Consider the following 144,179-nt stretch of genomic DNA (forward strand, 5'->3'; position numbering starts at 1 on the left):
AGTCTCAAAAAACCTTTCTTTGCAAATATGGTGTTCAGAATTATCTGGTTGTGCTTGTCAGAATATAGATTGCATGGCCCACTGTAGACCCACTAAATCAAAATCTGGGATGTATGTTTAAGACCTAGGAAATTATAACACATTCCTAAGTCTGAAAAGCTTCAGTTTAAGTATTGGGTTAACTAGGCTTTGATTTCAGACAGACTTGTATTTGAATTTTGGCTCCACTCCCTGTTCACTCTGGGATTCTGGGCAAGTTGCCTTTGTAGTTTCCCCATCAATACAAATGTGGATGATAATAATACTTCAGTCAAGATGTTAAACAAATCCCACTCTTCCAAAAGTTTTCTCCTGCCCCCCCCCCTTTTAATTGTTATGTTATAGCTGTTTCAAATAATAAAAATAGAGGTGCCTGGGTGGCTCAGTCGGTTAAGTATCCAACTTCAGCTCAGGTCATGCATGATCTCACGGTTCATGGGTTCAAGCCCCGTGTTGGGCTCTGTACTGACAGCTAGCTCAGAGCCTGGAACCTGCTTCGGATTCTGTATCTCCCTCTCTCTCTGACCACCCCCTGCTCATGCTGCCTCTCTCTCAGAAATAAATAAAACATTAAAAAATAAAATAACAAAAATAATACTTCAAAATGTGATTTTTGATCATTGGAAGAGATGCTGTGTATAGAGCAGTTAGCACTGTGCACAGCACAGTAACTGTTCCATAGCCAGTATCTATTAATAGTGTTGATAGTATAGAAATCATTGGTGAGTAAGTTGGCCAACCCCAACCTGTACATAGGAAAAGGATACCAGATAGCCCTGTTTAACTCCTTCTCCATCAAGGCAGAGGTATCCCTAGGATTGGAGGAAACTTAAAAGAAGCCATAAAGAAATTTCAAAGGCAGAAATGAAGTTCAAGGCAGGCCAACAGGAGATCTGCAACATGTTCTCTATAAGGCTTTTGGTTTTCATTATTAATTCATACTGGGGAACTGAAAGAGTTCCTTTCTGGCAGATCTCAAAGGGAGCCAATTTACTGGACAATTAGTCATGACTATTCCAGGTCACTGTACACTGCTCTTCACCCAGCTCTTCCCACTGGCACATCTCAGAACAAGAGCTCATCGGGCTTGGTGCTCCATCCCAACATCACTGGGATTCATCTAGGGTTTTGGAAGGCAAAGTCTTAGAAAGAGAAACTTCTAGAACTTTAGGTTTGACTATACCTGGGCAGAAATCTTGACTCCATAATCTGCCAGGTAATTAGAACTGAACAAGTCTTTAACTTCTCAAATCCTTAGTTTCTGCACTTTATTTATTTTTATTTTTTTTCTGCACTTTAAAAATAAGGGTAATATTCTCCTTCAAGTAAACTTAAAAGAGAAGACATATGAGAAAATAAAACTGAAACCAAACCAAACAACAATAAAGAGAAGATATATATTTAAAATATTGTCATAATAGTTATACTTTCTTCTTACTGTTATTTTTAATTCTACTCTTCTGGTCTATACTTCAAAGATTTTTATCTTCCCCTCAAAATTTGCCAAAATAATTGTGAAGACTCATCTTTTACTTTCCATATTATTTCCTGCTTCACTGTCTCTTGAGTCCTTAACTTATTTGCCTCTCTGGGTAGAGAGAGAGCTCTGAAGAGCTGGGAGAACACAAAGCTCCCATGGAGTCAGACTCCCTTGGGGTCAGAGCTGTCCTGAACAAAACTTCATAATCACTTATATGTCTGCTTTCTTCAAAAGTTGCAATTATCACCAACCCTCTCCCCTTCCAAATTAGTAGCTATTTAGAAGGTTGAATTGTTATTAAGTGCAGGTGGAGTGCTAGTGTGCTGTGGCTGCAAAATCAAATTGTTCCAACCCTGGTGGTATTGATAGAAGTGGAATGCTTGGAGCAAGGGAAAGAATGGTTCTGTCCTAATTCGTGCTGGTCAGCCCCTAGTTGGAATGGAGTGTCCAGTTCTAAGTATTGGACTTTGATGCCAATACAGACCAACAGTAGCATATTAAAGAGAGAACCATATTGAGAGTAAGGATACAATTAGGTAAGAGCAGGTGAAAGAAAAACTCGGACCATGAAACTAGGGATAAGATGATGACAGACTAAGATGTAATTACTGTCTTCAAAAATTTGAAGGAAAAAGTGGGATTTAGTATAGTCTGTGATACTGTAAATGGGTGAAATTAGAGTCAATGAATAAATTTTACAGGGTTACGTGGGTTGAATATTTAAGAAACAATTTTCTTTCTTTCTTTCTTTTTTTTTTTTTTACAAATAGTTTGTTGTCAAATTAGTTTCCACATAACACTCAGTGCTCATTCCCAAAGTGCCCTCCTCCATGCCCACCTCCCCTCCCCCCCACATCCATCAGTCCTCAGTTTTTGTCAGCATTCAAGAGTCTCTCATGGTTTGCCTCTCTCCCTTTCCCCCACCATTTCCCCCCTTCTTCTCCCCCTTGGTCCTCCGTCAAGTTCCTCCTAATCCTCCTATATGTGCAAACATATGATATTTGTCCTTCTCTGCCTGACTTAGTTCGCTCAGCATAACACCCTCAAGGTCCATCCATGTTGCTACACATGGCCAGATTTCATTCTTTCTCATTGCCATGTAGTATTCCATGGTATAGATAAACCACATCTTCTTGATCCATTCATCTGTTGATGGACACTTAGGCTCTTTCCATGTTTTAGCTATTGTGGAGAGTGCTGCTATGAACATTGGGGTACATGTGCTCCTATGCATCAGCATTTCTGTATCCCTTGGGTAAATTCCTAGCAGTGCTATTGCTGGGTCATAGGGGAGTTCTATTGTTAGTTTCCTGAGGAACCTCCACACTGTTTTCCAGAGGGGCTGTACCAGTTTACATTCCCACCAACAGTGTAGGAGGGTGCCCATTTCTTCACATCCTCGCCAGCATCTAGAGTTCTCTGATTTGCTCATTTTAGCCACTCTGACTGGCGTGAGGTGGTATCTCAGTGTGGTTTTGATTTGTATTTCCCTGATGAGGAGGGATGCTGAGCATCGTTTCATGTGTCTGTTGGTCATCTGGATGTCCTCTTTGGAGAAGTGTCTGTTCATATCTTCTGCCCATTTCTTCACTGGGTTGTTTAAGAAACAATTTTCTAACAGACTATCGTAAAATGGAATTGGCTGGCCCACTAGGTAGTAAGCTCCCACTTTTGTGGATCTTCTAGCAAAAGATGGAAAGAGGGATGTTATCTATATTAATCTTTCAGTGTAGGTGATACCAAAACCTCTTTAAAAATGCTTGAGGCTCTACGAATGAGTCATAGAAATGCTGTACAATAAAGACATCATTTCTCAAAATGTGTTCCTTAGAATAGACATGTTTTAATTTAAGAGTTCTGCAATCAAAGAAGTTTGAGAAATGTTTTTTAGCTTGGTTAAATATCTTCCCAGAGGGCTTATTTAATGAATATTGTGAATCTTCAAAACTGTATAGACTATAAAATGTTTCCCAAAGTCATTTGGTCATAGAACCCTGGCATTTACTGTGCAGTTTTTCCTAGTGGAATACTTCATAATACTAGTGTATGGCAACCCCTGCATATGGTGAAGTAGTAGAGTGGGCTTTGGAATATGAAAGGAAAAGGTTCAAATCCTGGCTCTGCAATGTGTCTTTGGACAAGATACTTTCATTTCTTTTCTTTTCTTTTCTTTTTCCTTTAAGAGAGAATACCTATGAGCAGGGGAGGGGAGGGGAGTGGGAGAGGAGAGAGAGAAAGGGGGGGGAGAGAGACAGAGAGACAGAGAGACAGAGAGACAGAGAGAGAGAGAGAGAGAATCCCAAACAGGCTCCATGCTCACTGCAGAGTCCCCCAACACTGGGCTCTTGATCTTATGACCATGACATGATGGTCTGAGCCAAAATCAAGAGTTGGATGCTCAACTGACTGAGCCACCCAAGCACCCCTACTTTTATTTCTGAGTCCCTTTTACCTTATCTGCAACATCCACAAAGTTTGAAAGATACAGAGCCTAATATTTGACACATTTAAGAATATAAAACATGTTAACAATCATCATCATCATCATCATCATCATCATCAGTAAAGCTGCCGGGAGTCGGGGGAAGGGTGGGGGTGCCACCTTGATCTAACTCTTGATCTTACCTCAGGTCTTGATCTCATGGGTTCATAAGTTCGAGCCCCGCATCAGGCTGTGTACAGATAGCACAGAGCCTGCTTGGGACTCTGTCTCTCTCCTTCTCTCTGTCCTTCCCCCACTTGTGCTTTCTCTCTGTCTCTTTCTCAAAATAAATAAATAATCTTAAAAAAATAATAAAGTTGATAGGATCTGATGGGGTTCTGCTTCTACAATAGTCTTTAGTTATTTGAAATTTAATTAAGTTTTCATACATTAGCTTTTCGGAGGTGAATTTGGCAGTAGATTTAATTTGAAAATAGGTGTGTGCCTCAACTCTTCCAATCCTCTTCAAGAAAGCTACCTTCAAAAATATTTGCGTATATGCACAAATATACCAGTACTCTAGAGCATTGCATATAACAGTTAAAAGGCTAAAAATAAAATAACCTGCATGTCTATCACTAGAGGACTTGTTGTCAAAATGAAATAGAATGAAATAAAACAAAACTTTCCACTACAAAATTCGGTTTAGTGATTAAAAAGAATGATACAGATAAGTTTACATGGAAAGATTCTATATAGCTATATTCTAGTGCCTGTAGCATAGTGATGGGCTCATTGCAAGCAATCACTAAATACTGTTTCAGTGAATCAATGTCATGATGTACTTCTGAGTAAAAAAAGCAAGTTGCAAAACAATAACATATATAATTTTGTGGAAGTGTATAAATATTATATGCACATATGCATGTATAGACATGTTTATGTATGCATATATACAATAATAAAGCATACATATGCATGTATATACATATACATGTATATGAGTAGCTGACGATCCTTGACATTAGAAACCTAGTTACACTTAGCCTAAACCTACCTAGTCTTAATATTGAAAAGCCTTCCTGTGAAATCTGCAAGTTTCAAGACTTTTCACCTATGGTTTTTTCCATATACATGTTTCTACATGTAATCATGCTGCTTCCATTATACCTCGTTTGAAGTTGGATGCCAAACTTAATGCTTTTACCCACACCTCCAAGAATTAACTCACATCCAAGTCTTTTCTAATTTTTGTTGATATTGCTGAAGATGTGTCAAGTTATTCTTGGACATATAGGGTGGCATAGAAACAAATATGGCCTTCTGCCATCTTGCTGGCTTCCCCATCACTTCTTTCCCTTCCTCCTGCCCTTTCCTATCCCTTTATCTACCTTCAGAGTAACAACCTAACTTTTGTGTTTGTTTATTCTTAAACCCTTCTTACCATAACTACAGCTCCTGGGTTTTGTTGTTGTTGTTGTTGTTGTTATTGTTGTTTGTTTGTTTTTTACTTAGGAACTCATTTGGTAGCTCAAACATATTCCCAAACATATGTTCTTTATTTTTAAGTCTATTTATTTTGAGAGAAAGAGAGAGGGAAGGGGCAGAGAGAGAAAGGGGGAAAGAGAGAATCCCAAGCAGGCTCTGTACTATCAGCAAGGAGCCCAATGTGGGGCTCAAACTCATGAACTGTGAGATCATGACCTGAGCCAAAATCAAGAGTCGGACGCTTAACTGACTGAGCCACCCAAGTCCCCCAACAAATGCCCTTTATGCAATGAATTCCACTGAGTGCATTTTTCCTTCTAGTTATAATTATAAATTTATAGACAAAAGTGTCTCTACCAATAATAGTCACAATCTTCAGAGTATGAGTGTGTAGATATTGCGGTGAAGAGTTCGGTAAGGAATTTTACATTTTCATGTGTATATCTCTCTATTGAATTTTCTTATAGAGTATGTTTTATATTCGTAATCAGATGCATAAAGGACTACCCCATCTAGGTTCACTATTTCTACTCTCTGAATAGAAGGACATGAGACAAGTGAGAAACTGAACCTGTGTGGTGATAAAGTGCTGCAGATTAAGAGAGACCAACCAAAAGGGGACCTGACTCTGGTCAAACTTTGTCTCCAACCCCATGTGTTGGAGAAGGTGAGCCTGAACCTTCTTGGCTATTCTAGCACAGACATATGAGCACCCCAAAGCCAGTGTTTCTACATTAAGCAGATGTTGTGCCCTGAAAGTAAAAGCCCTTCAACTTAGTCATGAGAAGAGTATGTTGTTCAAATAGAGTCCCAGCTAATACTGTGGTTATACACCTGCAAGTGGTAGCTCTGCTGAGAAGCTTGTCAGCAACTATCCATTATGCTAAATAGCTGTGGAAGCACTGGATACCTGGCTGCTGAGGTAATAACACGGATGGCGTTGGAACATTTTAGGGCTGTGACTAATCTTTGTTTCCTTCTCTTTTCTCATGCTTGAAACTAAATACTTCTCTTTCTTTGGGGGAGTTGATTTCCATGGCAAATGTTACTAATTGATAGCCCCGAGGATGTGAAGTGCTCATTTTTCTTGGAGGCCCAATACGTGCATAGGGATGCAATTTCACTTTACATCTTGCTCTGGCCTCAGAGGCTCATGAGCTGGTAAAAAAGAGATAAAAATCAGAACAAAGACAATACTAAGGATAATGATGGCAGCTAAAATTTGAGTGCTAGGTACTAAGCTCAGCAACAAAGAATTTTACACCCAAGAACTGCTTCAACATTTTCAACAGTGTATAAGATATGTCATCTTTTGTGCTCATTTTACAGATGAAGAAACTGAGGCTCGAGTAGATTAATCTGCCCAAGGTATGTGATACAACCAGACTATCTCACCCAAATGAGTTCTGATGAGACCTCTTCACTTTATTAAGTGATTGACATCATGAAATTTTATACCTCAAAGGATGTTCAAGATAAGAGTCTGACTTTCTTGTTTTATAGATGGTAAGCTGACATCCAGAAAGGTAACTGGGATCACAGTATCTCAGATGTGAGCTAGCTGTGATGAGGCCAGGAACCTCTACTGAGTACATCTCTCCTGCTCTAGTGTATAACAATTGGTCCAAAAAGAGGGAATCCTCAAGAATCTTACTACCTCACCAATATCTTACTAGCCCCACCAATATCCATGCAAACCGATCCCCAGCATTTACAATGAGCTTCTCAAAAGACGACCTTTCTCCTAAGAGGAGTGGCCTCCACTTTCTAGGAAGAACCATCATTTGTCCCCCAATTAGACTGCTCAAATGGATGAGACAGACAGGAAGAGTGCTGGCTCGGTGGCATCTGATTTGAGAATGGGAACAGATTGCTGGCATGTTCTAAAAAGCCCATTAAATTACACTGAATTATTCAGTCCCTTCCTTGCTTCTTCACAGAGTGATCTGTCTTATATGGTTCCATTCAGTTCTTTCCAATTCTTCAGTCCTCAAGAAGAAAGTCACACTTTACAAGTGCTCCAGTGTAGCTGAGTGTGAAAGGAAATGCCTTTATTACACCAGCTTTGGTCCCCTTGTTTCATACTCTAGCACAGCCATTAGGGTAGACAGGTGGCTGGGTTGGGGAGGTAGAGCACATGGCATTAGACATCCCTGTTGTTGTTGTTTCATTTTTAAACCACTTTATTGAGGTATGATTGACAGTTTTCCCATCATTAACTTCACACAATTGGGCATGCTACTTTACCCTCTGAGTCCAATTTCTTCACCTCTAGTTTTACAAATGAGCTATAACTTTAACTCACATGGGTGCTGAGATAGCTAGGGAGAAAGAAAGAAATGCAAACCTGCTTGTAAACAAAGAAGCACAAAACCAACCTAACAAAGATGTGAATTCACTTATTATTACAACATTGCAGAGGATGAAACACTGGAGGGAAAGTCTTATGATTTGTCTAGATTTGTCTTTAACTTTTAAGGATTTTAATATCTCTCAGAATATAAGAAAGCTGTAATACATGTAAAATTGACTTCAAAGAATTTTAGATCATAAGGGTTTTAAACCAACTGTTCTTCTTAACATCACAATCCAGGCTGCTATGTTTACTATTCAGAAATCAGGTCCTATGGGAGTGCAGAGATGAAGAATTCACTGTTTCATCTCCCTAGATTTTTTTTTGATTATCACCATTTTCTGAGGCTACCATTCCTTCCAGTTCATATTTACTTTTGCATAAAGAAAAACAAAGACACTTGAGGGACACAGATATGTCAAATGTTTCAACTTACCATGAGTTAGAAGGGTCATCCTGGAATCAGTTACATAAAACAAAAAAGGTTTATGTCTCTGGTTGAAAAACATGGAATGGATAATACAGACATAAATGTGATGAAGATGTAACAAGGAAGGGTTGAGCAACTGTGACTAACATGACTCATTCTTACCTTATTCATATTTATTAACAACAACAACAACAGCCCTAGGGAGTGGCTCCTATACGTCAGAGCTTTATTTCCATCATCTCATTTAATTGTCCTTATCAACCTTTCATGTGAAGGTGAATACCCACTTCTAAGGGATGAAGAAACTGAAAATAAAGTATATATGAAATTTACCCAAGATCTCAAAACAAGCAAGGGAGAGCAACTTAACTGGAAACCAGGGCTGCATAAATACAAAGCACTTTCATACACAACACAGCAGTGCTTTCCCTTAGGCGGACAGAGTTTGCATGTCTTCTGTTTTGTAATTGTGCCTGGCATACAGTCGACATCCATTAAATGATGTTCCTTTATCATGTTGAGTTAGCAGTGCTGGACAAAAGTCCAAAGAGATAGAGAAATGTAAGAAACTTCAGAATAGATAAGGTTGAATAAGAGGATGGAGCTATTGCTGGCCTATAAATCATAAATCCTGAGTTTTCCTCCCATCTTGAACATCATTGTATTGTGTGACCTTGAGCAAGCTGCTCTACCTCTCCATGCCTCAGTGGTGATGCCTGTAAATGGCGACTATTTACCTGTATCACATATCTATCAAGGTGGTTTCAGAAATTAAATGGGATGTCAGGACAGGTACTTGGCACTGCAAAGACATTGCTATTATCATTGCCCTTAATGACTAAGCATAAAGGTTTACGGTATCTCTGTCTCAAAAATAACTGTGATAAACTCACATAAGCAAAGGGCTGGGAGGATTGTGGGCAAAGAGATGAACAGAGGGGAGTAGGAGTTATGTGGGTGAGCAAGATGAGTAATACAGGCATTGCGGGACATGAGAAGTATTACAAGAGTTCATGGGAGGCTGAATTCAACCCAGGATAACAAGTCTGTGGGGTGAACTGGAGGTGAGACAGGTGAGCCACAGAAGCGGGTATTGGGAGAAGTCAGAGATGGGAATGATTGACTCACTGTCTCACTTCTGGATCCATCTCCTGGAACCACAAGGCAGGTGTTAACCCTACAGAAAACCTGGAGAAGAAAAAAAAGTAAGTTCATGTAATGGAATTCATAATGGAATTTTTTGGGCACCTACTAAGTGCATGAGAATGGGAAGACCATCAAGAATTACAATTATAAAAATAGTTTTAAGGACAGTGTGATGTATCGAAAAATGATTAAAACAGGGCCTAGAATAAATGCTGCATCTCATGAATGGTGGTAATAACAGCAGTGTTCATTTGATGCTCAGGAAATGTGGAACGTATACATGTATAACACATAGGCCCTGCCTTTAAAAAAGTTTACCACTGGTGGGATCAGAACTAAAGCAAGATGGGAAAGACTTGAGAGCTGAACAAAGAGAAACTGGCAGACGGCTTGCAAAAAATGGCTCTGAGGCCCCACTAGTTCCTATACCAACAGTTTTTGTAATGCTACTTGACAGCTTTCCCCATCAAGAGAAGGAGTCTATCTCACCAATCCTAAAATTTGGGCAAGCCTGGGGACTATGCCAACAGAATGTGGCAGAAGTGACCTTGCACCAGTTTTGAACTTCAGCCCAAGAGACCTTGAACACTTGTAGTTTATTCCTTGGAGCCTTGTTAGCTTCCACTAAGGCAAGTGCAGCCTAGCTAGGTATTGAAGGATACATGGTCAAGTCACCTCTGTTGCCCAAGCCCAGGGGTAGCTAACTGCCAAACAACCAGTGGGGCTGTCCTAGACTTGCTAGCCCCACTTGACCCACCAGTAGACTATAAATACATTTGTGAGCACACCTGAGATTATCTAAACATGCCCGGATCAGAACTTTGCAGTGGATCTAAAGACTTGTGAGCAACAAGTTGTTTATGTTTTAAATCATTAAGTTTTTGGTAGTTAAGATATGAAACGGATACAGGAAACAATATTCATGTATTACCTACCATCTTCTCCTATAATTGTCACAGCTGGTCCTTGAGGTTTTGTGTCACTGACTCCATTTTATAGATGCAAAACTAAAGATTGAGTGAGGTAAGACGTAACTCACTAAAGGCCACATGGCTAGAATTGGTAGAGCCGGGATTTTACCCAGTCTGTCTGACTCGACATCCTGTGTATGTTATACTTTGTGATATTACATTAAGTAAAGTGGAAAAAAATGGTTTATGGATTGATCAGGGTGGCTGGCTTTGAGAGAAGAGTTGAGGCTAGTGGAGACAGGAAGAAAGGCCATTCATCACCAAGGGGTGGGGCTCCTTGAAGGCAGGCACCAAAGTCTGAGCAACAGAACACCAGGAGTGAAACCACAAAGGTCAAATGGGATGATTCTTGTCTAACCTCCTTAAGCCATGAAAGAAAGGAAAAGTTGATCACCAACCAGAAACATGTCAGGAAACAGGAAGGATTTCAGGAAGAAAAAGTGATACAGGTGAGGGTCCAGACATGGTGAATCAACAATCCATCCAAACAAAATGTAACCTTGGGTCAGAAAATGGGGAAATTGTGAAAAATTAGAATATCATATCTAAACCTAGGCCAGCACAGAATTTCCAGTACCCTCATCCCATCTTCCAAAGAGAAAGAAATTTAAAAGAGAAGTCTGTAAAGACTATTTCAATGATTAGAGGACAGGAAAATCTGTGTCTTAAACTTTACTCTGAAATCCTTCATTCACCTCTTTCATGATTTCTTTGTTCAAGACTTTTTCTCTTATTCTATAAGCAGAGAAATTCCTTAAGGTTGTCTCCTTGGAATGAATATTACTTATGCTCACCAAATGATTCTGATCACATGGAAGGATCAGCCTTATGTGCACACAGTAAAATCGCACTTCTAATCTCTCTTGTGGTCTAGTAGAACATGAACGGTCTTGACCAGTGAGTTATAAATACAAGTAATATGTATCTCTACCATGCCAGGAAATTTAGTGGATGGACTTGCAACCCACCAGAGGTCTCTTTTCTGGCTCTTTCCCTCCCTCTGGTGCAAAGATGAACAACATTAAAGATGGTGGTTGCACCACCAATATGGCTCCCTGAGCAACAACAATTAGTCCCTGCCAACTGATGATGGATAAGCAATATATAAACCCTTGTTATTTTACACCACTGAGAGTTGCAGGCTGGTTGTTACAGGAGCAAAATCTAGTTTGTTTTGATTAATGGAGCCCTCTTCTCTGTGCTGGAATAATTTCTCAGAGTGTGTTCTCTTGAACACTTAGCTCTGAGAGTTTAACTGTTCAAAGGATTCTATGCTGGACAAACTCTGGGAAACATTACCTAATCTATTCTTTGAAAATTCCAGAAAACACTTTGGAGCAAATTGAAATATACTGCTCTAGACCCTACCCTTGCCAAACCCATCTATTTTTAAGGTCTCAAATACCATAGACATGCATTTTATTTCTAAATGTATAACTCCTGAATCCTAGATGTCCCCACGTAGAATAGTATTTCAAATTCAATATGGTAGATCCCCAATCCATGATCTTCCTATAACTCAATCTGCTCCTTTTGTTTATCATAATTCTTCTTATATATTAAGTCACCATTTATTTTCTATATGTGTACACCATTAAAAGCTCTCTGAAGTCATGGAATTTACCTAGTTTATCATTGTCTCCACACCAAGCACAAAGACTGGCACATAGCATATGCTAATAATGTTTGTTAAATGACTGGCACCTTAGAAACTTGAAGGTGTTTATTATGTCTTTTGAAACATGATACTAATTTAAAAATATAGGTTTTAGAGGCCAAGAGAGTTAAGTATGAATTTCAGCTTCCCCATTCATATCTTACAAATTTGTATGTTAATTCAAACTTATCTGTCAAATGGGGAATATTTTACCACATACTGTTGCAGTAAATATTATATAGTGTGCACTTTATAGCCTCAACAGGCATGAAAAAGGTGCCAAAATGTTGAGTTTTCTTATCTTTCCTCTTGAACAACTAATTGTTATTGCCAAAATTTAAATCATATTGATAAAATCTGAGTTGTTAATTCTCTGGGAAGACATTGCAAGCTCTACAGAGGTGGTTCTCAAACTATCTTGATTATGATTCTATTTTCTAAATGCTTTCTGGCTCTGTCCACAACTTTCCCTTTCCCTAGTGTATTTACCTTGTTTCTCACCACCATCATTCATCACTCATCTAGATTACTATGGTCATTCCCTGTTCTCTAGCCTTCAGTCTTTTTAGTAACTCCACATTGCTCCCAGAACCATCTTCCAAAATGAAAGCTATCATTCTCCTCCTCAAAATCTTTGACTGACACTCCTTGGATCTTAGAATAAAGACCAAGCTCTCTCACTGGACTTACTAGAAAGGCTCCTCAGACTTGTGCCCATTCTTGCCACTTTACCTCACCTCCTACCAGTGTCTCCTCTAAATCCAATGCTTTAACTACACTGAACTACTTTGGGTTATGCAAATTGCCTCTGCTCCCTCATCTAACCTAAACCATTCCCAATGTGAATCTTTGCCAAGGACAGTTTATCTTAGCCTTTCACCTGGCTAGGTCCAATACATCATTTGAGGTTTAGTTGATGTATTACCCTATCCAGAAAACCTTCCCTGGCTTCAGTCTCATGACCATAGCCATTTACTCTTCCCAATGACATGAAGGTAGGTATCATTTTAATCAAATTTTACAGATAAAAGAGCAAAGGCTCAGAGAGGTTTGGTCACTGTCTGAAGGTTCCACAGTAAAGAAGTGGGGAAGCCAGAACAAAAAGATCAGGAATATGACTCCAGAGCTGTACTCTAGACTGTTTACTTCATTACAGTGTCTCCTCAAAAAACGAACTTGTGCAAAATCTCTATTTCATGTCTATCACTGACCTAGATCCTTTATAGCATTTTTACATTTAACCCTCTCCCCTCAATAAAAACCTTCCTAGGAGGTAGGTGTGCTTATTCCTGGTAAGATTCATTTTCAAAGAAAAGAATCAACTTGTTAAGGTTCCCAGCTAGTAGACACTTCTCTGGTTTCTTTCTCTGGGTTACTTTTTCCAAAAGCCTTGTAATCTCCCTCTTCCTCCTATTGATCTGGAAGGAAGTTTTCCTAACCCCTCGCTTATGGCCACTCCAAATGATTTTAAAACCTCACAGAATTATACCTCTTTGGAAGTTCATCTTATTATTCACTCACTCAACAAGTGCTTATGGAAATTCTCCAACACACTAAGACCTGTTTAAATGAGGTACGGCAGTGTACAAAACAAAATCTCTGTCCTCATGCAGCTCATATTCTGTGGAGAGAGAGACAATAAGTAAATGCACTAAGATGTAAAATAATAAAAGTAAAGTAAGATAAGGTGAGGGCTAGAGAGAAAAATAAAGTAGAATGAAGTAATGGAGAATAATGATAGACGACCTTTGAATAAAGTGGTTCAGGGAGTCTCCTGGAGGACCTGACAGTAAAGTGAACCTGTGAATCACTCCTCATAAGAAATCCTTGAGACAAAGGATTCTCTTTTCTCTTCTCTATCCAGTGTTTTCTAGCACCACACTCACTATACACACTCATGCATGCACCACCCTTATACTTATACACACATATAAACACACACACACACACACACACACACACACACACACACACACACACACGTATATCCTACCCTTCTTCTCTAGCCCCATCAGTTTTGGTTACTTTTGCATACACAACATAAGACTACCAGTTCTCCATTCACTGTTCCATTCACAAAGTACTTTTACAAAATCAGGGTTAATAAGCATTATCCAAAAAGCTCATTAAAATGCAAATCTCTGGGACACAACCCAGGATACTCCAAATGAGTCTATCTGTGGTGGGGCCCAAGAATTGCAGTGTTAATGTAAACCTCAGATGACTTCAATGCAGTGTCAGGAAGCCAGTTTCTCATAATTCACAACTGTTCTACCTTTGACACCCCCAGAAAGAAAGTATCCTCTTCCAGAGTAGTGGGGTGGGTCGACTCACTTTGGAGTCAGTAAGACTTGGATTTAATATCCTTTTACTCAGTTTCCATAAGCCTTGTTTATCTAATCTATAAAATGGGGGAAATGACACCTTCTTCATTGGGCAAATGGAAAGATTAAATGAGATATATGTGAAGCATGTGATATTAAGCTTTGGAAGGACCTTACCAAGTGCTACTTTAGTCCCTCCTCATCTCTCTGATTCCATTCTCACCCATCCAGGGACCCTAAAGCTCAGGAGCCCCTAGTATTCATTTTGCAGCTTGAAAATTACTGATAAGATTGAGAGTTAAGACAGAATGGCTTGCCCCAGTTATGCAGAAATCTAGTTTCTGAACCAGAATAAGAGCTGAGGTCACTAACTCTCAGGTATTCTTTTCGTTACTTAGTCATCTCTATTCTCTGTTTTGGAGTTATGCTTCCTTGATTTCACAAGGAAAATGGGGTCCAGAGGGTGTTCTATTTAGAGCATCACAGTGGAGTGAATATAGGTTAGGTCTCTTCAATCAGACTGCCTGGGTCAAAACTCTGTCTCCATCATCTAGTTATCTAGTTGCTGGGTGGCCTTGGGCCAATATATATTGTGTTATATTTTAATGTAGTTTTATTTTATATGTAATTTGTATTATACATATGTACCTATGGAGATGTTAAACATACAAATCAAAAACTATATAGCAGTATAACTTAGAAAAGTATTATATATTTCTGGAGATGTTAAGTTAAACAATATAGCCTAGAAATATTCTCCACAAACACCCAATTCAACCTCCTGGTTCATGAGTTTTATGACTTTGGACAAGTAGTCCAAACTTCTTGAGCCTCAGTTTCCTCCATACAGAAAATGAGGACCATGATATCTGCTTCTTAGGGTGTGTGTGTGTGTGTGTGTGTGTGTGTGTTAGAATAGTTAATGCATGTTTAACATATAGCACAATACCTGGCATATAGGCTTTAAATGAGAGTTGAGAGTTGACATCTGCATGTCATACATCTCTATCAGAGTTTGAAAGACTGTTAGACCATCCAAGCTAACTCTTTACCAGTGCAAGAGTTACCTTAACAACAGCCCTAGTAAGAAATTGATTGTTTATTTAATAATTTCCAGGAGCAGCAAACTCCATACCTTGCTAGGTAGTATCTGGTAGCATTTTTTTTCCCAGATAGAAATTATACCATATGTTTGCACATACAGGTGGATTAGGAGCAACTTAATGGAGGACCATGAGGGAGAAGAAAGGGAAACATAGTTGGGGAGAGGGAGGGAGGCAAACCATGAGAGACTCTTGAATGCCGAGAACAAACTGAGGGCTGATGGGGTGGGGGAGAGGGGAAGGAGGGTGATGGGCATGGGGGAGGGCACTTGTTGGGATGAGCACTGAGTGTTATATGGAAACCAACTTGACAATAAACTATTTAAGAAAAAAAAAGAAACATATTTACTTAAAAAAAAGAAATGCAAACCCCTGCTTCCAAAGAAAAAAAATAGTTTTATTCTCTAGAGTCTGTGTCATTTATACTGGGCAATGTTTTCTCATATAATGTCTGTTTTCTATTTGATAGTAACTACTTCAGGGTCCTGTCAGGTATAGGAAAATTAGTAATAGTGTACAATTTTTCTTCATCTCACCTTTCTCTTTTTCTCCCCTTCCTCCTTTTTCTTCTTCTTGAGTTTGAAGGGTTGAGAATTTACCTAAGGTTTAATCTAACACAGATTCAAAATAACAGATGAAAGGGGTCAGTTCTCCTATGGGGCACTGAATTAACCAACTTTTCCAGGTTTTTTTCGTGCACATTGGGAGAGACGATGAAGAAGCTGATGGTATGCTTGATTTGTCAAGTAGACACTGATATGCCATGCAGGTGCTATTTAGAATCAGGATAGACAATGTGGCTTTTACCAAAATTTAGAGAGTTAAATATGTATCTTTCTCCTTTTCTTAACAGTCCTATCAGTATTTATGTTCAGTATTTACTCAGTGAAGGAAGCTAAACATAATCGTGGCCTGGAAGGTAGAAGGCATTTAGAGGCAAAGAGAACTCATTCAATTCCCACACTCTATTATTTATTTCATGGCTGGGTAATTTTGGGGAAATTCCTTAAGCTCTTTGAGCTTTATGTTTCTTAATTGTTAAATAGGAACATGCCAGTCTATTTCATAGGGTCATCATGAGCAGTCAATACGGTAAGATCTGTAAAGTGCATGGCATAGTGCAGGCACAGAGTAAGTGCTCCAAAAATGTTGGTTCCCTGCTTTCTTGCCTACTGACTTTCAGCAAATCTCAGAAATCCCTTTATTTTTTTCTCATGTCAAAAACAAATGGAATTGGAAGAATTAAGGTAAGTGAGCCTCTACAGCAATAATACAGGTAAAAGGCTAGTAGGAAAACAAACATACAGATAAATAAAAGCTTTTACAGAAAGGGGATTGGATGTGGAAACATGGAAGGATTTTCTTAGGGGGATATGAAGGCGAAGCAACCAGATGGGGGGACACAAAGACACAAAGATGAGTTGGTATAAGCCATCTACAGAGACTAGTTGGCAACTAGATGAGCTGGATTTGAAGTGGATATAAGATAATTGAGGCTAAAAAGCTAGACTTGGGGATGGGTGGAGGCACTAATGTGACCCCAGAAGAGGATGACTAAGCTCTCAGTGGGTAATGACATGTCTGTATCTAAACATAAAACATTAAAAAAAATCAAAATAGGTGTTTAATGACTCAAACCTAGGGAGAGATTCCTCAAACACTGGTGAGAACAAAAACACCAAGGAAGGAAGAATATTTTGGGGAAGATTAATTATGTTTGAATAACTGAAAAAAATTTATTGCTATAAAACAGCCTCACAATTCAGCGCTCTTCTGGCAAATAGCATCTCTACTAGGAAACACCCATGGATTTCTGTGCCTCACACTGAGTTCCATCTGTTGCCATGTTACTCAATGGCAAATGGCACCCATGTTTTCCCTTGTGAAAAATACATTTATTTTGGGAGATGTAAAAAGCATGTTTTTTTTCAGTTCATTTGATTTCATAAAGGGACAGTCACAGTTACTCTAAATATTTGAAATCCGATTGATTCACTCAACCACTTCTAGAGTGTTTTCATTGAGAAGAGATGCAGTTGGAAAAGATGCCTATCTTTTGACTAGATGGGAAACCACTTATAGCAGAGCAAGTCATGTATCTGCAGAGGAAGGCGATGTGGGCTGGGTGTCAACACTTTTCTGGTCTTCTGTGTGCTCAGTGGAAATCTGGTTTGTGACCTTTGAGAAGCTAGACTGTCCATGTGTTCAGAAGGGCATAGATTATGCAGACATGCTGGCACAAGTTAAATTTCCCTTTATCACTTACCAGCTATGAAAATCATTGTTCTCATCTGAAATGTTTTAATGGTATGGACTCCCTTGTATTACCAGGTATGAGGCACTTTGAATGAAGCACTTACTTGGCTATCAAGCCTGCAGACAATGCTCATAAAAGACTAGTTTTCCTTTCCTCCTAATTTTTCTGAATTTCTTTAACTGAAAAAAGAAGGTAGTAATTCCCTGCCAGTTCTATAGAGTTGTAAATCACAAATAAATATATATTTTTGCACACAGAGGAGAAGCCTTATAAATAATAATGATATTGATGTTTGAAAATGTCCTTGTTTTGGCATATTGTGGTGTTAAATGAGAAGGAAAATAAGGACATAACCAATTATGGGGTGCTTATCATGTGACAGGTGCATTTATTAGTTGTATACATCAGGGTGAGTGATACTAGTTGCTGTAATAAGCAATCCCCAAATAATCACTGTGTATACTGTGTATATCGTGGGGTCCTTGTGGCTGGAGTAGCCCACTTCTCACGGAGTGGTACTTTTCATTTCGAGCCTCCTCTAGGACTTCAGAGTCTACCACTGGGTTATTTTACATCCAGCTGGTAACTATGGAAAAACTAGTAGAATTTTCTGAGGTCCAAAGCTAGATATGGCCATTATCACAAATGTCTTATTCTTTTGGCTAAATTTAAGCATCCATGCTTTACATTATAAGGGGGCTGAAAGACTACTTACGTTTGCAGAACAAAAAATAAAACATCTTGCTAAACACATCACTTTTCCTGTGCTATATTATTCTCATTTAATCTTCACAAAATAGTTATAGGAAAGGGCTTATAATGCATACTTTGCAAATGAGATAACTGAGGCTGAGTGCTTTCAAGTCAAGTTAGCAATAGACAAGCTTGTGTCCCTTAAATTAACCTGAATTACCCACGCTTTGAATTAGAAGCACAGACAGATGAACTTGGAGTGAGGTCCATTTCAATACTCAGATTGGATTTATGGCCTGAGGATCACCCAAAGAAATAAAATATTTATGGAGGTAAACCCTATGCTTTCAATGTCTAGGTTCCAACAACTATACAAAATCATTTTCTCCAGAAATATATTCCCAGCAAAACAACAATGTGTGAGAAATACTGAGAACTTTTATGGACCTAGAACTGATCTAGGGACAGAGTATGAAAAGCATACAAATACAGTTCCTGGTCCCTAAAGTCCTGGCTAAGTGGAGAATATAAGACAAATGTCTGCTTAGCATTTAACAAAAACGGTATCATTAGAATAGGGGAATATACTTACAGAAGGCAATTTCAGCTAATTTTCAAAGAGATTGGACTTTGAGGTGAGAATATCTAGATTTAAATTTATGTTTACCCAATTATTTGTTGTGAGACTTTGGGTGAGTTGTTTCTACTTTCTGAGTCCCAGTTTCCTCATTTTTAAAAGGGGAATTTTAAGAACTAATCACATAATAGGATCATGATAGGATAAGAAATTTACATACATGTGGACATATACACAGAAATATCTATCATCTATCTTTTATATAGTTTGGGTTAAGGCAGATTCTTAGGAAATATTATATCCTTCCCTTCATATGATAATACTATAGAAATAATGAAAAGAGTATTTCCATTTATTCCATAGAGGTTTACTATGTCCCACTTGATGTGCTAGGTACTATAAGGATTATTCTATTAATTCTTACAAGCCTCTTCTTGAAGAGGTAAAGTCATGAGCCTGACATCACATCAAAATGTTAGAGATGCAATTAGAACTCCAGCTCTCTGGTTCCAAATCCACAAATACCACCCAGCATTGTACTTTGGCGATATAGGTCATCTGGTCCATTATTAGTTGTGCTTTGATTCTTTTTTCCACATCCATATTTAGACATGGAGAGTCTTTCCTTGAATACTTCTGGTGTTAGAGAACTCGCAACTTTTCCCAAACCTTATAGCATTTATCAGGCAGCTCCCTGGTTAGAAATTTCTGTTGGGCAGAAATTTCCTTTCATATAACTTTTATCCACCAAACATAGTTTATCCTCTAGGGTTCACAGAGAACAAGTCCACTTCTTTTACCTCAAAGTTGCAACTTGAACATTTTAAATACATTTATGATGAGCCTTAATTTTTTTTTCTTTGTCTAACCCAGTTTCTTCAACTTCTCTATGACATCCAGACCCTTAACCCACCATACAGTAACCTCTAGGTAGTTTCCAATTTGTTAATATCTTTCTAAAAGTGCTGTAGTCAGAAACAGAGGTGGTTTCCAGTTAGAGGCCAGAATATTGTACAATGGACTCTGTCCTGGACTTGGCATTCTCATTCATAAGAGCCTGAGATCCCATTAATTTTCCTGGAAGCCTTATTATGCCATTGGACCATGCTTTACTTATAGTCATCTTAAATTCCTAAGCTGGTGAATTATAGGATGTTGGGGCTAAAACGAGCCCCCAAGATAATTTTTGATAAAGAGGGAATTGAGATCAAGTCATCTAGTCCCGTGGATAGAAGAACAATCTACCCATTCTTCCCATCCATCCATCCAACAAATATTTCTTGAGTGCCTATTCTGTGTATGTCTCTGTGCTAAATGCTGGTTGTACAGTGGTAAACAGAACAGAAATACTCTCTACCCTCATGGAGCTAACAGTGTAGAATAGGAACCAGGCTTTAAGCAAGCAATTTCAAGTAAAGCATATTGTAGTCTGTGACGAGGACAGGTTAAGAAAAGATATGGATTTTGTGAGAGAGGATAATAAGTGACCTGATCTAGCTCAAAGATAAGCACCACTGATTCAAAGCTTCTTTTTTTTTTTTTAACTTCCTAATACCACTTTCGACATTTAATTTATTCTATGTAGAGAAATAAAGATGACCACATATTCTTTGGCATTCTTGCCAATGAGACACAGTGTATTCCCCTCCCCTGGAACTTGGACTGGTCTGCAACTGCCCTGACTGATGGAATAAGATGGAAGTAAAGCTCTACCAGTTCCAACCCAGCCTTGAAGATGACTGTCAGGTTCTACCATGGTCTCTTGGATTTCTGAGCCTCCATGTAAGAAGTTCAACTACTCTGCATGAGAAATCATATAGGAAAGACTTGCCACTTCACAAAGAGAGGGAGAGGAACCTAGTAGAGCCCAATCTTCCAGAGTTCTACCAATTTGTCCTGCAGACCAGCCTTCACCTGAATACCATTAAGTGATGCCAGGTGATGCCACATGTGGAAGGACTTCCCAGCAGAGCCCTGCAAAATTTCTGACCAATGAAATCATGAGACATAATAGAAGAGTTGTTTTTTAAGGTTTGGGGGTAGTTTCACAGACAGCAATATATAACCAAAACATTGTATTTCCCCTGTGTTCTTTCCTCTTTGGAAAGTTTTGTTATTTCAGCACCCAGGAATTCACATGGATTTACTCACTAAATGTGCATTTCATACCTACTCTAGAAGTACTGGGAATATAGATGTGGAATAAAGAATATAGGATATTATTAAGAATACAAGCCTGAAGGACAGATCTTGATTTGGATCTTATCTCTGCTACTTATCATCTGACTCATATTAAGAAAAATGTCTTGACCTTTCTGAGCCTTTTAATCACCTTTGGTGTGGAGATAAAAATGCCTAACTTCATACATTTGTTGTGAATAATAAAAGATAAAACATATGAGAAAATCTTGCTTTAGATTTCTGGTATATAGTGAGCACTCAATACTGTGGCTCTGTTTAAATCATCATTTAAAAATATAATCCTTAGGCCTTAAGAATTTTATCTAATAGTGAAATTACTAAATATTAGGAGAGTTATAAAGGATCAGTGAGTGTAATGAACACTATGATGGAGGAGAGTATGGGATCCCACTGAACTATGGTGTAATGAAAGACATTCATTCCCGGCTTGGGGAGAGTGATAAGGGAAGATAGCCCACTGAAAATGGCACTGAAACTTAGACCTGAAGGGTCAGCAGGAGATAACCAGTGGAAGGTGAAGAGCTGACCAGGGAAATGTGTTCTAAACTCCACGAGAAGAAAACAATTGATGAGTTAGTAATAGTAAACTGCAAGCAGATTTTCACAGCTAGAGTGAAGTATTCTTGTTGACTCTTTATCTTGTTGAACTTGACCCAGTAGATCTTCTGAGACCAAACTCCAGCCCAGTGTATTAACTAAGCTTCCTATCTAGTCTCCACCTTGGAAACCTAATAAACATTATGAATTGCTCTCCTTTAAGTTGTTGAAGATTTAGAGCAAAACTAGGTTTGATCCCAGTGCCTTGAAGACAACCATTAAAACTGTCCCCTTGGACACAAAAACAAATATCCATAGAGGATGAGGTATTGAAAATAATGTGCTGAGAACACTCAATATAAGGGGCAGCAAATAGAGAAGGTACAACCCCAAGTACATGAGATAATAAAACAGTCTAAATATAAGTATATACAGGCATAATCATGTATCCTATAGAATGCATCAGAGTATGTATGTATGTATGTTTATATACACACATAGGTATATATGTATAGGCATATATACATAATTATACACCCTACCATTTGATCACAGAATTTTATATTTGACATTATAAAGGCAAAATAATTTTTCAAAACAGAGCTTAAAAGTCTGAGAATTAAACATAACCTAAATGTATAAAGCCAGTAGAGAGTTTTAAATAGAAGTTTAGATACAATTAAGGAAAGAAATGGTAAAACAGAAAATGAATTTTAGAAAGTCACTGAGAATGTAGCACAACAATGCAAAGACTGAGAATATATATGCAAGTGAAGCCATGAGGCAGGGTGTCTATACGGTTTGATCATATGGAGGGCATGTCTCCATGATGCTTTCATGACAGTCTTAACTCTACAGGAGAGTTGTTTGGTTGGCCCCACCAGCTTCATTATACTGCAGTGTTCTTTACTCACCTAATATCCCCCACTCTTTGCCATTATTATTATCTCATATTGCCTTTACTGCTCTGCCAATCCATCCTTCCTGCCAAAAATGCAGCAGGTCCATTGAAATGGTCCAAAGAAATGGTCCAACACAGCTCAAGGAATAATACACATTCTAAGAAACATACCAGCACATTTCTGGAATATTCTAAACTGCATAGAGCTATAATTCTTTAACTTCAAAGTGTTCCCTGTTCTGTCCTTATCCTTAAAAAATTATTATATTTTTTAGCATTGTTAGCATTGTCCAAATTAAAGATGATCCAGGTAAATAGTTCTGTCTACTTCGACCTGCCAGGATCCACAGACAACCTTCACCAGTGAATTAAACGTTTGGTCATCCCACAGTTAAAAGTTATTTCTGGAGTTGTTACAATTTAAATCATTTTTACAAGAATTTATGAGCACTTAAACCTAGGTACTGTCTGTAACCATACTTTACGGGCAACATAAATGATTGTGGGCCTTTCTCTTCCTTCCCTGTCTGTTCATATCGCGCGCACACACACACACACACACACACACACACACACATACCATTTAACATATCCAAAGATGTTTAGTATATAATAAACTTTCCTTGCCTGATGCTACAGGTAGGGGATGGATATAAGAGAGGGTGTTGTTGTAGTACAGGGATGGGTGGTAGCAAGAGAGGATTTTGCTCCCTTGCAGGGGTAAGTACCATTAAGGTGCATGAAAGTTCACATAGCTATTTCTTTTTTTCATGGACACTGTGAGTGGTTTTATTATAATTGCCAATTTCCCAAAAACATCTCAAGGAAATCAAACCAGTTGTTAGCTGTGGTGCTTGATGAGCTATGGGCTGAAATGTGCTCCCTGCCCAATTCACAAGTTGAAGTCCTCACCCCCAGTATCTCAGAATGTGACAGTATTTGGCGACAGGGTGATATAGGTAGGCCCAGATCCAATACGACTGGAGTTCTTGTTAGAAAAAGTTAGAACACAGATAACGCACAGACCGACGTGCAACCACGTGAAGACATAGCAAGCAGGCAACCATCTCCAAGGCCTCAGGAGAAACTAAGCCTGCAGACATCATGATCTTGGACTTCCAGCTTCCAGAACTATGAGAAAATACATTTTCTATTGCTCAATCTATGCAGTCTGTGGTATTTGGTTATGGTAGTCCTTGCTGGCTGATACTGGGGCCAACAACCTACCTTAGACTCAAGCTGGGAGTCAGGAGTTCAAGGAAAGTGAAGACTTACTCCACTACCACAAGGGCACCATTGGAGCTTGTGTGTCCCCATGAAAGGGTGGTTTCTTAAGTTTCTACCTCAGGTCCCTTCATTGCCTCATCTCTAACAACTATCAAGAGACTGCCTAGCAGCAAACTCCCCTTCAGACCTGACAATGAGGTTATTTGCACTGATGCTGAAGTCCTTGGAAATTCCCAGGAGCTTCTCAAGAAAGGGATCTGTGTTTAGCCTGATGGGTCTTTTCCCATTCATTGATTTACAAAATTACATTGAATGTCTCTCCTGTTCTGAGCCCTATGTTAGCTTCTCAAAGAGCAGAGCAATCAAGAGACTTTATTAAGCACCCACAATTGCCAGCACTATGCCAGGACACTGCAAGGAAGGCACTTCAATAGGTATTTGTTAAGTACCTTCCCTGGACAAGGCTGTGAGTTTATCTAAGTGGGAGGGATGCAGAGTGGAATAAGATATGGGTTCTGCTCACCACGGGCTCACAATCTTTCTACGGGAACAGATAAATCAATGGTACCTCTAGCACAAAGCTGAGGTCATATAAAGAGGGAGAAATACTTCTTAGGAGCTCAGGGAAGAGAAACATAATTGTAACAGACAGTATTTAAGAATCCTTGTAGATGATGTGGGTTTTCAGTAAAGTTTTGAACACTGAAGCAGGACTTCACAGAGGAGAATGTATGTACGTTCCAAGTACTGACAGAGCACCTACTGTGTGATAACACTGTTCAAGAAGGAGAAGATTCCTGCCTTTATGGAGGTGACAGCTTTGATGGTAGGGCTGGAAGTAGATAATCTTGAAGTTTAAAAATGTCTCAAACAGGAGGTGAGCAGCCCTGACCTTGATGTTTGGGCTCAGAGAGTTAATGTCCATGGAATTTTTGCCTTTTTCCCCATAAAACATGAGAGCTGTGCTAAACTGAAGTTTCCAGACTTCAAGATATCCTAGGCTAGCACAATTTAAAAAACTCAAGAGTGGAGTACAACATGTTCTTAATTGTGCCAAGTCAAGACATTGAAATGTCCATGACAGTCCATTCTCCTTTCACTAGTCAGTGGACTACACCTAGGAGACACTCATGATCCAAGGTTCTGAGATTCTACCCTCTGGGAAGGGCAATACAAACATTTTTAAAGATTCTAATGTTTAAATCATAGCTTGTAAATTGGTGGTCCATGGGCTGAATTTGACTCATGGTTGTGTTTTGTTTGGACTACAATGTGTTTTAAAAGAATTTGAGTCAAACGCCAACACTGAAAAGTGGTGAGATTTGTAGAAAATTCTGGATTTCTCCTTTTTTTTAATGGAGCATCTGGCAGAATTGCCCTGTTAGCAATTAATGGGAACTGCTCTTCTTCTAGTGTGGGTCCCCCAGTCCCCTCCCGCCCAGTACTTAATATACTGCATTAAGTTACCTGCCTGGCCTCCAAGGGCATTTTGAGATTCCTGATTTAAATCAGTGGGATTTGGATATGGGCACTCCACTTCCATTGATGAATCTCAGTTCAATCACAATGGGTACAATACGAGGGTAGGGTGAAAGGGTGAATAGAGTATTTTGGAAAGTGGAAGTGTTGGCCCAGGGCAAGGTTCTAATAGTTTCTAATTGATGGTGAGTTTGGGTAACTCAGACTCCATCTCACAAGGTTCCTGAGCCAGGAACTTGGGGGAATTGGAACAAACAGGGTCGTTTCTTTTTTTTTTTAATAGTTTATTTATTTTTGAGACAGAAAGAGACAGAGCATGAGTGGGGGAGGGGCAGAGAGAGAGGGAGACACAGAATCTGAAACAGGCTCCAGGCTCTGAGCTGTCAGCACAGAGCCTGACGCAGGGCTCGAACCCACAAACCGTGAGATCTGACCTGAGCTGAAGTCGGACACTTAACCGACTGAGCCACTCAGGCACCCCAAACAGGGTCGTTTATGCATTTAGGGATCTCAGGGTCTTCTCAGTGGAGTAAGGTCAGATGGTGATAGAGGAGACAACACAGGAAAAATGGTGGAAGTTCAGGTAGTATTTGCCTCTGAGAAGGTGATGAAGGCAGGAAGCTGGGAAGTGCCAGGGAACACAGGAGTCATCATCATAAACTTAAGTTGGGGTTAAGCTTAGTTATTATTGACAATGATTTTCATTATGCAAAATTATTCTGTAACACTGAAATCAAACAATGTATAACTATGAACTCCACTTATCAAAGGCCTGTTCTGTGCCAGGCGTTTGTTAGAGGTTTTATTCAACTTCATCCCAAATTTATTTATTGAGGCCCAGCCATATACCCAAACCTGGGAGCACAGCAATAACCAAGGCAGACATGGTCCCTGGTCCCCATGGTGGCTAACATAAGGTTGATTACCACAGACATTAAACAGTTCTCTACTAAATTTTATTATTAGTGAAGTAAATGGGGAAAGAACAAGTTCATGGTGCTTTTGGAGTTAGAGGGGTCTAGCCTAGTCTGAGGTCAAAGCAAACTTTCCCAAGGATAAGCATTTGAAATTAAACCTTATAGGTGTAAAGGAATTAACTAGGAAGCAGAGGTGTGAAGAGTTGTGCAGAGGGAGTAGGCTTGCCTGTACCATCGACTTTAGTTCTTGTGAGGATTATTCCCATTTAACAGATAAGAAACCTAAGGCTCACAGAGATGGAGTTAAACCATAAGTGACCATGTTGGGCTTGAGCCTCAGTCCAGCATCAAAGCCAAGATCCTTCTAACTCACCTTCCTTCTCCTTAGTTTGCCAACCTTTTATTCTCTCTGCTGCACAGCATTTCTTACAATGAAGGCAAAGTGTAGATGATTTTCCTATGACTGAGACATTTTCTGCTCTCTCCTTACCTATTTAAGACCTACTTGTCTTTCTCATCCCCAGCTCTGGTCACATCTTCATATGAGCACTAGATCCCTGCTAATATTACCCACTTCCCCACACCAAGACCATAAGGTTCATGAAGGCAGAGGTCATGTATGCTTTTGCTCAGTGACATTCCCCAGGGCTAGTCTCATGCTGGCACATAATAGGTGCTCAGTAAAAATGTGGAGGGAAACAAAATCAGTAGATATGAAGTAGGAAACCCTTGCCAGAATCTGTGAGCAAGGATTTGGACTTGAACTTTCCCCAGCACAGACAAGAGGGAATTGTGTATAATTTCCCACAAACAGAAGATCAATTTTTGCTGTGACAGCACAAGTCCATCCTGGTGGGGAAAGTAAAGTCACATGTTTGCCCCTGGAGTAAAGTTGTAGGTTTTTGGCAGATGCATTCTACCATTTTGGCTGTCAAGCGTGTGTGTGTGTGTGTGTGTGTGTGTGTGTGTGTGTGTGTTTCTTCTCTGACTGTCTCCTTCTGTTTCCATGGCAAAAAGCCAAATGGGTGCGGGGGAAGGGAGAATCAAAGAAAGAGCTAGCCATTCAATTTCCATTAGAAGTAATCAGGGAATTTCTTTATTACAGGCAAAAGGCTTCAGAAGCAGCAACAACAATAGTAGCTGTGGAAATAGTGGTAACAGTAGTTGTGACAGTATAATCATCACTTACTCCTGTCAATGACAATATAAAACCACCAGGAATTTACTGACTAGCTACTGTATGATGGGCCCTGTACCCAGATTTTTTAAAACAAAACTATCTCATTTAATTCCAGTGTCAGGAAACACTACCTGCATTTATAGATGAAATCATTGGGCTGAGAGAGAGGAAAAAAAACCCAAACAGATATAATGTAATCCAGATCGTCCAGCTAGAAAATGGGAAGTGATGTAATTTAAACTCAGGCCAGTATGACACCCCCCCTGACTCCCACCCCAAATCACACTTCCTCTTCCAAAAGATGGGGAGATTGATGATTTCTAGGCTGTTTTTCATTCTTTGGGAATGAAGAGCCTTTGGGAACGATGATTTTTTATTTTCCCCTCTTGATGTGATTCCTCAATGACATTTCTATTTTATTTGGTTGAGTTACCTAGTAAGGACTAAAGTCCTGGTTTCACAAGTAGAATAGGATTAAAGTATGGATATCTCACTTCAAATTATCTACAGCTGATTAGCCAACCTCAAAAATACAAATTCCCTGCTTCTGTGGTGTGTTCAAGAATAAGATGTTGGGAATCTAACAGACCTGAGTGCTAAACTCACCTCTACCACTTAATAGCTGCACTGTTTGGGGCACTAATAAGTTAATGCCTCTGAGTGTCTATTTTGCCTCCATAAAAGGTATTAATAATACTCATCTCATAAGAATACTATAAGAACTAAGAGAATCAATGTACACAAAGTCTCTCCTCTGCAGACAGGGAAGTACTGTTTGTTTCTCCCTTTTTTCTTTGAATTCTGTTTCCAATCCCCTAGACTACCTTGCCCAATATCTCCCAAGAGTGACACACTTTCATGTTGTTCTCCATAAGACTTTGTCCATCTAGTCACTAGGTTCCTTGAACCTTTCTTTTCTTGTAAATCAATCACAGTGATTTTGCTTTATTTCTTCCCTATTGGACACAAAGCAAGATGTGAAACTGCCATGGTCATAGGAGTATAGGAGAAAAAAGACATGGGCTTGGCTCACAGGCAATGCAGGGAGCTTAACTGTCCCATTACAGGTGGGAAAGGACATTGGGGAGAGACCTCCCAGGACTCCCAAGGATATTTCTTTGTAGCCCTAGCACTAGGAAGACTTCCAGCAGGCCAGTTTCTGGATCAGCACAGAATATCACAGAACAGACTAAGGCACCTAATCTTTCACCTCCCTTCTGACACGCTGCCTTCAAATAAAGGGGTATTTTCCTCCTTACACTCTGTCAAATATGGTTTTAATCAGCTGCAACCACAAAGAAACCAAACTATAGGATACTTTTTTCAGTTTCCATGCCTGAATAACTTTGCAGGGACCTACAGGAGACTAGTCAGACTCTCTAAGGTGCAAATGAGCAGATGGAAAACAGGTGGGTTGTGACCCAAACACTGGCCACGTGCATCAATTCTCATATGGGGCTGTGTGCCCACTGATGCCCAGAGAAATGGAGTCTGCACTGCTGTCCAAGTCCTAACGGGAATCCCAGCCTCACTGTCAACCCATGGCCCACAATGCTCCCAGAGTAAGCTTCCAACTTAGTAGCTTTGAGCTCTCCCCAAATAAACTCCTCCAATGGCCTCCTGTTACTTAATGTAAATTCATGTTTTACTGAATTACTTAGTTCCCTAATTCTTGATTTCTTATTCCTTGATCACTCCATGTTTTCTGTGAACTTACTCCCCTTCATCCTTCAAAATCCCACTCAGAATCACTAACCCCACCCCCGAAAACTTCTCTGATTCCCTTGACTGGATTAATTGCCCTTCCCTAATATTTTCACAGCTTCTCTAGCCTGGCCTTAGGACATTATTCATGTGCTACTATACATTATGATTTACTTATTAATCTATCCTATAAATCTGTGAGCAATTTTAGGATGGAAATATGATTTATCTCTGAGTTAATCCTCACGATTAACACTGGGCCAGATTCTGGTATAAGAACTACATATTACATAGGAATTAAAACACACAGGCTTGGAACTGGATCAACTTGGACTGGAGTCATTTCACTGTCACTTATCCTGTAAGTTATCGGAGACAGGTTATTTAACTTTGCTAAGTCTCAGTTTGCTCATCTATAAAACAGGGATAATAGCAGGAGCACCTCACAACTTGCTTTGAGGGCTGAGTAAGATAAGTCTCCAAAGTGCTTAGCAAAGTTCTTAGCATACAGCGAACATGATTATACTTAATATTAATTTTAGTGCTCTGGAAATGTTTCATGGGTAAGTGGTTGCCATGAACCATGACAGTAAATGGCTGTACCAAAATGGACAGATCCCAGAATTTTGCCTTAAACTCTATTGACCTAGGAATAACTCTGAGGCTTTGAGCTGTTCATTAAGACTTTATTAAAATTATTTTAACCTTTGGTGGTTGCCAGAGCCAGACATGCTGGGGAGCTGAGGTTTGCCACAATGAGCTGTGTCCTCCCACGCATCCCCACCTCTGGCACAGCCATAGAGGGGCCCAGGCCGAGGGCCAAGGGAACATACTCCTTACTTAGACCCATACAATGACGTGTGCCTTCTGAAAACTGGAAAAAAGGTTCAGGTGTTTGGCTCTTTTGGTGACATTGAGTCCTGTAGCTTAAAAATATCTACATATGCCTACCTGACTCCAAAAACCTGGTCTGAACTCAAGTTCACATTCAAGTGTGACCTTGTGTTGCCCTTCAGAAAAAGCCTCCCTGACCTTCATTATTTGCTGTACACTTGGGGGTACCATCAGAGCCACCAATGACCCTGTTCTCTGGTTAAAAAAAAAAAATCTCAGGTGTTCCTTCTATAATTGTGAACCTGGCCAGCATCACTGAACGTTCTATCTTGAAGGGAGAGTAGAGGTCTCCTGGTCAGGAATGCCTTCAGGACCTTAATGAGGGGTGCAGAGTCCTTTACTTTTCCATTAAGGAGATCTGATGGTTCTACTTTTTGTAGTGGTTTCCTCCTCTCTTCCATTGTCCCTTACTGTCCCCAAATAATGCCCATTTCCAATTCTTCATCCACAGTTCTGGTTGTCTTCTCTCAATTCACCATGGGTCCTAAAGTCAGATTTCTATGCTCATTAGAGCTCTGTTTGAGTAAGGATTCTGGGACTTGTTAATAGGCTGTGTGTGAAGACCCAAGGTACTAAAACATGCACGGATTTCTGACATTGATGTGTGTACCCCAAAGTTATTGTTCTCCTAGCATTCTAGATTAGTAAGTAGAGTCAAGACTGCTCTCAAGGTCTGTGTTCAAGATTGTATCCAGAGTTTGCTGGATCAGAAGGGAGGAGAAAAAAGCTGGCTGAGGGCAGGAGTCAGCACAGTGTGGTGACACAAATGAGGATGGTTTCCCAGCTCACTACAAGTATCCCAAAGTCTTTGTCTATATCGGCCTCCTTTGTGTGACCATCCAACATTCCTCCTTTCTCCCAGCACCCACCTTCTCCCTCCATAATAGCACATGCTCTAGAGGAAACACCAGTCAACATGATGACATGGCTTATGCTGAGCCAACCAGGGTTCTTGACTGTATTTTTTTTTTTTTTTCAACTGAAACCAGGAGGGAGAAAACCCTCCCTTTCTTTTCTTGAGAAGATTTGGTCCTGAAAGTTGCTAGTGGCTTCATGGAGAAACCATTCTTCTAGTTTTTCCAGTTCAACTTCTGTTCTTCTCAGTTACATCAGACAAAAACAAACAAGCACCTCTCTTTTTGCATAAGCTAATTCAGGTTGGTTTTCTGTCCCTGGGAACAAAGAATGTCCTCATTAATGGTGTAGGAGGACAGAATTGGGGATTGAGTAAGGAAAGTATGTGGTTGTACAGTAAATTCTACGTGAACAAAAAAAGGAGAAATGGGGGAACAAGGACAATATATTCAGAAGATGCCTCACAGAAATCGAAGAACTGGGTCAGACAGTGGAAGTTGTCAGAAAGTCTCCAATGGCCAACGAAATCATAAGAAGTCCACCCCCTTCTTCTGTCTCCTGACTTCCTACTTGTGACTGTGTCTTCTTGAAAAAGGCAGCTGCTTGAATGCTGCTATAAGCCACCATGTGGCCTCAAGCTTCAGGGGGGTCCCCTCTACTGGGAAGCTTTCTTGGATTTCTCCTGCCCCTTTTGTGTTGCTTCTCAGGTGCTATGTGTATTCCTTTTGGTTGCAATTTCTCTTCCCTCCATGTCGTCTCCACGAATTCTGAGTTCCTACAAGCCAGTGATGGCACGTTATTCCTCCCCATGGCTTGGCAATCCAGCAGAAAATGTGAATGAGAGAGAACTGAGATAGCTCCCAAGGGCCATTGTAAAACTGAAACTTGGATTCCAGAAGAGCTTGTTCACATGCAGCCTTCTACCTTTCATCCTGTTATATTCTAGTGCTTGGTTTAATGAAAGTCTGGGCAGAGTTGAAAAAGTGGATGGAAGAAAAAAAGGAAAAGCAAGAGGCCTCAGGCATTTATTTTCTTAGTAATAATTTAGATTTTAACTTATTTTGGCCTTTTTGGTATGCTTTTCCTGGGGGGAAAAACCCAACCAAATTTATTTTATTTATTTGATTTTGTGCTCTTATTTTAATTTAAAGAGTTCTTAAAGAATAGGAGTCCAACCATCTCATTTTATTGAAAAGGAGGTAGTTAACAGAGGACCGTAGGGGAGAAGAAGGGGGAAAACAGTGGGGGAGAGGGAGGGAGGCAAACCATGAGGGACTCTTGAATGCTGAGAACAAACTGAGGGCTGAAGGGGTTGGGGTAAGGGGAAAAGGGGTGATGGGCATGGGGGAGGGCACTTGTGGGGATGAGCACTGGGTGTTATATGAAAATCAACTTGACAGTAAACTATTTTTTAAAAAAAAGAAAAGGAAAAGGAAATTGAGTCCTTCAAAAGTGCAAGTGACTGATTCCAAGTGACTCTCCCATCAAGATCCGGCCCCTGATTATTTTGTGTGGGGGTCCACTTGTCATCACTGAGCCACAAAGTGCTCTGACACTCTAGACTACTTGTTCCCTACCAAGATTCTTGCCTCTAAGACAGTTCAGTGTTATTCCCCATCGAGAATACTTACTGTATTCATTTCTCAGGGCTGCTGTCACAAGTAATCATAAAATTGTGTTGCTGAAAACAATTGAAATTTATTTTCCTCATCATTTAGGAAGCCAGAAGTCTACACTCAAGCTGCTGGCAGGGTTGGTTCCTTCTGGAGACTCTTAGGGAGGACTCTTTCCTGATTCTCTTATAGCCTCTGGTGACTGCCAGCAATTCTTGGCATTTCTTAACTTTTAGAAAAATCACTCCAATCTCCCTGCACTAACTTCACATGGCCTTGCCTTCTGTTGTGTCTATATTCTCCTTTTCTGTCTCTTACAAGGACACTGGTCATTGGTTTTAAGGTCCACCCTAATTCAGGATCATCTTGTCTTGAGATGATATTATATTTGTAAAGACTCTTGTTCTTTTTTTTTTTAAATGTTTTATTTATTTCTAGGAGAGAGAGAGAGAGAGACAGCATGAGCAGGGGAGGGTCAGAGAGAGGCGGAGTCACAGACTGAAACAGGCTCCAGGCTCTGAGCTGGCAGTCAGCACAGAGCTCGACGCGGGGCTCGAACCCTCGAACCTCGAGATCATGACCTAAGCGAAAGTCGGATGCTTAACCGACTAAGCCACCCAGGCGCCCCTAAAGACTCTTGTTCTTAATAAGGTCAAATTCTGAGGTTCCAACGGACATATCTGTTTGAAGGGGTCACGGTTCTTTGTCTACCTGTTACTTGCCTTTCGAATTTCTTTAGGAATTACTTTTTGAAATGCTTTTGAAATGCTTATTCCACCTTAAGTCCATGTTATCTGCCCTTCCATGATCCAATAGAGGATTAAGTTTCTTTTTGTTATGGCAGAGAAGACCGTGCATCATCTTTCTCCGTGGACTTGCCTGCTTCCTCTACTAGACTGCATACGCTCTGAAAGTAGTACTCTGCCTACCTTATTCATTCTCTTGGACCCTTAATCATGACAACGTCTGACATAAAGCAGGTGATCAGTATTTCTAAAAGAAGGAAAGAGTTGGCTTCATTTTTAAGAGATCTTCCCAGGATGCTTCAGATGACAGGTATAAGAACCATGGGTGATAATTCTTTCAGAAAGTCCTTCAAAATGACTAGGCATTAGCAGGTAACACATGTTGGTGACAGACCAGGACTAGACTGAAGTATCTCAAATCACCGCCTGTTATGGACTGAAATGTGCCCCACCTCCCAATTTCATATGTTAAAGCATTAACTCCTAGTATGTCAGAATGTAAATGCACTTGGAGATATGGTCTTTAAAGAAGTATCAAAGGTAAAATGAGGTCATTAGGGTGGGCTCTAATCCATAATAACGGGTGTCCTTATAACACAAAGAAATTTGAACAGAGAGAGTTACAGAGAGAAGACCTTGTTAAGATACACGGAGAAGATGACCATGTACAAACCAGAGAGAGGTCTCCAAAAAAAGTCAACCTGTTACACACTGATCTCAGACTTCTGGCCCCCAGAATGTTGAGAAAATAAACCTTTTGTTTTTGAAGAGGCTTAGTCTGTGGTTCTTTGTTATGCAACCCTAGGAGATTAATATACCACTAGAGAGGAAACCTAATTGTGATGTGTAGAAAGGGAAGAGATAGAATTTGGAATTAAGGTAGTTTTTTAAATCAGCAAGTTGCTCAGCCTCTTTGAGTCTTCTCTGGAAAATAGAAATAAGAATTCCGTCCTTCAGATTTTCTTAGTGCCCTGAAAATTCAAGTTTATTTATTCCTGCACTTGTTAATATATTCCATAATCACAAATGAGGTGCCTACTCTGTGACCATGATTGTTGCAGAAACTGAGGGCTGTATCATTGAATATGGTCCACAGGGTCACCACTCATTATAATGTGGTGGCCACATTATAATACAGGGAAACAGATGCAGCAGAAGAGTAAATAAGAAACATCAAATAGTGAAAAGTGGGAGAAGAGAAACAAAGGAGTGGAATGATAGGGTATGATTGGGGAGTGGTAGGGGGCTGCTTGACCTTGGTAACTGATTTGTTATCAAAAAAAAATTATCAAGAACGTAATGCTAACAAGTAACAGCAATTACCAGAACCCTTGAGCCAAGCTATCTTGCTTTTCAACAAAGCCAGCAGTTTAGTTTCAGTGTCATGTTGTGGTAACCTCTCATTATATTTACAAACAGCAGTTCATTAAATCCTATAAGACCTTGAAAAGTGTGGGTCAATTATCAACACCCATTTGCACACCTACCATAAATGACCCATCAAGGACAGAATGGATATCAAATCACTCAGTTAACATTTATCAACTAAAAGCATTAATATCCTGGAAGAAAACATGGGGAAAACCTTCAGATCTAGGCAATAATTTCTTGGAGATGGTACCAAAAGCACAGGCAAAAAAAAAAGCAAAACAAAGCAGACTTATATCAAACTAAAAACCTTCCATACAGCAAGAAAGCAATCAACATAATAAAGTATTTGGAGAAATCATGAATCTGACAAAGGGTTAATATCCAAAATATATAACATATTTTAAAAACTCAATAGCAAAAAGAAAAAAATAAAAACCAACCCAACTTTAAAAATGGGAAAATGACTTGGAATAGACTTCTCTCCAGAGAAGACATACAGATGGCTAACAGGTATATGAAAAGACATTCAACATCACTCATCATCAGGGAAATGCAAATCAAAACCACAATGAAATATCACCTCACACATGTTAGGACAGCTATTATTGAAACAAAAACAAAAGATAACAAGTGTTGGTGAGGATAGAGAGAAATTGGAAGCCTTATGTGCTGTTTGTGGGAATGAAAATGGCGAAATTTCTATGGAAAACAGTACAGCAATTCTTCAAAATTTTAAACACAGAATGGCCATATGATCCGGCAATCCCACTTCTGGGTATTCATCAAAAAAGAGTTGAAATCAGGATCTTTAAGAGATATCTGCTCTCTCATATTTGTTGCGGCACTATTCACAATAGACAAGACACTGAACAACTTATGTGTTTATCAACAGATGGACGAATAAAAAAGTGTAAAATAAAACATTGCTCAGTGTTAAAAAAGAAAGAAATCCTGCCATACACACATCATACATGAATCTGAAGAACGCTATGCTGGTTGTAAGAAGCTGGTCGGAGAGGATGAGTGCTACAATGACTTCACTTATATGAACTATCTGAAATAGTCAAACTCAGACACAGACAGCAGAATGGTGGTCCCCAGGGCTGGAGGAAATAGAAGAGTATACCGGAAGCAAGGATGAGGATATATGTGTCCCTGTACCCCTCACAATCTCCAGCATTCAATGTGGAATTGACTTCTTTGTATCACTGACAATAAAGGTCACATGGAGGAGGGCACTTGTGGGGATGAGCACTGGGTGTTATATGGAAACCAACTTGACAATAAACTATTTGTAAGAAAAATAAATTAACTAATTAATTAAAAAAATAAAGGTTGATTTCTGCCAACAACAAAAAATTGTACTTAATTTTTTCTGTATCTTCTGATGATGAAAACAGAGATTTAAGATACTTTTTATAATGTATAATTTTTTCTGCCAAAGAATAGCTAATTTTCTTTCTTTCTTTTTTTAGAAGCAATGTGGACTTTACGCCGACACTATGCTAAATAATGGGGGTGGTTTGAGGTGGGAAGAGAAAAAGAATTTCAGATCTTTCCTTCCCCTTCCCCTTCCCCTTCCCCTTCCCTTCTTTCAAAACAGGGCACTCTAAGGTCATTTTCTAAGACATTTCTCATGTGTTCAAACAGAATTTTCCAAAGAGAACTATATTCAATATACCCAATACAACTGATTATTAATAGCTAAATATTTAGAAGTTTTTGGACTGATATCGCCCAAGTAGGGTAGTCTAACAAGGTATATGACAATAAAATATTTTGGGGGAAATTGATGTGGGACAGTGCTGACTGCAAAGCTGCATGTATAACAAATTTAAAAAACAAAGTAATCTCTCCTGATGAAAAACGTTTCTCAAACCAATACCATGTAAAAAGATTTTTTAAATATATATTTTATGCACAGAATAATCAAAGGCAAATAAATAAAACTATGCACATCCCACCACCTCAAAACAAAAACTGCACTGTATCATTCTATAAACACCATTCCTCAATCAAAATTGTATTTTTAGCATTCTCTTATATCAGTGAATCTACCTATATCATCATATTAAAAGGCTGAAAACTATTGTATAGAATAATTACAAACCTCTGTTTTGGGCATTCCAATTTTTATTTCACTTTTTAATCGTTTTTGTTTTCTATAAGATACTGTGACAGAAGCCTCGTCCATACGTGTCTGGACATGTATCCTTTCTTCTATCCCATCTAAAACATTCTTTTTCATAAAGTTGTTTTTAAGTTTAGTTATTTATTCTGAGAGAGACAGAGACAGCATGAGCAGGGGAAAGGCAGAGAGGGGAGGAGAGAGAATCCCAAGCAGGCTCTACACTCTCAGTGTGGAGCCTGATGCCAGGCTCAAAACCACGAAACTGTGAGATCGTGACCTGAGTCGAAACCAAAAGTCGGTTGCTTAACTGACTGAGCCACCCGTGTGCCCCTAAGAAGACCACTTTGTTAAGTAGTCACCTGGCAAATGAATAACAGCCAGTTTCACAAGAATTATTATTATTTTTTTAAATTCTTAAACAGCTACTCTAAACAAAGCACTGTTCAGGTAGCTTGTTGGCAATAGCACACTGAAGAATATATACACAATTCTCACCTTTATAAAGCTAACCTTCTAGCAAGGATAAGATTTGCAAAAGACAATAAAGATACTTCAACATTCTTATTTTCTCTTATCTCTGTGAGTGTGTCCAGAGGCTAAAAGAAATAGATTTTATGTATTTAAAAAAAGTCAAATATAAAAACAAAAAATACTTCCTGAGTTGCTGAATGCAAAATTTGGCAGGGCATTTTAACATTCCTTCTTTCAAGAGGGAGAAAGGTGAAAGCTTTCTTCTCTCTCCCTAAAGAGTAAGGTTAAATGAACCATTTACAAGTTTGCAAAACCTCATTTTATTTACCCCAGAGCTTCCTATGTAACCCATCATCTGAGTACCGCTGTAAAACATCCTGGCAGCTGAAATAATCATAGGAATAACATTTGCTGTATTTTATTTCACATGCCAAATTCACTCGATTATGCATCTCTAGGGAGGTGTTAGTTAGATTTAATAAGCAAGATGGCAAACTTTATAGCTACTAGCCACATACGAAGGCAGAAATGCCACACAAGGATGAAGTCTAAACAGGTATTTTATGGAGGAGAGAGCCTCATACAGTGCAAGAAACTACTCTGCTTATTGAGTACCTACTATGTGTCAGTTGCAGTGCTGAGAATTCTCATGTGCTTCATCTCCCTACTTTTCAGAAAGTGGCTCCATAACCTAGGGTTCTTTTCTAATATAGAGGTGAAGAACGAATAGAGAGGTAAATTGAATCAGCTGCATTCTGATGGCCAGCACATGATTGAAGCAGGGTGTGAACACATACATTTAGTTCTAAACCCAGAATTTTGTTTCTTCAAAGTTAGAGCGGGATTCTCGCAATAGGAGATATTCAAGCAGAGACTGAAAGACCACATGTAGAAAATTTTATTGAGGAGATTAAAGGATTTGTTGGGGGATAAGATAGATGAACTTTAAGTTTCTGGTCTAATCTCAAGATTCCCTGTTTTTGTAACTGTCAAAAACAAAACAAAACAAAACAAAAACCCTTAACAACAGCCCTCACTGTAAATGCTTATGCTGTGGTCATGAACCAATGTTCCCAACTGTTACTAGAGCAAGGATGCATTTATCTTGGGTATAAGAGCAACCTGTGTTTGAACTTATAAAACCTTTGACACCCAGTTTATGTCTCCGTGCCTCTTGGCTTTGTTCATTAGAAATCCAAATTTCTTTATCAACCGTAACTATCTTCTTTATGCCTTCTTCTTTCCAGCTTACTGGAAAGAATTTACAATTTACAGTAATTAAAATTGTTTATTCTCTTCTCTGATTTCTCTTCTACACTGTGACCCTTGAAGCAAAAAGATGGTGTCTGATCTGTTTATCTCAAGCACCTAGCATACTACCTGGCATGGAGGAAGGACTCAATGATCCTTTAATGAATGAATTCAACACATAGGTATTAAGGGGATAACAGGGTTGTTGCCCCTGGAGAGTGTCTCAAGGCAAAAGAAGCAATGGATACAAAAGCATGGATACCTTTGAGTGAAAAAGCAATACCTGATACAAAGAATTTAAAAAGGTTTAGTATATTTGTAGTAGAGAGTGATTATAGAAAGCACTGAGGTCAAAGAGATAGGTAGGTGTGTATATAATAAAAAGAATCACTTTGAAATTCTCTTGAGGGCAATGAGTAACTACTCAGTGAAGCTGTAGAGACACAGAGTCAACTTGGTGCTTAAAAAGGATCACTCTGACCATTATATGCAGTGGAAGGGATGGAATTGCAAACACAGGGACCAGTTAGGAGGTCATTGTAATAAAAATACATGATAGGAAAGGCACAGCTCCCACAAGTCGCAGTGGAGGTACCAGGTACCTTAAAGAGGCAGCCTTACCAGCATTCTAAGAATGGTAGGGCACTAGGGGTGAGGGATAATGGTATGTTAAGAACAACTTCCTTGCTTCTGGCTAAGTGGTTTGTGGATCATCCTTGAGATAGGAAATCCATTGGGATAGGGAACAGAGGGAGAAGGAGGAGGAGCTCAGTCTGACATCCTGAGTTAGAAACTCCTGTGGAAATCCAACTTAGAGCTGTCTGGTAAACAGAAGACTATGTAGTTTTAGAACTCATACAAAACAGCAGAGTTAGAAACTTAGACTTAAAAAAGAAGTGTTCATTGAACTTAATTTGGATTGAGATATTTAAAACTCTCTTAGGATAAGCTAAATACGTGAATGTTGCAAGAGGTTGTCTGTGTACATATGGGAAAACCCACTGCCATTAAGGACTATTTTGGACTTACTACTTTCATTATTTTAAGCCTATGGAATAAAGCAATCATTCTTATTCATGTCACCAAGACTTACTAAAATGTCATATTTGAGTACTCTAGACTAGAATCCTATTGATTTATTGTAGAGATATGGGTTATCTCCAGGGGGATTTAATTTATATTGTGTAGTTGTTTTGAGAGATAAAATTGTTCAAGGCAGAAGGGCTATCAGGAGGAGAAAATAATAACAAAACTCCTAACAGGAGCCCAATAAATAAATGAATGAATGAATAAAACTTTATATATAATTAAGTTATAGTAAAAGCAAGGATCAGTTTTTCTAGATGAACTTGAACAGAAGAGAGAAAAGGTAAAGAATGAAATTTGTAGATCATGACAATATAACTTCTTTTTTCAGAGAGATCTACTATACCATTCCCACCTCAATTGCTCTTAAACATCTAGGCATAAAATCATGCAATCTGATTGAATAAAGATATAGGTTCTATAGATCTAAACCCAGAAAACCAAAAATCTCATAGATCCAATATGGCACATAAGGGGTAAATGAAAAAGATAAGTAGTACTAGTTTGTTTATCAGAGAAGGGGGAAAAGAAGAAAGTGGGAACTACAGATCACCCCCATCCAAAAAGATAGAGATAAAACTGGAGGAAAGCCAAGAAAGGTTTTCATAGAACTCCAAAGTAGCACAAAAGAGATGAAGAATCCCAGGCCTTGTGACCAGTGCAGACTGCAAGTTCCGAGTCATTTAGGAAACCTCCCTTGTTGTATGCCCCCTTTCCTTTCCAGCATTAGCAGAAAGCCACTATTTAGAAAATGTTGGCTTCTCAAACTGTAAGCCAAGCATATAGCAAAGATAAAAGACCGTTGGTGAGCAATGGGTACAGGAAGCTACTTTTGACAAGTGGTGCTGAAGTGGGCCCCACCGGGCTGAGATTGGAAACGGTAGTTTTTGTTGGCAAAGTTGTGTCTTAAGCTCTTTATATCTTGGATGCTAGGGGAAGGCAGAGAGATTTCCCAATATGATAAAGTAATGTAAAAGAAACATATACCTTGGCAGGCCCCAAGTATTTTGTATTCCCCTTGAGGCCAACAAGCTTCTGCAAACACACACACACACACACACACACACACACACACACACACCACATCATGCCTAAACTATTTACATATCACTCTGAACTATTTCAGTCCCTTCTCTCTCCTCCTCCTCCTCCGGTGTCAAGCCTATAAAAGAACACTTAAGTATGTGATTCTTTGGAATTTGGATTGTGTGGTCAATGGAAACCACTGTTTTAAATTCCCTGGAAACATGGGTCATGGATACTATATTTAAGTAACTTTCGGAGTCATCAGGTAGCTGGGTTTTTCCACCAATATTTTCACCTTATGCTGAGTGATTCACATACATGTCCCTCCCAAACTTCTGTAAGCAAATGCATCACAATCCCTACACTATGACCCCCACACTGATCCTTAATGATGTCAGAAGCCCATGATGATTCCCTTTTTGAGAAACAGAATTTTCCATGTGGGTTGAAAATAAAAGAAAAGGAAAAGGAGCAGGGCAAGATGTAGTCAGTGCCTCAGCATGGATGGTGTAGGTTAAGATGTGATTTTTTTAAAAAGTTTTATTTATTTATGTGCTCTCTACACCCCATGTGGGACTCAAACTCATGATGCCAAGATCAAGAGTCGGATACTCTTCCGACTGAGCCAGTCTGGCACCCTGAGATGTGATTCTTAAATTATCGTTGAGGTACAAGTCCAGCCTGACCATCAATGTTGCCAGCCAGAAGTGAGGGCTGGAGCAGAGGCCAGGTGTCTGGGCTAAATCCCCCAAGGAATCAGGGGGCTACACCCAGGATATGACCATTCCTGATGTTAAACATGTTGGATTTGACCCGGGGAGCTGAAGAATGGTTTACTTTCCATTTCAAAGCATCAGTGAAACATTTTGTACCTAAGAGGTGGGAGATCTCCGCACGAGGATCTAGCTGTTCCTTCTGTGTCTTCCAAGGCTCAGCTTACTCAGAAATTGCAGCTGTGCGTGCACTCCACAAGGTCTCAAGGGACAAGAGTTTTACGAGCCAAACCCCAGGTCACTCCCTTGTCACCGCAGAAGAAAGTGTGCACTCTGGTCTCCAATTCAGGAGTTTTTAAGGTCCTGTTTGTGTTTCAGCTGCTGAATCACCACCACCTTGGACCTCATTACCTCACCTTCCTGCGATCAAATCTATCATCCTTAGTAAAGGAACCGCATGGGACCTCGTTCTTACCTTTTAACTGGGGGCAATAAGACAGAATGTTTTTCAAAAGCTCCATCTACCCACTTCCGTATGTAAAGCAGTTTAAACCATTTTCTCTGTCTTAGGAGACTTTGTAATAAAATAATACTTTAAAAATAATTTGTGTAGGGAATAAAGCCCAGGCGAAAAAACTTCCTTCAGAAATAATACAAAGTGAATCTTCTTTTACTTAAATTTCAACCATAAGAGGTAAAAAAAAAATAATAATAATAACTATCTCCCACAAGATTTTACATAGATCCAGACTTTGAACCAGGGGTAAGTATGGTTTATTGGAGAGAACTATTTCCATTATTTCTGTTTGCTGTCACTTGCTAGCTTTGTGATGTGTAGCACATTACTGGCAACATCTGGGACACAAGTGGCTCATCTATAAAATGGAGTTATATCCATCTCATGATTTCTTGATTATTTTAAAATGTAAACATTATGTCATGCTGCTTTATCCTCTATGTTAGCATCACAGAGTAGCACCCAGAACTTGGCATCACTTAGGTTGTAACTCATTCACATGATCACAGAGTTGGAAATAACCTATCCAATTCTACAGATCTGTCTTCAGTTTCCTTGAATGATGTATGCCCCACGACAGGGAGCTTACCAGCTTCCTAAGAAGTCTGGTTTATCTATCCTTCCAGCCAGTCACTTACATATTAAATATTTGTTGAATACATATTATATGCCAGAGACTATTCCTGGTGTTGGGGATATGGCAGTGAACAACAAAGATTGTTACCCACTTAGCATTTATATTCTAGGGAAAGGCTCAAGTAAAATGCATGCTAAGTAAAACACATTTTAACACGCTGATGTCAAAAATGATTAAAGAGAACAAAATAAAACGGAAGAAGGACAGGAATTGTGAGGTGTGGGAGGGTCAAACTGAAAGGATGCCACTGCATTAATACCTGAGGGAAGTGAGCCATGAAACTATCTGGAGGAAAAGCATTCAAAGTAGATGGAACAACAAACACACAGATTCAGAGGTAAGAGGGTGCTTGATGTGCAGAGGAGCATAATGTGGCTAAAACAGGGAGAGAAAAAGAGAGAAAAAAAGAGATGGTCAAAGGGACAATGGGGGTGGGCAGACCATGTAGGGCCCTATTGGCCATGGTTTGGACATTGGCTTTTACTCTCTAGTGAGGGTGGTCATATTTAAATGATTCTTAGTAGAGGCATGCCTGGATGGCCTAGCTGGCTGTGTGTCAACTTTGGCTCAGGTCATGAACTCAAGGGTTGGGGGTTCAAACCCCACGTTGGGCTTATGCACTGATACTAGGAGCCTGCTTTGGATTTTCTGTCTTGCTCTCCTTCTGTCCCTCCACAGCTCATGCTCTCTCTCTCTCAAAAATAAATAAATGTTAAAAAAATTAAATTATTCTAGTTAGAGAGGGTCTTGATATGTCAAGTGTAAAAAGACTACTTTAGTTGCAATGTGGAGAGCATTTTGAAGGGGGTAAAGGTGGAGGCAGGTTAAACAGATCATGGATATTGAAATAATTCAGGTGAAAGGTAACTTGGGCCAAGGAGATAACAGTGGATGTGGTAAGAATTGATCTCATTTCAGTTATATTTTAAGGGTAGACAAGAGGATTGATGGACTGGAAACAGAGAGAGAAAGAGACAAAGAGAGAGATACATACAGAGAGAGAGAGAGAGAGAGAGAGAGATCACAATATGAAAACTATTTTGGGCCTCAGGAAAGAAAAACATGTTATTTCCATGATTTACAGTGTAGAAAATTATGAGTAAGGCAGGTTTGGTGCAGTTTGGGACAGTTTATTTCAAATGTCAAATGAGACATCTGTGTGGAGATGTTGGGTTGATCACTGGTTATAAAAACCTCGTGTTAAGGAGTTGTATCACCAGGCTGCAGGTAAAGTCCTGAAGTTTCATTGAGATGGAATTTTGAAGGCCTTGTTACCTGAAATTGGACATGGGACAAGCCTAACTCCTGAGTATTCTTAAAGAGAAAGCACTCCAGATTGGATTCTTAGGCATTCAATGACTAGAAATGGAAAAGATTAGGAAGAATCTTCAAAGGAGACTAAAGAGTGGCCAAAACAGAAGGAAACCAGGTGCATGGAGTGGGTCCAGTGGACAATAAAAGGTTTCAAAGAGATCAACATCAGGGTATTCAAAGAGATCAAATGCTGCCGATAAGTCACACAAGATGAAATGGACAATTGATCACTGGAATTAGCAACACAGCAATCACAAGTCACTTTGATAAGACTGTTTTCGATGGAATCGTGTGGGTAAAAGTTTTACTGAAATGGGCTCAAGAGAGAATGGGAAGAGAGAATTTGCAAACTCTTTCAAATTTTTCCATAAAGGGAAAGATATAAATGTGGTGGTTGATGGAAGGAAAAATAGAATCAAAAAAATTTTTTGGACGAAAGTATTGGGAGAACTCATAATGATTGTGTACGCTCAAAGAAAAAGTTGTAGAGAGGGGGGGACTTAATGATGCAGAAGGAAGCAGGGAATAATTGCCTGAGAATGTCTTTGATTGGATGGAGAAGATAAGGTCTACTGAAGAGGTAGAAATTTTGGTCTTAGCTAAGAAATCAGAGAATATTGAGTCTAAAAGTAGGTCAGAATGTAGATTATTGGTACAGATATAAGGAGGCTGGTGGATGTGAGGGTGGGATCTTGAGAAAATTTTCTCTGGGTTGGTTCCATTTTCTTGGTGAAATTATCAAGCAAGGCCACCTGCTGAGAGTGAGGGTAGAGGAAGTGGTTTTGGATATTTCAGAAGAGAAAAGATAAACATGAAGAATTTATCGTGTTGACTTAAAACTTGCCACTCAAAGCACCACTGACTCTCATAGTTATCTATCCAAGTATTTTCCAAATATTTGAAGAAGGTAAGTATCTTCATGTCCCTCATTAATCATCTGTTCACTGTGGTGAACAACGTCTCCAGCAAATATCCTATGTAACACAGTTTTCAGAATTTTTATGATCTTCAGTGTTCTTCGGGACTCTAGGCTATCAATAGGCCTCCTGAAATGAGATGTTCAGAATTAAAGTCAAGCTCTAAGTGTGTTTGGATTCCATAAATGATTGGACACCCTATTAGACTAATCGGGTGGCATTAACTTTGGAAACATAACCTTGGCTTCCCACTCCACAAATCCATACCTAATCCACAGGTCCATGCCCATCTTGTGCCACGGATAGGTTTTAGATCAAATTCAGAGTCCCACGCTCTTTAAAAATCCTTCCTGGTTGGTTTCAGATTCACATCCCAGTCTGTTAAGGTCTTCAGACACATTCACTGATCACATGAGAGGGACCTGGTGTCCATTTCATAGAAGAAGAAATCAAGGTACTGAGAGATGAAGTTATTTGTCAAGCATCACAGAGTTAACAGGGTACAGAACTGGGATTCAAACTCAGGAATATAAACGCCAATGCCTAAGCTCTGTTTTAGGCTCCACAGCCAAGACATAACATGTCTAGAAATCTAGCAGAAGATTTCAGAGAAAAAAATCATGTCTTTGGATTCTGAAAGTTCCTGTGGAAACAGGGCCTTTCCTAGATCCCCCAGCTCCCCACCCTCTCACAGACGGCTACATCCAGAACTCCTATACATCATTTCTTATGTCTAATCCCTAAATGCTCATGCTCTCCCTCTCATTTCTGAAATATAAGTCACTTCCAGGTTTTGTGCTATCTTCAGATTTAAAAAGCATTTTAAACCAAATGGACAAGCATTAGAGAGGATTGGGACACCTGTTGAAAGCTTAAAAGCTATCCCATATGAATCAATGTTATCCATAATAAGCATGCCTTATTATCTTTTTTATTAACTTTATTGTTTTTTTTATTTGATGATGTTCTTTTTTTTTCCTGACAAGGACCATTCATATTTAATTACAATGGAAATCTTCCTCCCATCCTCATCCTTATCATACACGTGCATTTTTTATAGAGTCTAGAATAAACAACATGTTTCAAAGGAATCTCTTGTTCCAAAGACTATGACACCCTTAACAAGTTCTTCCAACTTTTAAGCCTCACATGGAATTCCCAACTGTCCAGTGATTTAACTTGTCAGATCGCTGGAATCAAGTCACTCATACACATTACCCCTTGACCTCCAACTGGCAGTCACAGCCTTCCCTTTTGCAAAGAATGACACTTCCCCTGCTTGACAATCCAAACTGTCTGCTCACCGTTTGCGCACAGCTGTGGCAGCTGAAAGCAGCTGGCACGCAACATATGGAATTTAATTTCCTAATATTTACATAGATTGAAACTGTTTTTGCTCCAGACTTCAGACGATCTTTTACACTAGGCCTGCAGGCAAAAGCTTTCAGACAATTTCATGCCCACTTCGTACACTCCCGTGCTGCAGCTCAGTCCCTGGCTGCAGTCTCCCTTCAAGAGAAGCGGGATAGAGTCTAATAGTGCTTCAGCATGTTAAAGAGTCCTTTACTTATTGACATTGCTATGATGAGAGTTTATACTGGTTCTCTTTGCAATTGGGAAACTCATGGTTTTAAAATCTATGTGTTTCTTGGGGATTTTTCTAAAATTAGTTTTCCATTTTAGAAGAGTTTGGGATTCACAGAATGTGAAGATATAACAGGGCTGCCATATACTCCACACTCAGTTTCCCCTTTTATTAATGTCTTACACTGGTGTGGCACATTTGTTATAATTAATAAACCAATATTGATTTTTGCCATTTCTTTTTTTTATTCAAGTATAATTAACATAGCATATATTTGTTAATTTGTTTCAGGTGTATGCTATAATGATTCAACAACTCAATACATTTCTCAGTGTACATTACAATAAATATACTCTTAGTCCCCATTGCCTATTTCACCCATTCCCCCCACCCACATCCCCTTTGGTACCCACCAGCTCTTTATATTTGAATGTGTTTTGTTCTGTTTCCTTTTCCTTGTTTTGCTTCTTAAATTTCACATGAGTGAGACCATATGGCACTTGTCTTTCTCTGACTTATTTCACTTAGCATTTATACCCTCTAGATCCACCCAGGTTGCAAATGGCAAGGTTTCATTCTTTATCTTGGCTGAATTATATTCCATTGTATAATATATACCTCATCTTTATCCATTCAGCTATAGATGGACATTTGCACTGTTTCCATATCTTGACTATTATAGATAATGCAGTCAAAAGATAGGAGTGCATATGTATTTTTGAACAAATATTTTAATTTTCTTTGGGAAAACACTCAGATGTGGGATTATTGGGTCATCAAGTAGTTGAATTTTTCATTTTTTGAGGAAACTCCATACTGTTTTCCCCAGTGGCTGCACCAACTTGCATCCCCACTAATAGTGCACAAGAGTTCCTTTTTCACCATATTCTTGCCAACACTTGTGATTTGAAGTCCAACTTTTACTTACATTTCCTTAGATTTTACCTAATATTTTCTGTTTTCTGGATCAGTTTTCTGATTTTCTGTTCCAGGATCTCATCCAGGATACTGCATTATATTTAGTCATCGTGTCTCCTCCAACTCTTCTCAGTTTTGACAGTGTCTTAGACTCTCTTTATTTTGGATGACCTTGACAGTTTCAAGGAGTCCTTGTCAGGAATTTGGAGAATGTCCCTCAGTTGGGATTTGTCTGATGTTTTTCTTATGATAAGACTGGGATTGTGTATTTTGGGGAGAAAAGTCATGGAGGTAAAGTGCCACTCTCATCCCATCATGTTAAGGGTACATGCTATCAATATGATATCACTACTGATATTGCCCTTGATCACCAAGCTGAGATACCGTTTGTCAGGTTTCTCCACTCTGAAGTTACTTTGTTTACTGTCTTTCCATATTGTACTTGCTGGGAAAAAGTCACCCTGTACAGCACACGTTTAATAAGTGGGAATTAGATTCCAGCTCCTTGAGGGTCACATAATCCATATAAATTATTTGAAATTCCTCTGCGTGGATGATTTGTCTCTTCTCCCTAATTCATTGATTAAGCAATAACTTACTTGCATCAGTATGGACCATGGATATTTATTTTATACCTAGAGTTATAATCCAATACCACTCTTTTTTGTTGCTCAAATTGTTCCAGTTTTACCATCGCGGGCTCTTTCATTTGGCTTCTGTGATTCTTTAATCGTGTCATCATTCTGACATTTGTTTGTTTGCTTATTTGTTGAACACTCCCTTACTTTCTGGCACTAACAAATGTTCCAGCTCATCTTGTAGATTTCCTGCTCCAGTCCTATAATCAGCCATTTTTTCCCCTTGGGATCTTGAAATGACGAGAATAGCCCTAGTTTTAGTGGGGATTCTCTCACTGGTATATAGTAGTCATGGGTAGTGGAACTTGGGTCCAGGAAAAGCAATTAATGAGAGAGAGGAAGATTGTTATTTCAATTGCTTAATATTGAAAATCTTGTGCATTTATTCAGCAAATATTTTTTGAACACTACTATGTTCCAAGAAGTGAGACAGATGTTGAGGATACAGAAGTTTTTAAGACCTGGTCCCTACTCTGAGAGGTCACAGTCTAATGCAGGGAGCAAACAAATAGCAGTCAAACACATTCCATTGAGTAGGTGCTTGGTCGGTATAGGTAATCCCAGGATTGGAAGGGAAGACAGAAGAGCCCTGTAATCTAAACTGAGAAGATTTTCCAGAGGTACATTTGTAAATGAATTGAGGAATTCATATGCAGAGTAACTCCTTTAGGTTTCTTGATGTAATAAAGTTTAAGTTTTTTCCTTTCTTTTATTTTAGAGAGAGAGTGCAAACCCCTGTGAACAAGCAAGGGCAGGGGGAGAAGGAGGGAGAAGAGGGAAGAGAGGGAAATGGAGGGGGAGAGGGGTAGGAGGAGGAGGGAGAGGGAGAGGGAGAGCACACGCGCACACATGAATCTTAAATAGGCTCATCATGGAGCCTGACATGGGGCTTGATATCAGGACTAGGGAATCATGATGACCTGAGCCAAAATCCAGAGTCTGACACTCAACTGACTAAGCCACCAGGTTCCCTAAGTTGAGGGTTTTTCAAAGTATACAAAGGTCCTCATGGATCCTCACTCTTTTAAAATTTTAATTTAACTTAAGTGGTTGCTTTCTTTGAGAGGTATGCTCAGAAGAATTCATAACTTTCTCTCATTTCACCCTTCTCAGGAAGGGGCTCTACTGATAAGTGGATACAGAAAAACAATGTCTTACTTTATAGTTAAGTAAAGTAGAAAATGTATGTACTTCTTATCAAATTGTGAATAAATAATATTCTGACATTATTTCCTTATTTGAGAATTTTCAGGTTGTTTCATCTATTTCCATGTAACGATTCATACTAAAACTCAGTGGTTTAAAACAACAAATATTTGATCATGATTCTGAGTTTGATTTGGCTGAGTGATTCTTTTGCTTCACTTGGGATTGGCTGGGGTTGGTCCAAAAACATGACCCCCACTCACATGGCTGGCAGTGGTGCTGGCTCCTGGCTAGAAGCGCATCCGGGGCTATCAGCCTATGGCCATGGTTCTCCTCCACGTGGGCTGCTATACATGGCCAATTAGGCTTCTTCACAGCAATTACACAGCATCAATTTTGCCACATTTGTTTTATAGGTCAAATCAAAGGGCCAGTTCAGATATAAATGGAATGAAATGAATACTAACTCTTAATGAGGCAACAGCAAGGTTATATTATGATAGAATTTGGGGTGGGAGATGTTATGACCAGAAGTGATTTGACTGATTATATATTAACTAAATTGCTTGTGACCTGCCTATATGGATTACTGCTTCAACTCCCAGAGAATTTCCATTTACCAGTTATGCACGAAAACAGCATATATCCCACCAACTCCTCTGAGCATGGTGTTAAACTTCAAGTCAGAAAAAAAGCAGTCTGAGTTCTGGACCTATCATGTAACTATCTCTCCTGGGCTTATTATTTAACCTCCTGAAGCAAGTGATCGATTTTATAAAATAATAATATCAGATATCCCAAGTGTCTTAAAAATAAGAGATGTCAATTATCACAAAAATGCTTTAAATTCTGATACATGGTACAATAAAAAGATACTAATTATTCTATGCCTAAAATATGCTTGCCATGGTGACATATGCAATGCAGAGATTAGCTCTTAATCCTCACAATTTGAAGCTTCATAATTAGTAGTCCCACTGTAGACAGGCAAATTTATGTAACCAGTTCAAGGCCAGACAGCTGGTGATTGGTGATCTTAGGCAAACTCAAAACTGACTCCAAAACTCATGATTCGAAGGAAAAACAACCCTTTTCTACCAGCAACCTGTGATCTTAGATAATACAGATATTTCAAATGATATATCTGATAAGAGACTTCAATCTAGAATATAAAGAGTTCTCTTAAACCTCAAGAGTAAAGAGGCAACTTGATTTAAAATATGGGCGGGGGGGGGGCACCTAGGTTGCTCAATTGGTTAAGTGTATAACTCTTGATTTTGGCTCAGGTCATGATCTTGCAGTTCGTGGGCTTGAGCCCCGCGTCAGGCTCTATGCTGACAGTGTGGACCTGCTTGGGATCCTCTCTCTCTCTGCCTTTCCCCAGCTCTCTCTGTCTCAAAATAAATAAATGAACATAAAAAAAATTAAAAATGGGCAAGGGATCTGAATATATATTTCTACAAAGGAGATGTACACACAGCAACTAAGCACATGAAAAAATCCTCAACTTCATTAGCAATTAGGAAAATGAAAATTACAATTAGTTACCACTTCATGACTACTAGAATTGCTAAAATAAAAGAGATAGACAGTAACAAATGTTGACAAGGATGCAGATAACTTGGAGCCTGCATACATTGCTGGTTTAAGTACAAAATGGTTGGGGTGCCTGGGTGGCTCAGTCGGTTAAGCTTCCAACTCTCAATCTCAGCTCAGGTCATAATCTCGTGGTTCATGGAGTCAAGCCACATGTCAGGCTCTGCACTGACACTCTGGAGCCTGCTTGGGATTCTCTCTCTCTGCTCCTCCCCCACTCATGCTTTCTCTTTCTCTTTCTCTTCTCTCTCTCACTCAAAAATAAATAAACTTAAAAAAATGAAGTACAAAATGTACAATTTCTTTGCAAAACAGTGTAACAGCATCTCAGGAAATATAACACACCAGAGGACACAGAAATTTCCCTCCTAGCTATATATGCAAGAGAAACAAACACATTTGACCATATACAACCTCGTACACAAATGTTCATAGCAGCATTTTTCAGAGTAGCCAGAAGGTAGAAGCAACTTGAATGTCTATCAAGTGATGAATGGATAAAATATATCTAAACACAGGAACATCATTCGGCCATAAAAAATGGAATGAAGCCCTGGTCCAGGCTATAGCCATGTTTTCATGAGCCATGAAAACAGTATGGTAACTGGAAGAAACCAGTCACAAAAGACCATGCATTTCTTGATTCTATTTTAATGAAATCTCCCAAACAGGCCAATCTATAGAGACAGAAACTACATTAATGACCATGGGGAAATAGATGTTAACTGCTAACGGGCACAGAGTTTCTTTTTAGGATGATGAGAATGTTCTAAAACAGACTGTGATGATGGATCCTCAGCTCTGTGAATATACTAAAAATCAGTGAATTTTCATTTTAAACAGGTGGATTGTAGGGTATATGAATTATATATCAACAGGAATGTTAAAAATAATATGAGCAGAATGTATGTCATTAACTATATGTCATGTACTCTTCTGTGCTCTATCTTATAAGACAGTAATTTATTCAATTTTTATTACAATGCGGTTAAATAGTCATATTATTATTTTCTCCTAAAAGATAAAGTGAAAGGATGACAGGTTAGATAATCTGCCCCAAATTGTACAAGAAGTGGTAGGGCTGAGATTCTAAATTTCATAGATTGCTGCCAAATCCCCAAACTTCATTATTGTGCTATATCACCTTGTCTCAATGAAAAAATACACATAATACCTCTGTGTTTCTCCTTTCCTCCTTCCCCCTTCCCTTCTGCTTTGGTTGTACTCTTCCTCCTGCTGAATGATTTGTGGTGGGAGTTTTTATTTATGTGAGTGTCCATGTCATTCTGAAAAACCTGTCTTAAGTACCCATGTGCATCCCCTCCTTCTAAAATAAAAAAATGTTGGGCAGCTAGAAACGAATGTCTCTTTTGGGGCAGGTTAGAATATCCTTCTTTAATTTCTCTTCAGGGATTCAGACCACATTCTAGGATGGGGAGTGTGTGGAGGTGATATGGTCATGTGGCTTAAAGGAAAGGTGTTCATGTTTTCCAATTCAGAATCTGAAACATAGCTCCATCTTTGCTAACTGCATGACCTTGGACTAGTTTTTTCCTCTCTCTGAACATCAAGTCTCTCATCTTTAAATCGGGAATACAGATAGCACCTAGCTTGGTGAAATGCTCTGGTGGCACTGCTATGGGAGGTAACAGATGCAAAGGTGTAGGGTGCTGCCCTTGCTCCATAGACAGGAGCCACCGTCCCTTATTCACCCTTACAGCCCACCAGCATGTCTACTTTCGCAGCACGGTTAGCATAGCAGACAAAAGTCCTCCCCAAGCCCACAAAACACTTCTTTCTTCCAGCCTGCGGAAGTTCTCTCCTCTCCAAATGACCAACTTAAACCAGATTGAAAACCTGGGGCAAAAACACGCAATGCGTTGTGGGGAGAGTGCATGACGGCAGTTGGCTGGGCTTCCCGGCTTCTCTAGAGAAATCAGAGCGGCTAAGATGTTTAAATCCCCAGCCAGAACCCCTGATTTAATTTGATTTTATAGTTCCAGGGATTGCCTTGTTGTGGTTTCCCTATATCACATACAGAGCTAGCCTCTCCCCCCCGTGGAGAGGGGAGCCAGTCAGTGTAAACGTGTGCTGGCACAGCACTCAGCTGCAAAGACTCTTCTCTTTATGCCGCTACTCTGCACAGAGGCCCTGTGGGAAAGGACATGGGCTGGAGAGTGAGGCTTCGAGCTGTCCCAGGAGGAGCCTGGACTTTGGTTTGCATGCTGACTCCATGGATTCATGTGCCTGGCACGTGTCATGCATAACCCTCCATACATCATGTGGAACCTGGAAGTAACATTCCACACTCTCAGGATTGGTATAAGGACATGAGAACTAAGGAACAACATTTGGTGAGCCCCCAGTCAGTACTATTAGAGGTCCACCAGGAAACAGAGGCAGATAATTAGAATGCAGAGTGCTGGACTAGCTCTCCTGATGTCTTTATCACTCTGGGCAAACAGAACTGAGTGAGCAAAAGAGAGGTGTTTCTTCTTTTTTGGTCTGAGAAGACATCCTGCCATGTTTCTTGAGATGCCCTGCTCATTCTATACTTAGCTTTGGACTCCTAGGATATCAGTGATGGAAGAAAGAGTAGAGATCATATAGCCCTACCCGCTCAGTTGGCAGCTAAAGAGATGGAGACTCAGAGGGGGCAAGTGGCCTGCTGAAGAACACACAGCAAAGGGAGTTGCTGAGCCTGGATTTGATATTCATGTTCTTTTCACTATGTCAGATTGTTTCTGGGAAATCATTTGGGACAAATTCAAAGAGAGGCGTGACTGCAGTGGCTGTAAAGGACAAGAAGTATCCAGGGAAAGAATGCCTTCGTTTGGCCAGACCAAGTGTGAAGGTGGAGCAAGGCAGCTGCCCAAGGGCCTCCTGGGCCTCACCAGGGTTTAAGCTTTAGTCTGAAGGCAGTGGGAAGCCATGCTTACTGGAATATAAATGACCTGAGGACAGAATTCTAGTTCATATTATTTTTATGAACCACTTCCTGGCTTGTGACAGCTGGCACATAGTAGGAGCTGAGAAGCGATTTCTTGATGATCCCAGATTTCCAAATCTGGGAGCCAGAATGGCTGGAGAAACTTCCAAAAGCCTTTGGAGTTTGCTCAAACAGAAGAAATCCTGAAATCTATCAGCAATCATTCACTTCTCTAAACATTCTTGAACATGGGAAAGTAAGTGAAGGAAAAGCCTTCAGATGGCTTCCATCGGAAATGGCATGCCCCTGTTCACCCACTAAGCTGGTAATAAGTAACCTTTCCCAATAGCTGGAATAAATGCATGACCCTGCATAATGCTGGTTCCAGTGACTGAAGTAAGTAGAGCTACATAAACAAAAAGGAATGGCCAAAGAGACTCTCCACCTGGCATCTGCCCCAGCTTCCCCTTCAACCCTCAACATACCTGCATTCCACTGCTTTTGGTCATCAATACAGTGATATCTAGTTACATCTTGGCCTTTGGTCATCCTTCTTGTTTTTCTAACTTTGCAGCGGCTTCTTTAAAAGAAGGAATCAGGGCAATCAGGACAGGGATTTGGAGTCAATTAGTAGCCCTTGAAATCTAAGGGGGTACTGGAAATTCCAAAGCGTGGATATATAATTTCTCCAAATGCGGGATCTGTTACTAAAAAGTTTTACTAAGCTGAACTAAGATAGCACTAGCTAGAAATAGAAAAAGACCTCGAGCTGCCCGCATGGATTATGCTTTCATCATGAAAGGCGGAAGTGCCTCAATATGTAGGTGTGAGGCGCTGATCATTAACACCTACAACATAAGAATTATTATCACTACCATTTTGGGTCAGGAATCCAAGGTTCAGAGAGATAAGGCTCCATGGAGATAAGAACCATGTCTATTTTCTTCACCTCTATTTGCCTGGCATAACGTAAGGATGTTGAATGACTTTCCCACGGTCATAAAGATGGCAAGTTAGAATACAGAAAACTGAATGACAGTCCGTGGGGACCTACATGATTATGTGTGTGTGTAGAAAGCCCTAGCTTGGGTGACATCACTCCTTTATTAATGAACTTTCAATAACTTCCTATTCTACAAGGCCTTATTCTAGCTGGTCCTTGTAGACCTCACCGACTTCACTCTTGTCTTCTCTCTCCTTTTCATTTCCTGGCCTCCAGTTTCATTGGTTTTTGTTTCTCTTTCTCCAACATGCTGAGTTAGTTCATCTTGCTTTTGCTGTTCTTCAGGCCTGAAATAATCTTCTAGTATCTTAGCGCTGCTAGTTCTTCTCATTTTTCTGGCTCCATCTCAAATGACATTTCTTCAAAGAGGCCTACTTAGGCAACCCAGTTCATCTTTGCCATCCAGCCACTCGCCGTTACGTTACTCTATTTTTGCACTCTTTGTTCCTACGTGAAATGAACTCCTTTGCTTTTGTTCATTGTCAGACTCCTATTGGCATGCTGGTTCCACGAGAGCAGGAACTTTGCCTCTTTATCCACCATGGTATTTCCAGTATCTAGAACAATTACTGGCACAGGGCAGATTTTTAATAATGGTCTATTTCGTGAACAGCTTGGAGAATAAGTGAACAAATGGCTGACTGTTGCCTTTTAGTAAAGTCTCCAACCCCCAGACACAAGCTTCTTGACTGTTTTCTTCGTTAGGTCTTACTAGGATCTTCTATCTCTGTTCCTCTTCCCAGTCTGGGCTTTTTCTGTAATGGACAGCAATTTGTTGAGCAAACATTCCCCTCTGTCTCTGACTAGGATCCTGTCATTACTGTGCATCCCTTATCCCTGTCCCAGCAATTCTTGACTCCTTAAAGTTTCTCAAATGCACCGTACTGAGCCTTTATCCTTGCTGCCTCCAATCTGCACCATCGTGTACTCCTAGTAGCCACTCCATCCTTTCCAGTATGCAAATCCTATAGAACCTGCTGTGCTCCGTAAAAATCTGCATGTCTCTGGGAAGACCCTCCTCCTCACCTTCCGAAATAGTGTGTCTCCCAGTGCTTCCTGAGGGCCTGCTCTACATCTGTAATGTAGCATTTATCCCACAATGGAAGTATGCTTTATTGTCATTTTCTTCTTTGAAACAGTTAACCAAAGGCAGAATGGAGGTAAATTTAACCTCTACCTCAATCCCAGCTGAAGTATAAATATGAACGTGAGAAGGCTCCTCAGTGACTAGGTGTGAACAAAGGGAAAGTAAACGTGAAAGAATGAATGAATTCTTTTTTTAATGAACCCATTTGTGAGCTTCAAGTCTATTTTTTTTAATATTTAGTTATTTATTTTTGAGAGAGAGAGAGGGAGAGAGAGAGACTGAGACTACCTGGGGAAGGGGTAGAGAGAGAGGGAGATGAAGAATCCCAAGTAGGTGCTGCACTGTCAACACAGAGCCCAACGTGGAGCTCGAACTCAAGAATGGTGAGATCATGACCTGAGCCAAAACCAAGATTCAGATGCTTAACCAACTGAGCCACCTAGGCACCCCAAGAATGAATTAACTGATTATTAAGAAAACATATCTGTGAATGTTAGACCCAAGATTCTATTTTTATGCCATGTGCTTCCTTTTTTAGCAGAAGAGTCACTGTCCTTATCAAGTTTTGTTTGGCTTTTAAATAAATAGTGGTATTAGAACAAATTAAAAAAAAAAAAAAAAAAGACTTGACAGCAACAATAAGGAGAGACCTAGGCAGTGAGCTATTTAGGTTAGGTTGAGTCAGGGTTGAAGGTTAGCAGTCAGGAGAACAGAACTGCAAATTAGATGCAGGTCTCAAACTGAAGCCTAGACAAAGGAACAGGGGACCCAACATCACAGTGACATTTCCTCTGACGAGTCCTGATATAAAATGGTTGAACTTTTGGGGTAGATGGTGATATATGGAAGGGGCAAAGTGAAGACAGGAAGGCCTGATGTTCGTGCTGACAGCCTCTCACTATTTCCTGGACATTGGGTGACTCATATGACCTTTCAGTTCCTCTCTGTGAAGTTTATTTCCCATCGCCAATGCAGGGTCATTATAGGACCTAATCTGTTGCTGACATCCAGTAATTGCTCAATAAAGCACTATTGCCTTTACCACACTGTGAACCAGATTGTCTCCAGGTCCAGAGTAGGGCTGTCCCCACATGTAGGTTAAGCTACTACATCTTCCAACCACGGATTAACAAGAATTCTGGTCTGGTCAGATGACCACTGGTTTTATATATAATAAATATTGGGTTCTGTGTAATGTGTGTGTCCTAACTCTAGTTTTGTGACTTTTAATGGTTCCCTTGTCACAGTAGTATGCCTGATGTGGTGAGGTTAGAGAGATCCGCAAGTTTTCAAAAATCAAACAAAACACCCCACCAATATCCACATAAAACGCGTCATACCCTTTTGACTGTGCATTTGTTTCTAGGCATTTATCCAAAGGAAATAACCAGAGAATGCATGTACAATGATGTTCATCTCAGCATTGTTTATTACAGTAAAAAATTAGAAACATCTGAAATGCTTCACAATGGAGATTTGGCTAAGTTAATTACATTTCAGACATTCAATGGAATACCACGCACACATCAAAAAATTGTGTTCCCTAAAAGTATTTAATAACTTGGAAACAAGTTCAAGGCATACTGTTAAAGGAAGAAAGCAGATAACAAACCAGTAATGGTATGTATGTTTCTAGTTTTATGAAATAGAAATTATGAAGGAAATAATAATATTAAATAATACCAGAAGTAGTAGTATTAGTGGTTAAGAACACAGGCTGTGGATTTAGACCCCCTGAGTTTGAATCCCAGCTCTACCACTTTACTGCTATGTGACTTTGGCAATTATTTTACCTCTTCCTGTCTCCATTTCCTCATCAGTAAAATGGGGACAACATTTGTACCTATCTCATAGGGTTTTTGTGAGGATTAAAATGAGTTTTGATATGAGGCTTTAGAACAGTACTTGATACAGAGTAAGTATTACAGAAACATTGGCTATTCATGTTATCTTTTTTTAAGTGATATAATTTGTGCTTTTTTAAAGTTAAAACAAACAAAAAGTTGAATCATATCTATGCAAACCCACTCAGCTATAAATTGCTTAAACTGGGATTGAACCTAAGCCTGTCTGGCTCAAGAATTTGAGCACCTAACCATTATGCAATTCAGGAAAAGAAATGTTAGCCACAGTTTTCACATATTTGCAAAATGAGGGATAACTTTAATTTTGGTTTTTGTAACTTTCTCTGGATTTTCCAAAATTTTGACAATGAAGACATACTGCTCTTGTGACTGCAAAAGTGTTATTTATATGCTACATTTCAAGTTATTTAAAATGAGCAAAACTGGTCACAGTCACTTGCTGTCTTCATCTGTCAATTAGCCAATACCTTTATTTCTGCACCACAACTGATAAGCTTCATGGAGATGCCTGAAATAGTACAAGGTGTCAAATTCATGGTCGCAGAAAACAGAACACAGGTACCCTACAGAGTTGACACAATATTCCAGAATCAGTGTGAGCTCCAGAGTCAGAAGAACTGAGTTCAAATCCTGAAGCTATCCGCTATAGGCTCTTAGATAAATTTCTTAACTGCTCAGTGCTCTGTTTCTTCCTCAATGAAACAGGAGAACCTGTCCTCATGATGCCTGATGCTGTCAGAGAGTTCTACGTGAAGAGGTCATAATTGCTCCTGGTACACAGTAGGTACTTAATCGCTGAATGGGTGATAAGGATGGTTGTTGAATTTTCAATGGTCTCTTGAAGCCACTGAATAGCCCTCACTGACATGAGGACGGGTGACTCCTAATTCCTAAATGCTAACCTTAAATAATAGCAATAAATGCAGAACCACTAACTTCTAGTTGGGGGGACTAGTATGAAACAGCCCAGTGTGACTTATTTCTAGTTTAGAGGAAAATGTTGCCATGCCTTTTGAGTATGCAGTCCTCTCCCCTTTTAAGAATAAAGTAGAAAATGACACTTTTTATAAGACGTTAAAAATACATCAAGAACGGAATCCTGCCTGCCTGTTGCTGATTTGAAAATGGGTTTGAAAGCATTCCTTATATCCAGATTGGATCACTCTCACTTTTACTCTGCAATACTGCCAGTATTTTTTTTTTTTTTTTGGTATGATTATTATTACTAGGACTTGATCTGGATCCAGAACATGGCAATAGGAATTCTCTCTGGCAATTCTGCAGCTCAGGACTCTCACCAGCCCCTAAATCTCAACAAGCATTCTGAATTTCAGCCAGAATTGATTGGAGAATTGGCCTTATAATTCACAAGGGTTCAGATTTGAGATCACTTAACACCAGACTTCTGGAAACATCGGCTGCCCCCTTGGGCCAGTGAGTGGTGAGGTTTTTCTCCTTGAAAACAGAGCTCAAAGTCATGCTTTTCTTCCTCCCTCCTCATTATGCGCATGCATCCTGAGAAGTACTCTGAGAGGGAAGGTCTCTTGCCATCTTTGTGCAGGCTTTACACAGAAGACACTTGTCCCCACAGAAGGGGATATCAGGACCTGCATTCTCAACTTACAGATGATGAAGTTGAGTCCCAGACAGGAGCTAGGCTTTGCCTGGGTTACACCAGGAATTATGGAAGTCTACAATTTGTATATCCTAAAACTTAAGCTGCGGTTGTTTTCTCTCTCTATGGCCAACCTCATTAATGAAAGTCTTTGACAACACTGTAAGTGGTGGGTCATCTATGGATTGATGAGCCAAACCATCTCTTAAATGTGGCCCAGATCTCAGCAGCATATAACCCATCCATTTCATCAATGGGACAACAATGTACCTTCACCTGCTTTCAAATTGTGGCTTCCTCGTGAACTCTTTCAGTCCCTTGCTGAGCCATTTTGCCATGTAGAGCAAAAATACAAACGCCTTTTAGAAGTTGCAAGCCTGCTTTGGAATGTGTGTTTCTTGTTCCAGTTGGACTGACTTCTGAACGTGGAACTATTAAAAATCAGAATACTGCTTTCCTGGAAGCAGGAGAAACATATGAGAAGTTGCATGCCTGCAGTTTCCTGTAATGCAGGCTCTGACCCATCCCTCGTTAGCCTTTCAAACCCTGCATCCGTTTTAGACATGAGGGCTGACAGACTGAGAAGGGCATCTATTTGGAATTGTGGATTGAAACTCTAAGAACTAGGTAGCAGGAGCCTCATCCAAATTGGTCTTCTCACACACGTTGAGAGACCATTTAATCGCATGATCAATAAGATCACAAAGAAAGCTTTAGAAGGTCACCAACATCACTGTGGGGTGTAGTAAAATATGATAGAAGGAAAACCTGAGAGTGCTGTGTCAAGAGTCCAATCGATAGCCACTAAGTTTTATCTGTGTCAAATTTAAGAACGTTGACATCTGTGCCAGAAGACTGCAAAGGCAGTTATGCTAACCATCCAGCTGCTTTCCAGAACCCAAAAGTTCAGTGAAGATCAGCTGTAAAGAATACACAGAAGAAAGCCAGTAAAGGCACTCGACAATGCTACTCATAAAGGTTTGCAAACAAACAGATTTCCACGTTGGCAAGCCAAGTCCCAAATGTTGCATACAGCTGGGTAAGTTTGACCTTCCAAGTGTTTGCTCTTTGTTGTCACCCATTTTAAAAACAAGAGACCCCACCCAGGATTACATGGAGGAAATGTCAGCATGCCAGATTGGTTAAGGGGTCGGGAGCAGAGTTATAATGCCTTGATAGAAATCCCATTCCTGCTCCTTACTAACTGCTTCGGTGCTCTAAGCCTTTATAGCCCCAGTTGTGAAATGGGGGAAATGCCTTTGTCTACCTCATAGGGTATCAGGGGCATTAAATGTGCTAATCTATCTAAAGGACTCAGCACAGTGCCTGGCACATAGCAAGGGCTCCAAAAATATAAGGTTATTATTAAAATAGTTTCTTGCTTCTAATAATACAATATTCTGCAAATACAGCACCACATTTTGCATCTAGTAGTGAAGACAGTATCCAGGAGGGGAGTAGGAGAAAAGCAAAGATTGCTCAGTATAAGTATTAGAATTGCAACCTCTTACTGAGAGCTTATTAGGTATCTGGCACATTGTCAAATACTTCATGAATATGTTCTCGTTTAATCACCATGGAATATTATAAAGTAAGTACAATCCCCATTTTTCATACAAGCAAACAAAGCTCAGCAAAGTGAAGTAATTTACCCAGAACAAGAAATCTAAAATACAGACTCAAATGTGGGACCTTTTGACTCTACAACTTTGCTCTTCTGATGTCTATGATCATCTTTGAGTCCTCTGAGACGATTTGGTATAATTTTGGTAGGGCGAATAATGACCCACCCCAGATGTTGGGAGAAATCTGTCACATGGCCACAGCACAGTCATGTACGGCTCAATGGTGTTCTACCATACACATCCCATGCAATTTCATGGGAATGGGGATGGGGTAGATGGAAGTTTCTGCATGTCCATCCACTTTCAGAAAGGCGGAACAGAACAAACACATGGGCAAGCTAAGACAAATGGTCTCCTGTTCCCTGAAGTACCCTTTCCCCTGATGAGGCAAACTTACAGGGCTAGGACTCAAAATACATTCAGTTCAGATGAGCAGAACAAGCATTTATAAAGTGGTCCATCATAGGTATGGTATGCGTGTGTGTTGGGGGTTGGAGGGGTCAGCACAGAAAAATGAATCATATTGAGGTCACGTACAAGGAAAGTTCAAGAAAAAAAATAAGCAACTATTAAATTGAATATTAAGGCATAGTGATAGAGAGTTAGGCTTTGGAAAAACAGAGACTTGAATTTGAATCCTGGTTCTAAGCTTACTCAGTATATGGATTCAGACAGATCACTTTACTTTGGCATCTGTAGAAAGCTGCATCTATGTTATCCCTACCACACCTGAGTACTAGGAGGGTGAGATGGGATCCAGAAGATAAACAGGTTAGTATGTGCACATAACTAGGATGCATTCCTAGCTCTACCACCTACTGACTTTGTGACCCTGAGCAAGTTACTGAACCACTCTGTGCCTCCCTTTACCCATATGTAAATTGAGATCATTGTGATACCTGCCTCGTAGGGTAATAACAAGGATTAAGTAAATTGATATTCATAAAACACTTAGAAAATTGTCCAGCACATAGTAAAAATTCAATGTTAGCTACTACTGTTATTGTTGCAATTAGTTTCAATTGAGGTAAGCACAAGATGCTCTAGGAAAACAAAGGGGCACTTAACTGAAGCCATGGTGGGTGGGCAGGAAAAGCTTCCCAGTAAGTTAGCCTATTCCAGATAGAGGGGTAGGGGGTGGGGTGCCGCAAGGGCAGGGGCAGGATTTAGAAACCACATTCTTGGATTTCCTTTACAGTCCGTCTTCAATGGAGACCATGCCTCTCATATCTCTTGCTTTTGCCCATTATAGTTCATGGGTCCTGCAATTGGTTTAAAGGCAAATTCCAAGCTAGCAATGGAGTGGGAGGGAGTACGAGGAGAATGCAGTACCCATTTTTGCAAAAGGGCTGTAACCATTTAGCCGATTATTTAACATTGTGGAATGCAGTAAGGTCAGAGACTGGCTCACCTTTCAATGTAGCTACAGCTCCAAGGAGCAATCTCTGAAATTGCTTGAAGTCGTTTACACCAGTGAATGCATATGCATCAGGGCTTGGTTAAAGATTTAGAGGATAAGCTGGTTAATAGAATTAATTTGATATATCCGGTATAATTCAGTGGAACACATGAGTGCCCTTCAGAACCCAAAGCTTATGGGACAGGAACAAATCCTTGTACCAGCCATTAAAGAAGGATTAGTTGGCCTCCGGAAGGAGCAAGCCCATGACTTTCATTCTTCTCTAGCTGAATGCAAAATGGATGTCTTGATAAATCGTTATGCTATAAACAACATATCAGAAACTTGGGACTGTTGAGTTTATTTATGTATTTTTTTTATTTTGGCCACTGCGGATTCATTCTACAGCCATATCTGATCCCTTTGCCTCATTCCTGAAGCCAAGAGGGGAATGCACAGAAGACCAGTGTGCCACGTACTCGCCCAGGGCACTATCCTTTATGAGACTGTGAATATAAGGAGACCACATCCACCCTTCTCTGAGCAGGCTCAGCATGTGCCCCAGAGGGAACAGTGGTGAGCTTCTTGGATGAAAATATGGGCTGGCCCCGTACTGAGGCTGGTGGTAGGAGTTAAGAAGCATGCTAACTGAAAGAATCTAATATTTTCTGCAGTACACCAAGACGTCAACATCCCCATATTCTGCAGATGAAATATGACTTTGTAGGACCCGATGTCTATTTTTTGAAGGTTATTCAAAACAGGAGTAGATCATATTTTGCTAGGAGAAATAAAAGCTTCCTTCTCCATTCCTGTTCGTCTTGTGATGCCAAATTAGGGAGAACTTCTGGCCCAAAAATCAGGGAAAATTAAAGCTGTTTTAAGATGAGGAGAGAGGTTCTTTTCATGCCACTCTCAGAAAAGATGATTTTTTAAGGTGTCAAACTGGAATGGTCATAAGCTTTTGCAATCTGGGAAAAGGAACTTGGGAGTAAATACTGATTGCTCCTTTAGGATATGTGCGTCCATGGCCAGCGTGGCCATTAAAATATTCTCTCACTGAGAAAGACATTGGAAGAGAATTTTAACAAAAGGGAGAAAGAAGAAAGGGATGAATTATACATTTTCTATTCATATACAAGCATTACATAGGAAGGTGGTTTTGACTTTGAGGGATCCTGCAAAGTGCCCAGTATAGTACTTGCACATAGGAACCACGTAAAAACTAAATGGAAAAGAAGAGGGGGTATACGTGAAGTCTATTTTGACCAAAATGACATAGGTATTGCAACTTACATTAACTCATATTCTTAAATTGCCTTTCTTTTAATTGTTTTAAAATTTTAAAGGTTTATTTATTTTTGAGAGAAAAAGATAGAGCGTGAGTGGTGGAAGGGGAGGGAGAGAGAGAGAGAGAGAGAGAGATACAGAATCAGAAGCTGGCTCCAGGCTCCAAGCTGTTAGCACAGGCCCTGACGCAGGGCTTGATTTCACACACTGAGAAGTCAGACCCTTAACTGAGCTACCCAGGGGCCCCTCTTTTAAAAATTGTTTTAATGTTTATTTTTGAAAGAAAAAGAGATAGTGCATGAGTGGGGGAGGAGCAGAGAGAGAGGGAGACACAGAACCCGAAGCAGTCTACAGGCTCTGAGATGTCAGCACAGAGCCCGATGGGGGCTTGAACCCACGAACCGCAAGATGGTGACCTGAGCCAAAGTCGGACACTTAACCAACTAACTGAGCCACCAGGGTTCCCCAATAAACTACCTTTCTTAAATAAATTTCCCTTTCTCCTGAAGGACAGAGATCATTTTCCTATTTCTCTCTTTGCTCTCATTGAGTAAGCCTAAGTACAAACCCTGGGCCATAAAGAAAGAAAGGAAGGCCTGGGCTCATAGACTTGTTCTGATTGGTTTTGGGCAAGTCCCCTCACCTCAATGTTCCTCCATGTCCTGAACTGTAAAATGAGGGTAACCTTACAGAGTGGTAGGAAAGGTTCAGTGAGAGTGTTCTGACCGCACTGGCAAGGAATATCTGCAGCTCATATTTTCATTATTTGCCAACCCCTCTTCCCTTTGTTCTTCAACAAAGATCCCATCTTCCCATACAATAGGTGGATCAGTAAACACAAGCTTTGCATTGGGCAAAGGTCTATGATGCTGACTTGGTGGACAGAAGTTTCTACATCAGTTGCAGCTGCTCTGGTTTGCAATGTAAATGGACACCAAGAAAGCCGAGGGGCAGCCCTGCAGCAAAGCGAGATCACTCTGCCCGGTCACAATGGCCGTTTTCCAGTGAAAAGACAGATAAAATCCATGTTGTGTCCAAGTAGGTCAAGGGGAAAGAAGGACAGAAAGAGAAAAGCAAGGGAAGGGTACAGGGGGCAACAGAGGGATAAAAAGAGAGGGAAATAAATGTGTTTTTGAAATGTTCTTCTAATTCTTTGGGAAGAAAAGACAGCAGAGTTGAGCTAATGCCCCCAAAATAGATCTGAGCAAACATTTGCCAACGATCTGGAAAAGAAAAATCTTTCCTGACACTTCTTTTTAAGTAACAGTGGGACTTTGGGACTCCGGGAAGGGAGGGGTAGTGCCGAGGCCGGGCAAGGTCTTGCCCACGCTGCGTAAGGTTCTCTGGAGCTGGTGCCACTGCCAGAGTTCAGACCTGGCTCGTGACAAGCAAACCTCTGAATGCTGCGGTTTCGATTTTGCTCATGGCTTAGTTTCATATGTGAGGTCTTCTCAGACCCAAGAAACTGGGCCATGTCTAATCGAAATCAGACAGAAAGGCCACACACGTTCACAGGGATTTGTGCCATCTTGCCCTTCTTTACAATTTTCACAGAACTCTCTGAAGAGGAAGGGAAGAGAGTGGAGGCAGGGGGCAGGGCAAGTCTCCTCCCTTTTTATCTAGACCATCATTTACAAATGGAGTGTTCTGGGCATGGTAAAGGATATTAAGGAGAAAATGTTGTTTGGAACAATGAATGTGGAAAATGTGTACAATAAGATTAAAGAGGTCTTTTCTCCCACAGGGCATGTTGATGTGATAAATATTTACTATATAGGCTGGGAGTCCTGAGGTTAGCAGATCTATGAGCATTATTTGAGAGAGTTATCAAGTCTCTGTCTCTGAAATACTTTCTCCAGGTGGTATCCAGGTTGCTACCCACCCTGTTTTCCCTTCTTTCATGGGACTTTCATTAGTATCCTTCACTCCCCCCCTTCCTCTTCCTCCTCCACACCTGGGGAGCCTGGACTTCAGTGGAGGGCACTCTTGCTACTCATTGGATGGTTACATCGAGTTTACGGGCCTTCAATCCCATGTATTTTCTTTTCCCTGACTGTGACCTCACCAGTTATCTACAGAGTCACACGTTTACTTACATAAAGGACATCTCCATTTGAATATCTAGTAGACACCATCCGTGTAGTATGTCTGAAGCCAAACTTCTCATTCCCACTGCCAGCCTCTGCACCTCCTCCCCGTGGCTTCTGCATAGCCGTGCACGTTCAGTGAATGGCACCACTGTTTTCTCCCTTGCTCAGGCTCAGGGTGTATGAGTCATTCTTGATTCTTTTCATTCTCTATCAATCTAGGTCCAGGTCAACCCCAGTCCTAACTACATTACTCTGAAAAACATGCCCTGAATCACATGATTCTTTCCACTACCACACTAGTCCAAGCCACTGTCACCTTTCACAGGTTCAGACACCTTCTAACCAGTCTCCCTGGGACACTCCCACTCTCCACAGTCACTTGTCAACACTGCATGATTTGAAAACCAGAAATCAGATTGCATTATTCCCCTCTTCAAAAACTTCTGTTGATTTCTCGTTTTACTAAAAATAAACTATGAACTTTTCCCCATGTCCTACAAAGCCCCACGTAATCTGATACCTGCTTACCTCTCTGGCCTCATCTCTTATCACTGTCCCCCTTACTCACTTCCTTACATACATACCAGTTTTGTGCTACCCTGAACAGGCCAAGAAGTAGCCTTGGGGCCTTGGCACTGGCAGCACCATTGGCCAATACTACCCTGCGTCGGATCCTCAGCTGGGTTTTAGATATTAGTTCACTGAGCCAATAAGTGCCTTTCCCTCTCTGAACTTTCATTTCTCCACTCTGTGATATGATTTTGAAGGAATTTTGCTGTATTGTTATTATATATGGAAAGTGCTACATGGGCATGGGTGAAGAGAAGGATTTGTAGACTGCAAAGAGTCAGGACATGGAACAATATTTGGTCCCATATAATATGACTGATTCATATTATCACTAACCAAATAAAACTTAAAGACACATTAGAAATGTAGCACTATAGTTCACCATGCCCTTTGTCATTATAGTATAGAATATCTTAGTCATTTCAAGGAGAAGACATAATTTATTCTGAATCTGGCTGTATTTCCATGTTCACTGTGAAAATGTTCCATTCCTTCATCAGAGGTTGAAATGAAATCGAACAAATCATTTGTTTGAACAATGACAATATTGCAGAGCCTCTTCTAAGTAGTTTGTATGTTAAAAGAGCTTTTCCTCATGACAGCCCTCTGAGGGGAGTATCACTATCCCCATTTCCATTTTACAGATGAAGAAACTGAGGCTGGGTGTGTGAAGCTGACTTCCCCACGCACACAGAACTAAAAATGACCTAGTCGACTTCGGAAGCCAGTTGTTTCTACCAATTCACCTTGTTTGCTCATGAAACATTATGTCCCGCTTAGTATGAACTTTTAAGCATATTGGCAAAGGATTCCATAAATAGTAAGCACTTTTGAGTTTGTGTAGTATGATTGAAGGTCCTTCTTTAATATAAAGAAGGAAAGTTTTACTTTGCATTGTTTTTTGGTCTCTAAGTTTCTGAGTGTTTTTATATGAAAGAATATATGCTATTATGGTAAGATTCAAAAGTTAAACCAGAAGTAATGACAGCATGTCTCAAGGAATCAAATTTTCATTGATAGCTCTCCTATATTAGGATGGTTTGCCTCAGGAGACAGTGGTTTTCCCACTCCTGGCAGTGTATGATCAGAGACTGGACACCCCCTAGAAAGAGATATTATGGTCAAGAGGACATTCCTAAATTTGGACTAGACATCCCTACCCAAGCTGGACTGGATGTTGTTTAGAGTTCTTTCAACTTTGAGACATGGTTATTTAGTCAATATCCAATGTTGAAACTTAGCTTGGTTTCCTCAGAAGACTGGGTATTAGGTCTGGGTATTAAGCAGTTTATTTAGGAGATGATCCACGAAGTAGAAAAGACAGTGGAGAAAGACAGGGACTGAGGAAAAGCTAATCAATGGTGGGTTACCGACCTGATGATTACTGTGGTCTTCTTGAGACCCTTCAAGGAACCATGTGATGTAAGCCTCCATCTGCATCTTCCCAGAAGGCAGGGCACTTATTCATCAGCATCTGCCCAACTGGTGAAGGCTGTGCCTCCACAGGAGCTAAGCAGACTTGTGTAGTTTCAGAAAAGGCCATAAGGAAGAAATGTGGAGAAGTAGGTGGTGTAAACTTGAGGTGGGTTGAAAGAAAAATGCATAGAACTATCCATCACACTTACACTCAGATAAGAAATAGGCTGAAGGTATATAATGTGGACCAACACCAACAGCTGTTCTACTTAGTCTTTGGTTTGTTTTGATTATAGAATGGGGTCTGGAGGAATCAGCAAGAACCCCATGACAAATGCTTCTTTCACTCTACTCTTCCCAAGAGGGCATCATTAGCCCTGGTTCTTGTGTTAAGCAGAATAATGGCCTACAAAGATGTTCACCTCCTAATTCCTAGAACTTGTGTAAATATTAGGTTCTATGGCAAATAGGAATCAACGCTGTAGATGGAATTAAGATTCCATCTTGAGAGAACCTTGGCCTTGAGAGAAGATTATTCTGAATTGTCTGGATGAGCCTAATAGAATCACAAGGGTTCCTATAACTTGAAGATGGAGGCAGAAAAAGAGAATCATAGAGATGGCAGTGTGACAATGACACTGCTGTCCTTGAAAACGGAAAAAGGAGGCCATGAGCCAGGCATGTGGGCAGCTTCCAGAAGCTGGAAAAGACAAGGAAATGCATTTTTCCTTAGAGTCTCCTGAAGGAATGCAGTCCTATAACACATTGATTCTAGACTAATGAGACTTATTTCAAATTTCTGACCTCTAGAATTATGAGATAATAATTGTGTGTTGTTTAAGCACTTACATTTGTGGTAATTTGTTATAGCAGCAATAGGAAACTAATACAGTACCGGATTCTAGATCATTGCAGGGTGATTTATAGAATCTAATCCAAAGAGGATCAGCACATTAAATCAGCTTTTAAAACAATTTTTAATGTTTATTTTTGAGCGAGAGAGAGAAAAAGAACATGAGCAGGAGAGGGACAGAGAAAGAGGGAGACACAGAATCCAAAGCAGGCTCCTCTGAGCTGTCAGCACAGAGACCAACATGGGGCTCGAACCCATGAACTGTGAAATCATGACCTGAGCCAAGCCGGGAGCTTAACCAACTGAGCCACCTAGGCACCCCATTAAATCAGGTTTTGGCCAAAATAATGGTGTTCCATGGCAAACAACTCCCAGGTATCTTGTGCCTAACACAATGAAAATATAGTCCAGGCTTGCAGGTAGATAGGTTGATGCAATTCAATTGTGATATACACATTAATCTGTACATCATCATATGGCTGGGATTAATTGCATTTGACCAGGCTATGCTAGACTAACCTGCACTCTGGGCTTAAGGATAGGCTCAGATCAGCTCCAAAATTTTTATTCTGAAACCTAGACTGAAGAAGCATCAGCTTTCTGGGGCATGCTGATCTCCTGGCAAAGAAAAGATTTTAAAAACTGACATAGGAGTGCTTGGGTGGCTCGGTCAGTTGAGCATTTGACTTTAGCTCAGGTCATGATCTCATGATTTGTGAGTTCAAGCCTCGCAATGGGCTCTGTGCTGACAGCTTGGAGCCTGGTGCCTGCTTTGGATTCTATGTTTCCCTCCCTCTCTGCCTTTCTCCTGTTCTCTTTTTCTTTCTCTCAAAAATAAACATTGAAAAATATTTTTTAAACTGGCATTAATTTGCCATGCCTATTTTTTAAGTTTATTTATTTATTTTATGAGGGAAAGAGAGAAAGTAAGTGGGGGCACGGGGGTAGAGAGAGAGAATTCCAAAAAGGTTCTGAATGTCAGCGTGGGGCTCAAACTCATGACCCATGAGATTGTGACCTGAGCAGATATCAAGAGTCAAACGCTTAACTGACTGAGCCATCCAAGTGCCCCATTTGCCATTCCTCTTAAGGTCTCAGGTTGAAGTTGACACACCATTACTTCTGCCTATGTTCCATTTTCCTAAGTAAGTCATAAAACCTGCCCCATGTCATTGGATCCAGGAACAACACTCTGCCAAAGAAGCATTGCAAAGGCAGAGAGGGAAGGAAGAACTGTAGACAAATAATGCAATCTTGCAGTCTACCTCAGTCATTGATGGGTGTTGGTATCTGCGAAATGGGCTCACTGATCTCCTACACAGATAAGTCACGCCATGTACTGACAAAAATGGTTGGGTTTCCAAAGCTACAGATATATAGAATGATCCAAATCTACAGAGTTCCATTAGACTGCAAACATGTCTAAAAAGACTCAGAATCCTAAATTTAAGAATCACACCAGAAAGTGTAATCTGATTACCATTTTGAATAGGGAAAAGTGGGGCCAAGAAGAAAGGAATGTCATTTTCCCAAGACCAGACAGTGAGTGGTAGAGCTGATAATAAAACACAGGCCTCTAAAATCTCAATCCAGGGCTTAACCCACAGCTTTCTTAATTCTGAAATCCTGCTCCGGGGTACCCCAATAGCTATATTATTGTCCTGAGTCCTTTGGTGTCCATGTACCGATAGCACTGCTGAATTTGGAAAGGTGAAGCTGATTATCCCAGACACACAAAGTTTTCATTTTTCTCTAAACCTTGCATTTGAACAAGCCTTTATTTTGGCTGGACTTGGAGAAACCCACTCTGCCTCTGCCCAAGGTTGTGCTTGGGTGTTGTGGAGTAGTGATTCAGAGGGAAAGCACCTTCCAAACCCACATGGGTTTCTTCATATTTTTTTCCCCTATAACAGTAATTTCTGAATGTACGAGATGCCAAATCAAGGGGGCTGGAGACAAAGAGGTTCTCTCTTGTCCATGGGTCAGGGAGGGCATCCTCACAAGCCTTTCTCAGACTTTCTTTTCAGGAAGCTTCAATCCTCCAGAAAAAGGTTAGGTCTGTTTCCTATGCTTAAAAAATCCTGTTGTTAGCCCTTTATTCCTCCTAACCATAGGAGGAACCTCAGGTCAGCTGCCATCTGGTCTAGGAATCCTTCTCTACTTTCCCTGAGCAGGGTTAATAGCTCACTTGTCCCTGCTCACATACCACTTTCTTCTTTTCCTTATTCTACCATTTACTGCATCATATAACGCTGTTTCTTAACACAGCTCCCTCTCTCACCAGATTATATCTTCTTCCACTGCTGGGACTCTAATCTCATTTAGTGCTCATTTAATGTACTAAATGTGTCTACCATATAGAATAAATTCAGTAAATACTTGTTTAATGATAGAAATTATTCTGTTGCTTGTTTTATTTTAGCCAACAGTTCATCACATCATATAGTGAAATACTCTTAACAGTAATTTATTAAACCCTTGAATACACATATACGTGAAAAAGAAATGACAATCACTAGGTGTCTTCACACAGAAGCAGACACATAGATTCACACACATCCATGTTTACATGATGAACTAAATAATAAAACAGAGCTTGGGGGACACTAATCAACCACTTCCTTTTTTTTTTTTTTTTTAACTAAGGTAAACAGAAACAAATTAACACTTATTTGGAAGACATCTTTTCAGAGATGTAGTTTCCAAATGATTTGGGTATGCCCAGCAGTCAACCAATGAGTTTCATTTTATTAATCCAAAAATAAACGGGGAGTACTACACTGCCAGAAGTGATCTCAGCTTACCTCTTGGAGGTAAAGTCTCCAGGGGAGGCACTTTTGTTGCTCAGCTGCAGAATGGAGGTAGGTCCTCCACAGCAATTTCCAATTAGCTAAAGGAGTTCGGGGATGATTTTGGCAGACTTGACCTAGGCTTGGAATGAATTTGTCCCATTCCTTACTGTGCACATCTTGCCATTTCTGAAGCTATGAGTCAGGCTGATGTCAGCCAAGCAAGTAGCTGAACCAGCATGTCCAAGGAGATTGGAGGTGTCCTTGGCAAGGGTTTTAGATGCTACCTACTAGGGGCAGCTGTCCTAGAAGTGATGTCACTTTCTTCCTATTCAGATCATAACTCTGTAACAGGCTTTGTAAAAAGATGTCCAAATGAAATTATGAATGCCTTAGGAGTGCTTTCTTAAGAAATGCCTATACACATATCTATGTATCTGTATGTAGTTAATTACTAGACACCAAAGAGATATGAATTCTAGCTCTTGATCTAACATGAGTCATTGTACAACCTTGGACAAATCACTCCTCTTTGCTGGACTTCTATTCTTCCATCTGCATAATGACTATGTTGGAAAGGTAATCTCTAAGACCCCTTCCAGCAATCCTATTCTCTTAATTAGTGGAGACCAAGGGCAACATTTATTTTACTGCATTTAAGGAACTGGTGTATCCTTCTGAGGACATTTTGCTAGCAACTCAATGGTCTTGTTTTGTCTTCTATTACCACTGCCTCAAACAGCTCTGAAATTCATCAAAGTTCAACACTCTTGCCAATCTGTGGTGGAATTTAGAAAAGAAGCTGTGTTGCCTTCTGCTGGTAGAGTATGGCCAAGTCTAAGATGCATGGAATTGGGAACCAGGAATTTAATGGGTGTTCTGCAGTTTTAAAGATAGTGAAGCTCTATAATTGAATTCCAGATCCTAGATTGGAATCAAATTTTTGGACACTTTAGACCTTGAATTTTTTTATTAAAAAAAATCAAGCACCACTGATTTCCTTGAAATAAGCTTTCCTTAGCTTGGTCACTTAATAACTGATGACCTCAGGAAATACTTCCAATTTCTAATCCTGTAAAATGTGACTTTTCGATCCTCTTTAAATGATAACTAACATTCATGTAAATGTTGCAGGTCACAAAGATATTTATGTTAATTTATTTTCTATTTGGAGCCATTAAAAGACTTTCAGCCTCATCTCCTGCTATGTGCTCTCATATATCACTAATGGTCTGAACATTAAAATAAACAGAAAGAAGAAAACAAAGACAGAGGAACTAACTTTAATTGAACACTTTCTGTAAAAGAGACCTAGTGTTCTATGCTTCAAATATTTTATCTCCTCCAACCTCACAGAAGCAGTGTGGTTTAAGAAATTTTATTGAGGAGGAAACCTAGAACTTAAATCACATTTAGGAAGGCTATATCAAATAAGTTTATCCAAATAAGCCTTGGAAAAAAAATTACTCTAAGGCTCCTGATGAAAGTAATATTTTAGTCTCTCAAATTTAAAATTCTATTTGTGTATGTGTGTATGTGTGTGTGTGTGTATGTGTATGTTTGGTTTCTAAATAAAAACCTTAAATAGTTTTGTCTAACTTTGATTTTATGAACTAATGGCATTCAGCACTTAGATCTTAACCTTTTTCACAAATCTTTCCCAACTTCTAAGAATACTAAATGAATCAATTCATGTGAAAAATCAGAAAAGTATTATTCATTTCAGCAAGTGCCTTAGACATCAGTGGGGAAGGAAATTGAACTTGGGAAATGAAGGGTCATGGGAATTTTTACTTTCCCTCTTCTTACCTTCCCCCTGCAACACCTCCTCAGTTGGTCTCCACTGATGAGAACTTATTGATGTCAATGGTAAGCAGGTTGGTTTCTGCAGCATGGAGACCTCTATGTGGACTGTGCTCAAGCTCCTAATAGCTATATGGCCCAGGCCTTGCAGGTCACAGCAGTAAACTTCATTAGGGTTAGAATGCAAATAACCAGGCCAACAGAGTTGCCATTATGATTCAATGAGAAAATGCACTGTATGTTTCTCAATACGAGGTAAGGTCTTTCCTTTCTAAATTGTCCCTCATACAGTAGAATCACTTTTCATTTTGAGAGCTTATGATCTTCTCTCAATTAGTATATACTGAATAACAAATTTTATTTGGGGAACACACATTATCCTGTAACTCTCGATCAATTCTAGAGCTCAATGCTTACAGAAACCATCGAATCAGATGGTTACCAAAAACAACAACAACAACAAAAAACCCCCCAAAAAACCCATCTAATCAGAATCAGTTACAAAAAAAAAGGCAATTCAGTGTAACAATTATTTAGTAAGTGCCCCATTCTGGGACTTATGTGGGGGTGGTGGGGCTAGGAGGGTGACGACAATGAGGTAGGAAGAAAGGCGTCCTTACAATGGCAAGATGTACAAATAAATAAGCCCTGTAAACACCTCCTTAAAAAATAATCCATTAAGTAGTTCCATTGTGAAAATCTTGAGTAATCATCTATAGGAAGAAATAAATAGTCTTTCATAATCATGCATGAATAAATGCTTTTGGCTTGGGGGGGGGAAATGAACAGAATTATATATGGTTTAAAAAAACTACTATATCTAAATGGGTGAAGGGGAGTGGGAAGTACAGCCTCCAGCTATGGAATAAGTAAGTCACAAGGATAAAAGGTACAGCACAGGAAATGTAGTCAATGGCATTGTAAAAGTGTGGTTATAGTGACAGATGGTAGCTACACTTGTAGTGAGCAGAGCATAAGGTAGAGACTTGTTGAATCACTATGTTGTACACCTAAAACTAATGTAACATTGTGTGTCAATTATACTTCAATTAAAAATAATAATTAATTGGGGCTCCTGGGTGATTCAGTCAGTTGAGAGTCTGACTCTTGACTTTGGTTCAGTTGATGATCTCAAGGTCATGGAATTGAGCCCCACATCAGGCTCGGTGCTGAGCACGGAGCCTACTTGAGATATTCTCTCTCTCTCTCTCTCTCTCTCTCTCTCTCTCTCTCTCCCCCTCACCCTCTCCCTCTCCCTCTCCCTCTCTCTTTCTCTCTCTCTCTCTCCCCCCCCATCCCCGCTCCCACATGTTCTTTCTCCCCCTCAAAATAAATAAATAAACTTAAAAATATATTAATTAACTGGGGTGCTTGGCTGTCTCAGTCAGAAAATCATATTAACTCTTGATCTCAAGGTCATGAGTTCGAGCCCCACATTGGTTATACAGATTACTAAAATAAATAAAACTTAAAATAAAAGGAAAAATAATTTGAAAACCATTTATCTGAAATTTAGATGGAAGAAATTTGAAAACATGATCTACTAATGACCAAACAATATTGAAAAATGTTTCAATATTCAGGCATGTAAAATGCCTGAATAAAATTGTTTCATGAAATAAAGTGTGGAAAAAGCATATGGTTAAGCTAATATATTATTTCAGATAATATATAATTTTAAATGTATTTAAATGAACAAACTAAGCAGGTATTTAACTATTTAATCTATATCAGTAAAATTAATATTTTCAAGTTGGTCCGATTTGTTTTAATACTCCCATTGGGTAGATGAAGAATTGTTGTCTATCTGGGCTTTATTTCTGGAGACATATGGCAGAAAGTGCCTGGCAAACAGTGGTCTCCCAACAAAAGGCAATTATTATGGCAGAAGTAGTAGTAGTAGTAGTAGTAGTAGTAGTAGTAGTATAGTAGTAGTCTGAAAATTAACCCTACATGAAAAAACTGACTCCCAAGGCTAGTTTCCGATAACAAATAAAATACTGATTAGTGATCCTTCTGTCTCATGCCTCAGTTTCATCCATTGACTCATTCATTTGTACAATGACCAAACATATCATAACTGGTCAAATATGCAACACTCTTGGCCAGGTGCTGAAGATTCACAAATGAAGACCATAAGAGCCCTCCCCTTATTGATCACATATTTTAGTGAATTTGTATCAACATGTGTATAACGGTTTCCAAATTTGGGCCCTATTCACACTTTTAGTTGAATAACTCTTTGCTGTAGGAGACATACACCCTGGCAATTATAGGATGTTGCATGCCATCCCTGGCCTCTAAGTGCTAGACACCAGTAGAAACCTCCCCAGGTGTGTCAGGGAGGAAGGAAAGAAGGAAGGGAAGAACATCTCCTGACATTGCCAAATGTTCCAAAGGTTGGGTGGCAAAACCATCACTGATCTCTGTCAATATACATACCAAGCTCTCACCTAACAACAGTAAGTTTTTAAAGATTTAAAGACACACTTTATATCTTTCCAGTGCCTACACAGTGGTACATGCATAACAGCCATTTTACCACTATGCTGTGCTAAAAAACAAACAAACAAACAAACTTTTTTAAAGTGATGGTAAGTTTTTTAGAACACAAAATATTGAACTGTAAGATCCAATATGCAACGTCATTTTTTTGGTTGATGCTGTTTTTGCTCTTAACATCTTCTTTTCTGAATCTAAGCATTCAGTTACAGGAAGCAGTCATGCATTAGAAACTGGAGCACAGGAAAAAGACACAGGGAGGCGCCTGGGTGGCTCAGTCAGTTAAACGTACAACTTCAGCTCAGGTCATTATCTCATGGTTCATGGGTTCGAGCCCTGCATCGGGTTCTGTGCTGACAGCCCAGAGCCTGGAGCCTGCTTCAGATTCTGTGTCTCCCTCTCTCTCTGACCCTCCCCTGCTCATGCTCTCTCTCTCTCTCTCTCTCAGAAATAAATAAAACATTAAATTTTTTTTTAAAAAGACACAGGGGAAAAAGAAAAGAATCTTGAGATTCTGGTGGCCCTTAAATAGAATTCCAAATCAGAGGCATTATGAAAACAAACCTTGAGAGACTCTTGAATGCTGAGAACAAACTGAGGACGCATGGGTGTGGGGGGGGAGGGAGGAGATGGGCATGGAGGAGGGCATGTGTGGGGTTGAGCACCGAGTGTTATATGGAAACCAACTTGACAATAAACTATTTGTAAAACAAAAACAAAAACAAAGTTAACCAGTGAAATACTATTTACATTCATTATGTTGCAAATGTAAAAAAGTCTGACCATACCGAATATTGGGTAGACGGTGAAAAAATATGAACTTCTTCCTATATCTTTCTGAAGGAAGTCAAATTTGGTAAATTACGCTGGAGAATAATTTGGTTGTTGCTCATAATTTTGAAATAAACTAAGTATACTTTTAATTAAAAAAAAAAAAAGAAAACACTCTGAAACTTTCCTAATTCTAACACATACCTATTGCTATGAATCTATAATGCTTTGAATTACTCAAAGTTTTAAAATAAATGCAGATATATTAACTTAGCCTAAACATTGCCAAGCAGGTGTCTCAAGGGACATGTCTTAGTAAATAAAGAGAAGTGATTTGTAATAAGCTTATCAGCAGTAGGTATGTAAAGTGCATAAGAATAGCTTGTTCTCTTAGGATGTTTAAACATTCTTTCCAATGGTATCAAAGATGTTTATTTGCCAATTAAATCCTTTCTCTCAAGAGTACAGTGGTAAACTTCATTCATTCATATGTATTTACGATTCACATAATTGATGTATAATTTTTCAAACACGAAAAAATTTAAGAAATGAATGAAGTTTTTTTCAGATCTTCAAAAGAATAAAAACAGGCTAAAAAGGAAGACTATCACTAGGGTTTTTAAATACTCAATTTCTCACCAGTTATAAACATTTTCATAGGAAGAATTTCACTAAAGCTGAGGGAGGTGGGGAGGGAAGGCTGCAGATGTGGAGACATAGTCGGCAGATGTTTTACTGCAGTTAAACTATTCACAAACCATTTGGCAAGATCCTCAAAAGACAGATATCTCGCTTTTCCTTACAAATCACACCTTATGTTCTAATATTTCTAAATGTTAATATGCCATCATAACTCAGTTTTCACTGTCAAGAAAACATCAGTGAGCTCCAGTGTTTTACACCTCAGCCAGGGAGGGAAAAGCTTCCGTGAACTCCCAAGCAGTATCCCCTTTCTTCCATGAAATGCTCCTCCTTCATAACTTCTGTTCTTTGTCCACAGGATCACACCCTTGCCCTATACCCATACAGCATGTCTTCTGCATTGTTGATTTATTCCCAGGCCACAGGGAAATGGCTTCTAAATAGTTAGAAGTAAAGGCCAGGGGGTGAACTGGAAAAGAAACAGATTATGGAGTTGGGCAGGGCAGTCTTCAAACCCAAGCACTGGCATGTTCTAGCTATATGACCTAAAGCAAGACCCTTAACTTCTCTCAGCCTCAGCTGTCTCAGTACTTTAGGGGAAGTTAGATGAGATATGTATAGAAACCTCTTAGCTCAGTGCCTGATGCCTATAAGAGGCTCGATAAATGGTGATGATGATGACTACCATCATCACCACCATTTTTATTAATGGGGTGTGGTCTGTGATGTCCCAAAGTTGTTCAGAATTGAACTCATGTCTTTGACTTTCAGGGTCACAAAACCTCTAACTCAGTAAACATGTTACTGATAATGTGTTGTTTCCTAATCTCTGGGAGTAAGCAATGCACACAGAGTGAACACTGCCCCTCCAAACCTTACAATAAATTAAACAATTAGTCATATACATGAATACACAGTTAAAACTGGAGAATGTTCTGTTATAAGGGAGGGGGATGCCAAGTTATCATGAGAAAAGCTGTTATGAATATTTATGTCTGTGCACGAGCACCGATTTTGACTGAGGGCATTGGTGAAGAGAAGGCTTTAGTGATACAGTAACTTATGTGGAAACTTAATGCATGAATTAGAATTAACCAGGTATGATAAGGAGACGGACATTCCAGATGGAAGGAACAGGAAATATGAAGGCTTGGAGATAGAAAGAAAGGATCTTGCATGTTCAAGAAAATTAAAAAAGGCAGTGTGGCTGAAGAAAATGAACAAGAAAGTCATGGGTCTTTATGGAGAGATGAGAAAGGTGGGTGAACATCAGACCACACAGGGCTTTGCAGGCCATTCGTGAAAAAATCTTGGACCTTATCCAAGAAGCAATGGGCAATCAATCATGTAGTGTTTAGGCAAGAAATAACAAAAACCAATTAATATTTTTAAACACCAAACAGGTTATGGAAAATGTACTGGAGGGGAGAGGGTATGGCTACATTGAAACCAGCACAAGGTTACTGTAGTGGGCCAGGAGAGAAGTGGCTGTGGTTTGGATGACGATAGCAGAGAGAAGTGGACCTTGCCAGTAGACCTTTCTAAGTACTCAGCTGAGATGACTGAATTGTAAACATGTACACCCACTATCTGTCAATCTATCTTCTGGACTGGGGAACCATCAGAGTTGTCATGAAAAGGTGGTGATATGTGTTTCAAAATTAATTAAATCATCCTACTCATTACTGTAACCCCATTCACTCATCCATTCATTCACTCACTCATCCATTCATTTATTTCCTTAGCAAACATTTATAGCTTTGAGGATTTCTAAGATCCTATATATAAGACTTTGGAACTAGTTTTGTCATTGTAACGGAGCTCTATCCCATTCAAACTCTACAGATGAAATGGGAAACATTTTAAAACAATGTACCCTCGAGTAATTCAGAGCGCATGTGAAACAGCCAGGATCAACATGAACATGGCAAGGGAAGGCAAACTCTAGACCAAATCAAGAAAGAGACCACTATCATCAGATCCTGGGAAGAACAAGAAAGAGAGGTCCTATGTGGTTGGGAAAAGCCTTGTCTGGGACCATATCTTATAGGTCGAGTAGGTGGCTGACTCCTGGGGGAAAAACAACAAGTCAAGGGCTCTCCTTTTTCTTCTGTTTCAAGCTCGAAGGGTATGCTTAGCAGGCATAACAGAAAAGGCTCACCATCCACTCTGCCTGTTCCGAGGGGCTGGGGACATCCAGGCTCCTACAGCCAGAACTCACTGTGGTTTCTGTTCTGCTCTCTGTATAATCTAATTACCCACAGAATCAAAAACCAAATGCCAGACTTTTAAAAATGTCTTCCTTTAGATTCTGCTGCCACCAGCTCCTTTGACTTATACTGAAATTGTGCCCCATCTCTTTCAGCCACGTTGTTGCAAATTTATTATCTAGAAGGATGATGACATCATCTGGAGAGGGACCAGGGCTGTGGTCATCTTTCCACATTACATAGGCAGCTTCTTCTCTCCCCTTTCAGACCATTAATTTTTTAAAAGAGGCCTTGCTTTAAATATCCACAGTGGTGCTTTCAGATGTGACACAGAGAAGGTTTCCCCTTTCAGAGCCTGCAACACGTGCCTCATCTGATTGAAGGCTGCTTGCCCAAGTGGGCATTTGAGATCCCTCAGAGTGTCTCCTGAGAAGTCCTTGGTCAAAGTCATGCTAAAGGCACTTGTTAACTTTGTCTCCAGTTTGGAAAGAGCAGGAAGGCTGTGTTGTAGATAATAAACTACAAATCATAAGATTAGAACAGCTTCTTCACAGGACACCCTTCATTACAGGGTGTTAATAATTTCTTTGTGACTCAGCATCCTTCTGTGTAAAACAGGAATTCTCCTATCTCCCATTTAATACTTCTGGGACTGTAGGAAGACTTGGAAGAAGTGGCAAGTTTTGTAAAAGCACTTTGAACCTCATACATGCCACAAGTCTATGTTGATCATTAACTGTATATCAATTACTGTGCTCAGCACCAGTCAAATAAAAAAAAAGTAGTAAATAAAACAGGCCTATGTGCTATTATGGGGCTTATAATATAGCTGGGGAGGTAAATGATAAATACTCATACAAATAAGTGTATCATTACTGAGAAATGGGCTAAAAGGGAGGGTAGGGAATCATGGCATGGAATGGTATGCTGAGGAAAAGGAAGTCAATATGGGATGGTCCAGGAAGGCCACTCTGAGAAACTGATGTTTAGATTAAGGCTTGAAGACTGATGAAGACCTAGCCACAGAAGGTGTGCAGTGTGTGTGTATGTGTGTGTGTGTGTGTGTGTGTGTGTCCGTGTGTGTCTGTGTGTGTCTGTGTATGCATGTGCATAGGCACCAGGGGGAAGAGACTGGTATTTCAGGCAGAAGAACCAATTTTTATGAAGGAAACTAGGAAGTAGAAAAGAGCTTGGTGTGCTTAAGGAGCCTAATGGAGACTGATATGGCTGGAGGCCAATGAAGAAGGGGCTGGAAAGTGTTACCCACATATAAGAAATAATAGTTGTACACTTTGCAAGCAATTGAGTGAAAATGGTTAAGCTAAAATGCATCCAAAAAACAGATTAAATTTTTCAATCAAATTATAGAACATGAAAAGGATGTTGGCAAGTGCTTCAAATATGAATGAATTCTCATAACTTGTCCTCAGATAGCTCACAATATGATAAAGGATGCAAGGACATAAGAAAGAACCAAAAAATTCATTATAAATACAAGAAAAAAATAAATGCTTAAAAAATCATACAAAGTGTTATGGAGGACAGAAAAAAAGGAGAGATAACACCTTTTGGAGTGAGTTTGCATGTGAAGGAAAGCTTCCTGAAGAAGGTAGCAGTTAAGCTTGTACTTGAAGATGAGTTGTATTTCTGCCCATGATTCTGCCATTTGTAACAATGTCACTGTCTATTTTTTAACCTTCTAAAACAGAGGCATCTAGTAACCTTCTAAAACTAGAGGCATCTAGTAAAATTGGGTGAAATATAAGAATCTTTAAATGGTGTGAGTTCAGGACCACTTTCCAACTCTTGTTTTTACCCTATTCTCCTGTGATAAACTAAAGATTAATGGGAAAAGAGAAAGAAATCTTTGGGTCTGTCTTTAATGCTATTTGCTCATGCCCTTTTACCTGGAATGCACCCCATTCTAGTTTCTACCCATTCTTCAAATAGATAAAGATATCTCACTCATTTATCCATTTATCTACTCATTAAAAACAAACCAACACTTTCAACTTCCACAAGACAATCAACATGATACATCATGTCAATAAAAGAAAGGATAAGAACCATATGATCATTTCAATAGATGCAGAAAAGCATTTGACAAAGTACAACATACATTCATAATAAAAACTTTCTGAGAAGTAGGTTGAGAAGGAACATACCTCAACATAATAAAGGCCTTATATGAAAAACTCACAGTCAACATCATACTCTATGATGAAAAACTGAGAGCTTCTCTCCTAAGGTCAGGAAAAAGAATGTACACTCTTAACCACTTTTATTCAACATAGTCCTGGAAACCCTAGCCACAATAGTCAGACAAGGGAAAGGAATAAAAAGCATCCACATTAATAAGGAAGAAGTATAATTCTACTTGCAGATGAAATGATACTATATACAGAAAACCCTAAAGACTCCACCAAAGAATTACTAGTACTGACAAATTAATTCTATGAAGTCTCAGGGCACAAAATCAATGTACAAAAATCTCTTGCATTCCTATACATTAATAATGAAGCAGCAGAAAGTGAAATTAATTAAACAATCCCATCTACAGTTACATCAAAAACAAAATATCTAGGAATAAACTCAACCAAAGAGGTGAAAGACCTATACTCTGCAAACTATAAGACAGTGATAAATGAAATTCAAGGTGACACAAAGAAATGGAAAGATATTCCATGCTCATGGGTTGAAAGAACAAATACTGTTAAAATGTCTATACTACTCAAAGCAATCTATACACTTAACACAATCCCTATCAAAATACCACAGCATTTTTCACAGAACTAGAACAAATAATCCTAAATTTTTAAAATTGTTTTTAATGTTTTATTTATTTCTGAGAGAGAGAGAGAGAGAGAGAGAGAGAGAGACAGCGTGAGCAGGGGAGAGAAAGAAAGAGAGGGAGACACAGAATGGGAAACAGGCTCCAGACTCTGAGCTGGCTGTCAGCACAGAGCCTGACATGGGGCTTGAACCCACGAACCATGAGATCATGACCTGAGCCGAAGTCGGACGCTTAACCAACTGAGCCACCCAGGCGCCCCAATCTTAAAATTTGTATGGAACTTCAAAAGACCTTGAATAGCAAAAGCAATCTTGAAAAAGAAAAAACCAGAGGTATCACTATTCCAGACCCCAAATTATATTACAAACCTGTAAAAATCAAAACACTATAGTACCGGCACAAAAATAGACACATAGACCAATAGAACAGGATAGAAAACCCAAAAATAAACCCACCATTATATGGTCAATTAATCTTTGAGAAAAGAGGAAAGAAGATACAATGAGAAAAAGTCTCTTCAATAAATGGTGCTAAGAAAACTGGACAGCTACATGCAAAAGAATGATACTAGACCACTTTCTTATACCATACACAAAAGTAAATTCAAAGTAGATGAAAGACCTAAATGTGAGACCTGAAATCATAAAAATCCTTGAAGAGAGCACAAGCAGTAATCTAACGTTGGCCATACCAATATTTTTCTAGATATGTCTCCTGTGGCAAGGGAAATAAAAGCAAAATTAAGCTACTGGGACTATATCAAAATAAAGTTTCTGCACAGAAAAGGAAATAATTAAAACTAAAAGGGAATTTACAGAATGGGAGAAGATATTTGTAAATGATATGATAAACTGATAAAGAGTCAGTGTCCAAAATATATAAAGAAGTGCAACAACTCAACACCTAAAAATCAAATAATCCAATTAAAAATAGGCAGGGGCACCTGGGTGGCTCAGTCAGTTAGCATCTGGTTCTTGATTTTGGCTCAGGTCATGATCTCACAGTTCATGAGTTCAAGCACCACATCAGGCTCTGTGCTGACAGTGTAGAATCTGCTGGGGATTCTATCTCTCCCTCTCTCCCTCTCTCTCTCTCTGCCCTTCTCTCACTTGTGCAGTCTCTCTCTCTCTCAAAAATAATTTTTTTAAAAAAATGGGCAAGACATGAATAGACATTTCTCCAAAGAAGACATATAGATGGCTAACAGACACATGAAAAGATGCTCAAAATCCCTCATCATCAGGGAAATGCAAATCAAGATGACAATGAGATATCACCTCACACCTGTCAGAATAGCTAAAATTAAAAACACAAGACACAACAGTATTGGAATGGGTGGAATAAGGGTGTGGAATAAAGAGAACTCTCTTGCACTGTTGGTGGAAATGCAAATAGACATAGCCATTGTGAAAAACAGTATGCAGGTTCCTCAAAAAATTAAAAGTAGAACTACCCTACTATCCAAGAATTGTACTACTGGGTATTTACCTCCAAAATACAAAAACACTAATTCAGAGAGATACTTGCACCCCAATGTTTATTTGTAGCATTATCTGCAATAGCCAAACTATGGAAGTAGCCAAAGTGTCCATCAACAGATGAATGGATAAAGAAGTGTATGTACACACACACACACACACACACACACACACACACACACAGTGGAATAATATTTAGCCATAAAAAGAATGAAATCTTGCCATTTGCAACAACATGGATAGAGCTAGAGAGTATAATGCTAAGCAAAATAAGTCAGTCAGAGAAAGACAAATACCATACGATCTCATTCATATGTGAAATGTAAGAAACAAAACAAATGAGCAAAGGAAAATATATTGAGATAGAGACAAACCAAGAAACATACTCTTAACTATAGAGAATAAACTGATGGTTACCAAAGGTGAGGGGCAGGGGAGAAATAGGGGAAGGCAATTAGGGAGTATACTTACTAAAATTAAAAAAGTAAATGATTAAAAAATAAAATAGGGGTTAAAAAATACTACTCCCAGCACAGAGTCTGAAGTATCATAGACACTCAGTAAATATTTCCTAAATGAATAAAACAGTTGAGCTAAAGGAAGTGTTAGGAAGAGCCAAAATCACAAAGGCGTGAAACATGCTGTGAGAAGGGAAATTATCATACTTGGCCAGAAGAAAGAACATAAAGGACAAGCCCAAAGAAGAGAAGCCTAGAGTAATAGATGGGAACCAGATCACAATGGATCCTGAGTTTCAAGCTGAGTCCTCAAGACTACAGAGCATCCACTGAAGACTTTAAACAGCTTAAAATAGCTCCACCACCACCCAGTGAAACAATAAACAAACAACAAAACACTAGAAGGAGCCAATGATCTGTATTTCAGCCCTCCTCCGCAGCACACTTATGCATGTGAGGGAAGTCTCTCTTCCCTTCTCCACATATTTTTCACATATGTAGAATGCACATAAAAGATAGTCTGATTTTGACTTTGCATACAAATATTTTATAGTTCCTGATACTTATACTCATTTTCATTCTTTTCGCCTTACCCATTCAAGGCCAATCAAGTAAGAATATGTTCAAGCAGGATTTTAGGCCAAATATTATTTGTTTGTATGTGGCTGCCAGAAAGGAAACATCTCCCAGAAAGGTGATCATAGATTTCAATCTGTCTGGGAGAAATCATCCTACTGTCCTGTAGTTCAAGTTTGCCGTCTGTCCAACATTTCCATGTTGTGTTCTGGGTTTTACTGTGGTCCCATCTAAGACAGTGTGAGACACACTGCAGCCTTAGTACGCTTTAACTCAGAGTTAATGACATCCATAGCCTTTTTTCATTTCACACACTTTCTATACTTAAAATAATCAGCTCTTCCCTTTTAGACTCAGCACATGGACAGGACTGGCTAGGAAAATCTGCATCCTTCCTGTGTCCAGATGTGCTGGAAAAAGAAGCCAGCAGCGGTGTCTGGGTTGGCCACTTGGTGTACCTGTCCTAACACTGTAGCCCCTGCCACAAACTAGGATGTAAGAAATGGTCAGACAGTCTGTGAGAAATAGAGAGATGACGTATGCAGGAAATACACGTGAGAAATAAAGACTGAGTGGTCCTTTCATTGAGAGCAGTCCATAATACACTTGCTATGGAGACTGAGATTATCTATCACATGGTGTCAACTGACAGCTACATATCACTTTAATTGTCTGGTAATGCTTTCTATTTTTTTAAGTTTATTTATTTATTTTGAGAGAAAGAGAGAGAGAAGAAGGACAAAGAGATAGGGGGAGAGAGGGAGAAACCTAAGCAGGATCTGTACTGTCAGCATAGAGCGGGATGCAGGGCTCAAACTCACAAATAGTGATATCACGACCTGAGCTGAAATCAAGAGTTGGCTGCTTAACAGACAGAGTCGCCCAGGTGCCCCTGGTAATGCTTTTAAGTTTGTAATAAATTATTTCATTGTCAGTCAAATAAAAAAATGAAAGTGTGTGTGTGTGTGTGTGTGTGTATACATATATTTTATAAGTAGTCTTCATGCCCATTGTGGAACCCAACATGGAGCCCAACATGGGGCTTGAACACACAACCCTGAGATCAAGACCTGAGCTGACATGGAGAGTGGAACAGCCAACCGACAACACAGCTGCCCCAAAAGTGCATGTTTAATAAAACAAAATGAGGTACTGAGTTTCTGAATCTACATCAAAAGATATTTAAAAGTTATTTTGAGACAACTGCTAGATGGTGACTGAAGGTGGCAGTAGCAGAAGATATGGTTAAATGTCATTTTGGAGCATCTGGACGTGTAGTGACAATCTCCTGAAGAACTTCTGTTGTTAACTGAGTGAGTTTATATTATGCATGTTATTTTTGGAATGAAATTGAGAAGATGAACAATACTACAGCATCTACGTTTAGTATCATATACAGATAAACCTATTTCATGTTTTTATTTCCTAGTAAAAATATTTATTGAAAAAGCCATTTGGCTCAATTGAGGGGAAAAGAAAGTATCTGTAAAATGTATTTGGGCTCAAGTATTCAAACATTTTTAAAGATTTTTTAAAGTAATCTCTACAGAAATGTGGGGCTTGAACCCACAAACTCGAGATCAAGAGTCACATGTGCCAGTGACTGAGCCAGTCAGGCATCCCTCAAGTTTTACACATTTTAATGTGAAAAAATAAGAGTTTATTATTTCCTCTACTTAGCAGAAATTGCTCTGCTCTTCCCGGGTACCTCAGTATCCATAGAGTATTTTCTCATTATTTTGTCTACAGATAAGAGTCAATTGAAGGTGTCAACAATTTTAAATTTCTTAACCAAAATACTGAGAAAGATTGCAAGCAATTTAGTGAAAATATCACAAAAAGACTTTACTGAGAGAAGAGTGTCCTTTAGAAAATATCAGTGATTCCAAAAAGATACGACAAAGAAAATCATTACATTCTCCAAATATTTACTGATAAAAATTGTTTCCTTTTTAATATAATCAATCCATGAAATTAAAAAAAATTCCTGGAAGTGTATGTGAGCTTACATTATTTCTTAAAAGGATTTAGTTTTTTCAAAATAGCTTTTATATAGTACTATTTTATAGGTCCATCAGCATAATAAAACCATTGTCAGGCTGTAAAATATATTTTTTTTTTTAATTTTTTTTTTTAATGTTTTATTTATTTCTAGGAGAGAGAGAGACAGCGTGAGCAGGGGAGGGTCAGAGAGAGAGGGAGTCACAGACTGAAACAGGCTCCAGGCTCTGAGCTGGCAGTCAGCACAGAGCCTGACGCGGGGCCCGAACCCACGAACCGCGAGATCATGACCTAAGCGAAAGTCGGACGCTTAACCGACTAAGCCACCCAGGCGCCCCTGTAAAATATATTTTGAAAAAAATTTATAATTATAAATTAAGGTACCTATTAACATACAAATATATAATATATATTATATATTAATATCAATTATATAATTAGAATAATTATGTAATTGTTTTTAATTCTTTTAGTACTCCTTTAGTGTCTTAGTATTGTGAATTATGTAGTTTCTTTAAAGTCTCTTCTTCCTTTCTTCTACTGTTACAGGTGAGAGAATCTGCATTGGGTGAATGGAGGGCTTGGTCCTTGGATTACCCATGAGAAGGTTTACATGGGGTCCACAAGGGAATAAAGACTGCCAGGAAGAAAGCAGAAATCATAAAGCAGCTTATTAAAGTAAAAGTATACTCTTAAAGTGGGAGAGCAGGCAGGTTCTGGGAGGTGGAACTGGCCCCCCTGCCGGTTGTTTTGGGATTGGATATTATTGGGTCTCTCTGGGCGGAGAGGAGTTGGGACACACAGTGGGGTGGTCTCCCTGTATCCAATCATTTAGGAAACTTCCTACAGGTTGGAAGCTGGCATTTTCAACCCTACCAGGTTTGTACACAGTCATGGCAACCTTTCTCCATGGGGTGGAGAGCTGTACTCATAATTATCCTGGTGCAGAAGTGGAAAAGAGCACATATTTGGGACCTGTGACTCTTGACCTTTCAGGGCCAAGGTCTTGGAAACCACAAGGTCAGGATGTTATGTAGTGCCCCTGAACCCTGGGCTTTTAATGTGTAACTTATTTATCACCATCCTTGCTTCTCAGTTCCAGTCTCTATCATTCCTCTTCAATGACTTGGGACTGTACCTTGGGGCATTCCTTCTACTGCCCAAGTCTAGTTTCCACTGAACACTATGACCAGGCATAGGTAATGTCTTAAGGTCAGAGTTATTTATGTCCCCTCTGCTGTAACAAAAGTGGATATAATGAACAAATTTGTTCCCCAGATAGATTCTAGATACTGTCTCTCACCCGATCCCAAGAGTTACTTATATTTGGAGACTTGTTCCACAATCATGGCCTCTGGAAAAAAAAGTCTCAGTGAATGCTGGCTACAATGGTCCTACATAAATAACTTGCTATGGGGCTTTCCTAATCGCAGAGATGGGGATGTCCTTCCAGATTAATCCACCTTTTTCCTCTGACTGTGAACAGAGAGGAATGATATTCCCAGATTATGTAGTTTCATTAGAAAACTGCAACCCTTTCCTATTTGTACTACAAGGGAATTGCTTAGTTTTTTTCTCCTTCCATTCACATTTGACGGTATAAGGGATCTAAGATGTATCTCTGCCTTAATTGTTTGATGTTTCCCTAATATACTCTTCATCAGCTATCACTTACTATAAAACAAATATTAAATTTAGAAACTTAGGATGCTATTTCATTCGGTCACAATTCTATGGGTCAGAAATTTGGGCTGGGTTCTTGTTGGGTATTTTCTCTGCTGGTCTCACTTAGGGTTACTTAATGACTAGCACTTTGCTGGCAATTTGATGAGAAGTAGAGGGTCTCATATGGCATTACTCAGGTATGGCAGTTGGTATGCTGTTAACTGGGATGCATCTCCAGCAGCTGAGCTTGAGTTCTTACATGTTGTGGTGTTGGGATTCCAACAGAAACAAAAGAGTGTGAGCTCTGATGCATAAGCCCTTTTTAAGCCACTACTTTTGTCACAATTGCTATTATTTTTTGTCCAAAACAATTCACATGGTCAAGCTTAATTCAAAGGGCAGAGAAATAAACTTCACTTCTTCATAGCCGAAGTGACAAAGACACATTGACACAGGTGGACAATAGAAGGATGGAGTTGTTTTAACCATCTTTGCTAACAATTTGCCACATAGTCTAATTTTTTGCTCATATTTAAAACACCTTAAAAATCCAGTAATGGCAAAATGCTGATGCAAAGCACAAACAAGACTGCAGTGAGGCACATCTCTGGTCAATCCCTTCAAAAGTTGGTTGTCCTTATTACAGTGAGGGTTATAAGCAACGCTTGCCAACTTTATAGTTTGTTGCAAGTTACATTGATATGGTGGATATAGGAACACCTTCTGAATCAACAAACAGATGAGTAGATTTATCATTAATCAAAACTGAGCACAAAACTCACCCCATCACTCTTGATATTCCATCCCTCACTAGTTTCTTGAGTCTGCATTTTATTGACACTTGGAGTCTAAACCGCATATTTTTGTACCTTATTTCTCTGCTGCTTTTGTGCTTTTGTAATTTGTATAATTCAACAATTTAGGATCCATGTCCTGAGCATCATCTAAGAGTCAAGAATAGCCAGTCACTGGAAAGCTAGGAATGAATCAGGTACAATCCTTGATTTGGGGGAGTTTATACTCTAGTGCTTGACCTTGGCCAGCCAAGTACTCTCAAACCCACTTTCAAGAAGTTTAAAATTAAGCAGCCAGTCTAGGTATCTGAGAAGCCAGTCACGATCCTTGGATATCTTCTTGCCCTGAGTCACAATCCCCTCCTTTCTCACAACTTCTCAGTCATTACAAACACTATTGATGTATGAGTCAAACTTCTTTAGTCATGCTGGTTATGAATACCCTCAGAATCACATTTTCAAATCACCTTTCCAGATGGTCAGAGGCCATGTTACTCAACTCTGCATTCCTGGTATCCTAAGGTAGGTCACTGGTAGATATGTAATTTATGTTGAATAGATGAAAAGACAAATTGATCAGCATGTAATACTGCCACCAAATCTCTTAAATTAATTTGTAACTACTTTCCACCAAATGATGGTTCTTTTGGTCACATCAGTATAAAAACTAGAAGCTTTAAGTGGGCATTAGGTTTTGTCACTGGACATATGCAAGCAATGATTAGGTGATCAATATGCATCATATGGCAGGTTCAATTCCAGACTGCTATAAGGTAGCTGTGTGAATTTATATAAACCACTTGCTCCTCAGGACCCCAGTTTTCTCATCTATTAATCTGAAGACAATGGAGTCATCTCAAGGAAGGCAGTGTCCCCTTCAACTCCAGCAGGCTACATTAGCCCTCCAGTGGGTGGATGAGGGCAAAACAAGTTTCCCACGGCTTAGATGATCTCATGCCTTCCAAATCACCATTGATGAAATTGAACAGGAGAAGGCTATGTCAACTCTCCTCTTGATATCACTTCCAGTAATAAATTTGGAGATATCTCCAGTAATGGGTGTGAGCTCAGCTTACTGGACCTGTTTTTCTCAGAATAGCTTTATGGAGAACTGCTCCTCATAGGCAGATGCCTGCTTTTATCACGCCATATATCAGTGAGTGAATGACCGTGAAATCCCTGCCTTACTGTGCCAGCCAAATGGATAAAGAGGAAAATACAATCATCTCACAGCCAAATAACCACTGGCATTTATACTGCTTAAGGGGGAGAGGGACCATATGCTCACATATTGTTTCAGGATCCATTCATTCATCCATCAAGCATCTTCTTACAAGCTCCTTCCCCCAGGTACTTGGGAAATGGTACAGGGGTGAGGGGTGGAGGCGGGGCTGTAAGGGTAAAAGGATGAATTAGCTCTGGACCGAGTCTTCAAAGCGTTTATAGACAGGAAGGAAGCATAAGATATGTATGAGAGAGAGAGAGAGAATTTATTTTATACTTTGGCAAGGTCATTTTTCCCTTATTTGCTATTTATTTGTTAGTTTATCTGTTTACTCCTCTGGAAAGCTGTAACTCTTCAGGGCAAGGGCAGTGTTTATTTTACTGTTTATTTTCCTTGGTTGTCCTAGTCTGAGTTGGCTGCCTCTACTTCCCTACCAGAATACTTCTCAGATTGGGTGTTAAGTCAACTATATCCTCCCAGTGGCCAGGAGAAAGAGAGGGGAAAGACTGAGTATGTCTTGCTTAGTTTTGCACTCATTCATTTACTCAACAAACAGTAATATGACTCCTATTATAGGCATGAAGTGTTCAGCAATGAATAGAACAGATAGTATTATAGTAGCCGAATCAGACAATACATGAATATAAAAAATAAAGAGTGAGTCAGAGGATGATAGACATTAGGAAGGAAAGGAGATCAAGCAAAGGTTAAGAAGAATCAGCATGGGAAGTGATTGCAATCTTACATTATGCAGTCAGAGAAGGCCTGGCAGAGGGAAGAGAATTTAAGCAAAAACCTGAAGTAGGTAAATGAAGAGGTAGGTTGGCTTTTAGCAAAAGATCATTCTGGGCAGAAGTAGGAGCAAGTACAAAACACAGAGTTGGGAACATGTTAAAGAAGCAGAAAGAAAGTGGCTGGATGGGAGTGAGGGAGGATCAGAGATGAGCAGTCAGGTCATGTGGGGCTTTAAGGGGTATTGAAAGTCATGGACTTCACTCTGAGTCAGATCTCCTGGTCATAGTACAGCTCTTGGTGCTTAAAAACTATGTGTTAAGTGAATGTGGAGTCATATTCCTGGTCCAAGAATAGAAGTCAAAATATCTGCATCCTCTCTCCAGGTCACCCAACATGCAGGGTAACTGTTATGTGCTGGGTGGGCAAGGGAGCTACAGCTAGATGAAGTGTCAAGGTGTTTGTATGCCCAGACTTCCCACTCTGAAAGGAATCAGCCAAGCAGACTGGGACTCTGAGGACTGAGAGGTGATATCAGTGCAAGGGGCCATCCAAGAGTTAATCCTGGTCTTAGTTTTGGAGGAAAGTGAGAATCAGGAATGTAAGGTAGAAGAGGGGACATTCCAGGAAAAGAGAAGAGCGTATGCAAAAGCATAAAGAATGAAGAACATGTTCAATGAACATGGAACAGTCAAGTATCACTGGAGCAAAATATAGGTGAAGGGAAAAAAAATAAGTGGACATGATTTACAGACCATGGTTTGGGCCCAGATAACATAGGCCTTGAGTACCAAGCTCAAGCATCACTAGAGAAAGAAGAACCATAGATGACTCTGGAACAAAACAGGAACAAAGCCAAGGAATCAAGAGTGACCAACTTTGGTTTAGCAGAGGGACAGAGCAGTCAGGGGTTGTTGTGATGAAGTCTGATCTAGGCCTATGGCTGAAACAGCAGGGAAACTGAGAGACGGGTACACAGGAAATATGGAGGAAGGCCAATCCCCATGACTGACAAACAGTGTATGGGGGCAAAGGAATTCTGCTAGCCCACATTCTCTGCAGGTTTTTCTAATAACTGTTTATGCTCAAATATTAATCAGCATGACTTGTTCATTTCTTGTGTCTTTTTTCCTTAGGGGAGTGATTTAGAATATTTTGAAAACTCCCACACTTTCAGAAATGCACATCAAATGTGTGTCATGGCTCTACCCGATTCGTCTTAAATGCAAACTCCAATCAAGGATTACTCAAAAGTGGCTCAAGTTGTGAATATTGATCAGAAAGGGTTGGAGTAGTGCAAATGTTAACACAACTGAAAAATGTTTTCTGATGTTACATTACCTTTGATTTCTGATAGTCATGAAAAAAGAATGAGGGGTTCCTATGACATTTCACTCAGGAGAGGCTGTGTAATATGGGGGTTAGGAGTTAGAGAACCCAGTTAGAACAAGCTGGGTTCACATCTCAGCCTCTATACTTACTAGTTTTTTGACTTTGGACAAGCACATTAATCTTTCTGTGTCTCCATTAACTCATGCAAATGACCCCTAAAGGGCTATGCACACTCCAACATGTCCTCATACCACATCTACAACCAGCCAGTTTGAGTAGTCCATTTATACACACACACACATACTTATTACTGCCATCAGAAAAGCAACGTGATGGGTAGGATACAGTCTCATTCATGGTGGCATGAAGAGCACTGCCATGAACACCTACACATGCAGTGAATGAGGCTACATGTTCAGTGTACCTTTCCAGGCAGAAGAACTAACTTTAGGACACAGGGGTACAGCTGGGAGATGAAGCCCAATCAAGCTGTCGCTGCTGCAGTAAGATACTCTCCTGGTTCAAACTCCTCACAGAAGAAACAGAAGTTCAAGGAGGTCAAGCCATTTGCCCATAACCCCAGAGCTAATTAATGGCAGACCTGGAACTGGAACCAGGTGTGTCTGACTTTCAAGTGAGGACTCTTTCCATCCAATGCCCTCTCCCACACCAGGTTCTCTCCAAAAAGAACCCACATTGGAACTTACCCCCCATGGTCTCTTCCCACTCAATAAAAGCCATGGCATCATTGAAGAATCCACTTCTTTCTCCACCTAGTCATTTTTCCCAAAACAGCCCCTGGATTCTCATCCATGACTTCAGAGTGAACTTCATGTACCACTGGTGACAAAATCAAGACAGGGAGGTGCCTCAGCTGCCCCTTAAACTCCACCGGATGTGATTCACCAACAAAAACATCCTTCCTGCCAGGCTAATGCCACCTCTCACTTTCCACCTGAGGCCTGATTTTCCTGGGTAGGGCTTCCTGGTTAGACAAACTTGTGTGCAATGTGTGGGATGGATGAGGGAGGGTTAAAATAGCCAAGCCACAAAAGGTTACTTCTAAGCTTAGTCTCTTGAAGTTCCAATCTCCTCATTCTTTGTATTGAAAACCATGCTTTGTCCAGAAAACTCTCCAGAGAGTGGGTTGCTAGGCTGTGGGAGTAATTAACCTTTCCAGAATTAACATGAGGCCAGAAAACAACTTGTTGGGGGCCTGGCATATGATATATCCCTCTTAAATTAGAAGTCCAGGCTTCCAAATTCAGCAAGTGATAGTCATCTACAATGTGCTCTGGTTAGACCACATCGAAAGTGTTGCATTTCATTTCAAACTCTGCATTTATTTTTCAAAATGAAAGTATATGTATCGATTGCTTCTTAATATAAGAAGTAATTTGTGCTTATTTTAAAACCTTTAAGGAGTACTGAAGTATATCAAGTAGAAACTAAAAGTCCATCACTTATAATTCTACTCCAGAAATAACCACAATTAATGGATCGAACTAACAGACTTTTTTCTGTTATGTTTGACTGTATTTTTTCCTTAGGAAAATAAGACTATATTAGTATACATAATGTCTTGTAAACTATTTTTGGCTTTCAAAGAAGTTGTGCTTTGGGGCGCCTGGGTGGCTTAGTCGGTTAAGCGTCCGACTTTCCGACTTTCGCTTAGGTCATGATCTCGCGGTTCGTGGGTTCGAGCCCCGCGTCAGGCTCTGTGCTGACTGCCAGCTCAGAGCCTGGAGCCTGTTTCAGTCTGTGACTCCCTCTCTCTCTGACCCTCCCCTGCTCACGCTGATTCTCTCTCCTAGAAATAAATAAAACATTAAAAAAAAAAAAGAAGAAGTTGTGCTTTTCCTTCTACATCAATATTTATAAATTTATTTTTTTCCTCTTTTAATAGATTCATTGATTGATCACTTTTTGATTCATTCACTATTTATTCACTTTTGAACAATATTTATGCGCACCTATTATGTGCCAAGCAGTACAGTAGTGTTGTTGATTGAAGGGTTTTTTTTTTTTTTTTTTTACTGGTAGTAAAACATACATAACATAGAATTTACTACTGTAATCCTTTTAAAGTTTGCAGTTCAGTGGCATGAAGTACATCTTCACTGTTGTATAATCATCACCACCATCCATCTCCAGAATTTTTCATCTTTCCCAACTGAAACTTTGTACCCATTAAACAGTAACTCCCCTTTTCCCCTCTTCCTGGTCCCTGGCAACTACCACTCTACTTTTTGTCTCCATAAATTTGACTATTCTAACAAGTGAAATTGTATATTTGTCCTTTTGAGTATGGCTTATTTCAGTTAGCATGTCTTCAAGGTTCATTCATACTGTAGCATGTATCAGAATTTCCTTCCTTTTTAAGGATGAATAATATTCCATTGTATGTATATACCATAATTTTTATCCACTCATATTCTAATGGACATTCAGGCTGCCTTTACCTTTTGGCTATGGTGAATAATACTGCTACATACATGAATGTACAAATACCCATTTGAGTCTGCTTTCAATTCTTTAGGGTATATACCCAGAAGCGGAATTGCTGGGTCATGTTGGTAATCATATATTTAATTATTTGAGGAACTGTCCAACTGTTTTCCATAGCAGCTCTGCCATTTTACATTCCTACTAAGAGTGCACAAGCGTTTTAATTCTCTACATCCTCACTAACTCTTGTTATGTTGGGTTTTTGGTTTGTTTTTAATGTTTGTTTATTTTTGAGGGAGAGAGAAAGGGAGAGTAAGCACAAGTGGGGAGGGGCAGAAAGAGAGGGAAGAAGATAATCCTAAGCAGGCTCCACATTGTCATACAGAGCCGGATGTGAGGCTTGAACTCATGAACTGTGAGATTATGACCTGAACTGAAGTCAAGAGTCAGACACTTAACCAAATGAGCCACCGTGGTGCCCTGTATCTATCTTAAAGGGTATAATGTAGTGTCTCATTGTGGTTTTGATTTGAATTTCCCTGATGATTAGTGATTTTGAGCATTTTTTTCATGTATTTATTGGCTATTTGTATACCTTCTTTAGACAAATGTTTATTCAAGTCTTTTGCCCATTTTAAAATTGGGTTGCTTATTTTTTAGTTCAGTAGTAGTAGATACTAATCCCTTATCAGATATATGACTTGCAAATATTTACCCCTAATCTGTGGATAGTTTTTCATTCTGATGACAGTGTCCTTTTAGGAACAAAATAAATTAATTTTGATGAAGTCCAAGTTATTCTTTCTGATAGTTCTAAATAAGATATAATCCTTTGGAGGTGAGTAGGGACATAGGCTAAATGGGTGACTGCTACTAAGGAGGGTACTTTTGGGATGAGCACTGGGTGTTATATGTAAGTGATGAAGCACTAAATTCTACTCCTGAAACCATTATTACACTATATATTACCTAACTTGGAATTAAATAAAAAAGAATATGCCTGTCCCTTTATGGAATATGCATTGAAGAAGATATAAATTAAATAATTGATTGCACATATTCTTACTTAGTAGGTGGTAATTAAAGCTGATTCTGCGAGTGCACAGACATAGCTTATCTAGCCTACTTGGTGAGACACTTCCAAAAGATCTGAAGGTGGGATGAACAGGAGTTATGCAGGCAGGGAAGTTTGGATTATTGGGGGAGAGCCTTCTGGGATAAACTCACAGATGTGCAAAGGCCCTGAGGAAGGTAAAGGAAATTGGAAAGGTTGCCAAACTTGAGTAAAGCAGAATAAAATAGGCTGGGAATGGATGAGGCAGGATGTTGAAGGCCATGCATCTCTATCAGGGATAATTTATTGCAATTTGCAAGTGTTGAAAAAGTACCCTAATGGGGCGCCTGGGTGGCTTAGTCGGTTAAGCGTCCGACTTTCCGACTTTCGCTTAGGTCATGATCTCGCGGTTCGTGGGTTCGGGCCCCGCGTCGGGCTCTGTGCTGACTGCCAGCTCAGAGCCTGGAGCCTGTTTCAGTCTGTGACTCCCTCTCTCTCTCACCCTCCCCTGCTCACGCTGTCTCTCTCTCTCCTAGAAATAAATAAAACATTAAAAAAAAAATTAAAAAAAAAAAAAAAGAAAAGAAAAAGTACCCTAAGTCTCATTTAGATAAGAAAGTGTGTATGGGACAGGGATAAGGGTAGGAACTGGGGGTGGATATCAAGGATGTATTTGATCATATTAAAAGAGAAACCAGGAGTAACACTAGCTTTGGTGATAATTAGATCCCTGGACTAAAATCATGCTGCACAGACTTTCCTTAACTCTTATGTTTATTTTGCTCTTAATTTCAGCCACATTATCTCATCCTGTAGAGACTTCCCAGGTGTTAGGGGCTGAGAGGTTTTGACCATTAATGGCTCCTAACATCTTCCTAGCAATAGATTACAAAGGAGATAGAGAACTCTTCTTTATTCTATTGAGTACATATAAACTTCTGAGGCTTGCCTGTAGTCTATAGTTGACCTTCAGCATCCATGTCAGCAGCAGCATCACCTTGGAACCTGTTATAAATACAAATTTTCAGGCCTTAACCTAGGCCAATGGAATCAGAAATGTGAATCTGTTTTCACAAGCCTGCCAGATGATTATGGGCACTCAATTTTGAGGTCTACTATATAAAATAGGTCACTGTTGCCTAAGAAGATGTGGTATAATGACTGATCAGGGCTCGGTCAAATACTTACCCTGTGACCTGGAGGGCAAAGTCTTGTCATTGACAGAGCCCCCAAAGTCTCTTGAAGTATTTGGTAGAGAGGGGCTTTCCAAAGACAAAGGCAGGGAGTAAGGACTGCCATTATCAGACCTGAGGAAAGGACACCAAAAAAGACTGACATCTCAGGTGTCCATAGTGCCAAGGCAAATATTTGGGAATCCATCTGAAACCAAAGGGGGAACTACTGAAGAGCTTTCAGCAGGGAGCCTGATAAAATTTGCTTTTAAATGAAAACCACTGCAGCTGTGTGGCATTCTGACCGAGGCATCTGGAGTGGATGTGCAGAGAGAGCAGTCAGACGACCATTAGAGTTGTCTAGAAGTGACAGAGGACAAGTAGAGAGATGGGGAAATGGGTTCAACAGCACCCTGTGACCAGCTGGACCTGGAGCATGGTGGGGAGATGCTGGGTGCAATTCCGTCATAGGCCACATCTGTTGCTCCCTGTGCCCAGAATACCCCTTCTCTGCCCTCTTCACCAGGTGGAATATTACTCCCTGGTCTGATCTCAGCCTCAATGTTTCTTCTCTGGAGAAACTTGAGCCTCCAGCCTTTCACCTAATTCTGCTTCATGTTCATTCAGATCACTCATCAGAGTTTATATAATTCCTGTCACTCACATAATTATTTCTCTAATGTTTCAGCTCCTCTAAAATTCGGTATCATCCCAAAAGGCAAGAGTGGTTTCCTCCTCAGACACAAAAAACCCTCAGTAATTACGTGCACAGCTGTTTGGGTTCAAACCTTGGTTCTGCTACTGGCCAGCTGTGATTTCATGTACGTCACTCCAGTTTTCTGTGCCCGTTTTCTTGCTTTTTAAATGTGTGAGTTACTAATCCTACCTCATGGGATTGCTGTGAGGAATAAATAAGGCAATATATGCAAAGCTCTCAGAAAAGAACCATGCTTATAGCAAGTGATAGGCTGCTTTCATGTTCTCTTCTTTGTCCCAGCCACCTCTCCCAATGTATGGCATCTAGTAGACACCCAATAAGCATCTAAAGATGAATGAAACATGAATAGTCTTTCAAATACAAGAGATTGTGAATATGGGCACTGAGTGCTGAGCTGAGAAGGCATTGGAGGGTGAGCATGGCCCAGGGGGCAGGTAAGGTTGTAAAGTCAGTGTTTGACATGTCAAATGGTATCTGCCTAGGAGAACTTTAGAGAAATATGTAGATAAACAGTTGGCAAGGGGCATCTGAAGCATAGATGAACAGAGTCCTGACTGAAGGGCTATATTAGTTTCCTAGTGCTGCCATAATAAAATACTACAAATTGGGTGTATTAAAACAACAGACATTTACTGTGTCACTGTTCTGGAGGCTGGATTCTGAAAGCAAGGTATTGGCAGAGTTTTGTTCCCTCAGAAGGCTTTCAGGGAAGATCCTTCTAGAGGCTTCCAGGCTTGGGTAGCCCGGAGTAGCCCCAGGCATTCTGTAGCTGATGGCTGCTTAACTCCAATCTCTGCCTATTTCCCCTCATGGCCATATTCTATCCATCCATGTCCAAATTTCCCTCTTCTTACAAGGACAGAGTCATATTGGATTAAGTTTGCTCTACTCCAGCATGACCTCATTTTAAATGATTACATCTGCAACAATCCCATTTCCAAATAAATTCACATTCTGAGAATGTGAAGCCTGGGTCAGGGCTTCAACATATCTTTGGGGGGGGGGGGACACAATTCAACCCAAATGAAGGTGATATCCACTTGGTGGATGACTGACATTGGATGCTCTTTACAGCCATGGTAACAGAGATAAGTACAGCCTGGTAGTAAAGGGTACAAGTCCTGGAGTCATACAGATATGGGATTGACTCTTCTCTCTGCAACCTGCTAGCTAAGACCTTGGGCAAGCTGCTAAAGCTTGCCAAGAGTTATTTTCCTCACCCGTAAAATAATAACAACATAAGCATTTGCCTCTAGGTTTTTTGTAACTATTAAATGAGAGAACGATTGCAAAGTGCTTGGTGTAATACCTGACACAGGGTAAGTGTTCAGTAATGGTATCTGTTAGCTAAAATTTCTATGGGGAGAATCTGGCATGAGAAAGAAAGAGCAGCAAGAAATGATCCTTAATCAAGAGGAAGCATCCCATTTTAGGTTAGAAATGACACGAAGAGCAACTGGGATAATGAAAATACTAGAAATTATTTCCTGGTGTTTAGATACTTATCCTAAGACTTTAGCCCACTGCCTGGCCTAGGGCAGGTGACACAGTATGAATTTGCTGACCAAATTGAAAGATTATGAAGGAGACTTTTAGCCAGCAGAAAAAGAATATCAAGGGTAAGAAAGTTACCTATCAGTCTCTGAAAGGTTCTCCTTCAGAACGGAAATTATACCTCTCCTGTGAATGTAAATCAGAACTGGGGGATGGATATTATATGGAGAAACATTTTTACTCCATACAAGAAAACATTTGCTGAGATCCTCACTCTTTGATGCTGCAAGCAGAGATGGATAGCACCACCCAAATCATTTATAGCAGGTGTCTTTGTGCTAGGGAGATGGTTGGGTTGGAGGCTTGATGAGTTCTTTCCACCTATGATTCTGAAGTGATAAAGAGGCCATAAATAAGAACTATTTATTAGATGAGAGAAACATGATCGAAACTGTTTAACAAGAGACATTAAGCAATATGAAAATCCCTTCCTTTCTAATTTAGTTTTAAGCCTAAACCTATTTCCAAAGGCCAAAGGTACCAGCCACTGATTTCACGTTACACTCAATCTCTTTTATGTTTGATTTTTATAGAGAAGGAACCGCAGCCTTTGGGAAGCATTTCTGGATCCAAACAATAATCCTTAATTCTTTCAGTAAAAGCTAATGGTCATGTTAATGTCCTTTAATAGAAGGAGAGCCAAGCCAGGCAAATAAAATAGATTTCTACTTCCCATCCTTTTTAGATAAGGCATAAGAGAGAGTCCAGCTGGTGTCCTGTCACAGTCCTTTCAGAACTGTGAAGGACAGTGGGGAGAAGCACTGAATAATAGGTTGCAACCCAAACTAGAAAGTCCCCTACTTTAAAGTCCCTTCTGAAGTGAATTCTAGAATGTGCCATTCAGATCCTTCTTTGGGGATGAAACCCTTATTCTTCCTGCAACCATGAATGCTACTGACCAACAGCTCTCAGTGTCATACCTTGGTGAGGCAGGGCTGCTTTGACCAAGAGTGCCTCCCCTTCCTGCTTCCATCCAAAGGCTTATCAGTGAAGATGGAAATAGACCACACCCTTCCCTTCACCAAGGGACAGCTCTGAAGGGCCACCTCAGCTTCAAAGATCTCCTGGAGTTGGTTGAAGCTTTGGTTGGACTTCATTTGGGCCAGCTTCTCTCCCTCTGTTCAGTCTTGCTCTCTCTAAAGATGTTGACTCTGAAAACATGATCGATACATTTTCTGCATGCCAATCTCCACCTCAAAGTTGGCTTCCTGGCAAACCAATCTGCCTGCCTTCTTTGAATCCCTGCTTCCTTTCAGTTATCACCCTGTTTTTCTGCTTGTCTTTACGGCAAAGCTCAAAACATTATTTATGTTCCTTAGTCATTAACTCATCAGTGGACATTTCGATTGTTTCCATGTCTTGCCTATCGTGAATAATGCTGCAGTAGACATGAGGTCCAGATAGGTCTTTTAGATTCTGATGTCATGTCTCCTGGATAAATACCCAGAAGTGTGATTCTTAGATCACATAGTATTTCTATGTTTGAGGAACCTCCAAACAATTTTCTGTAGTAGCTGCACTACTTTAGACCAGCTTTGTGCCTACAGCTAACAACACTGTACTGAACCCTTAAAAGTTTGTCAAGAGGGTAGATTTCATTGTAAGTGTTCTTACCACGCACATTGACTCACTACTGTCACTTCTTCACCTTCCCTTCCTTCTTGAACCCATTCCGATTAGACTTTGTCACTAACACTCCACATTGACAGCTCTTGTCAAGACCCCTATAATTCATCTTGCTAACTGCAGTCATCAAATATCAAACCTCATCTTAATTTACTCTTCAACAATGTCATAGTTGAATATATCCTTCCTCTTAAGACCCTGTCTTTGCTTGATTTCTAGGACATCACACTTACCTGGTTTTCGTCTTTTCACTATTTCTTCTTACTGTCTTTTGCTAAATCAGCCTCATCTTCCTAATCTTTAAATGTTGGGAAACACCAGAGTTCATCCTTGATTTTTTTTTCTTTAGTTATACTTATTCCGTAGGTCAGGAGTTGCTAAACTTCTTCTGTGAAGAGCCAGAGAGTGAATTTTTTAGGCTTGGGGCAATACAAGCTCTCTTGCAACTGCTTAACTCTGCCACTGTAGCATGAAAGTAGTCACAGACATTACATTTAAAAATGAGCATAGTTGTATTCCAACAAAACTTTATTTACAAAAATTTGACCCACAGGCTATAATTTGCTAACCCCTATACTGTATAATCTCATTTGGCCTCATAGCTTTAGATATCATGTCTATGTATTCTAAATTCCAGATCTAGACATCCAAGTTGCCACCTGGCATCTCCTCTAAAAAGTAAAAGTGACATTTACTAAAAGAAATCTCCTGGATTTTTATCCATTTATTGTCCTCTCCAATCTATCCCTCTTCCAGTGTTCTTTACATCAGCAGGTAGCATCACTGTTTATACCACACTAATACCATCATACCACCTCCTTCTCCTTTACAAACTGAGTTCAAGACACAAACCTCTTCTACTTGGATTATTCCAATCATGTTTAGCAGGCCTTTCTGCTTTACCTTTCATCTCCCTGGAGTCTAGTCTTTATATGATGGCAAAAGAATACTTTAAAAAAATCAAAATTACTTGATATTTTGCTACTCAACACTGTCCAATGACTTTCTATTTCATTCAGAATACATTTCAAACATCTAATGAAGTCCCAGAAGATCTCAAATTATCTGGTGTCTCCTCCCTTTTCTGGTCCTGTGGTCTATTATGTTCCTCCTTGCAACCTGCACTTCTGTATGAAAATTATCCATAAATATTACTGGAAATGAAGACCCTTTTACACATACATAGTCCTAAAGACTTCACCTCTTATTGATTTTTCCCCCAAAGATCTGTTAAAGGATAGGCTCTAAAAATTGAGGAAATAAACTAAAAAAGAAAAATATAAAAACTGAAGAAAAGTTGAACTCAGTGTAGAAGAAGAGAATAAAAGGGAGTCACCAGGATGGTGGAGATGCAAATTCTCAAGATGAAGGATAAAAAGGCCTGGGACACAAACATGTCCGCCTAGGCTCCAGAAACAGAGAACTCCAAAAGGGTCATATTCAAGCTTAAGAAACTAGAACTGATGAAAAAAGTATTGTTTTTGTTCACTCAGAAAGGAACTTTGCAGTTCCATTGAAAATGTAGGCTGATGGGGCACCTGGGTGGCTTAGTCGGTTAAGCGTCTGACTTTCGCTTAGGTCGTGATCTCGCGGTTCATGGGTTTGAGCCCCGCGTCGGGCTCTGTGCTGACTGCCAGCTCAGAGCCTGGAGCCTGTTTCAGTCTGTGACTCCCTCTCTCTCTGACCCTCCCCTGCTCACGCTCTCTCTCTCTCTCCTAGAAATAAATAAAAATATTAAAAAAAAAAAAAAAAGGAAAGAAAGAAAACGTAGGCTGGCTCAATCAGTGGAGCAGGTGACTCTTGATGTCAGAGTCATGAGTTCAAGCCCCACGTTGGGTGTAGACATTATTTAAAAAATAGTCTTTAAAAAAATAAAAGAAAAGAAAATACAAGCTAATTTAATGATAGCCACTTTAAAATCTGAGCAAACTATAAAGGGAAACATTTATTAACCCCAATAAAATCAAGTAAAAAATGATACAAAAACAGAAAAGTAATCACATTGTAAAACACTGGCAGCTCAGCTGGGTACAGTAATTACATAACTATATGGAAATGAATTGCAATTTGAGCCAAACAAATAAAGAAAATTTCATGCAGTGGCAAGATTTTCAATAGAAGTATACCAGGGCCTGTTAGAGTGTTTTAGGTTTTATTGTGATGTAATCATACTTGGCGGGTGGGGGGGGTCATGATTTAAAGATGTGTGTGAATGGACATGTGTGAAAAGATTTTTTTTAAGTTTATTTGAGAGAGAGAGAGAGAGGGAGAGGGAGAGGGAGTGCGTGCATGTGAGCATACGCAAGCAGGGAAGGGGCCAAGTGAAAGGGGGAGAGAGAAAATTCCAAGAGGCTCTGCACTGTCAGCACAGAGCCTGACATAGGGCTCAAACTCAGGAACTGTGAGATCCTGACCTGAGCCAAAACCAAGAGATAGATGCTTACCCATCTGAGACACCCAGGCACCCCAAAAGATATAAATTCTTATCTTTTGTAAGGAAGAAGTAATAAGAAAATGCTTACAACCGAAAAATAATTCAACTTAAAAAAAATAAAAATGAGTGTTAAAACATGGCAGTATTCCTAAGAATGATAATTAATGCTATAAAAGGCACTACTGCCTCCTGTATCTCCTTTTAAAATATGTTGGCCTTTATAAAATACATAATATGTTGAATGCTTTAATAATTTTTCAAAATTAAAGAAGAATAGAATAAAGCTATCAATTGAATGAAATAATTCTGACTCTCCTAGACCAGTCTGAATTTACACCATCCACACACCCCAACCTTTTCTTTTAAAATCAGAGTTAAATGATATGATATGCAAAGTACCTACAGCATATGAAGCCTTCACAAAAACAAGCTAACTCTTTAATTACAACAAACAAGGGGTAAAGTTCCAAGTTGAAATTTTAGCTGGGTCAATACATTTAGTTTGAAATACATTCAGTTTTGAAAACGAGTTAGTGGGGTGCCTGGGTAGCTAAGCTGTTTGAGCATCTAACTCCTGATTTTGGCTCAGGTCATGATGCCAGAGTCATGGGACTGAGCCTCACATCAGGCTCAAGCTCACACTTGAGCATGGAGCCTGCTTAAGATGCTCGCTTGCGCTCTCTCTCTCTCTCTCTCTGCCCCTCTCTCCCACTTGCAATCTTGCTCTAAAATAAAAAAATAAAAAGAAATTAGTTTACAAAAATGCTATTTTCCTCAAAGAGTCACTAGACTTCAGGAATGGCAATAGGTCTGTCAGCCCCAGTAAAATGAAGACACTCCCCTCCCCATCCTCAGTCATCTACTTTTGAGCCATCCATCACTTAACGTGCTGCTGTGAGCCCTGCAGGAGTTTGGAAAACAGCCGCCAACTGTCTTGCTAAGATGAGCTATGGCACCACTAGAGAGAAAGGAAGGGAAATTGATTTGTGGGAGGCCAGCTTTTGCAAAGCACAATTCCATGGGGTTAGTTACAACTATTCAATTTCCCAAATAAAAATAAAGAGCTTACTAAGTAACAAATTACACTTTTAAAGGAATGGGGGGGGGCGGGAATCTAGCTGCTGGATGACAATGCAATTTTGCTTTATTTCACACATTTATAGAGAGAGGCTGGCTGTGTTATTTGAAGATGCTGTATGCTGCTTCAGAAATACGTGTCTTCTCTGATGGAATGTATTCTTTCGTGAATTAAAGCCATTTTCTCCTTTTCTTCTGCAACTGGTTGATGCCGAAGCCATGTATGACTCACCAAAACAGGAGAGCTTGTGACTCTTGCTCATAGAAGGCCATATGTCAGAGAAACGTGCTTTCCCAAATATGGCATATTTGGGTTGTTTCTGTTACTGATGAACCTCTCTGTTCAACCCAAGGATCAAAGGCTGTGGGTGGCCTTGCTTTAGTCCTTATGTGTCCAAGAAAGGGGGTAGGGAGGGCTATTTGCAACCACAACCATGAAAGGAATGGCCTGCCATTAGGAATTAATTATTTTAGTCATTGAAAATGTACTAAAGATACGTTATATTCAGGTACTGGTAAATATGTGGGTAAAATGTCACGATCTCTGTTCTAATGGGGCACAAGCACGTAAGCAGAGGATTATAAAGCTCTTTGCAAGGGACTACGATAAAGAGAAGCAAAGTCTGTAATGGGGAGATGAAGATGAGAGTCCAACCAAGTCTGAGATCCTCTTTGCAGAAAGGAGAGAGAACAAGTAAGTGGGAGCTCTCTTAGGGAGTTCTTAGACCAAATCAGGACTGTGAAAGGCACATTGAACATTACTCACGAACCCCACACACCCCAGGAAACCCATCAAATTGTCAGTAGTAGTAGCAGTGTTTTATTACTATTATTCCCATTTTTAAAATGTGGAAACCATTAAGAATGAAAGCACTTATCACACTGTTTACTTCAAAATTGAAGTGCTTTTAGAAAAATAACTATAAAAGTTTATAGAAACCCCCCAGAAAAAAAGGTCTAACACAAATCAACCCCCACTGCTGTGACCTGAGCAGTCTCTAAGGAGAAACTGCTGTTTCTGAGCACTTTTCTAAGGGAAAATACGTAATTCAGGACAGTATTTTAATTAGTATGCATTCTTGTCTGCTTGTGATAAACATGCGTTGTTATTCTTTTTTAATTTTTTAAAAATATTTATTTTTGAGAGAGAGGGAGAAACAGAGCATGAGGAGGAGAACAGAGGAGAGAAAGGGAGACACTGAATCTAAAGCAGGGTCCAGGCTCTGAGCTGTCAGTGCAGAGCCTGACACTGGGCTCGAACTCACAAACTGTGAGATCGTGACCTGAGCCGAAGTCGGACTCAACATGAATTGTTATTTACTTGCTGCCAAATTTAGGCCCTTGTGATTGTACAGATGGATAAATGTATGTCCATTCTTTGATGAGAAGCTGTTGGCGATTCTGGGAAGGGGATGACATGGTCATCTTTGTATTTTAGAATGATAGGTCTGGCTGTTAGAATGAGAAGTCTGGGTGCAGGGGGATCACTGGAGTCTTACTGAATCTGTCCACTCTACAGGGAGACCCGCAGTAGACATTTAAAGCAGGACTGTGATCCAAAGGCAACTCTCCTGCTCTGAAGTGTTTTTACAAAGGCATTGCATTAGTCAAAAATAAGGAAGGTTCCTCATACCCTGTATGGAGCTTCTGGACCCAAGAAAACAGCTTTCGTTTGTTTCCAAACTCCATGGATTCATTTGTTCATTTTTCCTTGACTCTGAATTACAAACATCTTCTCAGAATGTTAATTACAGAATATGCATAAGTAACAGTCCATTTCTATACTTTGAACCCAGGTTCTAATTTTAGGAGCCCAAATCCACTTGGTGAGAGCTTGCTTATTCTCAGACATTCAAAGAAATATTCTCTTGAGCACTGCCATAGAACATTTGTCCATGCAGCCTGGGCTCCATCTGTTGCATGTCAGTCTTTTATGTTACTGCTTAAATGAAGGGTCGGAGGCCACCTAATGCTTTGCTTAGCCAGAGGAAAAGTATCCACACTGATCTCATATGGGAGAAGTGCCACCATTTTCCCAGCAGCAACAGAAATAAGACCAGGTATGTATAAACCCCTTCACTTCTATGATGAGAAAGTAGTTGTAAAAGTATCTAGTCTAGTTTCTGATCCTTATGTAAGACCTCAATAAACAACATCACTATTTATGAGTATTGTTATTACTGTCTCTTGTTAATGTACAACTCAGGCATTAATGTATAACTCATTAGAAGACATTATACAAATGTCTTTGGAATTACATCTTTAGTGTGTGTGTGTGTGTGTGTATATATATATATAAAATATACAGTATATATATACTTTATACAAATGTCTTTGGAATTACATCTTTAGTATATATATACTAATATATTAATTAATTAATATAATTAATTAATATAATCAATATTTTAATTTAAAATATTTAATTTAAAATAATATACACTAATATATTAATTAATATAATTAATAATATATAATATAATATAATTAATTAATATATTAGTATATATATACACTATATACTAAAGCAATATATATATATATAGCTTTATCCAAAGCAGCAGAGGCAATGAGGCAATACAAAATAGGTCACAAATGTTTATAATAAATGACTGTTTAATTGACATGAAGTTGTGATAATAGCTACATTATTTATTTGTTTTATAAAGAAGATACTGGTTAAATATATTAGGATGTGTAAAATCACAATCTTTAGATGAGGTACTAGATCTTCCCTAAAGGTTTCCTTCAGAATATTAATTTAGTTGTTCTTAAAAAAATAGGTTGTATTATTTAGTGAATGGGGATGTATCTGATCATTCTCTTCAGAAAGACTCACCCAAGTCTTAAATATCCTGAAGTGCAATGCAGTTCCCTAAGAGTGGGCTATGCTATATATCAGTTCCCATACTTTTTGGCCTATAACAATTTTTCCTCAGCATCTGTTAACATCTCCCAGAAGAGATGTTCGGTGGAAGTCACTTCAGCAATTGACTATACTAGAAAATAGAAGGGTTATGCCCATTATCTTTATGAGGGACTATTGTTAACATCTAAATTAAGGAGTCACAAGAAGGGCCTAAAAATAAGGAAGGCTGGGAGGCTGCTGCCAATTCCACTCTTCTCCCTGATGAGAAACTCATGTCATGGAAAAGAAGCAAGTGAGAGATAACCTGGGTCACGGTGAACATTTGATCTGGGAAGTTAATTGTCCGCACTCTGTCTGATGATTATAAATCCCTCCATGAAGTCTTCAGTTCCATAACCATCTGCATGTGAACATGGCATGCTCTGCCACCATCCCTCTAGTTAACAGTGATGAAGATTGGGCCAAGAACCAAGCTGCAGACTACCCGGTACCTTCAGAGCCTATCTAGGCTCCATAAAGTATAGGATGCTGCCCAGAGTGGAAAAGAGTTGCCCTGTTCCAACTACAAATAAGCTTTCCTCTAGCCAGACTCTCCCTGTGACCACCTCCCTGGTTCCTACTCTTGCTAAAACATGTTCTATGCTAAACTCAGTTTCTTCTTGGAAAAACACAGAGAGACAACTTCCCCCTTCTCAGTAGAGTCTTGTGACACTCTCGATACACCTAGGGCATTCCCCACCAACATTCCTGTGTCCTAGTTCCTTACTTGTATATCATGAACACAAAAGAATCCAATCAGGTTAATTCATGTGTTCATGTGTATTCCTTTGAACAATTATACAGATAGGACTCTAGACCTAGCACACAATGTTCACACCTGTTCTTGTCATCCTTCATATCAATTTTTAAAGTATTACCAAAACTCAGTATTTACAAAAAAAAAATTAACAAACCCTCAGTACTTACTACCCAGAGTCCTTATGATCTGCTTGTAAATTATTGGTGAAAAGCTGCACCAATCCCCAGATTCTGCTAGTTTTCAAGAGAAGTATTTAAGTATTTAATCCCCAGGAAATGATGGAGATCATTAAAAGTTTAACAGGATGCCCTCTGGGGTCCCATTTATTAATTTAACAAACATTTATTGAGTGCCTAAAATATCCCTGACACTGAACTAGGAACAGAATGATAAACAAAAACACAAACCTGGCTTTTAGTCTCACAGAGCTGATGGTGATGGGGGTGGGGTAGGGCATAAGGTATATCAAACAGGCAAATATGATAGAGAATATTCAGTGTTAAAAGAGATGTCAAAACAAATCACTCTGGAAGGAAATAGGTCTTCCAGGTTTGCTAATGAGTGGGGGAAGGATATTTAGGGGAGGCTTTCTGGAGAAGGCTACTTCTAAACCTGAGATCTGACAAGTGAGCAGAATTTAGCCAAGCAGGTTCAGGAAGGGTTTGGGATGGAGGAGAAGGGAGGCAGGGGGACTCAGAGAAAGGCAGAAGCCTCAAAGATTACATCAGCTGGAGGAAAGGGTAGGGATGAAAATCTGGAGGGCATAACACAGTGTGCCAACTATAGGGGTGGGCTTGTAAGAAGAGCAATTGAAGCCCACGAGCTGTATTTGTATGAAGACCATGAAGTACAAAAAGCTCGATGCAGTATCTGTGTGAACCTGCGTGTACCAGGGACCCTCAGGGTCTTTCAAAGCAGAAACTCAAGGTGTTACTGGATCCAAATTTTAGAAAGTTCTCTCAGATTCTCTGGAAACCATAGTGACTGACTGTCCAGTTTTCAAAGGGGTTTAAAGCATCAGGTAAGACTTGCAGGAGATGCCTCTGGGGTTCTCTTTCACATCGCAGTTTTTTGGGAGCTGTTTGGTTTCCATCGGGGAGGCAGCTCTTGGCCAAACCCTCCTGGGTGACCAGGCCCACCCAGAAACCCAGCTGCATTGCCCTGGCTTTCCACAGTGTGGAAGAGACGTTGTCAGCAGCCAACAATTTATCTCTGCGCTGTTCTCCAGTGCAGAAGTCAAAAGCCTTAAATCACTGGACACACCCCAGGAGGGAAGGTTGGGACCACATTATTTCATGAATAGGAGGAACATGAACTTTTCACTTGGGGAGTGGCACAAGCAGTCTTTCTAGGCCCCAAAGGGATTCCGTGGAGCAAGAAAGGTGGACACCTGTCTGGATTGAGCAAGTGATCCACACAGGGGCCCTGTGGCTGAAAAACAAATGCCCTGGATATTAGCTGGCTCTGACCCAAGAACTCCAAAGCCCTTTCCTATCTGAGGGAGGCCACATCTCTCCCCGGGTGCAGCAATTTCCAATTACTTTCGGAGGAAGAAGAAATAGGGAAAATTTCACAAACGACAGCCAAGCCCCTCTGGGAGGCTTGTCCTGAATGCTCCTCACCTCTGAGCGCTTTGCACACTGCCCACCCACAGGCTCCTTTATGAAGTTCAGCCAACAGAGCCCCCAGTCCCCAGAGGGAAACGACCTAATTAAAATCACACTTTGCGCTGCCAAATTGGATATGCTAGTCTCAGCTCTAAGAATGTCTTGGAAAAGTATCTGGAGTTGAGTGAGTCTTTCCCAGAAGGGACTTTCTTAAAAAAAAAAAAAATCAAATTCAACAGATGGGGGTGTGTGTGTCCATTTTAAATATTCTGCTGGTCCACAGCTCACTCCTCTTGCTTTCCCTCTGTGCCCATTTCCTGTTACGTGTTCTGAGACTTCCATCTTCTCCCTTCACATGAATCTTGTAAGAATGACAAGAGGGGACCATTCATCATCAAGCACTACAAGCTGAGTAGTGTGGTGACAGAAGGTAAGAACATCAGGAACAGCAAGACTTGGGTTTGACTTTTACATTTTAGTAACTGGGAAAGGTACTTAATCACCTGAAACCAAAGTTTCCCTACCCATGAAATAGAGATAGTAAATATCTCAGGCAGGTGAAAAGTGCTTCATACATTCTGACTACTAGAAAAATGATAGTTCTGGGGCGCCTGGGTGGCTTAGTTGGTTAAGCATCCGACTTTCGCTTAGGTCATGATCTCACGGTTCGTGGGTTCAAGCCTCGCGTCGGGCTCTGTGCTAACAGCCAGCTCAGAGCCTGGAGCCTGTTTCAGAGTCTGTGTCTCCCTCTCTCTCTCTGACCCACCCCTGCTCACGCTGTCTCTCTCCCTCTCTCCTAGAAATAAATAAAACATTAAAAAATTAAAAAAAAAGAAAAATGATAGTTCTTATTATAATTCTCAGATTCTTTTGCATTACAGAAGTCTGATCAATAGAGAGTAATTGGAGTAAGGCATGAAGCAATTATACATAATCCTTGAATGCCTGCCCATTAACTGTTAGACCTTAGGGAAGCAGTTTGCCTCCATGAGTCTCGACATTGTTTTGTATAAAAGAGGAATTTGGAATAAGCAATCTCTAAGATCCTTTCCAGCTCTAATATTCTAGAATTCAAGACTTACCAAAGATTTACTCTCATTGTTCATTTATCCATTCATTGAACAAATATCTCAAATAAAATCTAGTGCTAGTGCTAGTGAGAGTCTCACTGCCCCCGTTCAATCTACCTTTTCTGGCACAGAGCTGATTATCTTATTTTTAAATGTGTATTTATTTAATTTTGAGAGAAAGTGTGTGTGTGCATGCATGCATGAGCAGGGGAAGGGCAGAGAAAGCACAGAGCAGGACGCGGGGCTCGATCTCATGAACCATAACCTAACCTGAAATGAAGAGCTGGACACTTAACTGTGCCACCCAGGCACCCCAAGATGATAATTTTAAATAAGGTTCTTAACCATATAACAAAAGGGAAAATGAGAACATATTTAGTAAGTGTTTATTATGTGCCAGATGCCATGATCAATTCTTTGTAGGCTGTCTAGGAAGCATCTTCTGTGTACACTGGATTCTTTTAGCACTCACTACTCTCTTCTGGCCCTCAATTGCTGGTACCATCTAACTGTCACAGCTCCTCCCCCAGGGGTGGCTCATAAGCTTGCCTCTATGGCCAGCCACCTCTGCTTGGCTCTGCATGGTCCCTCCCTCTTCAAGTAGGCCAGCACCTTCCCAAGGAGGGTCAGCAGCATTTCCTAAATTTCAAGTTTTCTTTGCCACTTCCAGACTTGGATTAAATGCACAACACAGGGGCACCTGAGTGGCTCAGTTGGCTGAGTGTCCGGCTTTGGCTCAGGTCATGATTTCATGGTTTGTGTGTTCGAGCCCCGCGTCAGGATCTGTGCTGACAGGTCAGAGCCTGGAGCCGGTCTTCAGATTCTGTCTCCCTCTCTCTCTGATCCTCCTCTGCTCATTCTCTCTCTCTCTCAAAACTAAATAAAAATATTTAAAAAAATAAATAAATGCACAACACAGGGGTGGGTATCAGGTTTTCTGAACAGCTGTCAAAAGTGCCAGATGAAGCAGAAGTGTGGAGTATTTTCTTTGAAAATCAGAATCAGGGGTATGAATCCTATTTCCTTCCTCTGTCACATGGACCATTCTGAGGTATGAATTCTCTAAACCGACTGCCTGGAGAAGACCCATATAAACAGGTGGATCTACCTCTTACGGCCCAGCTGTGTCACTTCATGATTGATCATAAAAAAGTGGCTAGCATAGCAATGTGTCACCTTGTCCATCCCTCCTTATGCCACTTTCCCTTTCCTACATTCTTGCTATCCTAGGATTGCATCTTCCACAATTAAGTATTAGTACTTCATCTCTGCATCAAGCTCTGTTTGCTGGGGAGCCTGGGCTCAGACCATACAATATCATATTTACTTCTCACAACAACCTATAGCATAAGAACTATTTTTATTCCCAATTTACAAAGGAGAAGAGCTTAAAGATGTAAAACTAATTGGCCGATATCACAAAGCAAAAGTAAAAGGATAAGTTAACACTTATTATCATGGACTATCTTATTTTCAAGCCAATATTCTTAACAATATCCCATATGCATGATAAAAGTAATTTGCAAGGAAACATGCAATCTGTAAATACTTACTGAGTACCTCCTACATATCAGATGCTTTTTTTAAGCTTGTTATTTTGAGAGAGAGAGCACGTGCACACACATGGGTGGGAGAGGGGTAGACAGAGAGGGGGGAGAGAGCATCCCAGATAGGCTCTGTGCTATCAGCATAGAGACCAAGGCAGGGCTCAAGCCCATGAACCATAAGATCATGACCTGAGCCAAGATCCAGAGCCACATGCTCAACTGACTGAGCCACCAAGGTGTCCCATCGATGCTCTTTCAGGCATTAGAAAATTAAGGGTGAATTAAGACAAACATAATCCTGATTCACAAAATGTATATTTTGTGAACACATTTATTATTTAAGATATGTAACATTAGTTGCTATAACAAACATCATGATCTCAGTGGTTTAATACAACAAAATGTATTTTTTATTCATATCATGGTATACTGAGAATAGTCCTAGTCATTAACCTTATAAGAATAATAATGAAATCAAGGACAAGTTCAGGGTACTAGAAACCCTATAGAAGGGTTCTAGAGCATTAAGGAACAAAGAGAAATACTATGCTTAAACTAGAAGTCTGAAGAAGGAGTAGGAATTGGCCAGATATGAAGGCTAGGTAGAAGTCGTCTGGTTTTTTGTTTTTGTTTGTTTTTTTTTGTTTTTTTGGTCTGGTTGGGTTTTTTTGTTTTGTTTTTTCCTTTCTTATATTTTTTTAAATTAGGGTTTTAAGGAAATTTTAAGTTTATGTATAAATTGAGCAGAAAATTTTAAAATTAGGTTTTTAAAGCAATTTTAAATTTGTGTAAAAATCGAGCAGAAAGTAGAGAAAGTTCATATTCCTCTTCCTCCTCTCCTTCCTCCCATGATTCCCCGTAATATTTTTTTAAATATTTTTTTTATTTATTTCTAGGAGAGAGAGAGAGACAACGTGAGCAGGGGAGGGTCAGAGAGAGAGGGAGACACAGACTCTGAAACAGGCTCCAGGCTCTGAGCTGGCAGTCAGCACAGAGCCCGACGCGGGGCTCGAACCCACAAACCTCGAGATCATGACCTAAGCGAAAGTCAGACGCCTAACCGACTAAGCCACCCAGGTGCATCAGCCCCCTATTATTAACGTCTTGCATTCCTGTGGTACATTTGTTGCAACTAATGAACTAATGTTTATAAATTATTATTAATTAAAGTCCATGGCTTACATGAGGGTTCACTCTTTGTGTTAAAGTGTTCTATTTTAACAATGTCATGACAGGAAACCAACATATCATGCAGAATTAGGAAGCAGTTTACTTTATGTCAGTCTAGCTTTTCCTGTCCCAGTGTGTGCCCTATGAATTGCCAATTACTTTCTCACCTGTGAACTGCTCTGACTGTGAATTCCTGCTCTTCAGAATCCATTCACAGCTGCCCACTGCTTTGAAGATCAAATCCCAAATCCTTATTTTCCTAGATTTAAAGGTCATCTACAGGTTGCCCACTTCTCCAGGCTCGTCTCCTATGGCTTCCCTACTTTTACCTGGGACTGTAGGAAAATTTCATTCTTTGGAACTCACAGAGTACAATTTGTGTGAAAATATTTTTTCCTCCTTACCTGTACTTAAGCCATTCCCTCTGCTTGGAATACCTTTCTCCCATTGGCATAAGCTCCTACTCTGCCATCCTTTAAGGGTCAGCTCCAATGTGAGCTCCAGATTTCCATGATTCCTCCAGCTGATGCCCTCAGGGGTTCTGCTGTACTTAATCTTCCTGCTTTTTATGAGACACTATCTTCTTAAGAGATATCATCCCTTGTATTTTATTAAGTCCTTTTCCCTTGCTATCTTTCCAATGGTAGAAGCCACACTTACATACCTTTTTTTGTCTTCATAATACTAAACACTTAGCAGGTGCACAATGTGTGCTCTGTTTTGTGATTAGAACCTTATGTGTCCCTTATGGTCTCCCCATTTTTGGATTTGAAGGCAGAGTTCTTGTCTTGACTAAACTAGGATGCACAGTACAGAACGGCTCTCTCTGGTCTTTGTGTCCTGGTGCTTAGCAGTATGACTGGCAGAATGGATGTTCAATAAATGTAGAATGAAAGAATCAGTTTCTCTGTCTCTGATCTTACCACACTTTATGATTCTAACTTGGCCCTCTATAGATTTCAAGCCCAATACAGTAGCTGCTGTTGGTGCCCACACAGATTCCCTTAAATTCCTTAGCAGTTGTGAGTCTTAGCTGCTAATAGCTCATAGCGCTCACAGCTAGAGAATTTCGCTTGGCCGAAGTTAAGTTACCTTACTCAGACACAGCCTAGGAGGTAGCCCTGGCCTTCAAATATAGAGCAGCCAACAACTGACACAGGGTCATAAAACCATAGGGCGGCTATGACACTAATGATGCTACAGTACATCCCATGAGGCCAGGCTGAAGTTGGCCTATTAGCAGAGATCTCTGTGCTTCTTCTCCAAAGGAGAAGCTACTATTAAAGGGTTTTAGAAACCAAGGGAAATTGCTAGAATACATACACACATCGCATTTTTATGCACCTTAAACACAAGCAAAAATGTCCATAACCCAAGATTTATGTAGTATCAACCTATTGACCCAGCTATATTCCCCCACTAATGTACCCTTTTGTTCTCTACATCTCCAAGGTACTCTCTTTGATTTGTTCCAGCCACAATTTCTCATTCCTCTTAGAACCCAAAACTGAGTCTAAGCTCTCGTCCACCCATGTGTAACCCAAGGCCATCATACTATGCATTTTGCATGTTTCCAAGAGATACTTCTTCTTATTATAGCTTCTATATTTCTTTCCTTATACTTTTCTTTCCCCTGTGATCACAGCTGAATCTCTACTGGCTCTCAGGGACCGTGGAGCAATAATTCGAAGTGGCTTCATAGAGAGTTCTGTGGCAGAGGGCCAGTTCTCCTTTCCAACAGCTCAACCCAAAAAGAATGGAAGGAGAAAAATAGAGCACCCAGGAGGCAAGAATCCTTGAAAAGCCCCTTCTCACGTAGAGTGAAAAAGTTCTATTCATGACTTTTACCACCAGGTTTAGGCCTCTGCTGAAAAACAACAAGGAATTTGGAATATCTGTTTAAAATGAGTGTAAATATTTACCCACATATGCTGAAATATTCTTGTGACATTTAGTCTGATGCACATTGCCAGGAGAGAAGCAAGCTCCTCAGCCAAACACAGGAATTTTTTTTTTTTTAATCTTCCCTGGGAGTAGAGCAAACATTTGCAATGATATAAAATGTATTAAATCCACTGACCCTGGAATTCATAACTGGTTATGCATCAAGTACTATCATCTTGTTCTGAACCCCAATGTTTGCAAACTCCACATTCCTTACTCTTCCCATTATCCTTCAAGAACATGAACAGGGTTATTCATATTATTATCATTATTAAAATTAAGCAAGCAGATACATATGCACACTTTTGTCTTAATATTGTAACAATCACATTATGATTACTGAATTAATGCCTCTATTTGTAGAGTGTTTAGTCATTGGCAAAGCATTTACACACTCATGATCCAGGACACAGGCATTCAAATGTTCACTGACTTAATCAATCACTATCATTTTCTGTGTGACAGCCTCTTTGCTAAGCACTGTACATGCATTTGCTGATTTAATAAGAAGATAGATGAACTAAGTAAGGCAAGTATGAATATTCATTTCCATAAGTAAGAACACTGAGGCTCAGAGAGGAAAAATGAATAGAAAACCATTTGATTAACAAATATGCATCACACACCCATAATGCATCAGATACTGCACTAGGTGCTGTGAATACACACACACACACACACACACACACACACACACACACACAGTCTGTCCATGCCATGGAATTTACATAGATGAGAGAGGAAGGCACATAAATAGAAAATATCACAACAGTTGCTTACCAGTTGCTTAAGTATAGTTATGGGATCTCCGAGGATGAAGCAAAAACAAGCACAGGAAAGGTTCAATGAAAGAGATGAAGATCCATGTGAAGACTGAGTAGGAGTTGATAGAAGTATGTACATGGTGGAAGCTAGAGACAGAGGCCACTTTGGGAGAGCATCTCAGACAGGGAGGTTCACATTATGTATATAATAATGGAAGCATGAGGGACATGCTAGGGACCCTCTGGCTATAACAGAGGGCATATGCAGGGAATGATTTTGGAAGATTTTTGATAGGTTCCAAATCATGGGGCTTTGAATACCGTGCCAAGGAGTCTGGATCACACAGCCAGAAAATGGGAGAACCAGGGCCTGAAATCCTTAGGTTTACTTCATAGTCCTTTTTATCACAGCAGTGATACTCCCCTACTCTCCGTGTGTGCATGTGTGTGCACATCCATACTGGTGGTTGTGTGTGTGCTTAGATCACATGTGCACACTCTCTCAGCATTTCTTACTTCACTTTTTAAGATTATTATTTCTGACACACAAAAAGCTATGCATAATTGATGTATACAACTTGGTAAGTTTGGAAATAGAGATATACCCATGAAACCACTACCACAAAATCTATGCTATAAACCTATCTGTCATTTCCAAAAGTTGTCCCTTAGCATCTTATTTTTGTTGTTGTTATTATTATTATTTTGTGACAAGAACAGTCAACCTAAGATCACATTTCTGCATCTATGGGTGTGGGAGAAACTTGGTGAGGACTGGCCTGGATATCCAGCCAGCAGCAGTACGAATCACAGAAATACTTCTATTTCAAACACATTCAGTGCCTTGAGTCTGAGGAAAGTTATGCACAGAAAAGACACAACTGAAGTTTCCAAAGAAAAAGAATGTTTGTACTTGGATGAAAACATTTGCAAGTTCCATGGAGCCGCTAAAGTGTTTGGATTGTTGTGTGTTCTTTGTAAGTTGCTAGTGTTTCTTGGGGACAAATTTACCAGGATACTTTTATTTATTTGTGTTTTTACACTGATGATGCTTTGGAACATCTCACGAGGTCTGCTGTCCAAGCTGAACGATCCCCAGGACTGAGTCAGTGAGATCTGGAGAAGGCGGCTCACATCTGTTCCCTCTGCCTGAAATCTGTTCCCCACTTTCTCATTTGGCCAATTTCTATTCATTCTTCAGGTCTCAGAGAATCTTTTCTTGCATTCTACAGCCTAGGTTGGTCCTCGAGGTATGCCCTTTTTAGTACTTTGTACTTCTCTCTCCTACAACTTATCATAGTCATAGTTTTAAGAACTACTTCTGTAATTATTGGCATGGTATTTACAGCCTCTCTCCACCACTTCCATGTAACAGGAAGGGTCTAGTTCAGTGCTGGCATCCAGTCTTAGTAGGATATGCAATAAGGGTGAGTTGAATTAATTAATTAAAATCAGACTAAAATCAGAATAGATCATCATAATAGTCAGTTTGGTGTTTCAATAAGTCATTAGCATCTGAGGGTTCCACTAGTGTTTACAAAGCATGAAATTAACCTTGTGGTTTTAAGCATGACGGCTTCACTGAACATTTATTGATTATATACTATGTACCAGGCTCTGTGCTAAGCATCTGATGTGTATTCTCTCATTTAATCTTCATAGCAACTTTATGAGCTGGTAACAGTGGCTGAGATGGAGATTTGTGCCCTGTTTCCATAATGTAAAGTTGATGCTGGGAAGTGGCTGCTTGCCAGGGACTTTTTCCAGCATCTCAGTAGAACAAGCATATCAGTAGAACAGTATTGAGCTCTGGTCAATGCAACACAAGCAGGAGTGATGTGTGTCACTTCCGGATTAAGGTACTTGAGTCTCCACAGTCCTGTCTCCATGGTCTCCCTTCTCTTTCCACAGTGACTTTGGAAGCCACAGGGTAGAAGGAGACTGGGTCCCTGAAAGCCTGCATGGTTAAAAATCTCCCAAGCTTGGCTAGTTTGTATTTGACTAACATGTGAGTAAACATTCCTTTTCCTTTGATAAGGATGTTACTAGGATTTCAAAGTTTATCTATGATGACATTTAGCATTACTGATACTCACCGATAGAGGTACAGTGAGTATGGCCAGTGTGCAGGGAAGGAAAGTGAGGTTTGCGGAGATCAAGTAAACTCAAAATTACATAGATGATAAATGATAAATGGTTGCCGCTAGTGATGACTCTATAGTCTCTTTGGGGGCAGGGGGACTTATGCAACTATCTATTTGAAAAAGGGTAGCTCATGAACCTGAAGCTTGGCTTGCATAACACAGTATATGTGATACAGAAGACTTCAGTTGTCCAATATTGAATACTAGGGGTGTGACTAATGGAGGCTATGAGAGGCTGTTGCAGGTCCACCTCTAGCCAGGTTGTGGCATGATCTTTGGTTTCATGTATTAGTATTTAAGCATGCCAGGAACATTACATAAATTACAGTAACTATCAGAGGCAGAAAGCATATGCCCATTTTGTAGATGCCAGATTAAAGCTTGAGGGAGGCCAAGGGATTTGCCTACACCTCTGTGGCTATTAAGAAATGGCACTGAAACTCAAGGCCAGGTCTCTACAATACCCTTCATATCTCAGTTGCCTGCCTCTGGGCTCAAAATGGTTTGACTTTCTTAGTCTCAAAAGGAGGCATACATAATATTGACTATTTTACACTCTCCAATCTTATGCATGTTTCAAGGCCATGACCAATAATATTGGCTTTTTTTAATTTTTAAAAATGTTTATTTTTTGAGAGAGACAGAGACTTAGAACATGAGCAGGGGAGGGGCAGAGAGACAGGGAGACACAGAATCTGAAGCAGGCTCCAGGCTCTGAGCTGTCAGCACAGAGCCCAACATGGGGCTCAAACTCATGAACCATGAGATCATGACCTGAGCCAAAGTGGGACACTCAACCAACTGAGCCACCCAGGCACCTCAATAATAGTGGTTCTTACCATGCCCTAATGTGTTCATATACTGTCTAACTTTGAGGACCTTATAAGAATATAACCTGGCAGATTCTGTTTCCTTCCTTTTATAAATGAGGGGAGGGGCACCTGGGTGGCTCAGTCCATTAGGCATCTGACTCTTGATTTCGGCTCAGGTCATGATCCCATGGTTGTGGGATTAAGCCCTGTGCCAGGCTCTTCTCTGAGCATGGAGCCTGCTTGAAACTCTGTCTCTCTTTCTCTCTCTCTCTCTGCACCCCCTCCCCCGCCCCTCTACCACACTTGTGCTTTCTCTCTCCCTAAAATAAAAAATAAAAATAAAGAAGAGCTTTATAAATGAAGGGATATGGAGTTTGCAAAAAGAAAGCAGAGCTTGCCTGAAGCCACTCAGTGACTATGAGGCCAATCTGAGATTTGAACATGGGTTAGCTAAACCCAAGGTCAGAAGTGTTTTCATTATAACACAGAAGCAGGGGACTGAGGAAGAGCTCATGGAGTAGATGGGGAATGACCTTTGCAGCAGTGGTCCTCAAAAATCACTGTGCATGAGAATCAACTAGGAACTTGTGAAAATGGGCCCAAGTGCAGAGACTGTGACTCAGTGTGTCTGCAGTGACAACTAGGAATCCACATTTTTACCAGCTTCCGGGGGAAATGTGTGCAGGTGGGCTTCAGTTTCACACACTAGTGCCGTGAGGCAGGGCTTCCTGCCTGGCATTTAGTGAGCCTCAGCTTCTGAAATCCTTGACTGCTCTTCCCAGCACTGAGGGAGAAAATGACACGTCTCTTCTGGAAGCAGGCGGATGCCTGGAGCTTCCAGTCCTGAGCATTCTGAACTTGGCTTCCATTCTCTGTGTCGATTAGGCCTTTCAAACCAATTACCATTATATATTGCTGAGATTTATAGTCCTTGGTATTTGAGGTTACAGGACTTCCGTTCTCAGGAAGAAGCTCCATGCCATCACCTCTAATCAGCTCAGCACAATGTCTGATCGCCCCTCTGTAAGAGGGCATGCTGTTCCATTAGAGTATTAATAGCCAGACAGAGCGGCCTCAATTGCAGTGCTTGGGGAAACATAATGATTGGCTTTGGGGGGGTCCATATTTTTTAAAGAACTGTCCTCCTTCTTATCAAACTCAATGATTCAACAAGGATGACTAAGGAAGAAAAACATCCCTGACTTCCAATAGATGGAATGTACTACATAGAAAGTTAATATCTCCACAGGGTGGGCTAGATGGACTTTCCTGGGCTTACCTATGGTGGAGAGGGTAATTCCGGTCAAGTTCAAAGCAAAATATTGCACAATACAGTTTCTGATATCGATTTATTTAATATTTACTAAATACAGACTGAATAAAGAAATGAACAAGCAGATGACTACAAGACAGCTGGGTGCATATCTCCCATAACTGTCCTCTGTTTATCCATCCACCCACCCACCCAGCCACCATCTACTCAAACCATTATTGAATGTTAGTTGCCAGTCATTATATTAAGACCATGAGAAATTCAGACACAAAACTAAATATTCTGTTCATAGAGAATATACAATACACTCGAGAAAGATGTGTAATGCTTCCCCATTGTGTATCCGAGTAGGAATTAACAAAGTGCCTCTGCCATGTGTTCTTAGCCTACACGTCCAGCCTTGTTTCTCAGTCCTTGGTCATGCATACGTTAGCCTGTGTATCTTTGCTCTTCTTTCTTTCTCGCACTAAAATGTCCGTCCATTCATATCTGCGTTTGTCCAAACTTCCTTTCTTGAAGGGGCTGTCGAAAACCTCGCTGTTTCATAAAGCTTGTCCTGACCCTTCCATTAGGTAAAATAATGCCCTCCTTTCTAAGGCCAAAATAGTTCTTAACATTAATGGGCGTAATTACTCTTTGTTCTATTTCAGAGGTATTTTTGTTAATTGTCTTCTCATCTCATGAATTTTGAGCTTCTGTGATTAAAAAAAAAAAAGGCTTCATAATCTCTATAACCCTTGTAATAGTCTTGCCAACATTAGGAGCTCAGAAATTTCAGTGAATTGAATGGGGGCATTCAATGAAGGATTCCAGTTCAGTAGGATTATCCCTTAAGCCTGCTGTCAAATTTCTATCTTAACTCTGTTGGCAATAGTCATGCTGAAAACAATACTATTGATATTAACAATTTGTTGACTACTTACTCTTGCTAAGTAGTGCTCTAATTATTTTGCATTTTTTAATTTCACATATCCTTAATGCTTCTTGGTTGAGATAGCATGGTCACCTTTATTTTAGAGACAAGTTATCTGCTGTCTGGAGCAACCCATGTATTGCCTGAGGTCCAGGTGTTACGTTCTCCACGGCCTGTGTTCTCACCATTAGGAGACACCTTCCCACCCTGTGGCTGGATTTTACAGACTATAAGCAACACCTAGAGAAGCATTCTCTCATATGAAAGGTAGTTCCTGAGGCCATCCTGGTTCTAGAAGTACAGGAGAAAAAGAGGAAACTCACCCTTATTTCCCTGCTGGGGAAACATGCACCCTGCAGTGTTAGGGGAACAGTCTAGACAACTAAATTGATAGTCTATGTATTTCTTAATCTGGGCAAATGCCAACGATGAGTGGGAAAAATGCTCTAGGATCTATGTTCCATAAAGAGTATACTGCCCTCCTAGGAAAGGAATCCTCTTTCAGCCCAGCATCATTTTTATTCCATCTTAAGATTTGGTTTTCTGTATCTACACTTCTTTTCTCCAATAAGAAAACAGCTGGTCTGGCTGAGATGTATAATTCTGTGCATGACTCCTATACCCAGAGAAGTATACAAACCTAGAGTCACTGAATTTAGAATATCTAGCACAGCAAATCTGTTGACATATCATGCTACTTTATATAACCTAATATCCCCATGTTTTTAGAATCTTCAGAGTAGAAAAGACATAGTTACATTAAACCTGGCTTCCAATACCTTGGAGCTTACCAGAAAACCCTATTAGTTCTTCTAATGCTCTACTCTTTATTCCTTTCCCCCACTACAGTACTTTTTGGCTTCCTCAAGTGTTGTCTTATGTGTCTATTAATCGATATGGTTACCTATCAGGAACCACTGGCATCTACCATAAAGGGCTGTGATAAATCATTGTCTCTAGCCTATGCACTGTGGACTTTTGCACTATTTGTCCACATGGGCATCTTCTTTGGCTCAGATCTCCACTTATTCATCTGGTATACCATGCTCCCCATCCTATGTGGCAACTCATCACTTTCTTCCAAGGGAGGAGACTATGTCTTCCCTCTTTTGGGGAAGTATCCTAGCAAGACAGCTTGGGTCCCTAAGTGATATAGAAATTATTTAGATATCTCTTTCCATTCTACCCAACCTTCTACTCTCCAGGTCCTCCTCATTCCAAACTTCTTTTTCTTTCATGATGCATTCTTTCTCAGCAAACCGATAGTCCAATCCTTCTTTATAATTCACTTTTCACCTCTCTTCTCATCACTTGCACACACCAAGTAATATGAAATTTGTATATCTCTGTGCTTAAGTTGGGGTGCTACTTTTCTAAGTAGGCTCCTCAATCCCGCTTTATTAGCTTAGGCAAATGGGGACTTGGGACCAACAGTGTGGCTTAACATCATATGCCAGACCTTAGGTCAGTCATCAACACTCTTGCTCAACACTCAACCCTAGAGCAGCTGCTCACAGAAGCCCTTTATAAAGCACAGCATGTATCATTATCCCTATTTTAAAGATTAATAAAACCTGGCCCACCACCGTTGAATGAGTAGTTATGATAGGATAATGTCAGTACTAGGAATTGAGGATACAGAGATGTGCATGGCCTCTTAGGGGCTCACAAGCTAATGAGAAGGACATGAAGGACATGATTAACACCATTTTCCCTTTGCCTCCACCTTTTCTTCCTTTCTTCCTGGCTTCCTTCCCATCCTCTGGTTTCCCTTCCTTCCTATTTTTCTTTTCTTTCTCTCTTCTTTCTTTACTCCTTCCTTTCCCCCATGTCCTTTCTTTCCTTCCTTGTTCTCTGCCTTTCTCTTTTTTCCCCAATAGCAGTTTTTGGAATACTCACCACACATCAGGTTTATACTAGATGTTAAGGAAGTGTGAGGGAAACTAAGATTTACTGAATGTCAAGATTATATGTAGACAGACATTTTCAAATTTCTAATTTGTAACCTTCAAAAGAACCTGGGTAAGTAGTTATTATTATCACCACATTTTCCTCCCTTTATACAAATTAGGCATTGCTAAATAACTTGCTCAAGGCTATTCACTTGAAGGGGCGGAACCAGGATTTCAATCCAAATCTGCCTCTAAAACCCAGATTCTTTCACCTCATAGTAGCAGAGCGAGCACACAATCACGATCCAGTGCAGGAAGAACAATTGGACAACTGACACGAGTACAAGGTTCTGTCGGAACAACTTCTATTTGGGGGTCAAAGAGGCTGGCAGGCAAAGGAATTCACAGAGCAGGAACACAGGCCCAGAAGAGACAACAGTTTGCCCAAGAACATGGAGTGTGTGTGTGTGTGTGTGTGTGTGTGTGCGCACACGCATGCACATCACAGTCAGGGCTAGTTTTCAGATCTTTGAAAGTCAAGTTTAATCCACACAGCACTCCCCTGGGCTGCTCACCCTCTACTGTTTGACTGTTATAGTCTACACTTATAGGACTTGTTTCCATACAGGACCAGATGACACCAATATCCCCTCCTTGGAAAATACAGAGGATCCTAGAAATTGGAGTAAAACCCCAGCTTTTTATATTTTCTGTATTAAATGTTTATTTCTGTACATATGTGTTTATGGGGAGGTGTGCTTCCCCAGAAGTCTAAAATATGCTCTGAATTAGTAGGGGAGAGCTCAAAGCCATTTGGCTTAGAGCCTGCTAAGGAAAACAAAAAAGAGGGTTCTAGAGACCAAAGGAAGAGGTATGAATGGCTTTCTGTCCAGTTGTGGCTCTGAAATACTAAGAAGAATTTGTTTGGGTGGGATGAGCTGGAGGGTTTTAAAAATGGAGGGGAGGATTGTGTTCCTCCACTGCCCCCCCTCAACACATCTGCCCAACACTGCTCATGTCTGCTCCAGCCTCTTCCCATGTGTTACCAGTATGTTTGGCCTGGCTGGTTCCTCCCTACATTAAGGCAAGACTTCTCTTTCTACAATTCTCCTTTATACAACATAGAACCTGGCAGGCTCAAGGCAAAAATAGCTACCCAGATCCCTACAGATGACAAAAAATCTGGGCCTTGTTTACTCTTTTTGCAAACAAATATCAATTAAAGAAAAGAAAGAAAGGCTTGGGTTTGCCTCCTAACTTGAGAACATCTATAAGGAATCCATGAGTTCTTCCCATGGAATGCGGTTAGAGCTGACCTACCTGGGACATTTCTTAAGGAATTGGAGGACACCTTATTACACCAACAGTTTTGTTTTTGTATTAAAGAATAAAACTCTAGGCAGTTAGAATCTCTTCTCTATAAAACTGGAAGATAGCAATATAAAGTTATCCCAGAATGATAAGAAACCATGTAAGAGAAGTCAGGAAATCTAGGTTCTGCACCCAGATGACAGCTGGCTAGTCATTATCACTCTCTGCTTTAGGTCAGATCAGAAATGGCACATGTCTGACCTTGTGCTGCCACCAATACATTCCATGCTCATGGCAGACATAGCCAATCTATTGTGAACAATTTTCATGATCTGCAAGAGGATAGCTTCAGGATTCTCAACACAGTCCACTAGAGAGCAGCTGTCCATTAAACCCATCGCTCATCTTCAGAACTGGTCTTCTATCCTTTCTAGTTGTTTGTTTGTTTGTTTTAATTCTATTGCCAGGGAAGAAGTCTCTCTCTTCATTCTACTTACACATTCTCCTTTGGAAGGCATGTTCCAGCCCCACCCAATGAGTGGAATCCTACTTCAGATGCATCTTTTTTAGGCATGTATGAATTTATCCATAATAAACTTTCAGCAACTTTATAAAATCTGGGATTAGTGTAGATAAGAAACCAAATGTTTGGATACTGAGCCGAAAACCATTTGAAAGTGTTGCGTGTGATCCATCTAAATCCAAACACTCAGCTGGCAGCCTCACAACAGACTCTCAAAACACACTTTCTTCTGGTAACTCAGATCTAGCCGTACAAATGAGCAAAGAACATTCTCCAAACGTGACGCAGACCTTTTCAGCCTCATTGATCACCACAAGTTTTGGCACTAGAATGGATCAAGATCAATGGAGGTAGAAGATAAAAGAATTTTGCTTTAAATATATATATATATTAAATTTATATTAATATATACACATATTAATATAAATATTTTTTTCATGTTTATTTTTGAGAGAGAAAGAGACAGAACAGAGAGGGCGACACAGAATCTGAAGCAGACTCCAGGCTCTAAGCTGTCAGCACAGAGTCCAACACGGGGCTCGAACTCACAAACCCTGAGATTATGACCTAAGCCAAAGTCGGACACTTAACCTATTGAGCCACCTAGGTGCCCCAAGAGGATTTTGCTTTTAGACAAACATGTTTTTCCCATGCCCAGATGGAGCAGGTGGAATATAGTGACCTGGTGAACAGACAGGAGTCCCAGAGGAGACTGGACATCAGGGAATATGAATTTAGGTCTACGTTCTACCCCTATCTTATTCTGAGACTTTGACCTTTCTCATCTCTTCTTCAGATGCATAGACCTCATTGAAGCTGACGCTCAATCTGGTTTCTATGCTCCATGGTTCCAGAAATTTGTTTTGTAGCTTCTGAAGGCTGAACTGAAGATACAGAAAAAATAAAAGGAGTGGCTCTCTACTCCTTTTACATTTTCTGCATCTCCAACTGTTTAAAATTTGAGTAGAGAGAGGAGTGCTCCAAGTATCACCTTTGATTTCCCCTTTAATATTCCAAGAAATTAGCTTCTCATTGTAGATTCAGTGACTTTCAATTGTACAAATAAGAGCCTTCACTCTGTAATACGTACCTTGGTGCTTCCATTGATAAACTTGCTGTGAAGTCTGCCTCCTTTGGGTATTCTCATTTTGGTCTTTCCCCTCAAAGTCCCACCATCCAGAATACCCTCTTTTCCTAAGCTTCATGTACATCACTCCTACGTATCCTCTAAAGTCCAGTGATTGATCTTTCCTATGAACTCATCCAAGATCAAATTCTTTTCTGTTTACACACCTGAGCATGAACAATCTTGTTGCCTTTGTTATTTCCCTGTATATCATTTGTCTGCTCGTGCATTTATTCTCCACTTCCCAATAGGTTTTGAAGAAGCATGAATATGAATGCAAAAGGATCCCCTCTTAAACTACAAGCACTATAGTAGGTATCCTTACGTACATATTTTTTAATATACAATATTCCTAAAAATCACACCTAGATCAATATTATTTTGGAGGGAGGGTTAAGTTGGGACAACTGAGGATAGATGTAATTAAAGTTATAGGTCTCATTACAGATATGGCTGACCTTGAAACTGTGTCCTGACTCAAAAATGCATGCTTCTTCTACTAGCATGAACTTCCTTGCCACAAATCCTATAGCCAGTAGGTCGAAAAACTAACATACGGAAAGCTTGGAAAAGGAACAGGGAAGTTAGTTATGGAAAAAGAAAATAAAAGTATACTGTAAAAAAAAAATCTTGTTGGTTAAGTTAGAGCAACTGATGGGGCGCCTGGGTGGCTTAGTCGGTTAAGTGTCTGGCTTTCGCTTAGGTCATGATCTCGCGGTTCGTGGGTTCGAGCCCCGCATCGGGCTCTGTGCTGACTGCCAGCTCGGAGCCTGGAGCCTGTTTCAGAGTCTGTGACTCCCTCTCTCTCTGACCCTCCCCTGCTCACGCGCTCTCTCTCTCTCTCTCCTAGAAATAAATAAAACATTTAAAAAAAATTAAAAAAAAAAATTAGAGCAACTGAGTGCCAAAATTAGTACTGAGTTTCCTGGAAGCCTAAGTAAAGAGAGAAACATGATGGGTATCTATCTCTTGGCATCTATTAGAAGAAAATGTAGATATATATGCATGTTGTCCTGGATTTTACTTCTGAGATAAACTTGTCACAAAAGACACTGAGCAATACACATTGTAAATTGTTCACAGCAGCACTTTGATCAAGAGTCCCAAGGATGTTTTTCAAACATCTGTTTTTTATAATATCAGCAGACAGGATGAACACTGAGAGAATAGAGCTAAATCATAATTCCAAAAAGACAATTCATTAGGGGGCCCAAAGAATATGGTCCAGAGATGTGACTTCTTCCCCGTCTGGCTTAACACAGGGATAAAAATGAGAGTTTGAAGGTTTGAATAATCAGCCTACTCTTACCCCAGTGTTTCCTTGTGATGGTCAAGATTTTGTTTCATTTTTGCATGAAAAATAAAACACATGATTTTCTTTTCTATATTTTAGTGTGAGGAAAAAATGTGGATTTGACAATTATATAATTGTGGGGTTGCTTTGCAAAAGCTTGTTTGTAAGATGCCATGGACTCTACTTGTAAATAGCAGGAAGTCAAAGAAGAAATGGTAGTAGCAATGATCTGGTGTAGAAATTAAGTTTAGGGGTAGGGAGTGGTCAACAAAGGCAGCCCGTGAGGAGGTGACATTTGAGCTGATAATTCATAAATCATTAAGAGAAACCAAGAGTGAAAGGTTCAGGTATAGAGACAGCTCCCAAGAGGAAGCTATGGACTCTCTCAGAATGGATCCCAGTAGAGGGGACATTTGAAATCAATATTGAATAGTGAGTTTTCCCAGTAGGCAAGGGGGAAGAGCCTTCTAAAAAGAGGAAACTGCCTATGCAAAGGGGCAGAAGCACAAAACATGAAATAGCAAAGCATATTCTGGCTGTTTCAAGTTCCTTTATGTGGTCAGACCCTGCCCTTGTAGCAAAGGGGCCAAAAATCAGCCTGGAGGTCAAAAAGAGTCAGAGGATCAAAGACATATGAATTGCCAAGGAGTTTGAGTTTTGTTCTGGGCAGGATGGGGTTTGTGTTTGAACAAGACACTCGTGACTGATTGTGGAAAGTAGCCGGAAGGAGTGTGAGGCTAGAACCAGGGAAAATGGTTAAGATAGTGCTCTTGTGACACAGGCAAGAGGTGAGCAAACCAGAACAGAGGGTTTGTGTGAGGGAGGGAAAGAGGGGGAGGGGAAGGTGGGGGAGGGAGAGAGAGAGAGAATGAGTGAGTAGTGGTGGAGGGGGTGGGATATTTAGGCAAGAGAATCAACCGAATTCAGTAACTTATTGGCTGCGGGAGGGGTGTCAGAGAGGGAAGAATCCAAGATGATCCACAAATGGAGAGAACTACAGAAGGAAGAAACATCTGTCTCGGGGTCAGCCACCCCAGCAACTTGGACAGTGCCTGACTCATGATTGCACTCTGATGACTCTCTTTTAAATGAATAAACATTTCTGGTGGGGGTGACTGAAAGAATAGCAAGGTTGCATCCAGGATTTGACTACCGCTGCAGAATTGAGGACACTAGCTGATAGGCATAAGGCTTCTCTAGGACTAGTGCATATTAATCTAATTATTATAATAGAAGAATTTCCTGAACTCTTACAATGTGCTAAGCACTGGGTTAGGCACTGGACATTATGGTACGGCAATTACTGGTCAAGATACTCCTATGAAGAATCAACGACTATAGGAATAGTCATTTTAAGTATGGGCAGGTTCAGGCTCTGAAAGGTTAAGAAAATCATCCAATATCCTAAAAGTAGTGAGTGGCAGAGCTGGGACTTGAACCCAGGATAGTGTGATTCAAACCCTACAGTCATAATCCTGATGTTTGCAGATTTAGAGAGAGGAACATGGTGAAGGGCACTTAGTAAGCAAGGGTTTCCTAGGGACTGGAGGTATCCCCTTCTCTTCTGCTGTATGTTTTGGCTGAAAAGTGTAGGTAAACCCTGGTGTTGTTCTGGTATAGGATCTATGTGCAAGCCATTCTGGAAAAAAACATGTAGAACTGTACAGCTTGTTGGGCAAATACCAGTAAGTCACCTACTTCTCTGGAGTCTAAAGCCAGTGAGCTTCCTACTCCAGACTTCACTACTAACTACTAGCAATGGAGAGCAGTTGAAAGAGGAAGAATGAGGGGACCAATGGGCTGGGTTTCCTTAGGGAGTACCAGAATGAAAGAAGTGATTTTATTCTTATCATAATGTGCTGACAACCTAAGTGCTTGGGAACTGCAATTATATTAGTAAAGAAGAGCTTTCACAGAACATTGGCATTTGGACACTTGCAGCCAACTACTGAGATATTTAGGAGGAATGCTGAGGCTAATTCTCTATCATAATTGCACATAAATACCCAAGGCCAAGTTTCTATATCAATGGAGGGAGACCTTTTACAAGGCATGGATTGAGAGGCCATAGGAAAATTCTTCCTTTAAATAGCTCTGTCACAGAGGTACCTGAGTGGCTCAGTCGGTTAAGCATCTGACTCTTGATCTTGGCTCAGGTCACGATCTTATGGTTTGTGAGTTCAAGCCCCACGTCGGGCTCTGTGCTGACAGTGTGAAGCATGCCTGGCATTCCCTCTGCCTCTCTCTCTTTCTCTCTGCCCCTACCCCACTCTTTCTCTTTCTCTCTCTCCCTCTCTCTCTCAAAATAAATAAATAAACCTTAAAAAAATTTAAACATAAATAAATATCTCTGTCACAGAAAAGAAAAACAGATGGACATGCATAAAGAAATTTTAAGTATCATTAACAGTTCAGGGGGCATATTATCCAGAGTCCAATATTACCTATGACTGTCCTAGTCTCTTCTTGAGGATTTCAGGTACATCCTGCTTCATGAGAAGTTTTGTTTCATTTGCTGGAATGTGCTAGCTGGTCAGGCCAACTTCCATTATTGACCTGGGTCTGCTAAACTGTAACTTTAATTCTTTAAAGTGCAACCCCTTCCTCCAGAAAAATAATTCTCAACCATATTGGAGGACAGTCCTCATGTCCCGCAATATCCTTTCTTTGCAAGGTTTCGGAATGAACAGCTGAAGTCACCAATATGATAAGAACATAGATAAAAATAGCTTTCATTTATTGAGCACATTGGACCCATGTTCAATAAAATACCTTGTGTGGTATTTTATTGGGTCCTAACTGTAACTCAGGAAGGGAAGTAATGATTATCTCCATGTTATAGAGTAGGGTGTTGAGTCTTGGTGAGGCATTGAAAAACGTCCCCTTTTGCTAAGTGAGTGGTGGTTCTAGAATATAAATTCACATAGGTCTGATTCCAGAGATCAAAATTGTTTTCTCATAGACCAAACTGTCTTTTGAATTTTACCTACTTTGATTTTTATCATCTTTTATTTGCCCCTTTATACACATAGTTAAATACATAGAGAACGAAGCTCAGTTATGAGGAAAAAAGAAATCTGTTGACTCTTCAGAGTTTTGTATCACACTTATTTTGAATCATCTTCTAGGGATGGTTTTAACCAGATGAAACACCTAATGGACTTCGATCCAAATCAATATAGTTTTTAGGAACTTTTGTTTTTAGAGGTGATACTAAGAAAATAAACATAAATATAATCTGGGCAGGTCAAATTAAAAACTATTTTCTTTAATTCCCCACTAGTAGGAGTAAGTTATCCTTTTTCAAAAGCCAGTTTATCAACAGGCATCAAAATGTTTATTATTATGCATATGGTTAATAGAATAACTAATACATTCATTCTTTCATGAATGCATTCAATTGATATTTATTTATTGAGTATCTACTAATCCAGGTATTCTTCTTGCTTTTCAGTTTTCAGTGTGCAAAGATGAAGGATTCATGATGATAAAAGTCAAAGCAGGTAAAATTCAAAAGACGGTTTGGTGTATGAGAAAACAATCTTGATCTCTGGAATCAGACCTATGTGAATTTGTATTCTAGAAACACTACTTAGCTTAAAATCCATTATGCAGAGACAGAAAAGCACATGTTTAATATCATAAGGGAATTTGTGCTGTGGTAAAACTAAACCAGGGTATTGACAGGGTTAAGTGTATGGGGTGGGGAGAGTGATAAGAGATGAACTATTGTATAATGAATTAAGAAGGGGCTCATTAGAGATCTGGATGGAGAGTTTTCTGGAGGAGGAAAAGCCACTGAAAAGGTCCTGAGGCAGGAATGAGCTTGTTTCATTGAGGGAACAGTGGGAGGGCCAGCACAGCCATCCTGGAATGTGCCTGGGGGGAGGGTGCCAGAGGGAGAGGAGGCCAGACATAGGTAGGGTAGGGGCTGGATCACACAGGATTATTTAGACTAAGGGCCATGATGGGTACTTGATTCTAAGTATTCTAGAAGTAGATTGATATGATGTGACTTTATTTTTAAAAGATTTCTTATTCTCTTAAGTGAAAGGGGGGGAGGGACCTCAAGGAGTCATTGTATAAATAGGGAAATCAATTGCCAAGCCAATAGCAGTGATGAGTAGGAGGGGTACACAAGGGCGTGGTGGATTCAGGGAGGTGATCTAGGGCAATGGTAGAAGGGGACAGGGAGTAGATCTATGGATATGGACTAGTGAGAAGTGCTGTGATTTGGGATTTAAAGTTGAAGCTGCCATGACTTTGCCAAATGTTCTACCGTGGGGACCTCTGGTACTGATTTCACTTCCAGAACTGTATTCTAAGGTAATGACCAGGGAGCTCCTCGAAGATGATAAGAATATTCACAGTTTAAAATGACAAAAGTTTAGAAATAACTTGTACTTTTACGCCTTCAGACCTTGTTAAATAAATTAGGAAAATTCCTGAAATGATGCAAACCACAAATCAGCAGATAATTTGTCTGGATAGTGTGATTTTCCAGTCATTATTTTTCTTTCCTTTTTTGTTTTTCGGAATTTTTAAAACTGTTGAAAATGAGACTGTCTTATTTTATAAAACAAACAAAAAAAGTGTCAAAGTTATGTTTAAAAAGTAAACCTGCCCTTATTTGACTGCACTTCTGCACAGCAGGGTCCACTGACTTTTCCATTTAAAATATATCCCAAGAACTCAATTCAGTTGGACATCCTGTGAGGACTTCACAAATACTCATGATAGATTTACTACGTAGCAATGTGAGCCCAAACTGAGGCTGACACTGGGATCCATACATGTCTGGGGAGCTGGCTGGGCATGTGTTTATTTATATGTGTGGTTTGCACTGGTTGGAGGGGGTGGAGCTGGGGAGGGCTGCAGAGAAAGAGGAAAAGGGGGAATGGGGAGAACAGCTGGGTGCCTATGATGTGTCTGGCATGGTCCAGGGACTGAAGTTGAAGGAGCTTTTATTCAAAGGTTTTATGGGGCACAGAAGTACAAAGAAGTTATCCTTGGTGCCCAGGAGATGAAACATGGCACAGAATGGGTATAAATAACCTCCTCCTCACTCGGGGGGAGAATACAGACAATCCCGAGCATTTTGAAGATACCTGAGAATGCAGAGTGTCTGGAAGTACCAGTTCTGAGAGCATCCGGATACAATAGTGCCCTTGGAAATAGGGAGAACCCTTCTCCAAGTGGATTCACTGCCATTCAACATAAAAGAGGGGGGCCCTGGGGAAGTAAAGAAAGGGCGTGGTAACACCATAAAGTACCTGGAGTGAATAGGCTTCTTTGTCAACCCACGTGGGACATCTGCTGTCCTCAGAGTTAACAAACAGGTGTTCTGAATTGGAATTCCAAATGCAGAAGAAAATATGAGTTATCAGCTTTAATAGGACACAAATGGCAGTATGATATGGGAGAATTCAGGTTACCCAAGAATGGAGTCTTAGCTCCCAGATCTTACAAGTGGAGAGGGCACTGGAATTCTTCTAATGCCTTCCTTTTATGCCACAGCCACCCAAGGAGAAGGTTTCTCAGTCCCTGAATGGCTCCTTTGATGGGACCTATTGACTCTTTCTTGGTATATCAAGGTAGACTCACTTCTCTCCTCTTGAAGTAGTGTTATTTGGAAACATGGGCAGGACCGTCATGGCTGAGAAGATGAGTATGGTGTGGGCCGAAACCCAATCTGTGTTCTACTCACCAAGCTGTGTGCCTGGGCTTGGTGAAATGATGCTTGCTTGCTTGCTTGCTTGTTCTTTCTTTAATTTGCTAGCTTGTTCTTTCTTTAATTTGCTAAAGGAAAGCAATTTCAAGGACTAATTTTCCCTAAAAAAAAAAAAAATGCCTTCAGAAAAAATTCACCCAAAGCTACCACGTACACTCTAGGGCAGTGCTGAACTTGTCCTTAAACTTCTGAAAAAGGAAGGGTTCCATGACAGTCCCCACAATTCTATACCCTTCAGGTATAGGAAAGGATTGAAGTACAAAAAAAGAAAATAAAATTTAAGTAAGCTCTCTGAAAAACATGCTATACTAAATATGTTTCATGTAGCATCTCCTTTAACCCACATGATATCCCCTGAGGGTAAACTGAATTCTACTTTTATAACCAAGAAAACAGGAGCTCCTAACACAACACCTCTAAAGCAGTAGAATCAGGACACTAACTTGTGTTTATTCTATACAGCTTCTTGAATTTGCTACAGATAGTTCTTAGGGTCTTTATGATTGTGGGGTTCTTCTTATTCATTCTTCCTGTTCAGTCTCCCTTTGGTCACTTTATTGGTACCCTTTCTCTTTAACTCCCTGTTTCCTGTGTTTTATCTTTTTAAATTTTTTAATTATTTTTTTAAAATCCACTAAAAAATGTTACCTCCAACCTTTTCCTTTTGGAACACACAGCATGCTTCTCAACACTTTCAACTCTGACAGTCCTAGAAAAGATCTCAACTTTGTAACAGAGCCATCTTTACAATTATTATAGAACCAATCCAGGTAGAAATCCCTGCTACCAGTTCTACATTTTGACTCTATCATTCAATCCCTCCTACATCCTGAGACATTTTAATAACTAATATAATTCTTTCCCCTTTTCAAAAAAGCCCTCTTCTATCTCTCCTCTGGTACATGGCCCTGGGACTATCCAATATTTATTTATAGCTTCATTTATCCCCAGAAATCACAGTTGAATCCTAGGATCAGCCTTACTCTGTAACTCATTGAACACAGACATGTACAAGAACAGATCTGCATGACCACACTGAACTTTCCCTGCTTCTTCCTGTAGCTGGCCTCCAATGGACTCCTATGCATTCATTGTCTTCCTTGAACTTGACTGTACATTCTTAGATGGCAATGCTGTGTACACAGAAGTCATGCAATAAATGTGCTCTGATTGATTTCATTCTTTTGTTACTCTGTGCTCCCTGTCCACTCTCTGCCTCCCCCTCTTCAGGTCACCTGGTTAAATAGGCTCTTGATAAATACTTACTGAATGAAATAATGAACCAGCACCAACTAAATATAAGGTGTTATTGTAATAATTGGCTGGATCAGACAGATACTTAAATACCACGTGGAACTCTGTGGCAGCCCTGGAATGCCACTGGATATATGGAGGTCTGGCAGAAAGCAAGCTGTGGTTGGATCTGGGCACAAGACGGTGAGGGTGGGAGTGGGAAAAACTGAGCAGGAGTCATTATGTCTGGGATGAAATGGAAGGTCTGAGCAGGGAAGAAAGCAGCTGAATAGCAGACTGGCTCTTAGTATTGAAAAATCAGGTGTGAAAATCAACAGCAGCAGCAACAACAATACAGTGATGATATTAAAAGTAGGCTATTCCATGGTTCTATGTTAGTTTAATTATTTTCTGAGGTTGCCAAATCTTCATCCTGGATACGGAAACTAAGATGGCATTTTGGAAAAAAAAAAAGAATCATGAAGTATATTAAATTCTAATTAGTGATATGCATGCTGCTATACTTGGGTGTAGCATGGTGACGACCTCAACTCATTTTGAAATGAGTCACAAAATCGGATGGATTGATAGAGGGAGGGAAGTCTGGAGATGCCTAGACCTGTAAGATGGTAACCATCAGACTCAGATGGTAGGTATATATACGTAGACTGTAAAAATGCTTCCACTTTTCTGTATGTTTGAAAAGTTTCACAATAAAATGTAGGGGAAAATGCACTGTGGAGCAATTGCTACAGTTCCCTTAAAAAGAATAGTGTCAGGTTCTATGATCATCAGAGCAAAATATAGTTCATTAGGTAGAATTTTCCAGAGCGGTGTCATAAATCTCCGTATTTATACAGGGTTTTATAGTCCACCCAACACAAAGTGTGCTGCCTGAAAGAACAGGCCCTGGAGCCAGACTCACTGGATTCTGATTGCTAGCTGCGGGCAGCTTACTGAGCCTCTCTATCCCTTGGTGGTTTCATTTGTAATATTTGTACACTAATTCTCCCCAGAGATGTTATAATGATTAAATAAAGCAGTAAATTTAAAATGCTTAGAAGGTGTTTGGAAATTAAAAGTTCTGTATTCATGCTAGCTATTATAATTATAATAATAGTAATAATTAGGTTTTTCCATTTGCCCTTTGGAATAGTTTAGAAAAGATGTCTCTTATCCAAGACCATGGAGGTTGGTCAGAAGTGATACTGGGGTTAAACTCAAGACTTCTTTGCCTCTTTCAAAATATGATTTTCCATGTCCCCCAACTCCCACTCAAATGTTCAGCCAACTCCAAGATGAAAGAAATGCCAAGTGCCCAGCAGAGTGCTTGGCACATGGTAAGTACTGGAAAAAATAGGTGAATGATAAAAGTCCATTTATAGCACCTACTATGTCTGTTGCCCTGCTAAGCACTACACATTATTTCAAAGTCTACTCATAAGAGTTCTAAGAGTTTAATTTTACTACACTACCCTTATATGCCAGATGAGAGCAGAGGCTTTAGAAAGAGTATATTGCCCAAGATCCCACAGCCAGCAAGTTTGAGCCACAGATGCATCTGGTTCCAAAGCCCATGCATTTTAAACAACACTATAACACTTTCATGAATGAAGGGAGAGCTGCTTCAAAGCTTAGCCGAATGGTAGAAATTAGGAAACATGAGCCATTTTACCCTTAATCCACAGAGCTCCCCCTGGGTCTTTCTCATCATAGATGCATTGTATTACTAGCAAATGTGAATGTTTTGATGAATTAGGCAAACACTCCAATTGCCTGTACATTGCAACATCTTCCCTTCAAAGGCCAGGGAATGTAGACTGTACGTTCTTTGTCCAGCTTGTCTGAATGCGTCAACGCTGTCTGGGAGGCACAGAGGTGGACGCTTTCCTAGCAGGGGTGAGGGCCCTCCTGCATGTCCAGCTCCTGTATTTGTAACATTGCCATGTGCTGTACCACTAGGCCAAGGAATGAAGGGGCCCATGGTCCCAGCCACCTCGGATTATGCAAGCCAACAAAAATGTGCAAATCGCATGAGAAAAGCAGGCAGTCCCCAAACATCTTTATTTGTTCATTTCTGTACCCTGACGCTTTGATTGCAGTCTTGCACTTAGAAATTTCAAGATAAGTATCAGCAGCTGGACACCGGGTAAATCAGAGGCAAAGACTCTGTGTAAATACTGACGTTTTGAAAGCACGAACTTATGTCCAACAGCTTGGAGCAGAGGACCCTGTGGGAAGGGAGGGGGAGTGGTGTTATGGCTTTGGCAAAGTCAACCTTCTGAGAAACTTGTGGACATGTCTGTACATGCCTGAACTTGTCTGACAAAGCCAAGCAGAGATTTCAGGATCTGCCAGATCCAGATACAAGTGGCCTGCATGCTCAGAACCTGAAAAGAACAGTCAGAGGAAGTAAAGGATTAGGATGAAGAAACAAAAGATTATGGGGCTGAAATCTCTTAACAGAGGTTACAGGTGGGTAATGATGAGGAAGACAAGAAAGTGAGTGCCATCTGTTGAGTGATGACCATTAACAAGATCCCACATTAGGGCTTTTTACATCCATTCACATAGTTAACTCCACCAAATAATCCTGAATTTGAACTGAATTTGCTCCAGTCTATAAATAAGATTCAAAAAAGGAAAAAAAGGAGAAAAAAAAAAAAAAAAGGAAACTGCGCTTGAGTGGTAAAAGAGTCATCTCAAGATCAGGACCTAGCAAGTAAGAGGAAACAGGGCTGTAACTCATACCAGTCAGACCCAAAGGCCAAGATACCTTACCCTGAGATGGCCCTCATGCCCAGTGAACGTGAATTTGAACACAGAAGAAGCCCAGAACATAAATCCCTCTATTACTTAGAGTAAGTAATAACCATTATACATGCACCATTTTACAACTATCAAAGGAGGTAATATAATCTACATGAACTAGACACAAAAGAGATAAAAGTGCCAAAAAGAGTTTGCCTCTAGGATGATAGCATTTCATAGACTAGCTATAAATTTTAGCTAGTAAACACATCAATTTTATCCCCTTGCTGAAAGAAGTGATTTGAAGAGAGAATTATATTTGAGAAGGGGAGGGGGGAATGGGGAGAAGGGCAAGAGAGCAAGGATCTCTTTAGGGGTTAAAATGACGAGTAGGACCAACCTCTGAGCATAGTATGAGGAGAAATGAGAGAGTGTGCTGGTCAGATAGGTCAAGGACGTACCAAGAAGATGAACTGGAAAAGCATGGGCATTGCTGGGTGTGACAGCCCTGGTCAGTTCAGCCAAGTGCAGATACATTGGGAAGTAAAATTAGAATAATGGGTCAATTAAGGTTGCTGATGCTGTAGCTGTGCTGTGAAGCTTAGTGTGTTACGTAGGATCATTTAACTGCAAGTAACCAGATCCAATTTTGCATAAGCAAAAAAAAAAAAAAAAGTGAGACTAATAACACAGGCATTTCTCTTGGAACAGCATGTGCAAAAGATAATGTTAAGTATGGGAAAGAAAATTCAAGGTGGCTGGGATCATCAGGAAAGATGATGCTGGAGGCGTAACAAAATCCAAACACTGGAGTTCTTTGTGGACAGCAATAACACACTCAGATGCAATTCTATATGCAATAGGTTGTCAAAAAAGGAGGAGTAACATCGTCAAGAAGCAGGAACATGGGAGGGGCGCCTGGGTGGCTTAGTCGGTTGAGCGTCCAACTTTCGCTTAGGTCATGATCTCGCTGTTCGTGGGTTCGGGCCCCGTGTCGGGCTCTGTGCTGACTGCCAGCTCAGAGCCTGGAGCCTGTTTCAGTCTGTGACTCCCTCTCTCTCTGACCCTCCCCTGCTCACGCTGTCTCCCTCTCTCTCTCTCCTAGAAATAAATAAAACATTAAAAAAAAAAAAAGAAGCAGGAACATGGGATGGTCAGATAAAATGATCATTTGATCTTCTGTAGGGGTTAGAGAAAGGAAATTGTCAAGCATGGCTGTTGATTTTCTTGGCTATAGACATAGTAATGCCATGAACTTTGAAAGGTAACACAGGGATGGCAGATACGTGGTAGGAGGAAAAAGTTAATGATAGATTTAATTTGGGGCAAACTGGGTTTGGGATGCCTGTAAGGCATGCTAGATACTGATAGAAGCTCATACGTGTGTGTGTGGAGCTCGGAAGGAATATTTGGACTGGAGTTGCTAGCCCTGAGACACTGACTGAAGCTATAGCAATGGATCAGGACATCGATGGAGATGATAAAACAGGGTCTAATAGATAACCCTAAAAATAAACAAAAACAACAGTTATAGGTCAGACATATTAAGAATAATATTTGTTAAAATTTCATAAGAGTAGCAGAGAGATAAGAGAGATTAGTAGGAAGATTACTATAGAATGGCAATATAAGGACTTCTGAAAATCTATTTCTCCATCAGAGCAAGGACATTGGAAAAATTGTCAAGATAGACTTTTTTCAGAATTCTAGAAATTAATCAAAAGCTTGCAGTAAGTGGAGAGTGTTTGTTGAAGAAAATCAGCTCAATCTCAGTAAGAATAGTGAGCAGCTTAGTGGCATTTTAACATGCCCTATTCCTATTTCCTTCTTCCCAAACAACAGCCATGAAAACCAACAGCCTCATAATTATGGTAGCTGTGAAACCAGCAGCCTGCAGGGACAGAGTTTAGAGTTCTTCTAAAAGCCTCTTTCCTGGAGAATTATTACTATTTGATCTTCCTGGAAGTTCCCTGGGATACTCCCATTCATAGGGCTTGTCTTTATTTGACCGGACTCAAATATTCCAGAAATACAAGGTTGTGTTAGTATCTAAAAATCAATAAATGTCACATACTACATTAATAAAGGACAAAAACCATACATTCATCTCAATACACACATAAAAAGGACTTGACAAAATCCAATACGCTTTCGTATTAGCACAACTCAACTTTGAATAGAAGGGAACTTTCTCAACCTGACAGAAGGTGTTTATGAAAAAGCCACAGTTAACATCATATTTAATGGTGAAAGACTGAAAATCTTAGGATTGGGAGTAAGAAAGTGATCCTCATTCTAACCATTTCGATTTGACTTTTTCCTGTAGCTTCTAATTAGGACACTTAGTAAAGGAAAACAAATAAAGTCATCTAAAGTAGAAGGACTTATATGAAACTGTCTCTATTTTTAGATGCCATGATTACTTACATAGAAAATCCTATGTAGTCCACAAAAAACTATTAAAACAAATAAGTGAGCTCAGCAAGATTATAGGACACAAGATGAATATGCAAAATTCAATTGTATTCTACACATTAGCAATGAAAAATTCAAACGGAAAAATTAAGAAAACAGTTCTATTTACTATACCATCAAAGAGAATAAAATATTGAGGAGAGATTTTTAAAAAGAAGACTTGTATACTAAAACTAGAAAGTATTCTTGAAAAGAATTTTAAACCCAATTAAAAAAATAGAACTATGTCTCATGTTCATGAATTGTCAGACTTAATATTGTGAAAATGGCAATACTCCCCAAACTGAAATATAGATCAATGTAATCTCTATCAAACTTTGAGATACCATTTTTTTTTGGCCAAAAAAAAAGCTGATCCTAAAATTCTTAGAAAAATATAAGGGACCCATAATAGCCACCAAAAAAAAAAAAAAAGAAAGAAAGAAAGAAAAGAAAAAAGAAAAAAAGAGGAACAAAGTTAAAAAACTCACATTTCCTGATTTCATATCTTACAAAAAAGATATGGTATTCAGACAATGTGGTATTGGCATAAACATAGGCCCCTAGATCAATGAAAAAGAACTGAGAGTCCAGAAATAAATCCTTACATTTATAATTCATTGATATGTGTTAAGATTGCCCAGACAAACCAAGAGGCACAGAATAATCTTTTCAACAAGTCGTGTGGGGACAATTATATGGCCACATGGGAAAGAATGAAGGTGGACCTGTCACCACACTACATAGAAAAATTAACCTAAAGTGGCTCATAGACTTGAATATTGTAGATAAGACTACAAAATTCTTAGAAATAAAGTTAGTATGGAAATTTCATGAATTTGAATTAGGCAAACCTTTCATGGATATAGCATAAATAAGGAGCTAGACTTTATAAAGTTTAAAATATATGTTGCTTCAAGGACAACAAGGAAATGAAAAGGCAGCCCAGATAATAGGAAATAATTGCAAATTATATCTCGGATAAAGGACTTGTATCCAGAATATAAAAAGAACTGTAACAACTTAACAGTAAAAAAGACAACATAATTAAAAAATGAGCCAACAATCTAAATAGACTTTTACTTCCATATATGAAACAGAAAGGGCCAGTAGTCTCACAGAAAGATGCTTATCAGCAGCCATGAGAAAAATGAACCAAAACCACAATGATAGATCACTCCATACTCCTAGGTTGGCTAAAATTTAAAAAACCTAAGAAGTCTGACAAAGATGTACAAGAAAATGGAACCCTCTTATATTGCTGGTGGTAATGTTAAGCAGTAGAGTTGCTTTGGATATCAGTCGGGCAGTTTTTCAAAATGTTAACCATTTTGAAGAGTTACCATATGATTCAGCAATTCTATTCTTATGCATGTACCCAAGGAAAATGAAAATATATCCCACACAACAATTTGCATGCAAATATGCATACCAGCACTATTTATAGTAGCTCAGAAGTAAGAACCAACCAAACATCTTTCAATAGATTAATGGATAAACAAAGTGGTATATCCATATGATGGAATATTACTCAGCCATAAAAAGGAATGATGTACTGATACATACTACAATGTGAATGAAATTTGAACATATTAACCTATGTGAAAGAAGCAAGTCACCAAAGACCTCATTGTTGAATTTTATTTACATAAAATGCCCAGAATAGTTTTAAAAAATAGGAAGTAGGGACAGGATGAAGGAAGTGAGCTGGGAATGACTAGGGTTTCTCCCAGGATGTGAGAGGTTTTTTTTTTGAAGTGATGTAAATGTTTCTGGAATTAGATAGTGGTTAGTGTTGCACAACTCTGTCAACATACTAAAAAATCCATTGAATAGGACATTTTTAAAAAGGTGAATTTTATGGTGTGTGAATTACGTCTGAATAACTGTTATAGAAAAAAGAAGAAGAAATCAGAAGACATGATGATAATAGTGTCATATGCTGTGAATAAACACATGGAGTGAGGAACACTTACATAACTAATGTAAGGAATGTATGGAATAAATATATGAAACATTTATGGTATACATGTCTGGAATAAGGGACATTTATGGGATTTAGCGACAGTGAGGCTTTGATGAATTTGGCTAAAGCAGTTTTGATTCACCGGCCAGTATTTCTGAATTGCACATTATCCACTGGCATGTGCCACTAGGATGAGGAATGAATGAAGAGAAGAAAGACAGCTGGGAATGTGTGGAACTGAAAATGGAGGATGGGAAAGAGAGGACTGGGGGTGTAGGCAACCCTTATAGAAGTCTGGCTGCAAAGGGAAGACAGCAAATATGTTAGTCACTGGAAGGAGACACAGACTTCAGTATGTTTGCAGTTTGTAAATCTGGGAGAAACTTCAATTTCTTAACATGGGTGAACCAGCCTTGGTTCAGTGCTGATGGGAATGATTCATGGGAGAAAGAGGAAGGGGTTGGTAACACATAATGGGGAGGGGATGGTTCTGGAGAAGTTCACCAGAACACTGACAAAGGAATTATCTTTAAATACAAAGGAAGGGACAGGAGTACATTCTTTGTGTGATCGGAGGAATAGAGGAAAGATGGATGGAGATGCCGCATCTTCAAGACTTGTGGGAGAACTCTGAACGAATGTCCCACTGCCGGCTTCTATTAGAAGGGAGGCTCCTCTGTCGAAAGTCAAGAACGAACTGGTGGAGCTTCCAGACCCAAGTGAAGAGGATGAAACAGCTCCAAAGGTGGAAGCCTGAGAGTCGTGGTGTGTGTGAGAAACATGAAAGATGGCTCTCGGTTGGTCAGGATTCAGGTGAAGTTTGGGGCCATCAGTCTGTTGTGGCTTCATTCCATGATATTGGGCAGTTTTGTTTGATTGTTTTGTTTTAATTCCTTCAGTGTTCAGCTGTGGTGTTTCAATGGCAACATGGATAAGGCAGATCTTTGCATTTATCCAAATCAATTTTCCCAGGGAGGTCAGGGAATATTCCATGGTGAAGGAAATGAAAATACTTAATTGATAAAGAAATTCTTTAAAGTGGGCACCTAGAATCTAAGCAGCAGGAAGGAAGTGAAGTCTGGCCATGACTGATAGGGAAAAATTAGAGAGGTCAAAGAACTAGAGGTGTTCCTCCATTTCCTGATCTGTTTTTATCTCCCCTACCCCACCTTCCCACCAGCCTTCTCCTTCTTCTCCTTCTTAAAGAGATGCTTGTTTAAAATTGCTTTTCTGCCCAGTTGGTGTTCTCATTGGATGAGTTCATCAGTTCTTGGAGAACCATTAACTACTGGCACCTAGATCAGAGTTAGGTCTGTTTAGGAAACTACATAATCAACTCATGGTTCAGCTTTGACAGAGGTGTTCCTATTTGACCTTCACAGCCACCCAGTCCTACAAATGAAGCAAGAAGAATCAACTCCCATGTGCCAAGGGACAGAAGCACCAAGAGGCATAGGGATAAATCTTAACTGTGAAGTGTGTGGTTAGGACCCATGCCTGCCTTGTTACATTCATCCCCAAGCCATGCTGACAGATAATTTATATATGAGAACACCTACCTCCAGCTCAGCAAAGAAGTGTCCTACTGATTTGGGAAGCTGATGTTAATCATAGGAAACATGTTAAAAATCATAATCCAACACACATTCTAAATGGAATTATCAATCAATGTAGTCCTTCCTTGGATTCCGAGGACATCTTTTCAATATATTCATTAACTATCCCCTACCCTGGTACACATTTCCTTTAAATTAGAACCCAAATATGAGCTAGGAAACATCCTACACATGATATGAGAAAGGTCAGTACTGTCAAGGGGCTTAAAACCCGACTGGGACTATAAAACGTATCTGTGCATATGCATGTGTGAGTATATGGCATATGTTTCGTGGAAAAGAGTTAATTATTTATGTTAACTTTTTAATTAACTTTCATGTGATGACACAGTTTCCCAGCAAATTCACTTGAACATCTGTTTCCTCTAGTAACTTAAAAATCAACAAAATTTTTCTTAGCACTATAGCCACCCAATATTTAAATAAAACATTCTACAAGTCTTTGAAAATCTGAGGGCAGGAATTGTGTCATTTGGTGATCTTTGGACTGAATGTCAATGCCCAATAAGTACAGAGATGTTGAAGCAAAAACAAACACAGAATGTTAATGCAAATGTATATCTGTACTGGCTGCTGTAGATCTCTTAATTTTCTAGTTTTGAGACTCAAAAATCCTTCAGTAATTAATAACTTTGTGGCTTGAGGCAAGTCTTCATGGAACTCCTGCATATCAGGCTTTCACTCATTAAATGGGGATGATACTTTCTGTCCTCCTTACTTTAGAGGTGTGTTCTAAGAATCAACCAAAGAGAAGTGAAAATTTTGTGAATGTTGGTAGTTGTGAGGTTATGAAGAGTGTCTCTTACCCAGAAAGAAACACAGCATACAATATTACCCCTCAGACTCATAGGCCTGCTATGACATCTCAAAAACTGTTATTTTATAGATAAAACCAGACAATATTCAAAGGGAATGTTGAACACACACACACACACACACACACACACACACACACACACACACACTCTTTTGAAAAGCCATTCAAAGAGTCATGACATCTTCACCCCTGATATGGGTGCATCCAAAGAGACTAAGAGATGAATCTGATCACAAATAGTTTTTATTAATTGGTCATGTAAGAAAAACAAATGGCCTTGAATATTTTTTATTCATCTCCTACTTTGAAATGTTGTAGCAAAGATCATAGGTATCTATCAACCTTTGAATGAAGATTTCTCAACCTCTGCAATTTGGGTTTAGATAATTCTTTGTTGGCATTTGAGGAGAGGTTTCTGGGTTCACTGGAGGATGATGAGCAGCG

Source organism: Hyaena hyaena, unplaced genomic scaffold (assembly GCF_003009895.1).
Source record: "Hyaena hyaena isolate Hyena2069 unplaced genomic scaffold, ASM300989v1 scaffold_273, whole genome shotgun sequence".
NCBI classification, from domain to species: domain Eukaryota; kingdom Metazoa; phylum Chordata; class Mammalia; order Carnivora; family Hyaenidae; genus Hyaena; species Hyaena hyaena.